Here is a 143,304-nt window from a genome sequence, read left to right as displayed (position 1 = left end):
TATTGCTTCTTGACCTGCATATAGGTTTCTCAAGAGTAAAGTAATGCTCAAAATTCTCCAAGCCAGGCTCCAATAGTATGTGAACTGTGAACTTCCAGATGTTCAAGCTGGATTTAGAAAAGGCAGAGGAATCAGAGATCAAATTGCCAACATCTGCTGGATCATCAAAAAAGCAAGAGAGTTCCAGAAAAACATCTATTTCTGCTTTATTGACTATACCAAAGCCTTTGACTGTGTGGATCACAAAAAACTGTGAAAAATTTTGAAAGAGATGGGCATACCTGACCACCTGACCTGCCTCTTGAGAAACCTATATGCAGGTCAGGAAGCAACAGTTAGAACTGGACATGGAACAACAGACTAGTTCCAAATAGGGAAAGGAGTACATCAAGGCTGTATATTGTCACCCTGCTTATTTAACTTGTATGCAGAGTACATCACGTGAAATGCCTGGCTGAAGCACAAGCTGGAATGAAGATTCCTGGGAGAAATATCAATAACCTCAGATATGTAGATGACACCACCCTTATGGCAGAAAGTGAAGAACTAAAGAGCCTCTTGATGAAAGTGAAAGAGGACAGTGAAAAACCTGGCTTAAAGCTCAACATTCAGAAAACTAAGATCATGGCATCTGGTCCCATCCCTTCATGGCAAATAGATGGGGAAAGAGTAAAAACAGTGTCAGACTTTATTTTTGGGGGCTTCAAAATCACTGCAGATGGTGACTGCAGCCATGAAATTAAAAGACATTTACTCCTTGGAAGAAAAGTTAGGACCAACCTAGACAGCATTTTAAAAAGCAGAGACATTACTTTGCCAACAAAGGTCTGTCTGGTCAAAGCTATGGTTTTTCCAGTAGTCATATATGGATATGAGAGTTGGACCATAAAGAAAGCTGAGTGCTGAAGAATTGATGATTTTGAACTGTGGTATTGGAGAAGACTCTTGAGAGTCCTTTGGACTGCAAGGAGATCCAACCAGTCCATCCTAAAGGAAATCAGTCCTGAATATTCGTTGGAAGCACTGATGCTGAAGCTGAAAGTCCAATACTTTGGCCACCTCATGCGAAGAACTGACTTATTGAAAAGACCCTGATGTTGGGAAAGATTGAAGGAGGGAGGAGAAGGGGATGACAGAGGATAAGATGGTTGAATGGCATCACCGACTCAATGGACATGAGTTTGAGTAAACTCTGGGAGTTGGTGATGGATAGGGAGGCCTGGCGTGCTGCAGTCCATGGGTTTGCAAAGAGTTGGACATGACTGAGGGATTGAACTGAACTGAACTGAGGTTTGTCGTAGCGTTCCATCATACTAAATCAGATGAATTGTGTAGAATTTTTCCTTTTGTGTTGCATTTGTTTATTTTTTCTTTTATTGTGAAAATTCAGATTCCTAATAGCAAATAAAAATTGTTTTGTTTTAAATATAATCATAGCATCAATATGTTTGCATTGTCCTATTGCTGAGGTACATGAAGTACTATCATTTAAATAAAAAAGTTACAGAATTACAGTAGCAAGTAGGATTGTCAGTCATAGGAGAAATGCACATTTGATTTTGTTAAATGATGCCAAATTCACCTTGGTAGGGCTGTACCATTCTGCATTCCCACCAGCAATTTAAGAGAGTTCCTATTTTCTCACAGCCTTACTATTATAGCATATTATCAAACTTTTGAATTTTTGCCAGTCTCATAGATGAGAAATGGTGTCTCTGTGCAGTATAGATTTTGGGGGGAACTTTTCTTTTTGTAATGAAGAGCTGTGAATATCCACAGAAGTAGACAGAATGGTATAACAATAGTACCCAGCATTTAGCCCCAACAGATATCAACCTGGGCCATCCCTCCTTTATCCTTCCCTCCTTCCAGATTATTCAGGTAACACTTTGTGTGAATAAATATCTTTAGATTATAAGGATCCATTTTCTTAGTAATATAACCACAATATCATTGCACTGGAAAAAAAATTAGCTATTTCCTTAATATCTTGAGGCAGTATTCAAATATCCAGTTTCCTTAGATAAACCAGTGTTGTTGTTATTAACAAGATTTAAATAAGGTCCTCCTGTTGCTATTATGTCTTTTCAGGTCTTTTAATATATAGGCTCTTCCTCCAGTTTCTTTCCCGCTGCTCCTTTGGAATTTATTTCTGAAGAAACCATGTTGTTTGTCCTGAGAAACTTCCCAAGAGTGTGAATTTTTTCTATTTGAATCTCTGATATAGTTGAACATGTTCTTTTCTCTGTCTTCTCTGTTTCCTGTAAATTGGTAGTTAGATCTTGATTTGGGTATTTTTACACTTTTTTTCCCACATAAATGATAGATGGTATAAATTCCACAAGGAGGCACATGAAGTCTGTTGCCTTTTTTTGTGATGTCAGTAGCAATGTCTGCTATATCTCTGTATGTTATTTTGGGATTTTGTTATATGAGTGAAGTTGACCATCTCTTCATATATTTAAGGGTCATTTTTATATTTTTCCTTGTGGAATATCTGTTCATGTCTTAACTGATTTTTCTATTGAAGTTTTGATATATTTCCCTTGACATTTTTTGCAAGCTAAATTTTAGGGAGATTAGCCTTTTGTCATGTAAGGCGCAAGTATTTTCCACTGGTTTTGACTTACTATCAGGACTTGCCACACAGAATATTTTTTAAAAAGTTATTTGTAGTCACATTTATCAGTGAATTTTTTGTTCTGGATTTACAAAAAATTTTGGAGTTAAAGGACATAAACTAAACTTTTAAAGTTAACAATTGATGAGTTTTGGCCATATTGTTGCATGCATTACAAGTTCCTTTATATTGTAAAGTGCTATTCCATACTATAAATGTACTATGTTTTCAAAATCTATTCACCTTTTGATGGACATTTGTGTTGTTTCTGGTTTGGAGCTATTATGAATAAAGCGGCTATGAATATTTATGAATTACTCTTTGCGTGAATATACTTTCATTTCTCTTGAGTAAATACTTAGGAATAGAATGGCTGGGTTAGGTGTATGTTTGGTTTTATTGCCAGAACTTTTCCCACAGTGCTTGTACCATTTTACATTCTCATCAGCAATACATAAATTCTGGATGCACCACACCTTTGACAATATTTGATGGTGTCAGTCTGTTTTAATTTTAGCCATTCTGGGTGAGTGTATATGTTTCAAGAACATATCACCATTATTGAGGTATAATTCTACATACAGTGAATTTTACCCATTTTATTGTACAGTTCTATAAGTTTTGATCAATGCATGTAATTGTTTAGGCTGTACCACAGTCTAGATATGCAACATCTATGTTGCCAAAAAATTTTTTCTCTAGTGTTCTTTTGTAGTCATGCCTGTCACAAGCCCTAGCAACTGTTGTCTGCTTTATGTCACTGTAGGTTTTTTTTTTTTTTTTTTGTATGCAGTACAGCTCACTCTGGTGTGTGAGCCTGCTATTTTTGATAAATGCATGGTTGTGTGTCCTATCACAGTCATGATCAGAACAGTTTCGTCACTCCATAAATTACCCTTTGAAGTCAGCCACTGTCACTGATTCGTTCTCTGTCCCTGTAGCCTTGTGGTCTGACTTCTCTCACTTAGCAAAATGCATCTGGCATTTACACACATTGTATATATCTCTACTTTGTTCCTTTATTTTGCTAGGTAGTATTCCACTGTATTGGATATAACACAGTGTCTTCATTTACCAGTTAGAGAACATTTGGATTGTTTCTGCGTTTTGCCAATTATGAATAATGTCATTTTAGACATTTGCATATAGATGGGCTTTCCTGGTGGCTCAGCTGGTAAAGAATCTGCCTGCAGTGCAGGAGACTGGGTTCCATCCCTGGGTCGGGAAGATCCCCTGGAGAAGGAGAAGGCTACCCACTCCAGTATTCTGGCCTGGAGAATCCCATGGACAGTCCATGGGGTCTCAAAGAGTTGGACACAACTGAGCGACTTTCATTTTCACTTCACTTTGTGTAAACGAAAGATTGCGATTCACTGGGATAAATACCTAGGAGTGGGATTGCTGGGTCGTATTGTTAAGGGTAGGTATAACTTTCTAAGAAACTGCCAAAGTGTCTTCCGAAGTTGCTTTGCCATTTTGCATTCCCTTCAGTCATATGAGAGAGTGTTCATTTGCTTAACATTCTTGACAGCATTAGGTATTGGCAGGGTTTTCTTTGTTTTTGTTTTAGCCATTTTAGTAGGTGTGCAGTGTTATCTCACAGGTTTTATTTGTAGCATCTTCTTGACTAATGATGATGAGCATCTTTATATGCTTATTTATTATTTGTATGTCTTTTCCCTTTTTATTATTTTAAAAAAACCATTGTCTTCTTTGTTGACTTGTCCAGACTTTTTTTGCCTATTTTCCAGTTTTTTTGTTTGTCTTATTGTAATAGTTCTTGCCTGTTTTTGGATATGTGTTATGTGATAGATATATGTGTACTGAATATTTTCTCATGTTCTGCAGCTCTTCATTTGACTTCTTACTGATGTCTTTCAAAGAGCAGTTTTTAATTTTTATTAAGTCCATTATATTAACCATGTCTATGGTTTAGGCTCTTCGTGTCTTACCTAAGAAATCTTTATCTAACCCTAAGGTCATGAAAACTTTCATTCATGTATGTATATGTTCATGTATGTGTGTGCACGCTCAGTCGTGTCCGAGTCTGTGCAACCCCACAGACTGTAGCCCTCTCCTGTCCTTGGGATTTTCCCGACAAGGATACTAGAGTGTGTTGCCGTTTCCTCCTCCAGGGGATCTGCCCAACTCAGGGATCCAACCCACATCTCCGGAATCTCCTGCATTGACAGGTGGATTCTTTACCACTGAGCTACCTGGGAATCCCATATAGTCATAAAATATTTATCAGTATATATTTTATATATGTGTATATATAAATGTATTAGAATTTTAATTGTATATTAGGTTTCCAATCCATTTCAAGTTATTTTTTTTCCACATGACTCACTAATTATTCCAACATCATTTATTGAAGATGTTTGGAATTGCATTGACATCTGTTGAAAGTCTGTTGACAGTATATATATGAGTCTGTTTCTGGATGCTATTCTGTTCCCTGTATTTATTGTTATCTTTTTACCAATCCTACACTATCTTTATTGCTGTAGTTCTATGGTTAGTCTTGAAATCAAGTAGTATAAGTCTGTTCTTTGGAAAATAGATTTAGCTTTTCTAGGTCTTTGCATTTCAACGTACAGAATAGAATCATCAAAAAAAAAAAAAAAGAATAGAATCACCTCATCAGTTTTTATAAAATATGTTGGAATTTGACTGAAAGTATTGATAGCTCATTCCTTTCTGTGTCTGGATAATATTACATTGTATGTATTATACATGTTGATGGACATGGGTTGTTTATACTTTTTGGCTCTTGTGGTTAGTATTGGCCATCAGTGTTCATGTATAAGTGAGTATAAGTTGAGTATAAGTGTAAGCATAAGTTCATGTATAAGTGTTTTAATTCTTTTGGATATATACCTGGGAGTGGAGATGCTGAGTCACATGGTCATTCTGTGATTAACTTTTGAAGACTCACCAAACTGTTTTATGCAGCTGTTGTGCCATTTACATTCCCACCAGCGATGTAGGAGGGTTCCAGTTTCTCTACTTCCTTGCCGATACTTATTATTTTCCTCTCTTAATTATATCCATTCTAGTGGGTGTGAAGTGGTAGCTCATTGTGCTTTTGATTTACGTTTCCCTAGTGACAGATAATTCGAGCATCTTTTTGTGTTCTGGTTGGCCATTTGCTTCTCTTCTTTGAGAGGAATGTCTTTTTAAGTCCTTTGTCCATTTTTAAACTGTATTTGTACTTTTGTTGTTGAGTTTAAGAGTTGTTTTGGTATACTCTGGATATTAGACTGTGACTTCAAATATTTCCTCCCATTCTATAGGGTTTTGTTTCATTTTCCTGATGTCCTTTGATGCAAAAGTTTTTTTAATGTTTGTGAAGTCCAATTTGTCTTATTTTTTCTTTTGTTGCTTGTGCTTTCAGTCTCATATATAAGAATTCATTGCCAAATCCAAGGTCATGGATTTTCTTCTGTTTTCCTAAAGTTTTGTAGTTTTAGCTGTTATATTTTGATTAATTCATTTTGAGTTATTTTTTTGTATATGGTGTAAGATGTGAAAGTGAAAGTTGCTCAGTCATATCCGACTCTCGGTGACCCCATGGACTGTACAGTTCATGGAATTCTCCAGGCCAGAATACTGAAGTGGGTAGCCTTTCCCTTCTCCAGGGGATCTTCCCAATCCAGGGATCAAACACAGGTCTCCCTCATTGCAGGTGGATTCTTTACCAGCTGAGCCACAAGGGAAGCCCAAGAATACTGGAGTAGGTTAGCCTATCCCTTCTCCAGCGGATCTTCCCAACCCAGGAATTCAACTGGGGTCTCCTGCATTGCAGGCAGATTCTTTTTTCTTTTTCAATTAATTTATTTTAATTGGAGGCTAATTACTTTAAAAAGCCTCTTGATGAAAGTGAAAGAGGAGAGTGAAAAAGTTGGCTTAAAGCTCAACATTCAGAAAACTAAGATCATGGCATCTGGTCCCATCACTTCATGGCAAATAGATGGGGAAACAGTGGAAACAGTGTCAGACTTTATTTTGGGGGGCTCCAAAATCACTGCAGATGGTGATTGCAGCCACGAAATTAAAAGACGCTTACTCCTTGGAAGGAAAGTTATGATCAACCTAGATAGCATATTGAAAAGCAGAGATATTACTGTGCCAACAAAGGTCTGTCTAGTCAAGGCTATGGTTTTTCCAGTGGTCATGTATGGATGTGAGAGTTGGACTGTGAAGAAAGCTGAGCACCTAAGAATTGATGCTTTTGAACTGTGGTGTTGGAGAAGACTCTTGAGAGTCCCTTGGACTGCAAGGAGATCCAACCAGTCCATTCTGAAGGAGATCAGCCCCGGGATTTGGAAGGAATGATGCTAAAGCTGAAACTCCAGTACTTTGGCCACCTCATGTGAAGAGTTGACTCATTGGAAAAGACTCTGATGCTGGGAGGAATTGGGGGCAGGAGGAGAAGGGGATGACAGAGGATGAGATGGCTGGATGGCATCACCGACTCGATGGACATGAGTTTGAGTAAACTCTGAGAGTTGGTGATGGACAGGGAGGCCTGGCATGCTGCAATTCATGGGGTCACAAAGAGTTGGACATGACTGAGTGACTGAACTGAACTGAATTACTTTACAATATTGTGGTGGTTTTGGCCATCCATTGACACGAATCAGCCACGGGTGGACATGTGTCCACCATCTGCAGGCAGATTCTTTACTGAGCTCTCAGGGAAGCCCTGTAAGATAGGGGTCCAGTTTAATTCTAAAGCATATGAATAGGGCTTCCCTGGTGGCTCAGGTGGTAAAGAATCTACCTGCAATGCAGGAGACCTGGCTTCAGTCCCTGGGTTGGGAAGATCCCCTGGAGGAGGGCATAGCAACGCTCTCCAGAATTCTTGTCTGGAGACAGAGGAGTTACAGAGTCTGACATGACAGAGAGTAAAGAATATAACAGTTTCATATGAATAGCCAGTTGTCCCAGCCATGTTTGTTAAAGCGGCTTTTCTTTCCCATTGAATGGTATTGACACCCTTGATGAAAATCAGCCACAGTTGTATGGGTTTGTCTCTGGACTCTTAATTCTGTTCCTTTGGCCTGTGTCTTTCTTCATAGCAGTATACCACACAAGTTGATAGTTTTTACCTGTCAATATGTGTTAGCATAGTGTATTAATTTTTCAAGTTTTGGTTACATTTTAGAAGTTTTTAAAAACTTTGGGTAAGTTTATTAAAAAATCATCTCCAAGTATCAGATTTATGATAATACATGTATACAAACTTAATAGATAGTTTTGTTTAAAAAATTTTGGTGTGTTTCACCATTTCTCTAGCTGCATACAGATAAGTGATTTAGATAGGCAGTGTATCAGGGCATATTCTAACTGAATTTTCACCATGAGTTTAATGAAGAACTAGTTACATAAATAATTCAAGCTGTCACAAGATGTTGACACTGGCTCTAGAAGGACCAGAGTAAGAACAATCTAGAGATTTGCATCACATCAGGAGGGAATCACATATCTATAGTTCTAGGGAAAAATGGATGGAAACACTGCCTTTTACCCAAGTTATGGTTTTTAACTTTAATCAACACAGCAAAAATTTCAGTGCTTCAGAATCAAAGTATGATATGCCTCTGAAGTTCCTTTTCATCTGTAACTTCTCTCTCCTCTCTTTTTCCTATAATATTTATTTGCTGAATAAAATGTACTTTTGGTCCTAATGTTTCCCACTTTTGCTGATTGAATAACTGTGGTGCAGTTTGATATGTTCCTCTGTGGTCTTTATTTTCTATGCATTATGAGTTGACCTTACAGAAATCTAAAGACTTGATCAGATTGAGATAAAACTTTTTTATATGCACTTCATTGCTGATGTTGTGTCTTCTGTTAGGAGGCATATAATACTTGCTTTACTGGTGACTCAGACAGTAAAGTATGCACCTGCAATGCTGCAGACCTGTATTTGATCCCTGGGTTGGGAAGAACCCCTGGAGGAGGGCATGGCAACCCACTCCAGTATTTTTGCCTGGAGAATCCCCATGGACAAGGAGCCTGGTGGGCTACAGTCCATGGTATTGCAAAAAAGTCAGACATGACTGAGTTACTAAGCATAGAATACCTGCTTATCTCTCTTTTTATCGTGTTAGCTTACTTTATTTTGATTCATTTTGGTTTAATAATTCTAAGGGTTTTAGATGGGAAGATTAAGATATAAACTCTAGAGTCCAAGAATTTTGGTTCATGTTTTGTTTCATTACCTACTAGTTCACAAATTTTGGAAAGTCACTTCCCCTACTCAGTGTTAAATTTCTTATCTGTTAACATGAAGAGGGGATGATGGTGCCTACTCATGGGGAAAAAAGTAAGTAAATTATTCAGCTGAGATGAATAGCTCTCTTTTGTCCCTATCAGTGTACAGTTGCATATAGTAACCACTCACAGTAAACTTAATTTCAGGTGATTTTTGCCCTTGCTTTTATGTATTCACATTAATCAGCTCCCAACTAATGTTGGAAAGTAGACTGTTGAATTAACTGTACCATAGCATATTTTGTGCTTGAAGTCCACTGAGAAGTACTTACTGCTAATTTTTTTTTACAGTGTAATGTTCAAGCCCAGAAATGCCTTATGTGGATCGTCAGAATCGCATCTGTGGTTTTCTAGACATTGAAGAAAATGAAAACAGTGGGAAGTTTCTTCGGAGGTACTTCATACTGGATACTAGAGAAGATAGTTTTGTATGGTACATGGATAATCCACAGGTTTGTAAAATCCAAAACGTTCCCACTTCAACAGCATATGGATTTTAATTATTAATTATTAAAGTATTTGATATACTATTCAGGTGTTAGGATTTGTCTTCCTAAACAACATATGTTTAAATTTATTTCTACTGACTACTTATTTCTACTATTCTCCTTGCCCTTTTCCCCCAAATCCTACTGTGTTGAAGTTCAGAAGATGAAGCTCAGTTTATTTGATAAAAATTTAGGCATTTGTTTGTTTTTCCTTCCTTGGGAGAAACAACTCTAAGTCTGGTAGAAAGTTTTTGGATTATTTAGATTTAAGATACTGTCTCTAAGATAGACTACTGCTGCTCTGCTAAGTTGCTTCAGTCATGTCTGACTCTGTGCGACCCCATAGATGGCAGCCTAGCAGGCTCCCCCGTCCCTGGGATTCTCCAGGCAAGAACCCTGGAGTGGGTTGCCATTTCCTTCTCCAATGCATGAAAGTGAAAAGTGAAAGTGAAGTCGCTTAGTCCCACTCTTCGCAATCCCATGGACTGCAGCCTACCAGGCTCTTCTGCCCATGGGATTTTCCAGGCAAGAGTACTATCTTCTGGTAAATAAGCTGCTTAACCAAGTTGACACTCTTGCACTTGTGTAGTCCTTTCATCTTTTAGTGTCAGATTTGAGTGACAGCCATTTGTGAATTTGTGGGTTTTTTTGGTTACCTTTCAAATTATTGGGGGCAGATATCATCTATTAAAGATTAGAATCCCATTTTTACAATCTGTGAAAGGCCTTGGCCTGGAGATCATCTGTTGAGTAGTTTTAAATTTTCTTTACCCATGAAACTCTTAATTCAAATTGAGATGTATATTGCAAGGAAGTATGTGCAAAGCAAGAGATGAGTCCCTAGCAAACTTCAAAGCTGATCTGATCTAGGGGATGACCTCTACAGGTGAGGAATGAAAAGTTGAGGAGAGCAGGGACTGGTAGGAAGTTCTGTTCTGTTTCCCAGAGAAGGAACCAGAACCCCTAACAACGAATGTGGTATTCTTTTTCTCTTCAATATTGATTTTAGATTAGGCAAAATGCATATTGCTAATACATTTATATTTGTTCATATAGAATTTGAGTTGTGGGGAACTATCTTTAATACTTTCAGATAAACCATAATGGAAAAGAATATAAAAATGAATTCATTTTCTTTCATTTTCTTCATTCATGCAGATAATATATTCATTTTCTGCACATGTGTATATATATGTATATATATATGCAGCAGAAATTAACACAGCATTGTAGATCAACTACACTTCAGTAAAAAAAATCAAAGAAAAAAAAGAGAATAGGATAAATACTTGATAATTGAAGAAGTAGTAAGTTGATAGTACCCTTACAGGCCACAGGGTTCTGAGTAATCCCAGCAGAACTTTGTGAAAAGCAAGTCCAGTCTGGAAGCAAACATCCCCTCATCATCTCTTCTAATGGGGACAGACCAAGGAGAGATGGTGAATTGGAGCTTGATAGTGATAGGTTTTTTAAAAAAATTCTCAAATCATCCCACCCTCTCCCTCTCCCTCTGAGTCCAAAAGTCCATTATACACATCTGTGTCTCTTTCCCTGTCTTGCATACAGGGTCGTCATTGCCATCTTCCTAAATTCCATATGTATGTGTTAGTATACTGTATTGGTGTTTTTCTTTCTGGCTTACTTCACTCTGTATAATCGGCTCCAGTTTCATCCATCTCATCAGAACTGAGTCAAATGTATTCTTTTTAACAGCTGAGTAATACTCCATTGTGTATATGTACCACAGCTTTCTTATCCATTCATCTGCTGATGGACATCTAGGTTGTTTCCATGTCCTAGCTATTATAAACAGTGCTGCGATGAACATTGGGGTACATGTGTCTCTTTCAATTCTGGTTTCCTCAGTGTGTATGCCCAGCAGTGGGATTGCTGGGTCATAAGGTAGTTCTATTTGCAATTTTTTAAGGAATCTCCACACTGTTCTCCATAGTGGCTGTACTAGTTTGCATTCCCACCAACAGTGTAGGAGGGTTCCCTTTTCTCCACACCCTCTCCAGCATTTATTGCTTGCAGATTTTGGGATCGCAGCCATTCTGACTGGTGTGAAGTGGTACCTCATTGTGGTTTTGATTTGCATTTCTCTAATAATGAGTGATGTTGAGCATCTTTTCATGTGTTTGTTAGCCATCTGTATGTCTTCTTTGGAGAAATGTCTATTTAGTTCTTTGGCCCATTTTTTGATTGGGTCATTTATTTTTCTGGAATTGAGCTGCAGAAGTTGTTTGTATATTTTTGAGATTAGTTGTTTGTCAGTTGCTTCATTTGCTATTATTTTCTCCCATTCAGAAGGCTGTCTTTTCACCTTGCTTATAGTTTCCTTTGTTGTGCAGAAGCTTTTAATTTTAATTAGATCCCATTTGTTTATTTTTGCTTTTATTTCCAGAATTCTGGGAGGTGGGTCATAGAGGATCCTGCTGTGATTTATGTCTGAGAGTGTTTTGCCTATGTTCTCCTCTAGGAGTTTTATAGTTTCTGGTCTTACATTTAGATCTTTAATCCATTTTGAGTTTATTTTTGTGTGGGGTGTTAGAAAGTGATCTAGTTTCATTCTTTTACAAGTGGTTGACCAGTTTTCCCAGCACCACTTGTTAAAGAGATTGTCTTTACTCCATTGTATATTCTTGCCTCCTTTGTCAAAGATAAGGTGTCCATATGTGTGTGGATTTATCTCCGGGCTTTCTATTTTGTTCCATTGATCTATATGTCTGTCTTTGTGCCAGTACCATACTGTCTTGATGACTGTGGCTTTGTAGTAGAGCCTGAAGTCAGGCAAGTTGATTCCTCCAGTTCCATTCTTCTTTCTCAAGATTGCTTTGGCTATTCAAGGTTTTTTGTATTTCCATACAAATCTTGAAATTATTTGTTCTAGTTCTGTGAAAAATGTTGCTGGTAGCTTGATAGGGATTGCATTGAATTTGTAAATTGCTTTGGGTAGTATACTCATTTTCACTATATTGATTCTTCCGATCCATGAACATGGTATATTTCTCCATCTATTAGTGTCCTCTTTGATTTCTTTCATCAGTGTTTTATAGTTTTCTATATATAGGTCTTTAGTTTCTTTAGGTAGATATATTCCTAAGTATTTTATTCTTTTCGTTGCAATGACATTCTAACATGTACACTATCATGTAAGAATTGAATCGCCAGTCTATGTCTGATGCAGGATACAGCATGCTTGGAGCTGGTGCATGGGGATGACCCAGAGAGATGTTATGGGGAGGGAGGTAGGAGGGGGGTTCATGTTTGGGAATGCGTGTAAGAATTAAAGATTTTAAAATTTAAAAAAAATAAAAATAAAAATAAAACATTTTAAATCTTAAAAAAAAATAAACAATAAAAATAAAATAAAATAGTTTAAATATAAAAAAAAAATTCTCTTATATGAAAGGTAATAAGGTGATAATCAAGGCCTCTAGGGGTTTATAATGTATACAAGCTCACACAATGTAACTGAAAGTTTATCATCAGCCATTATTTTAGAAAATATAATGTCATATATGTTGGGTTTGAAGTTTATCCATTTATCATTTACTATACCAGATATTACTGACAACTTCTACTGATAATTATAAGAAATTGTAAATTTCAAACTAATTTTTTTGAGTTGTAAGAGATCATAATCCTTAGGATTAATTCAGTCTCCTCCTTAATGCAAGAGACCCATTTATCCCTGATGTTCACTATGTTGTCTGAACTACGCATTACTAAAAGGCATTTATCATATTTGAGACAGCTTTAATTATTGTTCTGTATGCCCAATCTAGTTCTTTGTATCGCCTATTCATTAATGTACTTTTACCCTCTGATTCTCTATACATTGGGTGCTATATCCACATGCAGCCTTTCAAATTTGGGAGGATTATTTGTATTTTAATTCAATTTACATTATTTGGTTGCTGACCTTGTATGAGGCTTTTTTTGCTAGAAACTGTGTCTTCTCTACCTTTGTCCTTATTGAACACATTGATACCCTGTGTTACTCCCTTATCTCTGAGTGTGAGCAACTTCCTTGGGTGATAGTAACCTGTCTGTCTAGCCATGTGATTAATACCTTTATTTACTTGACCAGAGTCATTGGGAGAAGGAGCAAGTCAGCAGAAATCCAAAGTTCATGTTTACCTTGTTTTTTTTTCCTTTTTTAAAAAAACATGAATCCATTTCCTCCTTTTTATTGCCCATCTCTTAATCTGCAGCACAATCCCACTCCACTTTTCCAAGGTGGGGAGTAACTTGGCCCCTCTTGACTCCCTCTGATTACAGTTTACTAGATTCCAGTTTCTGATTTTCCTCCCCACACAAGCCATCGCTCAGTTCTACCTATGAGTTTCCCTTGATTTGTCTCTTTCATAAGATCTGGTTGACTCTTGTATAGTTTCTCCTGAATGTTTTTTACAACTGCTTGATTGTTTCTTTGTCTTTATATAATAGGTTCTTCTCCTTAGAATTTCTCCTTTTGTCAGTACTTTCCACTTAAACAGAACTAAAGGAAAAGAACAAAATAGAATATGTGTATTACACCAAAGGAACCATAAACTTGGATTTCAGAGGAAAGTTGTGATTGTAGCTAGCAGAGGGAGTGAAAGTCTTCCCAGAAGTGGTAGTAACATTTGAAATTGACTCGGAAGAAAGAGTATGATTTTGGCCAGGATGTGAAGAAATGGGTATTCAGTGCTCACCCAATAGCGTGGGGCAAGAAATCAAAGTAAGGAACCCTGTGGCGTACCTGGAAAACAGTTGGCTTTGGCTGTAGCAGGGAGGGTATATGTTAAAGTGTGTACTTAGCTAGATCTTCTTCACATGAACTCTTTTTTTTTTAAAGCCAGATTTCTGTGGTGTAATTAATTAGCCCATGTTTTTTTGAATGGAGTGCAGAATTTTAAATCTGTCTTTTTATTCAGTTTGTTCTTAATAATTTTATCTCTTCATTCCAACTAATCAGAATCTTTTACAATCTGCGTTCTATCATCCAATGTATTAGCCTTCAATACCAGCTTTGTGTCACTTTAAAATGTATTAAGACATACCTCTTCATGAAAACTTTAGTAAAATGTCTTGCTAAGGTTATTTTGGTTGAACCACATGAAATTGCCATTTTACTACCATTTTGATCTACCAAGAAAAAATGGCGATTTCATATGATTCAACCTGGTTGCATATGTTACATGCTGTAACACTGTTTTACTGATTTTAATAGCCTGTCCTTAGGGAGCCATTCTTCCTCTGATCACTGCTTTCTTTACATTAACCATTGGTTTAAAAATCCGTTCTAGAGTATTACTAGAGAATCAGTTTGGGGCTTTCTGTGTTTTGTTGGTGGTGTGAGAAATGGTGGAGAATTAATTAAGTAGCTTTATTAGAAAGTGAATTTGAAAAAACCTGAAAGAGGATTTTTGCAAAATGAGTAGAGGACTCATAAGAATAAATAGTTTGTTTCTCTTTTTATCTTAAATGTCATACTAGTTTATTATTTCTTATTCATTGTCAAGTGACAGATTTGAAACCCACTTCTTTTCTGATTGAAATTGGCAGCAATCATACCACTTTGTAGAAACCAGATATTTTGAATATCCTTTATCTGCCAGGTACTTATATTTCATTGTACCGTGTCACTATCTATGACCCTTTATGTCATACAGTCAGGACATAGTTGCTCATTTCGTTTTCTCACCCATGGGATTAGAGCTGTATTCAGCTAGTTCAAATGATAGAATTATGGAGGACTTAAAAGAAAAATAATGATTTCAAATTGTGGAATAGCAGTATTTGGGAAGAAAAACTCTTTGATAGTGGTTAGAAGAGCTTGAATACATTTTAATGTTTCATTTCCTTATCCAAATTGGAAAGAAAAAACCCTTTTAAGTATAAGGACAACCATTTAAAGATACACATTAAAAGTTATAATTTTATGTACATGTTTATGATATAAATTTAGAAGCTTATATCAATATATAGTCTGGAGTTTAAAGCAAAACATGACGCAGTTTTACTCTGCATAGAAGTGACAGTTTTGAAAAGACTTGTCCCTATAAACAATAATCAGTGTTTGAGAATCCCGTCTTTTAAATGTCTAGGCTTCCATATCATTAACTGTTTCCACTAAGCTTACAGAGGTTTAAGACAGGTACCTCCTAATCATTCATGAGAATAAACCCATAGATTTTTTTTTCTTTGATGTACATTATTATAAAGGAAGTTAAAAATTGAGCCTTAATCTATAGTGGAGGAAGCTTTCAAAATCAGGATTGTTTTATTTACTTTTACTTTTGAAATCATCTATCAGTCTTTATGTTTATTACTTTTTCACAGATTTTTCTATCTGGTTTTCCCATCTCCATCTTCCCCGATTATTATAGTCCAGTACATGTTAATTAAAGCACAGTTTTGGTTACAGAACTGCTTACAAGCCTTCTTCAATGGCTTCAATTTTATATACATACATACATATATACATATATATATATATATATATACATATATATATATATTTATTTATTTATTTATTTTTGGCTGCTTGCAGGATCCCAATTCCCTGACCAGGGATTGATACCCAGCTACCACACTGAAAGGACTGAGACCTAAACACTGCATGGCTAGGGAATTCCCTCCAAGTCTTAACAGTATAAATTCCTTGCTACTTTGTTTCTTATTTAGGTTCTCTATGATTAGGTTGTTAGTTTAAGTTCCTAAACCAGTTTCCTACTTCAACCCTGTGTGACCCCATTTTACAGCTCAGCAGTCTCTTTCCCGTTTCAGTACAGAACATCCTCAACCCCTCAGTGAAGCTCATCTGTTTCTCTGTCTGGAATATTTGCTCTCCTGTTCTTTGTGTTTCAAACTTTTTCTTTATAAAGTCCAGCTTCAATGCTTTTCATTCTTCCACTGAGTCTTTTCTGATAGCCTCAGCCAGAAATGATTCTCCTTTTAAGACACATACCATATCCCAAACTTGAGAAGGGAAGAAAAATTACATTTTCTATGAATGTGCCAATTATATACATTCCCTGTTTTAAAAGTGTCAATAATTTTCTTGAAAAATGGTATCAATGTAGACTAGTAGTGGTGTAATAAATACGAACATAATTTAAATGGGGGAAAATCCAGTCTTTTTAAAGCGATATATGTGATTTAATAATTTTAATAAAACAAAGTAATATATGTACTCTTTTGAAATTTCTTACCTTTGTATTTGTTTTATGTCTAAATATTTTTTCCCCATTGCTTTCTGAAACAAAATCTGATCTTGTTTATGGTTTGTTAAACTCATGAAGAAAGTTTAGATATAATGATAACAAAATAGCCTTTAGCTATAACAGAATGTGTTGTGGTGAAACAGAAAGAGTTCAGTGTTGTTATCCGTGTTGTCCACTTGATTTCAAACCTAGTAAATACTTGAACTGAAAAGTTAATTTGTAAAGTGTGACATCTAAACATCTGATTTCTTAACTTTTTTTTAGTGTGTATAGGACATTTTATGTGAAAAAAATTTGGAATGTTGGATATTAATTATATGTTAATAATTTGTTTATAGAACCTACCTTCTGGATCATCACGTGTTGGCGCCATTAAACTTACCTACATTTCAAAGGTAGTCTCTCTGTATTGTCTTACATTCATGCTTGAATGAAGATCCCTTAGAATGAGAGTATGAGTAAAAGGAGCCGACTCCTCTCTTTGTCATTTAAGATGATGTTGTGGTTCATATCACACTGAAAACAGTACCTGATTACTATGTTTAGGAAGTTCTTTGGTAAAATTAGGAAATTTTATCAAATTTAGAAAGAATACAGAGTTAAATGATAGAATGTAGCAAATTGCGAAGTTAACATTAGCTTTTATGATTAGGCATATGAATGTCAGAAGTGGAGATTGATCTGTTAACAGGTTCTGTCTTTGGGAAATCTGGTGAAGATTTTTCTAAATCTGTGTTTATTTAAACTAATTTTTAATCTCACTACCTTTGACTTTGTTTCTTTATGTCTTAGTTTGAGGAGAATATGAACTATCTTCATGATGAAAGATGATTTTTCCCTCATTTGACTTTGTCTCTACTAATTTCTTTTCATGTTTGTTGACTTTTCAGAAATTTTTGCAATACTATTATTTTTCTTTTCAAAAATTTAGTTTTGTATTAGGTAGTTTTTCCCCTCTTATTATCTTTTATTAGTGTTTTGGGAACTGAGATAGAGAGATGCTGAGGAACTATTAATAGTTTTGTTTTACAGAAAGTAATAAGCTTGGTGATGACTTAAGATATAATTAAATAATATGCATATAAATACTGTTATGCATATATTGGGATTTATTAGCAAAGGTCTTCATCAGAGGACCAATTTACAAGTATGCCTCTGTTTAAAAGAAAAAGATATTTTTGATAAATAAAAAGCTTTGTTATCAGTATCATAATAGAGCTATTCATCCTTATTGACCAAAAAATAAAATAGTCCTTGGTCAACAAAAATTACATGTTTAAAGGGAACCATTTTACTTTAAAATTGTTATTATGTAAATTTGCAGAAGACAAATTTTGTTTAAGTATACCTCAAGTGTTCCTATAAATTTAAGACATTTAGTAATACTTCAGGGTGGCTTACAACTTAAATTCTATGGAGACTTTTGTTAGGAAGTGTAGGATTCCATTGTAGAGTAAACTGTAGATGCCCCCCAACACCCCACCCCCTCATCAGTTTACTTGATTGCCTGCAGTTTACATATACTGCAGTGATTTTTGACTCTTAGTGAAGTGATGTGGAAAGGCCTATTTTATTGAAATAGGCAGTTGAGGTAGAAATTACCCATATGCCTGTATCTTTTCAATTGCCTATTGCCTGGTCTTTTTTAAAAGGGGAGGTCTTTTTAAGGATTAAGATATTAATTCAGTTAAATAGACAGACTGACTGGCCACTGCTTTCCCCTCCTCCACTGCTTTGTTTTTTAAATATAACCTTCTCTGTGTAGTGAAGTTTCGTCTCTGCCCTGCAGCGTACTGAAGTTTGAATTGTACACTTGTACTGTACTTTAGACATGCCACTTTTCCCTCAGAATTTATCCCTGGAACAAATTTCATTGTGATTCAGTGCTCTGAATTTGTAGTTGGAATCAGTCAGGAAACCTAAACTTAGAATTCCTTCTGAAGGTATAGAACAGATGCTGCAAATCCTGACCCTGGGCAGCAGCACTGCCAACAGCCATGCATGGGCTTCCACGTGAGCTCCTTCATCTACAGGGCTAGCAACAGCCAGGTGCAGCTGGTCGTTCACGTTCCAGATGGAACCCTGTGCTGCATGTAGTGAAGGGGGTCCCTTATCCCAGGGTACTTTAATGCGTAAGTGAGGATCCAGTGCCATTGGTTTCCTCATTGCAGACTAGTGTCTTCCAGATTTTTGGACTTTATTAAATATACAATCTGGCCCTTACCCAACCATTTCCTCATGCAGTTGATTTAGAAATATGCAATTTGGGAAGAATTATGGTTTCTTTGGAGTATTCCTTGAGGGTATTTTGAAAATTACATGAAACCAAAAATGTTTGTATGTGTGACATAAAACTTACTGGTTTATTTTCAGTTTCTTCATACTTCCTTTGAAGAAAAAACAATTTTGTTAAGAGAGCATGGAAGTATCATTTGTTTTTGTGCATCTTACCTTTGGGACCCATGTTCTAAATTTGATTTATAGTTCTTTTTTCATTTGCCTTGAAGTTTAACTTTAGATCTGTGTGCTAAATGTGTGTGAGTACTGGGAAATTATACATGTGGAAGTTCACAGTGTTTAAGGTTGATTATAATAGCATATGAAGAAGTGAGTGATTCATTTCTCTCTCTTGTTAGGTTAGCGATGCAACTAAACTAAGGCCAAAGGCTGAGTTCTGTTTTGGTGAGTAGCTGTATTTTATATATTAGTAATTTAAGTTAGACTAATATAATTACATCATAGTGCAAGAGAAAACAGTCGCAGAAGGCCCACGACTTAGTCCTGTGGGTTAATGAATTATTCTAAGTCAGATTGCCTTGAAACTACCGTCTGGTGAAGAAGTAAAACTGCTTCCCCACCCCTGAAGCCTCTTCCTGTGTCCCATCCCAGTCACAACCTCCTCCCACTCTGCCCATGTGTAATTATTATCTAGGCATTTATAGTGATCACATCCAGAGAGATTAATTTTATTATTATTTGATGTTCAGTGCTTAAATAATGGAAAGGATTTAGTTTACAGCTTATGGGAAATGAGAAGTTCATAGCTTGGGAGCAAGGTAGTTGAGGGTATTTGATTAAGTGCTCAGTAAACATTTAACGAAGGTCTAGTATATATGCACTTTGCTTGGCACTGGGGCTGTGAGAGTAATAAGCAGTTGTCGCTCTTAATCTCCCAGGCCACAATCTCACAGACAGGTACAGTTCATTTCAGTTCAGTCACTTAGTCGTGTTCAACTCTTTGTGACCCCACGGACTGCAGCATACCAGGCCTCCCTGTGCATCACCAACTCTTGGAGTTTACTCAAACTCATGTCCATTGAGTCGGTGATGCCATCCAACCATCTTACCCTCTTTCATCCCCTTCTCCTGCCACCTTCAGTCTTTCCCAGCATCAGGGTCTTTTCCAGTGAGTCAGTTCTTCGCATCAGGTGGTCAAAGTATTGGAGTTTCAGCTTCACCATCAGTCCTTTAGGATGGTCTGGTTGGATCTCGGTGCATTCCAAGGGACTCTCAAGAGTCTTCTCCAACACCACAGTTCTAAAGCATCAATTCTTCAGTGCTCAGCTTTCTTTATAGTTCAACTCTCACATCCATACATGACTACTGGAAAAACCATAGCCTTGACTAGACGGACCTTTATTGGCAAAGTAATGTCTCTGCTTTTTAACATGCTGTCTGCCCTGCTGCTGCTGCTAAGTTGCTTCAGTCGTGTCTGACTCTCTGCGACCCCATAGATGGCAGCCCACCAGGCTCCCCCGTCCCTGGGATTCTCCAGGCAAGAACACTGGAGTGGGTTGCCATTTCCTTTTCCGATGCATGAAAGTGAAAAGTGAAAGTGAAGTCGCTCAGTTGTGTCCGACTCTTAGCGACCCCATGGACTGCAGCCTACCAGGCTCCTGCGTCTGTGGGATTTTCCAGGCAAGAGTACTGCAGTGGGTTGCCATTGCCTTCTCCAAATATGTCTAGGTTGGTCATAACTTTTCTTCCAAGGAGCAAGCATCTTTTCATTTCATGGCTGCAGTCATCATCTGCAGTGATTTTGGAGCCCCAAATCAGGTACAGGGCCAGGGAATTATTGCATTTATCACAGGCAGTAGATAAAAGGGTGGCAATCTGTTTAATAGAGTCGCAGAAGAAGAGCTTCAGATCCTTTTTGGGGGATCTTGGGAGTCATGGGAGCCACACTACATGAGCCGCACTACTAACATGATCATCCTTTATTGCTGGGGAGAAAAGGTGGGAGGACCCCTGGACAGAGGGGTGCAGGGGAGAAGAACATGATGTATGGGGGGATCTGAACACTGATTGAAGTAGAGAGAGTGGTGAGAGACTGAAAAGTGAAAGGGCAGGAGTTAGGGTGTAATATGTTGACAAGTGATTTTTTCTCATTTTTTGGGAAATGAGAGGTAAGAGATTAGAGAACATCTAGAGAAAAGATAGAAGGTGGAGGAAGTTTTTTTGCCTTGATAGAGTTTGATGCAAGGAGATGGGTTAAGTGGTTTTTAAATTACCGTTCCTAACATGAGCCTGAGTTAGGATAATGGCATTGGGGGAAAAGAGGAGGAGTGGAGAACATTAGAAGGAAAAGCACCAGGACTTGGTGACTGGACGTGTGGGAATCGAGGGGAAGACAGAGATGTCAGATAGGGTTGCTTCAAGGAAAGAAATCGAGGATCTAGGAGAGCTGATTTGATAGGGTGAAATATTTAGTATAGGGGGAAATATCTAGTATGGAGTTTGAATGGTGGAGAAACATCCAAAGGGAAGTACTCTGGTGACAGTAATTAGGAACTGGATGGAGCTTGAAGATCAAGAATGGAGAAAGTTAGAATCTGTTGTCATAGTGGGTATAGTTAAAACTGGGAGAATCTGTATGCCCTCAGTGTTAGTGGACATTAGTGAGGAAAGGGACAAAAATTAGTAGGAGTTTCCAGCTGACCTCAGAAGAGACTATTTACATTAAAGTAGAAGATATTTGTTAAATATGTTTTTTTTTTTTTGCTTGGGAAGGGCAGGTTTCTTCTGTAGGCAGTATGGTAGGGATGGCATTGTGTATGTCCAGTAAGAAAGTGTGATACAAGCAGGATATATATAGTATGAGGATCTTCTGTAATGCTTTTATCACCACTAAGAAGCTATAAAAAGTCATATTTTTTTACAAATTTATAATTTCTGGTTGCTAAATTAGAAAATGCCTCAGAACCTTGTTGAATGAAAGGCTTCTGGGGTAAGTCACATGACAGAGAATGTTGTATTTTGGAGTATATCATGCACACACTCTTGACATTCGTTAATGTAAAATCTCAAACATACAGTTTGAAGGGCTAGCAGTATACAGGGAAAGATCTGACATTCAGCTATCGCGGTATTTAGCATGAGGGATTTTCATTGAAATTAGAGATTAAGATTGGTTATCTCTTGCTCTGCCAGCAGTTTATTAGTCTTCTGTTAGAGGGAGTGTTGCTCGGTTGTGTCTTAAGTCTGCAACCCCACAGACTGTAGCCTGCCAGACTCCTCTGTCCATGGGATTTTCTAGGCAAGAATACTGGAGTGGGTTGCCATTTCCTTCTCTAGGGGATCTTCCCAACCCTTCCCCATCTCCTGGGTCTCCTGCATTGGCAGGCAGATTCTTTTAACACTGCACCACCTGGGAGGCCCCTATTAGAGGGAGTAAGGATCCATGAAATGTTTACCTTCAGAAAGAAGCCCTAACTTCTAAAATGGACCAACAAGTTCCATAAAAATGGCAGCATAAAGACTTTCCTCCCTTTTTGTTCTTCTTGCTCAGTTGCTGTTGTGTCCAACTCTCTACTACCCCATGGACTGCAGCATGCCAGGCTCGCCTGTCCTTCGTGGTTTCCCAGAGTTTGCTCAGATTCATGTCCATTGAGTTGGTGGTGCTCTCTAACCACCTCATTCTCTGCTGCTTCCTTCTCCTCCTGCGTTCAGTCTTTCCCAGCCTCAGGGTCCTTTCCAATGAGTCAACTCTTTGCATCAGGTGGCCAAAGGATTGGAGCTTCAGTATTCAGCATCAGTCCTTCCAATGACTATTCCTCCCTCTTTTCTTCTCAAATTGCCCCCAAACAGTGAGAACAAGAAACATTCAAACCATATTCCCTGAAACGAGCAGATTTCTGTAATTCACAGTGTAAAAAGATGGGAAGTGGATGGAGGAGGAGGAAATAACTTAGCAGAGTAGAAGAGGCCCCTGGAAACTAGCCATTTCCATATCCTGCCCCCATGCCAGCTCTGGACAGACTAGGTGCTGGATGCTGTCTAGGGAAGCGTCAGAGAGGAGGGACCCAGCACAGGGACTTTGTTTGCATGTCTCTGTAGAAACAGCCTCTGGTCCCTTTCTCCAGCTGGCTCAGGCGGGCGGCCACCCTTCCCCCATCCCAGCAAGGAATGGCATGTGTAGTATCTCCCAAAATAGCATCAGTCAGGCTATGTGCCTGGGGACAGTAGTCCCAGAGAAGAGGGGGGAATGAGGCATGAAACGGAAAACGGGAGGATTAGATAAGTCTGCACACCAAATGCAGCTCTTTCCTGTGTCCAGGCCCAGAGCCTCAGGCAGCCAGGTGGAAGTGGGGCAAGAATCTGAACACCCCAGAGAAGACAGCCATAGGGACTGACAGCTGGCATTTCCACCAGAGGGGCTTGCTGTACAGTGATGCCCACCAATCAGAATCCCTACATAATATTCAAGAGAACTTCCAAAGAGTTTTTTGGTATCTTGTTTTTAAGTATGAATGGCCAGCCCAGAATTACATGACATTTGAGAAGAAAAAACTGTCAAATAGGGAAAAGAACATGAGACTATGAAAAACTCAGAAGAACAAGGCAAAGAAAGCTAAAAATGAAGCAGGTAGTAGGAGAGAAATAAGAAAATTAAATTAGAGGCTCCCTTCAGAAAACTGATGTGTGGCTAATAGAGAAAGAATGGACAGAGAAAGAAAAGAGGGAACAGAGAAAACAGAAGAAAATTGGCAAAGGAATATGATACAGTGTCTCATAACTGTTTGATTCATTACTGTATTTGAACCGTAGCAGTTGATCCTTGGTTGTGAGGTGATTTTTATTTAGAATCAAGCTAATGTTTGTGCTTCAGGTTTTATCCATTTGGTACATTCACTCTGATGGTAAAGATTGAAATGAAATAAGGGAAGTACCTAAGTGAAAAGCTAGTGAGTGCGCAAGCCTCTGCTCTGCATTCATTATACACAATGAAACCTTTGCTTTAAAAGCGTGGAAACTTAACAGGTTTCATACAGTTTTATCATTATTCTTATTAAAAGTTTTTTTTCCTTCTTTTGCCTGTCCCCATCACTGCTAGTAAATTTTTTTATAATTTGCTCTAACATTTTGCACAGTGCTTCCTTACTTGGAAATCTCCAGCTGATACTGACGATCATGGAGGTGATGAAGATGGTGACAGGGAGCTTCTGTTCTCTCCCAGGCCCTGTGTTGGCTGCTTTACACACATCGCCTCCTCCCTCAAAGGAGGGATGGGTTCTGCTCCATTTCACAGACGAGGAAAACAAGAGTCTGAGACTAAACAGATTGTATAAGATGGGATTGCTAGTAGGTACATGAGCTAGTTAGGTTTAGTTAGCTCCAGGCTCAGATTTTCCCTCCTATCAAATCACTATGCCTCTTCCTTCCCTGAAAATAATTCTTAAAGCACATGATTTTTTATTTAGACTGCAAATTGTGCTGAGAGTCTTTTTAGAGGTATATTTACCTCTCTTCTTTCCCTGAAAAGATACCTTTCTATAAATGTTACTTATTCAAAAAAATATATGTATTAAGCACTTCCTTTATAGCATGTATAGTATATTACCAAGTGCTTAGAATTTTAAACTCTTCAGATGTTCTAGGCAGATGCCCAGAATAACATTGAGGGGGAAAAAGCCATTATGAGGGGAACGCAGCTTCAGCCTAAGTTGGAAAAGCTTATGCTTTTCTGAGTGTTGGAAATTAAAAACAAAAACTGTATATTGACATATGTAATAGCCTAGTGAGTTACTCACTTCATTTATATTTATGGCATTTATAATTTCTCCAGTCACTAGTAGAATATAAAAGAACAGATTTATAGTGTGTTAAATTTCTTTAGGTCCAGACTAATTGTTTTATAGCCCTTCACAAGATAAGACTCGTATCATTTCAAGGAAGCTCTGGTTTAGTATCTTGTTCTCAGTCTTAGTTTCATAATCTAGTGTATTTGAGAAGTAAGTGTTTCCCCCCCCTTGCCTTAGTCACGTTCAGCTGAGTTTTAGTATGCTATTTAAAATTTTGTTGGACATGTTTGGGATCGCATGTACACCCGTGGTGGATTCATGTCAATGTATGGCAAAACCAATACAGTATTATAAAGTAAAATAAAGTAAAAATAAAAAGTTAAAAAAAAATTTTGTTGGAGACTAAGTCATTAAAAAAAGTATATTAAAAACAAAAAATTATAGCACTGTAGTTGTTCAGATGCCTGAGCTCTTAGAATAATGTTTTTTTTTAAAAAAAAATCATGTAATATATAATTAATAAGCTTTAATTTGAACATTGACTATAGTAGTTTGTTGACAACTATATGCAGGAATGCTTTGCTTTATAGAAGTGTAGTAGTTACTAAATGGGTATATGTAAATTAGACTGCATAAAAAGTTCTAAATGTGTTAAGATTATAAACATAAAATGCATAAGTGCTAGAAAAATAAAGGTTTATTTTTTAATCTTGAGTCAGGGAGATTTTCTATGTGCCACGTGAAAGCTAGAGTCTTTAAAGAAAAGAAAAAGATTGATAGACTATTTCTGATTCATCAAAATACCATGAACTAAGTGACAAGACTAATGATAGGGAAAAGTACTTGAAATACAACTGAAAGGGTTAACGTAAAAGCTCTTAAGTTCAATTCAGTCACTCAGTCGTGTCCTACTCTTTGTGACCCCATGGACTGCAGCACGCTAGGCCTCCCTGTTCATCACCAACTCTCGGAGCTTACTCAAACTCAAGTCCTTTGAGTCGCTGATGCCATCCAACCATCTTATCCTCTGTCATCCCCTTCTCCTCCCATCTTCAGTCTTTCCTAGCATCAGGGTCTTTTCCAATGAGTCAGTTCTTCGCATCAGGTGACCAAAGTGTTGGAGTTTCACCTTCAGCATCAGTCCTTCCAATGAATATTCAGGACTGATCTCCTTTAGGATGGACTGGTTGGATCTCCTTGCAGTCCAAGGGACTCTCAAGAGTCTTCTCCAACACCACAGTTCAAAAGCATCAATTCTTCGGCGCTCACCTTTCTTTATAGTCCAAGTCTCACATCCGTACATGACTACTGGAAAAACCATAGCTTTGACTAGATGGACCTTTGTTGGCAAAGTAATGTCTCTGCTTTTTAATAAGCTGTTTAGGTTGGTCATAGCTTTCTTCCAAGGAGAAAAGTTCTTATAAATAAAAGCTTTTATAAATCAAGAAAAAATAAATGAACGACTCAGGAGAAATATGGGTAAAGAAAATAAACAGAGCTTACAAAACAAATGTAGACAACCAGTAAACATATAAAACTAATTTGTCTCAGTAATCAAAGATTCAGATTTAGACAGGCTGTAATTTTTTACCAACTAGGTGGACAGAGAGTCAGGAAAACACACCACACTTAGCGTTTCAAACCCAGGGGATTTGTTACAGGGAATTGGTTGACCAGATGTTGAGAAGCTGAAGGTGCACGAAGGGAATGCTGAAGTAACCCAGCGATTAAAAACTGTATGAAGAAGCTTCTATCACCAGGGCTGGAGAGAGGAAAGGGAAGAGGTGATATTACCAGAACTTAGGGTTTCCTGAGGGGACTTCAAGGCTGGTGTAGGGAGCAGCAGAAGAGCTTGGAGCCATGGGTGGTTGTGTGTTGCTGCTACTGGAGGGGCATCAGCAAGAGCAGTCCCCTCTCCCACTGTCCTCCCACCTCTTGTGTACCCCCAGTACCACCCATTAGCAGGACATGCCCAGGCTGGCAAGGAAGTCTAGGAAATAATGTCACAGCGTCTCAGGGCTGAAAACAAAAGAGGTGCTAGTGAGGAATATTAGATAATTTAGGTCTTTGGATACAGTATTGGTTGAATTCAACCTTTGGGGAAGACAGTTTACTAATATCTGTAAAAATGTTAAATGTGAATTTTCTTCTTATTGAAGCCTATGGTAAGAAATCTATAGAAATGCTAGCCAAAGTGTGGAGAAGTATACGTATATGATGTTTCATTGGGATATTTTACATAGTTTCAAAAATCAGAAATAGCCTAAATGTCCATCATTAGAGGATTGGCTAACTATATTGTGTTATTTTTACATATAGTGAGAAATGTTACCACTACAAATTAGAGTCTTATTGATAATACCCTGTATTATCATACATAGTGATGAAAGCAATATCATACATGGTCTAACATTCTTTCAAATTAAAGAGTCACAGTATTGAAGCCGGCAAGGTTTTTCAGCTGCCACAGACGTAAGTTTAGGTAATAAGTACACAATTTCACCTGTTGTAGTTTGTTTTTTCTCTCAACAGTTATGAATGCAGGGATGAGGAAATATTTCCTACAAGCCAATGATCAGCAGGACCTAGTAGAATGGGTGAATGTGTTGAACAAAGCTATTAAAATTACAGTAAGTATATGTATTTTTTTGTGTGAAAAAAATTTATTATCTTTACGTGATCTTAACAGATTTTACAGTATACCTACTGAGTGTCCGTAGCTTACCAACAGTTTATCCCAGAGTTCCTCAAAGTTTATTTAAAAGACAGGTTATAATATGAATGCTTTTTCTTGTTTTAATACATGGTAACGATTGGCCCTTAAAAATCAGCCCATTGATGCCTTTTTAACCCATTGTGTACCTAATAAAGGTCTGTATTACTGTAGATTTTAACTGCTGTTTACACTAGTGTCTCTAAGGGAAAATGCAGGTAGAGTTCTACCTTTCAGATATGTTTCCCCCTGCTCCCCGCAGGGAAGATTAAAAGACTTTTTGCCACCTACCCAGGGAATAGAAATGGCGTTCTGTCTGCCTCTTAAGCCATGACTGGGACTGGTCGTAGGTAGGTAGGAGTTGAAGATAGGAGCAGGACAAGACAGTGAAGGGCTTAGAAAAGACTTCAGGGGTGGGGGCTGCTCTGAAGAATGAAGAACTGTAATAGCCAGAGGGTCCTGCCCACGTGGCCCTTGGGGATTTGTCTCAGGCTTGAAACTTTTTGCCACACTGTTTTTCCCCTCCAGTTCCTGGGCACTCATTTTCTTGTGCTGCAGTTTCCTGCTTCCAACTCAGGCTTCTCTTCTTGGTTTTCTGATCAACATTAATATGTATTGTTTGTCTAGTGTGCCAGGCCTTGCACTGAAGGTTTTACCTAAAGCACCTGAAAAAGTAAGGCTTAGAAGGATCGAGTGACATTTATAGGTTTGATAGCTGTTAAGTTGTGGAGCTGTGAGCCACACCATCTGCTTGACTCTGCAGCCTAACTCTGAAGCTCAGTGCCTCACTGCTTCCTGAAAGAATGAGCCTCCATCCTTCTTCTCTGACCCCTGAAGCAGAACACAGATTTCTGGGAGAGTTTAGTACTGCTGCTGCGGAGCAAGTGACGGGAACTGTTCCCTGATGAAGCCTCTCCTTCCCTTTCCCCTCTTACACACTGGTGGAGAGGCGCACACTGCAGGCCCATATGGGAAGGATAGGGAAGGAGGTCCTGGGTGAGGCTATGTAAATGGAAGGGTGTTTTTACTAAAATGAGATTATTTACTGACCCAATATGACTTACTCTTTAAAAACATATGCTCTGACACTCAGCGTATGTTTGTTTCTATTTAAATGAATAAGCCATATTTATCTCATAACACAATAAAGAGTTAATATAACTAAAGCTGTTCTCAGAGTTAGGTCAATTTTTTTGGGTCTTGCACCAGAACAGCTTGTTACCACATGACAGAAAACACCCACGCACGGCATCTGATCTGTGCATGAAGCAGAAGTTATTTTAGGTTTGTGCAGTTTCAGGAAAGCAATTTTAAAAAAACTGATGCAGAAGTTCATTTTCTTAAAAGGCTTTAACTGATTGTTTTTGACTCTTTGCAAATATTCCCTATTTGGGAAATTTTTTGTAAAGACAATATGTACTAATTTCACTGAAGTAATTCTTTTTTTTTTTTTTTTTTTTTTTTTACAATTTGCAATGAGCAGCAGCATTAGTTTCTTAGTGCTTTAAGAAAAAGTAGTGAATTGAATGGTCTCAGACTTTTTACCATTTGGGAGGTCTTTTGAATTGCTATCTAATTTATTAATTGTCTGAAACTGTCTTATACAAGTGACACTTTAAGCTTACTCGAATGGGTAATGTGTCAAAGTATGTGGATTCTTAAATAGCTTTTGTGGTTTTGCAGCTGTTGTTGAAAGTTTTATAGTTTAAAGATGAATCTATTGTATATGTGTTTTTATAATTCACATTTAAAAAATATAAATTTAAGATATAGAGATCTGTGCTTATCAACAAAGTGGTTATAACTATGTTAAATTGAGTATAGAATCGGTATCACTTAGTAAAAATTGGTTTTATATAGGTACACATTAACTCATAGGATAGCAATGAAAGAATTTCCCATGCTTTAATAAGAAACATTTTATTTCACTGTTCTTTAAAAAAAAAATCTTACCAGTGTTAATTCCATATGCATTTAAGTGCAGAAGCTTTAACCTGGTGTACTTCCCTATGGAAGTTGCTGGTAATTTACATGTAGATTTCTTTGTAAATTTCAAGTTTCTATTTTAATATATGTGTAGTTTACCTTTCTGTGGAATCACTCCAAGTGACCTTTGGTAAACTGTGTAATTTAGTAGTCTGCTGAGTACAATGTAATATATAAACTTGAAAGTTTTGGAAATTCAAAATTAGGTTTTGGAAGTATATGGTTTCAGAATAGAAGTGATTAGAGGACAGTGGGTAAGGGAATGGTGATTATTTGTCTTCTTATTAATTATGGTACCATGCCATTTTAATGGACCATCCTCTAGCATCATAGTTCATGGCTTTCCTCACTGATGAATTCTGTGTGACTGTGTGTTGGTGGCTGTCATTAAAACAATTTTACCCTTACTTACAAAAAAGAGAGAAAGAGCAATAGTAGAGAAACCAAGAAGCAAGAGAGTTCCAGAAAAACATCTGCTTTATTGACTATGCCAAAGCCTTTGACTGTGTGGATCACAACAAACTGGAAAATTCTTTTTTTTTTTTTTGGAAAATTCTTAAAGAGATGGGAATACCAGACCACCTGACCTGCCTCCTGAGAAATCTATATGCAGGTCAGGAAGCAACAGTTAGAACTGGACATGGAACAACAGACTGGTTCCAAATAGGAAAAGGAGTCCATCAAGGCTATATGTTGTCACCCTGCTTATTTAACTTATATGCAGAGTATATCAAAAGAAACGCTGGGCTGGAGGAAACACAAGCTGGAATGAAGATTGCTGGGAGAAATATCAATAACCTCAGATATGCAGATAACACCACGTTATGGCAGAAAGTGAAGAAGAGCTAAAGAGCCTCTTGATGAACGTGAAAGAGGCGAGTGAAAAAGTTGGCTTAAAACTCAACATTCAGAAATCTAAGATCATGGCATTCGATCCCATCACTTCATGGGAAATAGATGGGGAAACAGTGTCAGACTTTCTTTTGGGGGGCTCCAAAATCACTGCAGATGGTGACTGCAGCCATGAAATAAAAGACGCTTGCTCCTTGAAAGCAAAGTTATGACCAACCTAGACAGCATGTTAAAAAGCAGAGACATTAGTTTGCCAACGATGGTCCATCTAGTCAAGGCTATGATTTTTCCAGTGGTTCATGTATGGATGTGAGAGTTGGACTATAAAGAAAGCTGAGTACCAAAGAAATGATGCTTTTGAACTGTGGTGTTGGAGAAGACTCTTGAGAGTCCCTTAAACTGCAAGGGATCCAACCAGTCCATCCTAAAGGAAATCAGTCCTGAATATTTATAGGAAGGACTGATGTTGAAGCTGAAACTCCAGTACTTTGGCCACCTGATGCAAAGAACTGACTCATTGGAAGAAAACCCTGATGCTGGGAAAGATTGAAGGCAGGAGGAGAAGGGGATGACAGAGGATGAGATAGTTGGATGGCATCACCAACTCAATGGACATGAATTTGAGTAAACTCTGGGAGTTGGTAATGGACAGGGAGGCCTGGTGTGCTGCAGTCCGTGGGGTTGCAAAGAGTTGGACACGACTGAGCAACTGAACTGAACTGAGAGGAACCAGCCTTGAAGGAAGTATTGATGACTAGAATTTGGAAAGTCAACTTTCAAAGTACACTTTCAACTATTTATATTGATAACTATAAATATGGTGGGGCTGGTCCCCTGTTTGATTATTAAGGAATATCCAAGATGCATATGGCATATTCTTATATAGAAACCTACTATTTTTAAAAATAGTGTCTTTTCCCATTTGTAGGTTTTGATTAAAAAAATCAGTATTTGATTTTAATCTAAAAATAGGTATTTTGAACTTATGGCTAAACTTCCACAGTTTTTTTTTTTTTTTTCCATTTTAATTGGCAGCTGGGAGTAGATAGGATAACCTGAATACAGGACTTCTTTCTTACCAAGATGGTGTATATATGTAATCCAAAGTGTAAGACTTTATACTTGTGTTTTTCAGCCTGCAGGTAGAGCCCTCAGAAAAGTCCTAACATCCAGGAGTTTGTTCTTGAATGTTTTAGGTTTCAGTCTTCAGGCTTGCCATTTTGTTCATCTCTTCTCTAGTCATTTTTACCTTTTCTTTTTCTGCTGTTAGAATTTCCTATCATTAGGATCATGTGCAGATGCTTGCCAAAAATACATGCAAATCTCTCGCAGAAAAACCATCACAACAATCAGGGATGGGAAGCAGGGAAGAGGGGATAAGCAGTCAGCAGTGAAACCAAGAATGTTCAGTGTCTGACATTTCCCATCTGTCTAGTGAGGTCACTTTTCTGATTCTTATTACAAGTTGCCTGACTGGTTTTTTTTGGTTCTGAAAATGTGTTTATTTTAATGACTGCCTTGAGAGCTAGCTTTTCATTCAGCATTTTTAAGGGAGTTACTATATTCATGAGTATTTTGCTTATATTTTTCTTCCCTTAGAAATGTTAGCAATTTAGATAATTTTGATTGTAAAATGCAATTCTAAGTCAGTTGTTGAACTATAACATTGGACTTATGCTGCTGTACTTAGCATTCTGTTATAAGGATAAATGAGAAACAGTGGGTTTAATGGTATAGGCAAGGGTTTTTTAATATACTATCATTTCTAGAAGAAAAATGAAAAAAAACAATGTAAATTTTAGTATATTTTTAGGGAGATATTAAAGGTATTTTCTTAGGAAATTCTCACATATGACTAAACCCTCAACTTCTTAAAATAGGGAGTAGCCACTTTTCGTATGGGTCACCTTTAAGCAGCACATTGCAGCTAATACAAATGTTGGAGAGCTAATTCTCTCTCTGGTTTCAAATTCTTCTAGTACATTTTTCTGTTCTTATGGCTAACATGGCCACATTTTCTCTGTCAGAATAATTGAAGCAGATGATGCTCTTCACTAGAAAACACTGGGACTTCCTTAGCAGATCTGGGTATAGTGTTTCTGGGTATAGTGAACTTCATATAGCCCTTTCTCTCTTAAGTATTTTTGCAGATCTTGGCAAGTAAAATTCTGTCTGTAGTCATAGTGTCTTTAAAAAGCTCTCCAAAACGTGCAACCTCTTAGATAAAATCTCTTAGAAGAATTCAGGAAACTTTCCCCTCCAGAGTTCATTTCTCTCCCCTGTCCTTCTTATTTCCTTCATTCTTTTGTTCCTGCCCATGACTGGTATTATAGTTTAATTATGGATGAGAGAGTGGAGGGTTGGCCTAAGGCCTGGGGAGAAAGCCATTAGGGGAACATCTAAAGAGACGGATCCCCTGTCCTCGGGATGTTGCACAGTCTTGGGCAGGAGTGGAGGGACGGGAGAGTTAACAGCACAGAGCTGTGATCCATTCTCGAGTGCTCTGATAAAGTGGGGATGTCGTTACAGTGGTTAAATGAGAAAGAGAGTTATACAAGCTGAGCTAGAGCGTGGACCAGCCAGGATCTGGATTTACATTCCCTGATGCCTCTTGAGCCTGTTTTCTTACTGCTGTGGTGATGCTCCTCCTATGCACAGGATTGACAGGAGGATTAAAAGGGAAAATATATGAAATAGTACCTGCCCAAGTAAGCACATGGTAAATGATGGCTGTGTCATAAATACTGTAAAAGAAAAATCAGTATGAAAACTTAAAGGGTTATATATATATATGATTTTTACATATACCAGTTGTATACAGACTTATGATTGGTTGGAAATTCTGTGATAAAAGAGGATCTCAGGTAATGCTCTTTGCAAAATGATTCATGAAGTTAACTGTTTTAGGTCCCAAAGCCGTTAGACTCACAGCCTCATCCTGATAACCCAAGTCGCCAAGGCGAATGTGGAAAGAAGCAGGTCTCTTACAGAACTGACATTGTTGGTGGTGTGCCCATCATTACCCCAACTCAGGTAAGAAATCAGTTCTTCTATTGTGTGATGGTTTAGCTACTGCATATTGATTTTTGTATTGTTATCAAAAGTCAAATGGTACATCTTTATTGAATAAATGCAGTAATTAAAACATAAAACTTTTATACTTATTTCAGAAGTATGTTTTTATTGTAAAAAATCTGGAAAGCATAGGTAAACAGCATTTAACACTTTACATGTTTTCTTCTGAGCCTTTCTTCTAGGCCCTTTTGCCCCCTAGAAATGGAAATACTTTGTAAACTGCTTTTTTTTTTTCCCTTAGGTCTGAAACATTTTCTAAGTCACCAAAAATTATTTCACATCGTTTATCATGACTATGTGGTAGTCTTATTCCTAATCACCCAAACGTGGTAGTGACCCAAGTGCCCTTTATGGGTAATTTAGCCAATGGGACGTCCAAACCGTGACATTACTGCTCTCAGTGAGACGGGTCGAACAATTGGTACAAGGACCAACCTGAATGAATTCCCAGGAGAATAATACAGAGTGGCAAATGCCAATCTCAAAAGCCCACCTACTGTATGATTCCATTTGTATTAAATCCTCTAAATATCAGAACAATAAGGATGGAAAACAGATTAGTGGGGGCCAAGCAGTTGGGGATGGAGGCTCTAAAGAGGCAGCCTGAGGGAGCCTTGTGGTGGTGAACACTTCTGTGCTGTGGTGGTGGCGGAAACACAGATCTGGTAATAAAAGTGCCTAGAATGATACATGCGCAGAGACAGGTGAGTGCGTGTGAAACAGGGGAGATGTGGGCAAGGTCTGTGACATGTTTCAGTGTCTGTTTTGATAATGTGCCATAGAGTAGTTTTCCCTGTTTGGAGAAACTGGTTGAAGGGCACACAAGACCTCCTGTACATTATGTTTTTAAAACTTCCTGTGAATATTTATAATTATTTCAAATTAGAAAGTTAAACCGCAGCATCCCCTACAAAAAAAAAAAAGTGCTGGTGGCAAGACTTTTGCAGAAAAAGAGAGAGAGAAATTGGTTTTAATCAATGTTGTTAAAGGTTATGATTAAGTATCTCAAATTAATTAGAAAATACTTGAAGATCTGTTTTCCTGACTAATGGATTTTAAGATTGCTGGGATAACAGCATGAACTGCAAGTATGCTTTTAAGCTAAACAAGCAAGAAAAAGACTTTATTTTGCTTCATTCTAGAAAGAAGAAGTAAATGAATGTGGTGAAACTATTGACAGAAATAATTTGAAGCGGTCACAAAGCCATCTTCCTTACTTCACTCCTAAACCACCTTCAGATAGTGCAGTTATCAAAGCTGGATATTGTGTAAAACAAGGAGCAGTGGTGAGTAGTTTAACACAGTATGTGAAATAATGAAAAATGAGTATGCCTTAGCAAACTGTCAACATACACATGGTTTGCTTTGTTTTGTGAAAGACCAGCTTGCTGACCAGGAGTCAGGAGAGGGCCATAGGGGTTATTCTGTGTTCAAAACTCAGTGCTATTATTTTCTTGGTCTGTAGGCGGCTAGGTAAGTTAATGCCCATTACAACTAACCTGCAATTTTAAGTGAGCTTTCCTAACAATTTAAATTTATTCCAGGAAGGGTTTCTGTTGATTTTTTTACCCCCTTGGGAGTGGGTCAGGGAAAGGGAACTGTAGTAGGGAGATGGCAGAAAAGGAGGGCAAGGAGGGTGGGGTGTGGATCACTTACTTGGTACAGGGTTGGGCTGACCCAAGTTGAAAATGCTGAGACCTTGGGTTACTGAGTTAACATTTCAGGCTCTCAGTTTTTGTTTTTGTATTTTTTGGTGTGTGTGTATGTAGAAAATCGTATTATAAAGCCTACCATCCAGAAGGTTTTTTGAAAGAAGTAGATGAGAGAGCTCACAGCATAGCACCTTGTCATTAGTAAGAGCTGTTACTGGTTGGCCCAGATAACAGATCGGTGATAAGAAACTGTGGAAAGAGCAAGCACATTTGCCAGTATTGTTTCAGTTCCAAAGTACCCTTCTAAAATATGAACTAAATCTATAGATTTTCATGAGAAAATAAACTTCAAAGTTCTCAAATAAAGTTTAAAATTAAAAAAATATATATTACTTAAATATCTACTGGCAGTTCTGCTTGATCTTCTATAATAACTTCTGGCAAATCTGATGAGCTCAGGCCAACCAAGGCAAGTTCTTTCACTCCTAATTGTTTGACCCTCTTTAGGCTACAGGAAATGAAGGTGAAAGCTGAAGGTTTTTCATTCTTGCATGTCTGTAGATCAAATCAGAATTCTCATCAGGCTGTGTGTTAATTAGGCCTCTTAAGGAGACATTGTGTTAATTAGGCCTCTTAAGGAGACATTCCTTTCTGTTGTACTCTTAAATCCAAAATATTGACCCTTAGAAAATCTGAAGTGCTTTCACAAAAACTATATTTCATTGACAAAAAATGTTTATACAGAGTAGGTTCACTTTCTTAAACATGTTACTTTACTAGTTAGTATTATAAAGTACCTGTTGAGGATTCATGCATTTTATAGATGAAGAAGCTTGATATAGTTTAATAACATTTCCTGTGCTTGCTGTTGAACTCTTGACAGGCTTTACTTTGTTGGGGGTGGAGGGGGTAGGGGAGTGCTTTCTTTTTTTTTAACTTTCAGAGCATCAAAAATGTAAGACTATATTATAAAATCATATAATAAGAGCTAAAAGCCAAGCACCAAAGTTGAATTAGAAGTTCAAGGCCTGAGTAGCAAAAGAGATGAAATTTCCTGTATCTCTTCTTCTAAGGGAGGGTGGTGAGGTTTTCCGGTGCTTGACATTTCTGATTGTGGGTTCATATCAGAAGAATTAAGTGGTTATTAACATTTGACATCTTAGAATCAGAAGTCTCATGTCTGTGTTCATCTCTGGTAGATGAAAAACTGGAAGAGAAGATATTTTCAGTTGGATGAAAACACAATAGGCTACTTCAAATCTGAACTGGTATGTTGCTTTATCATAAATGTTGCTTTAAAGAGGTTTTAGAAGTGTTACACTGTGGTAATTATATAATTTCTTGTCCTGTTTTCTATTTTTAAAATAATTAAATTCTTTTTTTTGGAGATATATGCAGTTCAGTGTATTTTGTTGTGATGCTTTTGGTTAACGGTATTTTCGTTCAATACATCTTAGGTAAAAAGAGAGTACCTTCAAAGGCATTCTACTCTGAAAGAATTAAAAACTTCGGAACCCCTCAGTCTATACATTTCCTGTAAAGGGGCCGTGTAGGAAATGGGAGAAAGTTCACATTTGACCCTCTGTATTTCTGCCTTCTCTTCCCTGCCCTCCCTTGACATTTTCTCTTCCTATTTCAGATTGACTCTTTTGTTTCTTCACATAAGATGTTTTTGTCCCATCTGAAGGTAGAATCAAAGATTAAAGTTCTCTCTTTCACTTGTTTGAGTAGCATCCTTATTTAAAATACTCTTGTCAGGTGATCTGTGTTCTGCAGTAGATTGTTGGATAAATTGAACGCAGTTCTACCTCTTCTCTGACGGACATTTGACAGAAGAACCATATGCCTTGATGACGGCATGGAGCAGCACTGTCCAGGTGGACTTTGCACTGATAGAGATGTTCTGCCATCTGCCTTGGCCAGAGCTAGTGGCACCTGTGGCTGTAAAATACAGCTGGAAATACGGCCACTGTGACTGAGGATCCTGACTGTATTTAATTTTAAAGTTAAAACTGGCCATATTTAGTGTTCTTTTAATTCAAATAGTTAGGCAGAGCTAGTGACTCCTCGTGGACAACAGAGCACTGGAGAATAGGAAGGGCATGTTTTAAGGTTCATCTCAGGTGTCTCTTCCTCTGAACAACTTGTATGCCTTTCCTTTACACATGTGGTACCCGATGCCCACCTCGGGCATAGCACGTCCCACTGTGGTTTGTTACTGTGTACATATTTGTCTTTATCAGTTAACTGCACAAGCTTCTTGAAGGCAAAGATTCTCTTTTGGAACCTTTTATCATCACAGCGCCTGGTACTTAGAAAATAATCAACAATTATTTTTGAATGAACTGAAAAATGGCATAGCATAACAGGAATAGCCATTTTAGCTTGGGACCCTTTTTTAGACTTCAAAATCTAAGAGTCTTAGCTGGAAGCAGTAGCTACTTGGTTCAAAAAGTACCAGCCTTGGTGTCTCAGAAGCTGTACTTGTGCTTAGTTTGATTATTTTCTTAGTGCTGCATAAAATAATGGTATGTCTTAAACTCAGTGGTATGTCATTTTCAGTGAAATACAGTATAGTATTTCATGAAATGTTTAATACTGTGAATACTATGCCAACTGGGAACTAGTTATGTCATACTTGAATCTTGTATCTGGTTTTGTAGCCTTAGTTGAGGTAATTAGTATATATAATCCTGTTTGCTCAGGTGAATAATAGTGCATGTATTCTAGGATTGTAGAAAGTGACACATTTAAAACCCAGCACATTTAAAGTCCTGCCACTTAGTACGTGTTTAATAAACTGTGTTTTTTAAAATGATAAATTTAACTCAGAAGCTGGCTATTTACTACTCTGGTCCCTTCTATATGAAAAAAAGAAGTACTCTGAGGAAGTACTCACTGGGTCCATAGCGGTTCATCGAGGAAAAGATGGATGGTTATTGGCTTTTTTTTTTTTTTTTTCCCTTTTTTTAAATTTTAAAATAAGCTTACATTATCATTTAGGACATCAGTAATGTGAACATGGGTTATATGTCAGTTTCCTTGTTTCAAACCACAGTGGATATAAGGTTATAATATTTTTGCCCTTCTAATGCTAGATGGTTCAAGTAGGTAGATTTATGTCTTAGATGTGCATCAGGAAGGAAGCATGATTTTCACAATAGATCTCCAAATAAGACAGCTAATGATTGGAAAGATTTTTAAAATGTATGTCTGTCTATTTGCTTTTTTTCCAATAGGAAAAGGAACCTCTCCGCGTAATACCACTTAAGGAGGTTCATAAAGTCCAAGAATGTAAGCAAAGGTAAGCACCACCTCAGACTTGGTGCCTAACACAACTATTAGCACACAGTATATAGTTCCTCAGTTTAATTGATGTACTTTCAGATGATACTTTTCTTTATTACTGCCAGTGAGTTTTGCTAAAACTTTCAAAGCCTTCAGATTAAATGTTGAGATTTTTTTGTTTGTTTGTTTGAAAACTGCAAATTAGGGAACAATTCTTAAGCTTATTAATGGAAAGGACGGAATTTAATATGAACAACTTCTGTCATACTTGACAGATGTATTATTAATTTTAGTATTTCAAGGTTGCTGCAGAATAGAGCTTTAATAAGAAAATATGTTAACTGTACCACTGTTTCTTTGAGCAAACTCTTTCTTCACAGTTGAAAACTTTGGATTTTAAAGTTGTTTTTGCACCTTCTAAAAATACATGTAACTGTATAAAATACGTAGAATTCAATGCAAAAATAAATTGAAAAATGATAATTTGGCATTTTTCAATTAAATTAATATTTTACCTTTAATGTTTATTGACACGTATTTGGTACTGGGTAAATAAATGAAAAGAAAGCTATCAAACAATTGCTGCTTGAGTACAATTGGAAAATTTGTTTTGTTAACAGTGACATAATGATGAGAGACAACCTCTTTGAAATTGTAACATCGTCTCGAACTTTCTATGTGCAGGTAAGGTACTTCTTTTGAGATTACAGATCCTCCTAACAAGGAATGAATCATTTTAGAGGTGAAATAAACATAACTAAACATGTTGGTCATAGAAGTAAGGAAAAATATGACAAATGTAATTGCCAACTTAATAAAGATGATGCTGTATCTAAGGTTATTGGTAGATCATATGTTCAGCAAAGTGATATTCTTTGCTATAAATTAATTGAATTGAATTAAGTTTTATATGGAGGAAGGGAAATGTGCTATTTAGATGCTAAGTCTGTATTTTCAATTTGGATTATTTTTGCACATATTTTGGAATTTCAATTATATCACTTTCTGGTAATTTTCTAAAAAGGGGGACTCAAATATACATAATAAAAGTAAATAGTAGATCTTACTTCACTAATGGTGGATAGGTATCCTATGTTTAAGTTTAAAATATGCTTTTTATTTAACACATTAATTTACTTAAAAGTTTTTTTATAAGAACATTTAGTTTTGTTTTTAAAAGTTATTACATATGCTTTTTGCAGAAAACGTAGAAAAATACAGATACATGAAGAGAAAGGTGCTTTATAAAACATAGAATTCTACATTCAGGCAGCTGTTCTTTTGTTTGTTTGTTTTTATTAGGCTATATCTTTTTATACCAAGTGGGGTCATATACAATATAGTGTTATATCCTACGTATTTACTATATTATGGTCACTTTTTCCCACGTCATTAAGAATTCTCTGAAAGCCTTTTAGAACTATGTTCTTTTATATGAGTGTTTTACAATTAAACTATTTCTGTACTGTTACTGATCGTTCATTAACATAGTTTTTGTACATTTACTGTGGTATAACATGTTAGTGAACATATTGTGAATAAATTTGTCTGGATGTCTTACTTCTGATCAGTTTGTAGATCAGGAATCACTATTAGAGCATGAGCTTTTTTAAACCTGCCTTTTACCGAATTGATTTCTAGACTGGTGCTCTTGTTTGTAGTGAACGAAAGTATACTCTACCTCTGCCTGCTTTAAGGTTTTCCCTTTTAAAAACTCTTTGTTATTATCATTGGTTCAAAAATATTACTTGTGTCTTTAAAATTTTTAAACTTAATCTAGAAGGGGCCCTACCTCGCCACCCCTCTGAGGGCCTTGTTTAATTGAAGTCATTGGAAGGTTTTTCTAATGCACATTGGAAGCCACAGTCCTATCAAGGAAGAGCCTGCTTTGGCATATGCCTGCCAACACTGCTTTTAGGATTTTAGGGTACAATTAGAAATTGTTTTTAGAAAAATAACATAAAATGATGTCACAGTGGTTTATTTTTTTATTGCACAATTCCATAAATATCCATCTTGAAAATTCAGGCAAGTATAACGATTGGAGAGCAAAATGAGAAGGTCTTTGACTTCCTCCTCTTCTTGTATTCTCTCCAAAACTGTTCATGTTGACACTTTTTGACGTGTCTCATCTTAGAACATTAAGTGCCCAACTTCCAATTAAAATAAATTTATATTAAAAAAAAAAAGCACCCAACTTACTTCTGTGTGTTATAATTTACCTGGCAAAACCTGGTTCAAAAAAGCGATTTCTAAAATTTCTTAGAAACCATTGCCTTAGGCTGATCGTGTTGTTGACACTGTTAATTACCAAGATGAACACATTGGATTTATAGACAAAAGAGCTGATTTTGAGGAAAACTTGAATGAATCCTTCCTTCCCCTTAGGCTGATAGCCCTGAAGAGATGCACAGTTGGATTAAAGCCGTCTCAGGTGCCATTGTAGCTCAGCGGGGACCCGGCAGATCAGCGTCTTCTGTATGTTTCCTGTTCTCTGGGGTGATATTCCCTTGGATCCCCGATCCTGTCAAGTTCTTTTTCTTCCTCTCCCCCTAATCCTTTTGGTTTGTTTCTGTTTTGAGATTTATCTGCATGTTGACTTTCATACCGATTGGACTTGAAAAAAAAAAAATAATGCATTTCTAATTTAATGCTTCCTATAGTGTTATGTATACATAACTTTTCTGTGCATTGTATTGTCTTAAATGCACAAGCAGGGCAACTGAAGAATGAACATTTCCTTGTTTTGTTTTAGGAGTTCTTACTTGTTAGGTCCAGATTTGGTATAATTTCGCCAACTCTTAGTGTGGTATTTGACCTAATCATTTAAAGCACCTTTAGTTGTAGCATTACACAATTTTGTGAAGTTTTCTCAGTTTCCTTTTTAACTTCTTGTAATTTCAGTGTAGGTTTTTTGCCTTAATAGTGCCATAAGACAGCTGAGCAGCTTGAACCTTAAATATAATGTTCTCTTTCCATTTCATGCTCATTTTTCACTTGGTTAATTTAAAAGGCTGCTTTTCACTATGTTAATTATCTTTGTGGCAGGATAGTAGATTAAACCAGCTAAACATTCTCAGTAAGGAATATGTTTTTACTTTTTAATTTACCATGTACATCATAAGAATAAGATTTAGCTTTAGGATGCTTTGGTCACTGATCTCTGATCTGAAAATACAAATCTACTAAGGAATGAAAAACTTGCGAGCATCTTCAAATGCAATATATTTGTCTACAGAAGGCAGTCTAACACTGATACATAGCATGATAGCCTTTATTACCAGGGCTCATTGTCGATGCTGATGTTCTGCACTTCTAGTATTTTCCTGGAGTGCTAGTATTGCAGTAATGCTGTCTTTTAATCTTTTCTTGTTAGAAATGACTCTAGGTCAGTAAATACAAAAAAGCCCATCTTTTTTCACTTTTAAAGTTCTTCTTATATCCTTTTTGGAATAGCTCAAAAATTATTTTTAGAGGTGTTAATTTTGTAACCACCTGTGTTTTATGTGACCTTTCAGCAGGCAAGTATGAGACTCTCTGCAAAAACAATATCTGTTGGGAAGAGGAAAAGCTGGAGAAGGGTGTTTGTGTTTTGTGCTTTGTGGTGGGGGCAAAGTGGACTCTCTGTCTTAACTGTCAGCAGAACTGTCTCTTTTCCTCCCCTCCCCAGGATAGGTTAACTCTAATCTTAGCTTTGCACTGTGTTCCAGATGCGGCAGGCCAGAAGGCTGTCGAACCCTTGTATACAGAGGTATACGTCAAGAACTGGGGAATGCAGCACGTATGTGGGCTCTCACGCACACATGCCTTCTTACTAGAGGGCCCGGACTTACTCACTACTCACAGCTGATTCTAGAAAGTTGAGTTAACCAAACTGCCTTCTGCAGTTATCGTAACTGACTTTGTCAACACTAACGCAAACAATTTCATTATAGTCATCAGGTTGGATATGTCTATTTAAAAAAATGAAAAAAAAAAAATAGAACTTTACTAATTTAAAAAGTCCTATTTTCTAAAGCTTAATTTCCTGAGTTGCCACAAGAATTTCGATTTCTGTATTTCATGTATTTGGGAACTTTTTTATGCTACACCACTTGAAATGCACCTTTGTGGTAATATGTACAAACTCACAGGTGCATACGCATTGGATAAACTCTATATTACTATAGTTTGCATATTAGCTCTTAGGTGAAATTTAGCCATCCAATGGGAATCTGTAGTGTTTCAGTGGTTTGTTTGTAGCACTTTTTTTTCAAAGCCACCAATGTCACAAATGAACACAAAAAATTAGGAACTATATGGCATTGCATTTGGTATAGTCATATGTAAGGTTAACTTCAGATTTAATTTAGTCAGAAGAGTATTGAATATTCACAACTGAAATTATCTTATGACAGTTTTAATAAATGCTTAAGTATGTGCCCTTTGCTCTCTTTAAAATGTCAAGCCATGTGAATGTATGCCATATGCAAAAATAAATAAATGCAGTTAAATAAGCAAAAGGACTGTGATATTATTGGTTGCAGGTGAAATTCAGGGAAGCAAAAACTAAGTTTATGAGGCTACCAGACAAAATAATAGGTTTGAAAAATGTTTAATTCTGCTTATTAAAAAAGTAATTGCCTTTTATTTTTATATTCTACATTTTCATTGTTTAATCTTCCTAAAACATATGGGATAATTCCTACTGTTTATTGAGAATAAACTCTTAAGTAAAAATGGTAAAGCTGGTAGGCCCCCTGTTAAACACAGTTCAGTTGCAGTTGGTACACTGCATTCCAGTCTAGGCTGACTAAGCCTTTCAAGTGTCAAAGCTGCCAGATTTGACTTTGGTGACAGAACTGGTTTCTCAGTGGAAATGATTGTTGGCTGTCATCGCTCTAGACTCACCCCTAAAAATGCACTGCTTTGGGGAAGAACTTGCACACGTATGCTGCACGGCTCATGCTTCTGCTCTGTGTGTGTCTTGTTCTGTTTGTTTTTCAGAGAATAAAGTCTCACACTGAGTTACTAACCCTGTCGTTATTGATTGCCTGTGTCTGACCACCACTCCTCTTTGCAGGAGCATGCCAACAGTCCTTCCGAGCCCAAACACGCTCTCCTCTCTGGCAGTGCCGCAGCAGCCGCCCCACATTCCACAGCCTCTCGCAGCAACTCTCTGGTCTCAAGCTTTCCCATGGAGAAGCGAGGATTTTACGAATCTCTTGCCAAGGTCAAGCCAGGGAACTTCAAGGTCCAGACTGTCTCTCCAAGAGAACCAGCTTCCAAAGTGACCGAACAAGCTCTGCTAAGACCTCGAAGTAAAAATGGCCCTCAGGAACAAGATTGTGACCCCGTGGACTTGGATGACGCAAGCCTTCCAGTCAGTGACGTGTGAGGTGGAAGCTCGTGGAGCCTGACCCGCCTCATCAGCCCTCAGTGTCCTTTTCACAAGGCTTCTCGCCAAAGATGATAAAGGGGAAGTGGGTTTTAATGTGTAGAGTATCCTGCCTCATCGCCATCCTCTTTATAAGCTGGTAAGCCAGGAAGCTAGCAAGTGGCCAAACGAAATGTAATTTCTTTAAAAGAAAGAAAAAAGCCCTGTTAGTATCAACTGTCTGAAGCTTTGTTCTCATTGGGATGATAAAAGTGTGTGTGTGTGTGTGTGTGAGACACTTTTTCCTAGTGAATTTGACAATTTAACCGCTTCACAATTTAAAACATGAAAAAATGCTTATTAATTACTTTGGTTGTTTTAAAAATGCTACTGTGACTTCCTATTAAATGTTCAGTTCTACACATTCTTACTGGTTAATATTATCGATTGAAATATTGCTAGACAAAGATGTCTAAACTCATGACGTCTGTGGTGCTGTAAAATTTATACTACAGTGTGGACAGTTTTGAAACGATAACCATTTTTGATGCTCTGGATCTCAAGGTGAGTAGTGCATTTTGCATAGAGGGGGTATTATTGAACTGTTAGTGAGGATTGTGGGTTGTACTGTTGGAGAAAAGGGGAGAATTAGAATTCAGACAGGTATATCTTGGACATTTGTTTGTAAAATCTTAGTCAAGATGTACAGCACAGTCATTGGTTTTTATTCAGTGAAAATTATTTGGTATGAAATTTCTTGGAGGTCTGATTTTCTTGTCAAAATTTTGTAAATAGTTCTTCTATATTTGAATCAGTGGAAGACCTCATTTATATGTAAAGATACTGCCCTTAGTCATGTGGTTGTAGCCTCTGCTTTTTGTCACTAGTAACCTGTAGTCAAGTGTTCATCTTGTTTAGGAATGTTTTGAGATTAATGTGCTCAAAAGTCCTATGTGATTGGTTTTAAACAGTTGGGATACAATTAATTTTTAGTAGCATAAGTTAATGTGCTAAGTAGCATACCATTTTGTGTTAGAGATACCAGAATGTTGTTATTCTACTCTCTGTGCAATACATGTTTTAAGCACAAATTTGAGTATACATTTAATCATGGGGATGTCAAAAATATAAGCTCCTCTCTAACAAATATCATTAGTTTCAGGTGTTGAATAATAGACCAGTTTGACCAAGTACTGTTTCTACGGTTCAGTCTTAAACATTCGCTTTAAGAAAATAGTCTTGAATTTCATATGCTGCTATTTTTTATGATATTTTGCCATATTACAGTACTGTTTTGTTTCGAATTCATACATGTCGCTGTTTCTCCTTTTCATTTTCTCAGATGACTTTTTGTTTGAGAGTGAGAAAGTGGGAGTGGATTTCTTAAATCAGAGTGGGGTCCAGAGGTTACTATCTGTTACACTAGAATTATCATAGCATCAGTTTAAAAATCCAAATGCATAAAGAATGCACCACTCAACATTTTTATTCATAAGCTATTATTTTTGAAACTTATATTTAGATTTTTCTTCTTTTTTTGCAGCTACATTTGAAAATGGTAGAATGGAAAGGTTTTAAGTTGTTATTTTCTCTGCAGATGCATCCATTTCATTGGCTCTTTTAGAAAGCTCTTTTCTCATGGGCACACCGAAGAAGTCTTGTGCAGACAGTTGACGATATTCAGGAGCCTAATGCTGTTTTCTTTGGTACAGCTTCCACACTGCATGTTCATTTTAATATTTTGGTATTGGTAATTTGATATATTTCATAGTGGCAAAATGTTAGCTCTATTTTGGGACTTTTTATAGAACTACCCTTGCATTCAGTAGCATAGGAAAATGTTCTTGTGATTGTCAGGGTCTTCTAATATTTATCTCAATACTTTTATAATTCTATGAAAATTATTTAATTATTTTAAAACATATACTTTTCTTGTAAATATGTCACATCTGAATTGTCAAAGAATTACTTTGAATACCTTAATATTTGCTGCATTTTTTTCTGTATGTGTAACATGTCTTCTCTCAGAATGGGAATGTATGTGTGCTTCCCGATGTTTACTTTTATGTCTGGTATCTTTATACGGCAAACTGGTTAAACACTGTAATGCTTCAAAATAAACTCAGAATTAATTCTAACTTATTTCTCAGGACTGATTCAGTTCTTGTGTAAACAATGAAATAAAACAAATACAAAATATGTTTGGTTAATTGATGTGAATTTACATGTTTAAGAATAGGCTAATTAGTTGGTAGCCTTGGAAAGGCATTACTTGATAAGAAATTGTGCAAGGAAAGATGAGTGTTTTGGGGAAAATGAGCTTATTTTTGCTTAATTAGAAAACATATTCTCAAAGGCAATATTAGCTATGTTGGGTTCAAAGCATCATTTGAATCATCCGGGCTGCACTTGTATTGCTTGCTTATTAGTTAGATGGGTGTGAGGTGACTAAAAATGAGTGCAGAGGACGTGCTGATCCACACGTGGGCTGTGGACACGACTCGTAAAAACACCCCACTAAGTGTTAGAGGCTGCTTCTCACAAACCCGCTGCTAATAACAAATAGTCCACCTCTGCTGGGTATCCAGCATCTGATGAAACTGGATAAGGATATATTAACTGGTGCAACTTAATTTCTTTCTCTGAAAAGTATTTTAAATGTTTTTAATTAAAAAAAATGAGAAAGTTCTAAAAACTTCGCTACTTTTACAAAAAAGGAAAAAAGAGATCCCTTTCTCAGTCGTCTTTTTACTTCTTGTTAAAGCTGTACTTGTGTCTGTATGAACAGTTCTAACAGTGAGGCAGAAAATGTTCATATAAAAATGGAATGATGTAACAGCTTAGTACCAGATTGGATAATAATCTTCCTTTTTATGAGGGGGTTTGGCATTTCACACAGGACATGGCTGTAAACTCACTTAGATGGGCTTATATTTGCCACACGTAAACTTCCCTGTTAAGTGGGTCTAGAGCCGATTGTTTGCATGAGTTGTCTATTTTTTAATGACTTACGAAAATCAAATTTTTGTCAAACCTCATTTAAGACATATATTAATACTGCTGAATTTACAGTATTCAATGCAATTTACTGACGCATTTACAATTTTAATCCATAAGGTCCTAGTGTGTTATTTTTGTGACAGTGACTAGGTCTGTGATGTGGTATATTCATGAAGTAATAGCGCCACCTTCTGGTTATGTCATTGTTAAATTTGAAGTAATTTGAAATCTCACTTTATTTCACTCAGAAAATTAAAGAAAACATGTAATTGCCTAGGATGACTTAGAAATTAATATAAAATTTAATGCAACATTTGTGAGTGACTTTTTTAAACCTTTTATTTGGAAATAATCATAGATTCCCATGAGGTTGTAAGTAATAATCCAGGGTTCTTGTATACCCTTCACTCAGTTCTACCCATAAAACAGAACAGTGCCATCACCACAAGGATCTCTCATTGGTGCCCTTTTATAATCGCATTTACCTCCCATGTTACAGGAGGAAAATAAAAGTCATTTGCTTACATTCATATTAGGTTTAAAATCTAGTCTTTTTTATTCCAAGATCTGGGCTCTTAACCATTATGGTATTGCTGCCACAGTAGAAGTCTTGAAAATTGCTCTGTTTATATTGTACTATCTCCAAGGAGTTGAACTTTCCTTCAACTTATTTTCAGTGTTTTTCAGAACCACGATATTTCAAATGATAGATTTCTTTATACATGCATTTGCATCTGATATTTGAGAATCAATAGTAGATAAATATCCTGATCATAACCTCCCTGAAAGATTTTAAGCCCTGACATTGCCATGATATAAATAATATTACCAAAATAAGGATTTTAAAATAGCTTTGAAGTGAAGTTAAGTTGCTCAGTCGTGTCCGACTCTTTGCAACCCCATGGACTGTAGCCCATCAGGCTCCTCCGTCCATGGGATCCTCCAGGCAAGAATCCTGGAGTGGGTAGTCATTTCCTTCTCCAGGGGATCTTCCCAACCCAGGGATCGAACCCAGGTCTCCTGCATTAGAGGCAGATGCTTTAACCTCTGTGCTTTAGGATGTTGAATTCTTGAATTGGAAAGAGTTATGGAAACTGGTTATAGTCACTGGGTGTAAGGTAAGAATGAGGTGTTTTTCCATGTGGAGAAACTTTGGAACTTGTGATAAACTCAGGTCAAATTGGTGTCTTCAGTGCACAATATGAAGTGCACAGGAAACCTAAGAAGATGATGGGGACTTGGAAAGGTCCCAGGAGAGAAAAAGTTCTTGATAAGTAAAACCTATGGGACCAGACAGTAAATTTGGAATGTTGATCTGAAATTTGAAGTATCCAAGTTGATGCATAAAATTTAAATAGTTCTTTGAAGTTTCATTGCCCCTTTCTCCCCTCCCCTTTACCCTGTCATGCTGGTTTTCTTCAGTGGCGGTCAGCGTTGGATGGGGGAGCCAGGAGAATGGCTGAGTGGGTGGGAGTGTGGGGCACTTCCATGGGCTTCCCACATGGTACAGTGGCAAAGAATCCACCTACCAATGCAGGAGATGCAAGAGAGGTGGGTTGCATCCATGGGTCAGGAAGGTCTCCTGAAATAGGAAATGGCAACCCACTCCGGTATTCTTACCTGGAGAATCCCATGGACAGAGGAGCCTGGCGGGCTATAGTCCATGGGGTCGCAGAGAGTTGGACATGACTGAGCGCACATACACATTCCATGATTTAGGAACTTAACCACCTCAGGCTCCTTTTTGCCTGTCTTTGGTAACTTCACGACTGGAACTTACTCTGTTCCCTGTGGATCCTTATTATTATTTCCAAGTAGAGACCATTGGTCCCAATGACATCTTTTCCTTTGTGACTTTCATATACACCATGCTTCTTGTCTTGGCTCACGTTGGCACTGTCCTTGTTTCTCACTCTCCTTTTGCCTGTCTGTATTGCAAAGGTGGAAGATTTCCTAATGGATTAGAAATGACGAGTGAAAGAAGTGATGTATTAGAGGTAAAGGCAAGTCCGGTGGCTTGAACAACTGGAGAAGCATGTAGTCCATGATCTGAGGTAGCAAAGATCACAGGTAGAATAGGTTTGGATGCAGAGGCTGTAGCTGAAGGATTGAGTGTGATGGTTTGAGATGACTATTAGATACCAAGGAGAAACATCAGGAAGGCAGGTGGCTATACAAATTTGGAATGGAGGGAAATCTTCATTGGAGATAAAAACTGGGGAGCCTTCAACATACTAGGTGGTGTTTGAAGCTACGAGACTGGACTAGAGAGAGAGAGAAGAAAAGAGGACCAAAGAATGGATGGGGCATCCCAATGCTAAGAGCTCAAAAGAGGAACCATGGTGGAAAATGAAAACGTGTGGTTACTGGTCAATTGAAAGCCAAGAGATGCAGATGAGTCAAGGGGAAGGGGTCAGATGTGTCCGTGATGCTCACAGGTCTAGTAAGAAGCCAGAAATTTGGTTTGTCAACGTGGAAGCCATTGGCAATCAACAGGAGCAGTTTTGGTGGGGTGGAGCCGAACACGGCTGCTGTGAGTTTTGCTGTAACAGGAGCAGAGGAGTGGGATGCTTGCTGTTAGCAAAAGCAGAGTCAAGTTTGTTTGTTTGTTTGTTTGTTTTAGATGGAATAGTGGCATTTGGTTGATGGGATGACCTAATAGCAAAAGGAAGACTGATGATGTAGGAGATGGGAAGGATTGCTGGAACCAAGTCTGGCGGGGAGATGAAATGCGATCTAGTGCACAAGTAGAGGGCTTGGCTTTTTATACAACGTCGATGTTTGTCTGTGGTAGGAGGGCAGAGTAAGCGGAGGCATGGGTGGGAGGAAGTCTCTGAAAGTCCACTTGCTTCAGTCTCAGCGAATCAGGAAGTGATCCTCAGCGATGAATGAGATGGGGAAGGCAGTATTATGAGGCTGAGGAAAGAGTAGATGTGAATTGTCCCTGCTTGTGGAGAAGGAAGGGACCAGGGACATAGAGGACATCTTGGCAGTTCTGAGAGCCCACTTGAGCCTCTGCTCACAAATTGCAGGTTAATGTTAAATAACAGGTCATTGCAGTCATTTTTTTCATGCTCCTGTTTTGAAAAGCCCTCTAGATTCCCACTGAAGGGCATGGTGCTGGCTTTGGGGCTGAGGTGGGAATATTTGATTCAACTATTCATATATTTTTTTAATGAAGAAGGACAGTTAAACTTTATTAAATACCTTCAGTATCTGTTGGGCTCCCCTGATGGCTCATAGGGTGAACAATCTGCCTGCAATCCAGGAGACTCAGGTTCAATCCCTGGGTCAGGAAAATCCCCTGGAGAAGGGAATGGCAACCCACTCCAGTATTCTTGCCTGGAGAATTCCATGGACAGAGGAGCCTGGCGGGCTACAGATCATGGGGTCCCAAAGAGTCTGACACAACTTGAGTGACTAACATGGAAATAATCTTGTTTCCCTCCTTAGATCAGTTAATTTGATGAATCATATTAATTCATTTCCCATTATCCATCATTACATTTTGGAAATAAATACCATTTGGTCAAGATATGTTATATTTGAATAAGCTGCTTCTGTTTGCTATAATTTTATCAGGAATTTTTGCATAAATACAAGTGATACTGGTTTGTACTTTTCTTCTGTATGGGTCTAGTCTTTGTAGGTTTTCTGGTGTTAAACTAGCTTCATGGAAAGAATTTAGTAGATTATCATCTTCTAAACTGTTTTGGAATGACTTGAAAAGAATTGGAATGATTAAAGAGTTGGTGAACTTTCCCCATTAAACATTCTAGACCCTTTTGTGGGGGTGCATCCTGACAACCTCATTTCCTCCATGAAAACTGATGCACTTAGAACCAATCTTTTCTAGAATTCATTTTAATAAATAATATTCCTAGAAAATTAGACAAGTTTTCAAATGTATTTGCATGAGCTGAGCAAAATATACAGGACAAGAACTCACTTTGTCTTCAAAATAAATGAACTAACACGAATACTTCATTTATATGACAATTTGTGATTATTTGGCACCAAGATAATTACAGACACAAACAAGGACCCTAAAATAAAGTGGTGGTATTCAGGTATGAGAATTCAGGTATTCAGGTAAGAGAGTTCCAAAAAACATCTGCTTTATTGACTACGCCAAAGCCTTTGACTGTGTGGATCCCAGCAAACTGTGGAAAATTCTTCAAGAGATGGGAATACCAGACCACCTTACCTGCCTCCTGAGAAATCTATGTGCAGTTCAAGAAGCAACAGTTAGAACTGGACATGAAAGAACAGACTGGTTCCAAATTGGGAAAGGAATACGTCAAAGCTGTATATTGTCACCCTGCTTATTTAACTTATATGCAGAGTACATCATGTGAAATACTGGGCTGGATGAAGCACAAGCTGGAATCAAAATCACCGGGAGAAATACTGATAACATCAGATATGCAGATGACACTACCCTTATGGCAGAAAGTGAAGAGGAACTAAAGAGCCTCTTGATGAAAGTGAAAGAGGAGAGTGAAAAATTTGGCTTAAAACTCAGCATTCAGAAAGCTAAGATCATGGCATCTGACCCAGTCACTTTATGGCAAATAGATGGGGAAACAATGGAAACAGAGACTTTATTTTGGGGGATCCAAAATCACTGCAGATTGTGACTGCAGCCATAACATTAAGACTCTTGTTCCTTGAAAAAAAGCTATGACCAACTAGCATTTTAAAAAGCAGAGACATTACCGATAAAGGTCCGTCTAGTCAAAGCTATGGTTTTTCCAATAGTCATGTATGGATGTGAAAGTTGGACTATAAAGAAAGCTGAGTGCTGAAGTATTGATGCTTTCGAACTGTGGTGTTGGAAAAGACTCTTGCGAGTTCCTTGGACTGCAAGGAGATCAAACCAGTCAATCCTACAGGAAATCAGTCCTGAATATTCATTGGAAGGACTGATGCTGAAGCTGAAACTCCAATACTCTGGCCACCTGATGTGAAAAACTGACTCATTGGAAAAGACCCCGATGCTGGGAAAGATTGAAGATGGGAGGAGAAGGGGACAATAGAGGATGAGATTGTTGGATGGCATCACCAGCTTGATGGACATGAGTTTGAGCAAGCTCTGGGAGTTGGTGATGGACAGGGAAGCCTGATGTGCTGGAGTCCATGGGGTCGCAAAGAATTGGACATATCTGAGGGACTGAACTGATTCAGGTATGAAGAAGGCATCTAAATCAAATGTCAGTGAAAGTGGAAAGTGAAAGTCTCTCAGTCGTGTCCAGCTCTTTGTGACCGCATGGACTATACAGTCCATGGAATTCTCCAGGCCAGAATACTGGAGTGGGTAGTCTTTCCTTTCTTCAGAGGATCTTCCCAACCCAGGGATAGAACCCAGGTCTCCCGCATTGCAGGTAGATTCTTTACCAGCTGAGCCACAAGGGAAGCCCAAATCAAATACCAGTTCAGTTCAGTTCAATCGGTCAGTCCTGTCGACTCTTTGCGACCCCATGAATCGCAGCACGCGAGGCCTCCGTGTCCATCACCAACTCCTGGAGTTCACCCAAACCCACGTCCATTGAGTCGGTGATGCCATCCAGCCATCTCATCCTCTGTCATCCCCTTTTCCTCCTAGCCCCGATCCCTCTCAGGATCAGAGTCTTTTCAAATATCAGGGTCTTCTAAAAATTCAAGTGTGACGTGTGTAATTTCTCATAAGGAACCAGTGATCCCAGGAGAACAAGTCTGGGTTTCCCACTTGAGAAACACTCTCCTTATGGAAAGTGTTTAAACTTCTTAGCTTCAGGCCCTCACATTTCCACCTCCTGATACTGCTCCTTGTGTCTCCTACGCAACAGGTCCACTGAATCATTCTTCAGTTCCTGATTTTCCCACCTCCCGTCATTCTTGCTGTCATTCTGCCTGAACACCACTTCTAGATGTTTAATTCCACTCATTGTTCAATTTCCACTAAGATGCAACTTTCTCCTTGAGATGCTGAACTTGCTTTCTCATCTTCCCCACAACACAAGCCATGATGACCCCAAAATACCTGATTGCCTCTCCCTTCCCATGCCAATGTTCAATTCAGTTAATTGGAACTGGAATTCAATTTAAGATTTTGTTCTTAGACTCTGGGCTGATTATATAGCTTTTTCTCTCACCACTGTAGTCTTAAAAAAAAAAAACCAAAAAACCAAAAACCAATGACTTCAAAATTTGGAAGAGATTAGAAAATGGAAACAGACCCCAATCTAGCTCTTTGTTGATTAGATTGGCTCCAAAAAGAAATACATAAGACAGGAAGCAAAATTTAAACAGATCCTGGTATTAATGGCAGTTCTGTAAAAATACTCAAGTATGCATGATTTCAGCAGTCATGCCCAGCTGTTGGAGGTCAAGGGTCCCTTTCACACTCATCGCATTCAATTTTATATCGAGTTTCAGGTCACCCATAATCACCCAATGACTCTTCTGAGCCTGCAGTGAAAGTAAACTCTAATTCTTGAAAGCAGTGGCTCTTAAAAGTGTGGTCGAACATCATCATCATCAGAGAACTTGACATGCAACTTATCTGTCCCTCCCCAGTGCCTGTAGGGAGGGGACCAACAATTTGTTTTAATACCTCCAGGCGATTCTAGTGCCAGTAGCTTGAGATCACTGCCCTAAAGCATCCATTGTGTGTAATGAATTCTCTCCTAGTCATCTCCTTAGGAGAGCTGAGAAAACAGTCAACCCACATCACCATCTGGGTTTTGGGGTTCAGTTAAGGAACCCCACTGAGAAAGGCTACCTGGAGCCACCTGCTTTGAGAGATTACACTCAAATAGGAATAAAAGTTTTTCTTTGTTTGATATCTTCTATGCATACTAAATCGCTTCATTTGTGTCCGACTCTTTGCAAACCTATGGACCGTAGCCCACTAGGCTCCTCTGTCCATGGGATTCTCCAGGCAAGAATACTGGAGAGGGTTGCCATTTCCTTCTCCAGGGGATCTTACCAATCCAAGGATTGAACCCGAGTCTCTCATGTCTCCTGCACTGGCAAGTGGGTTCTTTACCACTAGTGCCAACTGGGAAGCCTGATATCTTCTATAGAGACAGAATTTTACCAAGAATCTAAAAAGATGCTTACACCATCTAGTTCAGCCTCCTGGCAATGGAAGAACCAGATGTTGAGTTCTAGAAGTCTTTGTTGTTTGATGGAAAGAGGCATGTCACCTTTTCTGAGCCAGATAACCTTCTCGACATAGAATATTCAGAAGCTCCTGTCGTGTGGATGTGTTACAAGTTGCAAGGGACGCTGAGTGAGATGGGACCAATATCCTTAACACAAACACAGGAGTTCGTCCAGTTTTCTCTGTGTGGTTAGTATTTAAAATCTATTTCTTCCCACTGATTTGAAATAAGACTTTTATCAGTGTCTTAGCTTGGGCGGCTACAACAGAATACTTTAGACTGGGTGGCTTACCATTCTGGAGGCTGAGAATTCCAAGATCAAGCTGTCTCAGTGTCTAGTAAGAATCATTTTCCTGGTTCATAGGCGGGTCTCCTGGCTCTTCTCTCACGTGGTGGAGGGAACTCCCAGGGATCTCTTATAGGGGTGAGAGTGGAGCCCTCATGACATCACATTGCAAGGGCCTCACCTCCTAGCACATCTCCTTGAGGGTCAAGTTTTGAGACATAAATTTTGGAGGAACACAGACATTCAGGTTCTAACACTAATCACTCATGAAAGTGAAAGTTGCTCAGTCGTGTCCGACTCTTTGTGACCCCATGGACTATACAGTCCATGGAATTCTCCAGGCCAGAATACTGGAGTGGGTAGCCTTTCCCTTCTCCAGGGGAATCTTCCCAACCCAGGGATCGAACCCAGGTCTCAAGCATTGCAGGTGGATTCTTTACCAGCTGAGTCACAAGGGAAGCCCAAGAATACTGGAGTGGGTAGCCTATCCCTTCTCCAGCGGATCTTCCTGACCCAGGGATCGAACCAGGGTATCCTGCATCACAGGCAGATTCTTTACCAACTGAGTTACAGGGAAGCCCCGCTGTGATGATCCCTCATAGTGGAGTACATTTCTGAACTTCCTGTAACCTGAATATGGGTATTTCTCTGCCAGAATCATATGAGCAATTACAATTAATAATACATTTTAATAGCACATAAATATTTTTGTATTCAATTTTTGAGCTTCAGGATCTTTATTTTGGAGTTCAAAAATATCCTACCTTTTTTAAAAAAATTGGAAGTACGTCGAGTTTATAGTATTGTGAGGTGCTAGTTCCTGTTACACCTGAGAAGAGACACTGCCTGTGTTTGGTGACTCTGGGCAGATGAGTCTTTCCCGCCCCAAGGGATCTTCCTGGTAGCTGTTTGCATTTGGGGGGAAGGAGGTTGCAGATAGGAGGCCCTGGGCACCATGAGAGAGGAAGGCTGGGTGTGGGCTCTGAACATAGAGAAGGCTGTGAGTAACATCTGCCTTTGGAGATAGGATGATAAGAGATGCTTCTGCTTTAGGGCCAGATGGCAGAGCAGGTACAGACAAGGGCCTTCTCCCCAGTTCTGCAGAACCTGGTGTGGACCCGGCCCAGAGGGCTGAGGTCTGTCTGCCAGGCCATGAGTCACTCCAGTCGGTGAGGTGCTGGGGCTGGCTTCGGAGAGTCAGTTGTTGAGTTTGGGGGAATTGTGCAAGCTGGCTGTTGTCAAACAGCTATAGATGAAAATCAGACTTATAAACTTACAATTACATAAATTTCATTAGGAACAAAGGTAATAAAAACTCAAGCTCATCACTTTCTAGTTTTACCCCACTTTGCTTTTGGCCATGCTCTAGGGGTTATTTACAACTCCTGGACCTGAGGGGATGCTGTGCCCTCTCTCACCCCAATTCTACGTTCAGTGACGTCATGTTGGCAGCTTGGCAGGGATATTTACACCATGGAAATTGGCAAATGCTACAAATTAGGCCTTGACTTATTCTTTTATTGATTGTCTAAGTGAGAGGTTGGCTACCTTTTCTGTAAAAGACCAGATAGTAAATGGTTAGGCTCTCCATACAATCCCTGCCTCTTTATTTTTATTTTTCAAATTTAGGTCTATGATCCGACATTTTATGTCTGTATGGGAACAATGTTCATTCCCCCCCCCCCCATATGAACAACCAACTAATCTAGCACCATTTATTGAAAATAACATTTAATTGCAGTTATGCCTTTGTGAAATCAGGTGATTTCTACATGAATCTAATTTGGGCTCCTTTCTGGTCCACTGATCTACACTTTCATTTGTATGTCAATACGCAGCAGTCCTGATTATTGTCAAATTATGCTGTGATATCCAAACACCATCTTCAAAGGTATTCTGGGAGTTGCCACCTCTATAGATTTTGCAAGGGTAATTCCTTGCATCGGGACATAGAGCACTGGCCCTTAGGAATGGGGACAGTGAAACATGGAAAACAGAACTGGAGGGATAAACCACTTCCAGATACCAAAGCTCCTCTGGTGGCTCAGATGGTAAAGTATCTGCCCACAACACAAGAGACTCAAGAGATGTGAGTTCGATCCCTGCCAGAGTCAGGAAGTTTCCCTGAAGAGGGGAATAGCTACCCACTCCAGTATTCTTGCCTGGGAAATCCTATGGACAGAGGAGCCTGGCAACTACAGTCCATGGGGTTGCAAAGAGTCGGACACGACTGAGCAACACTTTGACTTTCTTTCAGATATCAAAAGAACTGATATTTCAGACACTTCAGATATCTGAAAGATGTTAAGCTTTTTTTGTTTTTTTAAAGATGTATAAAGACTTCCTTGGTGGTCCAGTAGTTCAGACTTCATCTTCCAGAGCAGCAGGAGTGAGTTTGATCCCTTGTTGGGAAGCTGAGATCCCACATGCCTCTTGGCCCAAAAACCAAAACAAAAAACAGGAGCAATATTGTAACAAATTCAATAAAGACTTTAAAACTGATCCACATCCAAACAAATCTTGAAAAAAAAAAGATGTAGAGATGTTCTGGTAGATTAAAAAACTTATAAAGGCACCCTCGTATTAAAAATGTCAGAAAATATAGTTTTGGAACACCCAGCAAGATTTTTGTATTCATTCGGTGCTAAGCACTTCACACTTTCTACTCTGTGTCCAGTCATGGATGGAAAGCAGTCATGGATGGGGCAGATGCTGAGCTCAGAGGAGCGACAAGGTGTCTGAAATGCCTACGGGACTAGGAGTGACCCCAGGAAGGAGCACAGCCCACAGCTGGGAGGCCCCAGGAGAAGGACCCTTGGCTATAAGGAGAGCACGACTGGGCTGGTTGCCCCCCTACAGAGCTTTGGCTTTCTTGACATTTCCTTCCTTCGTTTGACTCCTCTCTCCCCTCGTATTAATGGTTAGTACAGAAAATACAAAGAAGCAGAGACTACCTTCCATCACTCATCACGCCTCCACCCAGAATGGACACTGTTAACACTCAGGCTTTGTTCCTTCCAGGTTTGAGTCTGATGATCTTTTTTAAAACAAAACAAAACAATCGGGGGCAAGCAGCGCACACAGTTTTATATCCTGCATTTCTTGTTCGGGGTATAAGTAACCCCCTGGGGTCTTTCTTCTGTTTTCTTTTGAGTCTCAAGCTAGGGAAATTGGGCTGTTAGCAGAAGGATTTCCTGAAATCCCTTTGAATGATCAAAGGAGTCGCGCTCAGTCTTCCTCCAGTTGAGAGTTCTGTTTTTTTTCTCCCTCCCCTCCTATGAAACTGCAGGTCAGGAAGGCAGACGGGAGGCTCAGCTTGTGGGTCTGATTTCTAAAAGTGGTGGTTATTCTCTCTCTCTCTTTTTTTTTTTAAAGGAATAGAGAATCAATTTAATAACAGGGTGCCAGGCAATGGCTAGTCTTGAGTGCCCAGAAACTGTCCCTAAGAAGTGGAGTCCAGGAGGAGAGAGAGACGGAAGTCTCCGCAGGGTGAGGTGACTACAGAAGGATGGAGTGGAGGAGGGGCTGTGGCCGCGGGCCCAGTGGAAAAGTACCTCGTTCGTGAGTCATCACGGATAACATGTGGCTGGTGCCCCGCCATCGGCATCCAGGAGTGTGGCAGTGACAGCTGGAGGTCACATCAAAGACAGATCCACGCGGAAAGGAAGAAAGTAAAGGAAAATCAAGATGAAAATGTACCACTTCAGGGTAATACCTGGCTTCAGCTGTGAGTGAGCATCTCCAAGTCAGCCAGCATGAGCCCAGTGTCTGCTATGTGGCTGGCGCTGTCTGGCTCAATGGGCAGGCTAGGTGGCCGATCCAGGAAGCTTCCAGTCTTGAAGTAGGGCAGAGGAATGGCATGGGACGACCCATCGAACAGTTTGGCTGATTAATGAAGGGCTGTGGCTTAGACAAATGGAATTCCCAGTGCCACTGAATTTTGGATCTCTAGGGATATTGCCCTGATTATAGAATAACTGGATGGTTTAAACATGTGTTCGCATAGCGTCAAAATATAGGAATGGCCTGTAGTTGTCAGCTGGGCTGCTCATTAGAGTTCCTGGAAGACCCTGAAAACTAGACACCAGGGATTTTCAACCACGTCCCAGAGGGGTTTTTTTTTTTAAACAGTTTTATTCAGATATAATTCAAATAGCATCCCATTCTCCTTAGAAAAGTGTACAATTCAGTGGGTTTTATTATCTGCATGGACACATGCAATCATCACCATAGTCAATTTTGTAATATTTTCAAAATGAAGCCTTGTATGCTTTGGCTATTACCTCTCTATCTCCTTGTCCTCCTCACAGCTAGGAATCTACCTTCTGTCTCTGTGGATTTCCCTGTTCTAGGCTTTTCATGTGAATGGAAGCATATAATACAGTCTTTTGTGACTGACTTCTTTCATTTAGGGCAATGTATCCAGTAACTCCAGGGAAGGTCTTGTGAATCTTTCACACGGATAATCCTTGTTATAGCATGTAAACATGGACTGTGGCATGACAGGCTCCTCTGTCCTCCTCTGTCTCCTGGAGTTCACTCAAATTCATGTCCATTGAGTTGGTGATGTTATTCAACCATCTCATCCTCTGTTGTCCCCTTCTCCTCCCACCTTCAATCTTTCCCAGTATCAGGGTCTTTTCAAATGAGTTGGCTCTTCACATCAGGTGGCCAAAGTATTGGAGCTTCAGCTTCATCATCAGTCCTTCCAATGAATATTTAGGACTGATTTCCTTTAGGATTGACAGGTTTGATCTCCTTGCTGTCCAAGGGACTCTCAGAAGTCTTCTCCAGCACCACAATTCGAAAGCATCAATTCTTTGGTGCTCAGCCTTCTTTATGGTCCAGCTCTCACATCCATGACTACTAGAAAAATCAGTTTTGACTATATGGACCTTTGTTGGCAAAGTGCTCTCTCTAACTCCATTTAATTAATGAATTAACAGATGGATTCTTTTTCAAAATGACTGTACCAATTTCCATTTCCACTAGGAATATATGAGGGGTCCCATCTCCCCACATCTTTGCCATCTTTTGTTATCATCTGACTTTTCAAGAAGTAGCATCTCATTATGGCATTGCTTTGTTGATGACTAACAATACTGAGAATCTTTTCATGTGCTTACTGGTGCTTTTTTTCCTTAACTTTAAAAATTTTGAAATGTTAGGTTTAGAGAAAAACTGTAAAAATAGTACAAAACTCTCATTTACTCTTAGCCTAGATTCCCCAAATGTTAACCACACATGCTTGATCATTCTCCATCTCTGAATCATTTAAGACTTGCAGACATGAAGGCTCTTTACCTCTAAATATTCCAGTGTGTATTTTCTTAAAACATAGCAAAACCCAGCTTTCTCTAATGCAACCACAGTAAAATGATCAAAGTCCCTTCGCTGTTCACCTGAAACTGTCACAACACTGTTAGTCATCTATACCCCAATGCAAAATATTTTTGGTGTTAAAAAAATACAATTAAAAAAAACCAGAAAATCAACATCGACTCAATACTATCGGTAACTGAATGTTTCCAAATTTTGCCAAATTTCTAGGAAGCAGCATCTTAAAAAAGCTCTACAGATGATTCTATTGGATATCAGGATCTCTGTCACCTCTTCTCATCAATGAGGACCATTAATTCCAGGGAGGACAATGCCCTCCCCGAGGTCACCATTGATTTAGAGCAGAGTTTTCAGAATGTCCCATCCCCCAGGGCACCTTTATGTGACCTAGGGAAAGATGTCTCTCTGCTGCTGCTGCTGCTGCTGCTGCTAAGTCGCTTCGGTTGTGTCTGACTCTGTGGGACCCCATAGATGGCAGCCCACCAGGCTGCCCCATCCCTGGGATTCTCCAGGCAAGAATACTGGAGTGGGTTGCCATTTCCTTCTCCAATGCATGAAAGTGAAAAGTGAAAATGAAGTCGCTCAGTTGTGGCCAACTCTTTGTGACCCCATGGACTGCAGCACATCAGGCCTCCCTGCCCATCACCAACTCCCGGAGCTTGCTCAAACTCATGTCCATTGAGTTGGGGATGCCATCCAACTCATCCTCTGTCACCTTCTTCTCCTCCTGCCTTCAATCTTTCCCAGCATCAGGGTCTTTTCCAGTGAGTCAGTTCTTTGCATCAGGTGACCAAACTATTAGATCTTCAGCTTCAGCATCCATCCTTCCAATGAATATTCAGGACTGATTTCCTTTAGGATGTACTTGTTGGATCTCCTTGCAGTCCAAGGGACTCTCAAGAGTCTTCTCCAACACTACAGTTCAAAAGCATCAATTCTTCGGCACTCAGCTTTCTTTATAGCCCAACTCTCACATCCATACATGACTACTGGAAAAACCATAGTTTTGACTAGATGGACCTTTGTTGGCAAAGTAATGTCTCAGCTTTTTAATATGCTGTCTAGGTTGGTCATAATTTTTCTTTCAGGGAGCAAGCGTCTTTTAATTTCATGGCTGCAGTCACCATCTGCAGTGATTTTGGGGCCCCCAAAATTAAAGTCTCTCGTGATTTCCATTGTTTCCCCATCTATTTGCCATGATGTGATGGGACCAGATACCATGATCTTAGTTTTTTGAACTAAGGAGCTCAGATCATGAACTCCTTAATGCCAAATTCAGACTTAAATTGAAGAAAGAACGGAAAACCACTAGACCACTTAGGCATAACCAGTGTGCCTATGATGTGCCAGACAAAGGAAACAGGAAGATGGGCTGGGTGGGAGAATGTGACTCGGTGAGTGGAATTCCAAAGCCTGTAGAAGGCCATCTCGGGAACCACTCAAGCTGGTGGCAGGGCTTGCGGTTGCACTGATGGAAGCCAAGACCTCAGCTGCCTGCAATTTCTGGTCCAGGTTAATTAGACTCGAAATGGGAAAGTTGCATGATTCTTTCATGTTCTCACAGCTTTAGATATCTCATGGTTCCTATTAGTGTGAGAATAAAAACAAAAAAATTTTGGCAGTAATATGTAACAATTCAAATTTGTAAAGAAAGAATCTGGGTCTTCTAGATCAAGTTAATTTAAACTTTGGCTTCCAAGCACATTAGAGATTCTGCTGATAAGTAAACTTAGCAAATGCTTTTTAGTGCTTATAGAACTTTGCCCACTTTATGGGCACTTGTGGTTCAGATGGTAAAGAATTTACCTGTAATGTAGCAGACTTGGGTTCAGTCCCTGTTTTGGAAAGATCCCCTGGAGGAGGGCATGGCAACCCACTCCAGTATTCTTTTTTTTTTTAAGTTAATTTATTTTAATTGGAGGCTAATTACCTTACAATATTGTAGTGGTTTTTACTATACATTGACACGAATCAGCCATGGGTGCACATGTGTTCCCCATCCTGAACGCCCCTCCCACCTCCCTCCCCGTCCCATCTCTCAGGGTCATCCCAGTGCACCGGCCCCGAGCACCCTGGCTCATGCATTGAACCTGGACTGGCGATCTGTTTCAAGGTGGTAATATACATGTTTCAGTGTTATTCTCTCAAATCATCCTACCCTCGCCTTCTCCCACAGAGTCCAAAAGTCTGTTCTTTACATCTGTGTCTCTTTCACTGTCTCGAACATAGGGTCATCCTTACCATCTTTCTAAATTCCATATATATGCGCTAATATACTGTATTGGTGTTTTTCTTTCTGGCTTACTTCACTCTGTATAATAGGCTCCAGTTTCATCCACCTCATTAGAACTGATTCAAATGTATTCTTTTTAATGGCTGAGTAATACTCCATTGTGTATATGTACCACAGCTTTCTTATCCATTCGTCTGCTGATGGACATCTAGGTTGCTTCCATGTCCTGGCTATTATAAACAGTGCTGCGATGAACATTGGGGCACACGTGTCTCTTTCAATTCTGGTTTCCTTGGTGTGTATGCCCAGCAGAGGGATTGCTGGGTCATAAGGCAGTTCTATTTCCAGCTTTTTAAGGAATCTCCACACTATTCTCCATAGTGGCTGTATTCCCACAAACAGTGCAAGAGGGTTCCTTTTTCTCCGCACCCTCTCCAGCATTTATTCTTTGTAGACTTTTTGATAGCAGCCATTTTGACCGGGGCGAGATGGTAGCTCACTGTGGTTTTGATTTGCATTTCTCTGATAATGAGTGATGTTGAGCATATTTTCATGTGTTTGTTAGCCATCTGTATGTCTTCTTTGGAGAAATATATGTTTAATTCTTTGGCTCATTTTTTGATTGGGTCGTTTATTTTTCTGGAATTGAGCTGAAGGAGCTGCTTGCATATATTTGAGATTAGTTGTTTGTCAGTTGCTTTGTTTGCTATTATTTTCTCCCATTGTGAAGGCTGTCTTTTCACCTTGCTTATAGTTTCCTTCGTTGTGCAAAAGCTTTTAAGTTTAATTAGGTCCCATTTTTTTATTTTTGCTTTTGTTTCCATTACTCTGGGAAGTGGGTCATGGCGGATCCTGCGGTGATTTATGTCAGAGAGTGTTTTGCCTATGTTTTCCTCTAGGAGTTTTATAGTTTCTGTATTCTTGCCTGGAGAATTCCACGAACAGAGGAGCCTGGTGGACTGCAGTCTGCAGTGCGGCAAAGAGTCAGACACGACTGAGTGACTAACACTTTCTTTTCTAGTGCCTACGTGGTGAGATAACTCAAAGGTTGAAGCCCCCTCCCTTAAAAAAGTCTTTATTTCCTTCAGTCAAAGTTGAACAATCTTGCCTAAAAGATAGCACGTTCTACATGTGACCTTGATCCCATGTAGGTGAAGGGGATCATGTGTGGTTCATAAGCGGATGAAGGGGGTCAAAATATATAAACTTCCAACTATAAGATAAGTAAGTCCTGGGGATGTAATGTACATACAGCATGGTGTCTACAGTTAATAACATTGTATTACATATTTGAAAGTTGTTACAAAAATAAGTCTTTAAAGCTCTCATCCCAGGAGAAATTTTTTGTGACTGTCCATGATGATGGACAGATGATAACTCGACTCACTGTGGCCATCATTTCATAATATACACAAATACTGAATCATTATATTGTACACCTGAGACTAATATGATGTTATATGTTAATAATACTTCAATAAAAAATGCATGCACCGAAAATAATACCCATTTACACTAATACGTGCAAGTAAACGGGTACAAATGAACCATCAGAATGACTGATGGTGGAATGAAGCTGGAGAAGTAGATAATGTGAATAAGTGAAAATAAATACATAAAACAAGACAGGGGCCTGGGATGGAAAAATATTAAAAGTATGATTTATTCAATCCTCGGCACCTGAAGTCCAAAATAAATACATCAATAAAAAATGAAATATCCTTAAAAATACTATACATCCTGAAAAGCCTCCTAAATGTTAAAAAAATATTTTCTTAAAAAATAAGAAAATCCCTTTTCGGAAGGCAGATTTCTTTTTTTCCAGTAAGAGTTTTTTCCAGCTGATTTCTGAATGATATTTTCCAGGGCTCATTTTGTGACTAACCCAAGGGGGCAACCTTCTCTACCTAAAGATGACGTCATCATCACCATCGTCACCTCCCCCCCACCACCAGGGGGGTTACATTTTGGTTTGTTTTCAGTGACGAGGTGATGGTTTGTGTTGACTCATATAAACTTCTTAGCAAGCATATGTACTTTCACAGTCTCGCCCCCACCTCCCTTCCCATTCTTATTTCCTACCTGTCTAGACAAATGGGCTCCTTCCTCATGGCACTTTCAACAGCCTCATCATAGTTCCGTACCTTAGGACACTCGTCCTGTGCCTAATTCAAATGTCGCTTCCTCCATGAAACTCTTTCCAGCCTGGCCAGGAAGAGTTAATCACACACAGTGGGGAGGAGACAGAATAATCTGGGGACAATTCTCACCTCTAACACTTAAGTGAAGTGAAAGTTGCTCAGTCGTGCCTGACTCTTTGCAATCCCATGGACTATACAGCCCATGGAATTCTCCAGACCAGAATACTGGAGTGGGTAGCTTTTCCCTTCTCCAGGGAATCTTCCCAACCAAGGGATTGAACCCAGGTCTCTTGCATTGCAGGTGGATTCTTTACCAACTGAGCCACCAGGGAAGCCCTCTAGCAATTATGACCTCAATAATTTACTGGATTTTTCCAAGTCTCAATTTTCCTTGTTAAAAAGCAAGGTTGTGATAATAATACCTATGTTACAGGGTTGTTGTAAGATTTGGATATTTAAACTACTGGGAATGTGCTGATGCTCAAAAAAATGCTTGTTCCCTTTCTTCCCCTCAGGGGGGAAAAAGGCAAACAATCTTGCCTAAAAGGCAACATGTTCTACATGTGACCTTGGTCAGCTTTTCATGCTGCTCCTGAATAACAGCAAATCGACAAGCCGTCATTCATTACCCGTTGGTGGCTGCCTATGGATCTACTTGAACTTGTGTCTGTCCAATAGGTGAAATGAAGAGTGGAAAAAATTGGTCATGTGCCATGTGCTTTTGCTTTTTAAAGCAAATATATTGGAAAGAGCCAATTAGGGCATATACAGGCTGTTTATCTTCTGTAGTTGATTTAGAGGATGGGTTAGCCTAAATTAATGGAAATTCTGAATTACAAATCTTGAAGGCTTAAAGGAAAACAGAGCAGCAACCAGGTCTGAGGTTGTTTTCTAGAGGATCCTTCTTGAATAAATAGCCATGAATGTTTTGTGATTTGATATTAGAAATCCTAAATTTCCCTTGTGGCTCAGTTGGTAAAGAATCCGCCTGCAATACAGGAGACCTGGGTTCAAATCCCTGGGTTGGGAAAATCCCCTGGAGAAGGGAAAGGCTGCTCACTCCAGTATTCTGTCCTGGAGAATTCCATGGACTGTATAGTCCATGGGGTTGCAAAGAGTGGGACACAACTGAGCGACTTTCAATTCACTTCAGTATTTTGAAAGCGTTTCAAAAGTTTTCCAGAATACTTGAAACATCCACACCATTTGCACTATTTCTGAAGACAGGGTTTGCACTGAAGAGGTCCTTGCTGAAGTGAATGAACTATTAGAGAGCTGATGGAATCTCTTTCCATCCTATCAGGTTATGATAACTGCATCGTCAATATAACTTGAGTACTCCCTCACCTAAAATCTAACAACGTATCTGTGTCTTAACATGTGTTGCTGAATCCACTTTTTTAACTCAGTCTACCATCTATACTGCAGCAGGGTGATTTTGCCAAAATACACTTTCTTAAAAGCCTCACGGAACTTCTCATCAGCATCAGTGCTGGACCAAATTCCTTTGGAGGACAGCCAGAGCCCTTCACAGCCTGGCCCCTCCACTTCAGCTGCCTCTCCTGCCCAGAGGGACCCCTTTCCTCTTTGCAGCCACACTAGAGAACTTCCTCGTCTGGATGGACTCACAATATTCCCTCCCCTCTGCAACCCCCTTCCCCCACAATGTGTCTCCTGGTCCTCCCCCTCCTTCAAGATGGAGCTCAGTTAGCATCTTTCTAACGCCCCAGTTTTCCGCTTGCAGAATTCCTTCAAACCCCAGCATTTTTCTTCTCATCCTTCTCTCTCCTGCACTAGTTTCACGCACCTCATCAGCTGCATTCAAGTGGCTATTTACATTTAAATGACTTAAAATGAAAGACAAATAAAATGTAGTTCCTTGCTGCCACTTGCAGCGTTTCAAGTGCTCAGCAACCCATGCAGTCGGTGGTGACCGCCTTGGATGGCACCAGTTGGAAGCCTTCCATCACGGCAGGGAATTAAAGACGCTGAGCTCCTGGTGGGGAGGGGCTCAGTTATTCACCATCACATCTCTGGTGGTCAGCAGAGTGGCCAGCACGTGGCAGACACTCAAGAAGCTTCTCTTGAACCAAACCAAACCGACTGGACTGAGACTGTCTTCAGAGAAGCAGGCTCAAGGGGCCTGGGTCACCAGAGGTCACAGCGTTCTGATGGTGGAGTGGAGGGAACGGGTGGGACTGTGGCTGGTACTCAGAGGGAAGGGAGCCCAAACCAGCGCAGAGGTCATCTTTTTTCCTTTTTTTCTGGGTGGCATGTCCCAGCCAGGATTCTGTTACTATGGAGAGGGTGAAAATGGATGTCAGGGAGAGCCCCAGATATATGCTGCCCTGGGGCAGAGGACAGCATGGGGGAGAGCGTGGGGCGTGAGGTCTGGGCTCCATGCGACTGAGATGGGGAGGCTGGGAGGCTGGGCTCCATGTGATGGGGAGGCCGGGAAAGTAGGGGCTAGGGGAGTGGTAAGACTTTAGGAAGAGTCAAAAGCATCGCCACAGCTCCGTAGCTTCTGGTCCTTGGGGTGAGCAAAGGGAGTAGAATCCCCCCGCACCCCACCCCCCACCCCCGCCCACCACCACCACTCTGGGTCCTTCGTGTATCTGGGAGGCCCCAGGCGGGAGATCTTTCTCCTGGGAAGTGCGGACATGGATACTCTGTTCCAGTTCAGAAGCTGCACTTCCTAACCCAGGTTTTTGGCAGCCCTGGTGTTTCATTGTTCATTATTCATGAATAGACTTGACTTGGTTCGGAATTAAAGCTTCCATGCAGCAAATCTGGCCTGCAGAGGGGATGGCCGGGAACTCGCCTGTGTGGCTCCAGAACTGGCCCCTTTTCTCTGGAAAAATCCTCTCTGGGAATCTGTGCCAAGACCCGGTGAGTGAGAAATGACTTCATGATGTATCCAAAAATTGCATCTTTTAAGAAACTGTCTTTATAAATGGTATCAGAGGGGGAAGAAAAAAGAGAGAGAGAGAGAGAGAGAGAGAAAGAAGGGAGTAACCCTTTCAGATCAAAAGTACTCTTTCTAAATATGAAGATGTTGGGGCAAAGGGAAGGTCAGTGCTGGGCCCCCAGGGCCAGGTTTCACCTGACTTGTGCTGTGCCCTATTCTTCACACAGGTGACACACACACACACACGACATGACACCCTCCTGTGTGGACAGTTCAGGTCCCCATAATCCTTCTGTTCAGTTCAGTTCAGTTCAGTTCAGTCCCTGAGTCGTGTCCGACTCTTTGCTTAATCCTTCTGGGGGGACTTTAATTTTCTAACTTGGCATCCATGGTCTTCTTGGGGTCCCTGACTCAAGCTGTCTCCTTGGTGACCCATGTTATCCTCGGAGCAGGAGGGTGAGCTGCACTCATACCTGGGAGGTGATCGTGATGCAGTCCTGGTCCTTCTAAAGCCTTTTGTGCTGTGTTTAGTCGCTCAGTCGTGTCTTACTCTTTCCACACTATGGACTGCAATCTGCCAGGCTCCTTTGTCCGTGGGGATTCTCTAGGCAAGAATACTGGAGTGGGTTGCCATGCCCTCCTCCAGGGGACTTTCCCAACCCGGGAATCAAACTGAGGTCTCCCACTTTGTGGGTGGATTCTTTACTGTCTGAGCCACCAGGAGAGCCCAAAAATACTGGAGTGGGTAGCATAGTCCTTTCCAGGGGAACGTCCCAATCCAGGAATTGAACCAGAGTCTCTCCAACTCTGCTTCTCAGGCTTCGCTCAGTCTTCTGTTCCTCCCTTGGTTGGCCCCTTGTGATGAAACCACCAGCGTGGTTTGCAGCAGCAAAGAGGTGCTGTCTTCCTTCCCTGGTGGATCAGCTCTGTAGCCTCTGTGGCTTGCACTTCTGATCATCACCATCACAAAAACTTCTTTTAGGTTGCGAACCATCACAGGAGTTGTTTCATTGCTAAAAATACGCTTTGATTAGTTCCTCCAGGGAGACCCAAGATCACTGCCATTTTCCTGGTGAACGTCCCTGAGATCCAGCTTGCAGAAAGTTACAGAATGAAGGGCCAGAGTGGGATTCTGAATCCAAGCCCATCAGATGATATGGCTCCTGCCTGCTTCACTAGGTCATGCTAACTTACCTTGGGAGGGGAGGAAGGATACTTCAGATAGGAGAGCTTGAGCTAAGTCAGAGAAACCTTAAACAGGAAGGTATGGTCCAGAAAATGCAAGTTATTCAGCACTGGGGGAGCAAAGTATAAGCAGCAGGGAGGAACGGAGTGAAGAATTGGAGGGGAGAGGGTGATGGGGACTCAGTGGGACACTCAGGGACTTATTCTCTGCCAGGAAGGAGCTTGGATAAGCTGTGGTCACGTTTTGCTTTGAATCAGCTAGTTCACTCTGCGGTCTGGCCACTTGGCTGGAGGGTGGAGAATGGGGGCCACCGAGCACGCCCTGTTTAGAAGGGGTGCTGGCTCCTGGGAATCACCTACCCTTTCTGGCCTCCAGTTTTCTCATCTGTAAAATACAAGTATTGGATGAAAAGAAGTTTTCACCAATCTCTTCACCATGGTGAGCCCGTTTATCTCATCTGCTGGCTGGACGACAGCAGGGAGAGTCTTTTTATTTCCTGATAGACTTTGCATATTATTCCTCTGTGACACCAGGCCAAGCTCCTCTTTTTTGGGTAGTCTCAGCCAGTTGAGCACTTGGAGCCTCTAATCAGCAGAGGTATTACCCCTTCCCGCACCCCCCAAATCCAGGGCTGAGTCAATTTTGAGCCCACAAGGTGAGGTCCTGGCTTCAGGAAATACTACCCTGGGGTCCAGACACTCAGGACAAGACCAAAACATCTTGTCATGCCCCAGGATGTGGACCTCCTGCTGGCCGATTTCTTGGGCCCAGAGACCCCTCTGGACCCTGGACGCTAACACGTCTCACATTTGGGAGGTGCTTTCTTGATGGTGGTGGTGGGGGAGTTTACATATTCAGATTTTACGGTTAAACTATTTTTGTTGGAAAAGTACCCCATACCCAAGGGAACAACGAAATACAGAACAGCAAAAAGTTGCTAAGCCTCCACCACCACCTTCCCTCTAAGGCCAGCCCAGTGCCCAACCAGCCACCCCTGGGCGCCTCTGCCCTGGCTCAGGGCTGCGCAAGCCCTCCTCCTCCCAGCTCCTCCAGTGCCAGCTTTGCCCATCTGCGGGCCTAGCACCTCCCGGGCACGGGGACCACCTCCGGAGTTGCCCTTGCTCCTCCTGGGCACGCCTAGATTAACTTCTGTCCCAAATGATGCACCGAAGAGTCGAGTGGGAGATCAAAGGCGAGCCCTTTTATTTAATAGCCTTTGGAGAGAATCACGCACGTAGTGAAAGACTCAATCAGTACAAAGCCCCTCTCCCGACCAACTCCCGCCCCCCTGCCCCTCGCAGTCTCTCGCGTCTCCTTCCCTAGCCCTTCTGGGCAGGCACAAGCACGCATCCCACCCCTAACTTTTTAAATGGCTCGCGTGACTATATGCTAACCATTTCTGCTCTCTGCTTTTTCACTTGCCTGCGGGTCTGGGCGCTGGCTTTGTGCCAGCCCCGCGAGCCCCGCCTTCTTCGCTGGGGGGTGTCCGTGGTCATGGTCGCGCGTGCTGAGCGCGGGGGTCAGTTCCAGAGAGATGTTCACCTTCCTGCCCTGGAGCGCGTGACCCGGCCCGGGGTCTGAGCCACGGCCCCTCCCGCGGCCGGGCGGGTCCCCAACTCGGCAGTTTGCGGGAACTTTCCCGGGCGCTCGCGCGCCGGCCTCGCGCGGGTTCCTCTGTGCGAAGCCTCTTTTTGGTTTTAAGGTCCCGAGTGGCTGCGGAGAAAGCCGCGAGAAGCGGCTACGTGGGGAGCGGAGACCGGGAAGCAGAGCCCCGCGAGCGGGCGGACCCACCCGCGCGCCGCCCCGCCCGCTCGCCCGCGCCCACGAGCCCCGCCGCGCCCGCCCTGCCCCGCCGCGGGCGGTCCCCGGTTCGCCCGCTTGCCCCCCCGCGCCCGCACCGCCCCCCCGCCATCCGGTCGGCCCCTCTCCCGGGCGCCGTGCCCGTCCCCAAGGCGGCTCGTCACCGCCGCGAGGCCAATGGGCTGGGCCGCGCGGCCGCGCGCACTCGCTTGTCCCGAGTCCCTCCCGCGCTCTGCCCGGAGCCGCTCTCCGGCCCTCGCCCAGCCCGCCGCCGCCGCTGCCGCCGTCGGAGTCGCCATGCAGCCCCCGCGCGCCCCGTTCCTTCCGCCGCCGCCGCCGCTGCTGCTGCTGCTGCTGCTGCTAGCCGCGCCCGCCTCGGCGCAGCCGGCCCGGGCCGGCCGCTCGGCGCCGGGCGCCGCCGTGTGTCCCGAGCGCTGCGACCCCGCGCGCTGCGCCCCGCCGCCGGGATCCTGCGAGGGCGGCCGCGTCCGCGACGCGTGTGGCTGCTGCGAAGTGTGCGGCGCGCCCGAGGGGGCCGAGTGCGGCCTGCAAGAGGGCCCCTGCGGCGAGGGGCTGCAGTGCGTGGTGCCCTTCGGGGTGCCCGGCTCGGCCACGGTGCGGCGGCGAGCGCAATCTGGCCTCTGCGTGTGCGCCAGCAACGAGCCGGTGTGCGGCAGCGACGCCAAAACCTACACCAACCTGTGCCAGCTGCGCGCCGCCAGCCGTCGCTCCGAGCGGCTGCATCAGCCGCCGGTCATCGTCCTGCAGCGCGGCGCCTGCGGCCAAGGTACCGGCGCTCCGGGAGCTCCCGGGTCGCGGCATCCCGGCCCCGAGGGACGGACGGGCCGGGAGAGGGGGCGCGAAGCTTTGTTGGGTCTTCCGGGGGCACCCACTGGCTGGGAGAGGCGGACACCGACCCCCGGGGTGGTAGCGATCCGCGGGCTCCCTCGGAACCGAGCTTTGCGCTCAGCCCAAGGTCGTTCCGCGCGTGGCGGTCCCTGGCCCTGCTCTATCCCGAAGCCCACCCCCCCTTCTCGGGGAACCCGGTGCCGGGGCCTCCGGCCCATGGCCGCCTGCTGGTTGCCCCGCGGGGAACCACACCGTGCCAGGGCCTGGGGGACAAACAAGACGGGAATGTGGGCATAAAGGGGATTGAGAAGTTCGGGGCTGGGAAAAGTGTCCAGAGCTGAGTGAGACCCGGGGTTGGGACCACAAAGTCTCATTTCTGTGGCTTTCCCTTCCTTCTCTTCATCCGCCTCTCCCTCCTCCACCCCCTTAAGATGAACAGGGTTCATGTTTCACATTAGCGATCTCCTGGTTGAAAACTTTTTTAACTTTTTATTTGAAAGAGGTGGCCATGCCCTTGGGGCTCCCCAGTTTCTCCCCGCCCCAGGGTTTCCCGGTCAAGTACCGGTTTAAGGAGGTGTAGCGGGCACTGATGCCAGCGTCGCTTCCTGGGTTTTGAGCCAACCGCACAAAAATGAAAGTGGCTCGATTTGAATAAGCTGAGCATGGATCAGGGGAAAGGCAGAGGCAAGGGTGAGGGGAGCGCGTTAGGGGTGAGGGAAAAGTGGAGCCCTTTCCCTCCTGAAGCATCTTTTCTGTATCAATAAGACCCGTCCTGGCCAGGGAGTTGGGGGTGGGGGGAGCGAAGGGTGGAGCCATCCTCTAACTCTCTCGCGGGACCTTCCCGAAGGATGCTTCTCTCCAGTCCCAGAGACCATATGGAAAAACAATGCTGAGTTCAGCTCCGGCCAATCCAGCGGTGTGGGGACGGGCCAGCCCTGCTTGGCAGGGCACTTGCCCTCAGCCTGAAGGCTGCCTCCTCATCGCGGGCAGTGCATGGAAACGGGAAGAGGGGAGCCCAGCACCGGGCAGCTGGGCTAGGTTTTCTTGGTAGGCAAACGGTCTAGGACCGACCGGGCCGGCAGAGGCTGACCGATCTGGGGAGGAGGGTGCCAGAGCCGTACGGGTGAAACGCAGAACCTGTGCCCTCAGGAAACAGCCTAGTTAGAGGGTGGAGGAGACGTATTCCAGAGAGAAGTGAACCTGCCCACTCTGGGTTTGGGCACCACAATGCATGTGTATTGGGTGCCCACTCGGCGCCCCAGTCCCTGGGCTAGGTGTGTTACACGTGTGACCACACTCGGCCTTCACAGCCTCAAGAGGAGGGAAGTCATTTCCATTTAACAGGTGGGACAACTAAGGGTGAATTACATGTCCAAAGTCACTCAGCTGGAATTTGAACCCAGACAGCCTTACTCAGAAGCAACCCAATGCTTTACCTGGCTGGGGGAACAGACACTGGGGAGGGTAAAGGAAGTTTTGGGAGGCCCCAAACTGCATCCCAAGTGGAGTTGGGGGGCAGGCTGAGCCCAGCCTTGTTTGGTGAGTAGATTGGTGTGGCTGGGGAGGCAGAGTCCCAGGGCCAGAGAGGACGGGCTGGGTTGTGTTCCTGAGCCAGGCAGCTCACAACAACAAAACAAAACAAAAAAGCTGGATAGGACGAAGCTAGCGGTGGAAAGCAGACCACACCGGGGTGCGGAGGCATGATGCATGCCGTAATTTGGGTGTGAGGTGATGACTTTAAATAAGCACATTGCATGGCCTTTTTTTTTTTTTCTTTTTTGTCAAAAACAAGCCAGCTGTTACTGTTTGTAGTCTCACGGCACAGGATCCTGAATAACTGGCACTATTGGAGCCCCAGATTGATTGCCAGCGAGGTGGAGTCACTTAGCAAGGTCTGGAGTTGGTGGAGTCATTGAGAGTCACCATGTGTGTGTGCGGAGGACAGGTCGTCTGCTGCTGGCCAGCAAGCCCACAGCAGGCTCCGGGGAGAGCCAGAGAGGGGACAGCCCCAGGAGGACGAGCGTGGTGAGAGGAGAGGGAGACAGAGGGCGCAGAGCGGTTCTCCCCCGTCCTTCTTTCTTTCTGCAAATATTTACTGAGCTCCACTGTGCATCCAGCACTGTGTGTGTCTGCTGGACACATGGGAGGCCCCTGGCAGATGTGTGTGTGGGGAGGATGTTGAATGAACAAATGAATGGAAGAGGAAACCAGAGGCACTGGACATCCATGGCCACCCAGTCTTTCTTTCCTCAATGAAAGGTTTTGCCTTTGCTGCCCTTCTCCGCTCCCCACCCCTCCCCGCCACCTCTCTGCCGCCATTCCCGCATCCAGCCCGCTGCCCTTGACTTTCCAGAGGTACCTCTGAGGACCGGAGCCTGGCTTCATTCAGTCGAAGCCTTGCCCACTAGCAGGTCACCTGAAGTCATTGTTCAGCGCGGTGCGTTGGCCGCCGGCTCTGACTCTGAGGCTTGGCCGGAGTGTTCCTTTAGCTGGAGTGGCTGTGGGAGGTCTTTTGGAGGAGGCGCCGCTGTTGGACTGGCAGCCTGGAGTTGGAGCGAGCCACGTGAGGATGTGGGGAACGAGCTCCCTGGGCAGGAGCGCCTCTGCCAGTCCTGGGATCACAAGGAGAGTTTGACTGGGGCAGAGAGAGAGAGGGCAGGGGAGGTAGTGGGGGCTGGTGAGCAGCCCGTGGGAGTCACGGAGGATCTTTGGATGGTGGGATGTGTTCCCATTCAAAAGACAGCACTTAAAAAAAAATGTTTATTTTAAAAATTTATTTATTTTAATTGGAGGCTAATTACTTTACAGTATTGTGGTGGTTTCTGCCATACATTGACATGAATCAGCCGTGGGTGTACACGTGTTCCCATCCTGAACCCCCTCCCACCTCCCTCCCCATCCCATCCCGGAGCACTTTCGTCTGGGTGCTGTTTCACAAAGACTTCAGGGAGGGTCTCTACTCACGGTTCTGGAAATGAGGGTGCATCATTGATTTCAGAAATCAGTGCTGCTGTCAAATGGCTGGGAAAGTGTACAGTTATACCAGAGATTAGAGAGCTGGTGTCTTCCACCAGGAACTGATTGGATTAGTTTAAAGCAGAAACTCTACACTGGTCAGGGGATTACAAAACAAACAAACAAACAAAAAAAAAAAAAAAAAAGAAAGAGATTGTAAGTAATAATAATCTGATAATAAGGGCTAATATATATTTCGTGCTTGTTCTGTGTCAGCCCTGTGCCAACCTGTTTGATCCTCCCAGCAACCCCATGAGGGGTGTGCTGTCATCCTCCCGGGGTGACAGCTGGGAGAGAGAGTCGCAGAGCTGTGCCTTGCCCAGGACTTGAACCCAGGCATCTGGTCCACAGCCCATTCATAATCACTCTGTGCTGTTGACAGAGAAACCGAGATCATAAGCCAACCCCAGCTAAGCCGAAGCAAATAGCTGGAATAAACAGAGCTCCAGATGGCCGTGGCCTTGCGATGAAACACAGGACGCGTCACGGCACTCGCTCCACCAGCACGGCAGTTGGAGGACATGGTTACCCCCAGATGCCATTGAGGCAGCTCTTGCCAGAAAAAAAAATAAATGAAAGCAAAAAAGCACAGAGGGAGCTGTGCTAGAGATATTTCCAAACCAGAGCGTTAGGCCCCAGACTGTTCTTAGGCAGAGAAAGGCTTCTTTGGATTCCCAGACATTGCAAAAAACTAGCCAGGATCTCTGACCAGTCTCTGCTGAAAAACGGACAGGAAGCCAGGAAAGAGGCCCAAAAAAGACTCCCCAAGTATCAGAAGCCTAATCTTTTTTCTCCTCCTCGTACACAGTCCAGGAAAGCACCCCACCCCTGCCTCAAACAGCAGCTCTGAGCCCAGAGGTCTTGAAGCCCAGGGACTCCCCATCTTGGTCCCACCTAAGGCCTGACAAGGAAGGGATTCTGGTGGAAGCTGGTCACGCACTCCTGGTGAAGAGCCACCACCGGCTTAGGAGTAATTTATAAGGGCTTTGCTCACTCCGGTTGGTTATCTTCTTTGGCTCCCTGTTGGTCTTGCTGTGCTGTGCTTAGTTGCTCGGTTGTGTCCACCTCTTTGCGACTCCATGGACTGTAGCCCCCAAGGCTCCTCTGTCCTTGAGGATTCTCTAGGCAAGGATACTGGAGTGGGTTGCCATGCTCTCTTCCAGGGGATCTTCCCAATCCAGGGATCGAACCCAGGTCTCTCTCACTGCAGGCAGATTCTTTACTGGCTGAGCCACCGAAGAGGTAAAGTATTAAGGTTTCATAAAATTGGTAAGCCAAGTGTCTAGAAGCCAAGTGTTTGAGTAACTTCTTCAAGAATTATTTCTTTTCCTTAAGTTATTGAGAGTTAAAGCCAAGGTTGGCGTTGATGCCTGTAGCCCATCTTGGGCCTGGGGGCCTTGTACTGCAGCTTTCTGCGGCTGCTGCGGTTCTGCCGAGACCACTGTGGAGACATGTCTAGACGCAGGAGGTGAGCTGCATTGAACCTGGTGGTCCTCCCTGTGCCCCAGGGGCTCTGAAGCTGGGATGCTGGTGTCCTCTGGAGCAAGATCCCTCCTGAGTCTTTTCTTTTTCCTTCCCCATCTTCTCTGATATTAAAAAGAAAGAAAATTAATGTCAACAGAGAAACTGTGAAGTGTAGCCATCCCAAATGCTTTTCCGAAAGGCTTCCATTGAAGAGGCATGTCTATTGCTGCTGGAAGGGCTCAGATTTCAGCTTTTAGAATTAATGACGTGAGTTCTAAGTTCATTCAGAGCATTTATTGAACACCTACTGTGTACTCAGAGGATCCGGGTAGAAGGAGTCAGAGGTAAGTAAGGCTGGGTAGTCCATGATGTCAAGGAGTTTGTAGTAGGTCGTATCATACCCAGCTTAAGGAGTCTGATCAATTCAGTTCAGTTGCTCAGTTGTGTCCAACTCTTTGCAACCCCATAGACTCCAGCACGCCAGGCTTCCCTGTCCATCACCAACTCCCAGAGTTTGCTCAAACTCATGTCCATTGAGTCGATGATGCCATTCAACCATCTCATCCTCTGTCAACCCATTCTCCTCCTGCCTTCAACCTTTCCAGCATCAGGGACTTTTCTAATGAGTCAGTTTCTCACATCAGGTGGCCAAAGAATCAGAACTTCAGCTTCAGCATCAGTCTAATGAATATTCAGGACTACTTTCCTTGAAGATTGACTATGTTTGATCTCCTTGCTATCCAAGGGACTCTCAAGAGTCTTCTCCAGCACCACAGTTCAAAAGTATCAGTTCTTCGGTGCTCAGCGTTCTTTATGGTCCAACTCTCACATCCATACATGACTCCTGGAAGAACCATAGCTTTGACTAGATGGACCTATGTTGGCAAAATGATGTCTTTGCTTTTTAATATGTTGTCTAGGTTTGTCATAGCTTTTCTTTCAAGGAGCACGCATCTTTTAATCTTATGGCTGCAGTCACCATCTGCAGTGATTTTGGAGCCCAAGAAAATAAAGTCTGTCACTGTTTCCATTGTTTCCCCATCTATTTGCCATGAAGTGGTGGGACTGGATGCCATGATCTCAATTTTTTGAATGTTGAGTTTCAGGCCAGCTTTTTCACTCTCCTCTTTCACTTTCATCAAGAGGCTCTTCAGTTCCTCTTCGCTTTCTGCCATACGGATGGTGTCGTCTGCATATCTGAGGTTACTGATATTTCTCCCGGCAATCTTGATTCCAGCTTGCGCTTCCTCCAGCCTGGCATTTCACATAATGTACTCTGCATGTAAGTTAAATAAGCAGGGTGACAACATACAGAACAGAACATACAGAACAGTCTGGGGCCCAACGCTCTGGTTTGGAAATATCTCTAGCCTTGACATACTCCTTTCCCAATTTGGAACCAGTCTGTTATTCCATGTCTGGTTCTAACTATTGCTTCTTGACCTGCATGCAGATTTCTCAGGAGGCAGGTAAGGTGATCTGGTATTCTCATCTCTTGAAGAATTTTCCACAGTTTGTCGTGATCCACATGGTCAGATCAGACTTTAGCGTAGTCAGTGAAGCAGACGTAGATGTTTTTCTGGAACTCTCGAGTCAGCTTACCACTTTATAAAGGGATGATGTCTCTTATGTGACAGACTCTCTCAGTTTCAGTTTCTTCATCATAAAATCATAATAAAAAATCATAATAAAAATAATGGTGCCTACATACCTATGTCATAGGATCGTTGAAAGATGGAAGCAGCTAATTATATGAACTTCGTGCTTAGAATCGTACCCAGTGCGTTACTAGACCTGGATCCGTGTTAGTTGTCGTAATCATCATCATCATCATTTTCATAGAGCTAGCCAATGAGGAGTCAGCTCAGTGGAGGTAGCACTGTCATGGTGTCCTCCTGGGGATAAAGTGTGTGGGTGGGTTAAAGGGAGGCCTCACAAAGGGCGAGGGTGACGCCAGGCCCGTGTCCCAGAGGCTGACTTGGAGTTCGCTAACAAATATGTTAGGAAAACTTCTCTGGACAGAAGGACTCAGAGGCCAACTTGCCTGTCACCCTTTGAATCCCCCAGTCACGGTCTGCATCACCTAAGAAGCTTGTGACTTCTCTGGACTGAAGAGCTGCCTGTCTGGAACACCTGGGATTTTCCAAATGTCATCTGGTTCACCCTTCCTAGGGTTTGTGATGCCCAGGACAGAGCAGTGCATAGATACCCTGAGACCCTCTTGACTGATGCTTCGCTTGTTTTCCATGTTTCAGGCATTCCTTATGAGGAAAGATTGGTCACCAAATTGAGAGTCCACGAGTGGCCTATTATTTTAGGTCCCCTGGACAAATTGTCATGTCAGCACTTGCCATAAAAGCAGTCCTACCCAGCGTCATGTGACAGCAGCTGGGCCCTCATCAGGAGGTAATCATGTCTCCTTGGGCACATGGTGGTTTCAGAGGGTACATTGTTGTGGCTGGAATTTTCGATAGTTTTCAAATTTGAATAAGCTCTGTCTTAATGAGTCAGAGCCTTGTGCAATATTTTCAAACCTCAGGAAACATCTTTCTCGTTAGTTGTGCAATCTGATCTCGAGAAGAAGACGGTAGGCCTGTCTGCCTGATGAATTTTTTTCCCTCCGAGTTTGGCAAGATCTGCAGTAGAGTTCCCTTGCACACAGTCTCAGGCGAGATTTTACTTGATCATCCAACAGTTGAGTCATCTCTCACCCCGTGACTAGGAGAGCCCTCTCTTTGTTGCCAGTATTCCAAGTGGTCGTCACTACTTGGTGGGGATGGATGGACACAAAGGGTTTTGCCAGCTGGGGTTGCCCAGGCCGATGGCTGCCAACTGGATACAGAGGAGCAAAGGCTCAGCGTTCAGCAGTCACAAGTGCTTCTCTCTGGCAGAGACTGAGCTAGCCTGGGGGAGAGGGGAGAAGGGTCAGTATTCTCCTGGACAGCCAGGTGCTGGGCAGCAGCACTGGACGGAACCATGACCAGGGGACCTCCCACTGCTGGGTGCTTCCCGGGAGCTGGGTGCTTCCTGGGAACTGGGCGCTTCCTGGGAGCTGGGTGCTGTGCTCTTGGTATCACGGGCCCACATTGTGTGTCCCTCATCGCCACCCAGGGAGAGAGCAGTGTTATCTCATTGTCCAACTGAGGAGTAGATGAGGCTCCGAGAAGTGAGTGATAACTCTCAAGGGCTACTCAGGAGAGGGAAGTGGAGGCAGAATTTGAACCCAAGTCTGCCCCATTTCCCAACTGTTCTTGAGACATCTTTGACTCAAGTGTTACTTAGAAGCATGTTATTTAATCTCCAAACCCTTGGGGATTTTCCAGCTCACCTTCAGTTATTGATTTCTGGTTCAGCTCCTCTGTGGTCTAAGAACATACTCGGCCTGGTTTCTGTTCTTTTAAATCAGTTATGATGTCTTCCTTGGTGAATGGTCCGTGTGAGCAGCAGAATTTTCTGGTGCTGGATGGAGTGTTTTGTAAACATCATTTAGGTCTAGTGGATTGATAATGCCGTTTGGGTCAACTGCGTCCTTACTGATTTTCTGCCTACTTGGTCTGTTGGTTCCTGAAAGATAGGGGCTAATGTTTCCAGGGTTTATTCTGGAGCTCAGAACTGCTGTCTCCTAGTGCTGTCTCCTCCATCCTCTGAAAAGTACAACTGTGTGCACACACCTTCCACAACCCATCTCTGACCGCATCAACGCTCCACCTTCATGTTTTCTGGGATCCTGTGGAAAAAGAACCCTCTTTTCCTGCAGAGACGCTGTTGACTGGTCAGAACCACCAGTTGGCTTGTGGACAGAATCCCAGAGCTCGAAATCTGAGTGTGGAAGGTTCTTGAAGGTCCCATAGCCCGACCCTTCACTTTAGAGAGAGGCGCCCAAAGGGAACATGACTCTCACAAGCTGCTTAGCTCATTGGGGCAGGAGGGTTGGTGGGCTGGTGTGGGTTCCACACTGGAGCCCTTCGCTCCTTAGCTGTCCCTTCCTGCTAAAACAGGGGGCTGTTTGGGAGAGGTTGGGGTCCACGCACACCATTTCCATGAGGCAGGGAGACAGTGGGCACTTTCATTTACTCTCTCATTACAAAATGATGCTAAAGAAAGCTTCTTCCACCCCTGCCCAAAATAATCTGCTTGGATTGGAAGATGATCAAAAGGCTATCCATATAATGACTGACTTCTCCTCTCAAGAGTTCTAAGCACCTATTAATGCCCTTGAACCATAATTACAGTCCTCCTGCTAAAAAGAAAAATGTCAGTATAAATATCGTAGTAGATATGCCAGATAAGTCAGGGCTGAGATGCTTCAATAACCTTTTACTGTGGTTTGATTTTCTTTGGGACGAATATACCAAGATTTTCCTCTGTCAGCATAAAGGCTCTTTTTAATTTCTTTTCACCATGCTGCTTAGACATCGTGGGAAATGCTTTGATGGCATATTACACTATACCAGTTCTTGAAAATTACACTTTAATCACATCAAAAAAAATAATAAAAAGAATAAAAAGATCTAGGATTCTACCGTTATTCCAGCAGCTTCATCGTTTCTGTCCCAAGTGTTACCACCATTTGCTTAGCTAGTCCTTTTTATGTTCATTTGGGCCGTGCTTTCCCCAAACCAAACATTTTTGTGTTGATGGCTTTCTGTATCTGGTTATTCTTTAGGGATAGATACTAAAAAGCACAGTGACTGGATGAAAGGGTGAGAGTTTTTATGGCCCATGGTGTATGTTGCCAAATTATTTTCCAGGGGATTGTACCCATATTTATTGCCATTGGCTATAGAATTAACAATCTCCTAAGTCGCTGAAAGCTGTGGCAACCAGGAAGAAACTGTCCCCAAAGAAACCCATGAGGATAAATGGAATACAATGGTACTAAACCACTCTACTCCATCAGTAAATTACCTGGTCTGTCTTTACGTGACTTTTATTCCCAGGTCGACTGCTTTTAGGAGATAAATAACGTTTGGGGTAGAATGAGAACTTTTAAAATTTGATTTTACCTGCTGAACGTGAAAGAAAAGGAAGCGAAGTTGCTCAGTTATGCCTGACTCTTTGCGACCCCATGAGCCCACCAGGCTCCTCCATATGTGGAATCTTCCAGGCAAGAGGACTGGAGTGGATTGCCATCCCCTTTTCCAGGGGTTCTTCCCAACCCAGGGATCGAAGCCGGGTCTCCCACGTTGCAGGCAGATGCTTTACCGTCTGAGCCACTAGGGCTGTCTGACCTAATGGGGATTGTGTGGGCCAACATTTGTGTTCTCCCTGCGGGGCCAGGACCAGCAAGGGGCTGTGAAAGCCCAAGGTCACACACCAGGCTGTGACAGAGGCTCTGAGTCCCTGGACGCCCAGCCCAGGGCTCTCTGCTCTGTCTCCCGGATGCTGACTCAGTTCAGGATGCAGGAGGAGGCCAGACTGTTTGTGTTTGTTTGGAAAAATGAACAATATGTTTACTGGGATGTTTGGTTACACATAGACCAACATACAACAGAAGCCACATATGTAAAATACAAGTTTCCTGTAGCCACAATAAAGAAGTAAAAAGAAACCGACTTTTCCCCTTTTGTAATGCAGTTCTACTGAGATATTATTCGCCTACCATAAAATTCACCCCTTTAAAGCAGACAGATCGGTGTATTTACAGAGTAGTGCCAACTGTCACCACTGTGTAATTCTAGAATACTTTCATCATTCCAAAAAGCAACCCAGTACCCATTAGCAGTCACCCCATACTTCCCAGAATTCTGCCCTCGGATCCATGAATCTGCTTTCTGTCTCTATGGATTTTCGTGTTCTGGGCATTTCATATAGATGGAATCATACACTTGTGGTCCTTTGTAATTACCTTCTTTCACTGACTGTAATATTTTCAAGGTTCATCCATCTTGTGGGTGTCCGTGCTTCATCTTGTTTTATGACCAAATAATATTCTGTTGTGTGAATATAGGAAGGCCAGACTTTTATTTTATCCCCTCTTCCTGATTAGGGTTTCCCTAATCCCAGCCCCAAACATCACTTTAAAAGTCTAGACAGCTGAGGCGGCCCAGAAGAAGCTGGAACACAGGCTGCAGGAAGCCAAGATGGAAAATAAGAATATTCTATAAGAATGGGAATTACGTACTGAAAGGGAAAGATCAGGAAATGCACTTTTCATATATATTAGACCGTATAATTTTTTCGGGAGCTGGAAAGGATGTTGGAAATGGTTTAGTCATCCCCCTCATCTTACTGGTGAGGTAACTGAGGCCCAGAGAAGGGAAGTGGCTCGTCTTGGGTCTTAAGACCCACTTTTTACTTCTCACTTAAGCCAAAGATTTCTTCTGAGTTTTGTCTCAGTTTTGCCAGCTCCCCTCCTCTTAAACGGAAGACGGTTTACTGTTTAGTCGCTAAGTCATGTCCAGCTCTTTGCGATCCCCTTTGTTGCCCGCCAGGCTCCTCTGTCCATGGGATTTCCCAGGCAAGAGTACCGGAGTGGGTTGCCATGCCCTCCTCCAGGGGATCTTCCCGATCCAGGCATTGAACTTGCATCTCCTGCTTGGCAGGTGGGTTCTTTACTACGGAGTCAAATTTACTATCAGCAAATGGGCAGAGGGGGGTACCTCTCTGGATAGTCCCTACCCAAATGGAGGGTCTTGGCTCACCATCACATCCTTTTCCCCACACTTTCCCATCTTCTAACCCCAAGTTCTGGGCCCACACCTCTCCATCAGGCCCTGCAGGAGGATGGCTGCTGACAGCTCAGGAGTGTGTCCCAGGCCCTTCATCGACAGACCGGTCACCTCCCAGCCCGCTGCTTGAGGCTGGAGGCTTCGCAGAAGCCTGAACTGCCTTGGCCGCTTCAGACACAACAAGCAGGAGGAGCTGGAGCAGGAAAAGAATCGGGCTGAGAAATCTGGGAAGGTCAAGACCGGAGCCAGATGCTTATCAGGAGGAAAGTTAATAGTGTTTTTGTGAGCTGAGCAGTCAGCCGTTTCCCCAAAGATAATAATAGACACATCATGCTGGGTGTTCAGGAGACTTCTGAAAAAAGAAATTGTGCGGTGGAATGGGTTGGAAACTCTTTTTCTTTTTTTTTTAACTAATACGTCAAACAGGTCAGAAAAAAAAAACAACTATGAAAGGCAACAATACCCAGCAAACCCAAGCATTCAGCATGGGTATGCAAGCTAGGACTTTTTTCTTTTTTGCCAGTGAGACTGAAAAGTGATTACCAATGACAGGCACCTTTAAACATAGATGCATTGTTCTAGAAAAGGCCTTTTACCTTTTACCAGTAAAGTTGAAACTGCAGAGAACTGGGCCTTGCTTATGGCTGACTGGCCAGCTGGCCGGGTGCCCCCTGAAAGCCGTTCCTCCTCCTCGGGGGAGGCTGTCTTAGACTTGTTTGGGTTGTCTCTCTCCTTCTTCACTTCACCTGCCCGAGCCTTTTCCAGCATCACTGGTGGCAGCCTCGACCCAGCCCCTGCAGACAGGCACTCTCTCAGGGCACAAAAAGGTGGGGGACGGGTTTGCAGTCTGAGGTCTGGCGTCAGGCGAGCTTTTCCCACTCTGAGCCGTCTGGGAGACTGTGCCGGAAAGCCAGGAGCTGCCAGGCCTTGAAAGTGCCAGTGCGGGCTGGAAATTGAGGCCAGGCTCCCCGGCTCCGCCCCATCTTCCTCCTTTATTCAGTAGGAGCCGAAAAATGGGTCACACGTAACTCTCCTCCATTTTGCTTTTATATTTCTCTGCAAAAGAGAGAGTGTAGTGGTCCTTTGTGAATTAAAACAAAAACAAAAACAAAAACAAAAAACAGTTGCTACCTGTGAATATTCAGTTTCTTTTCGCAAGAATGGGGCTTAGGGCCTTTGGCCCTAGGACCCTTGGTTCCAAAGCTGTGTCTTTTTTCTGTTGCATGCTTCCTGACGTTTTGCAGGCAGTGGCCCTGATGATGTACAGGATTTCCGGGTGGATTTTAGACCTCAGTTGGCCGCCTCGGCCTCAGTCAAGAGATGCTTCTGTCTCCCTCCTGTGCGTTTTCCCTGCAGGCTCAGAGAAACCTAGCTGCACGGGCCCCTCTGCCCTGGAATTTGCAGTCACAGCACTGATTAGAATGGGGGTCTGATTTCCTGGAATGTGCAAGGTCTCGCTTCTGTCTCTGCTGCCTCCACGCTCCAGACCAGCGCGGGGCCAGACTCCACGTTGGAGCCGTGGCTGACACATGTCCTTGGAATCTAATGGAGCGGGGCAGACAGAATGCAGTCGCTCAAACTGAAAACATGGAGAAAATGAGTCTGGCAGGGCATCTTTGCCACCTTCGCTAGGTGATGCTTTTTTCTTCTCCTTCAGGCAAGTGCTCTGCCAAAAAGGAGGCCCCATCCCCTTTGTGGACTTCCCAGGTACCTCAGAGGTAAAGAACCTGCCTGCCAGGGCAGGAGACACAGGTTCGACCCCTGGTCCAGGAGGATCCCCTGGAGAAGGAAATGGCAACCCACTCCAGCATTCTTGCCTGGGGCATCCCATGGATGGAGGAGTCTGGTGGGCTACAGTCCATGGGGTTGCAAAGAGTCAGATACTACCCAGCAACTAAACAACAGTCCCCTTTTCACATCCCAGGTCATTATCCATTAGGAACCTGTTTAAGTCAATGTCTCTCCTGACCCTCAGGGGGAAGGGAGTCCAAGCTCAGTGGAAGAGGAGGCGGCGTCCTGCGCTCCTCTGGTGCCCCGGCTCCTTTAACTGCCACCTGCCTGCTCTTCCTTCTCCCCCTCAGCTGGCCAGTCCTTCTCCTCCTGTGCCCCTCGAGGTAGCGCTCAATCCATCGTGCACCCTCACAAAGAGAGCTTTGCTCAGTGAAAAAAGCATCCTTGTGCCTCCCCGGGATGTGGACCAGCTGCTCTCCCAGCTGTGCGGTGTCAGGTTACTTAACCGCCTGCCTCCCGGTGCGGCTCCACGCGCCTACACACCTGGTCCAGCTGGGGCCCTGGGTGCTCGCGCTCAGCCAGAGGTGTGGACACCCGCCATCCAAAGTCCTGATGTGGGGGGTGGCGTGGCGGGACTCGTCGCTTACGGTAAAGCTCAGTCTTTAAGCTTCCGTCTCTCCACGGTGCCAGTGGCTTGCCTTGGCTGGCAGCCCTCTCCCTCTCTCGGGTCTGTTCTGGCTCCATCAGGGGCTGGGGGACCTTTGGCTCAGGGCAGTATGATGCCCGACATCCCTGTCCCCCACCCCTCCCCAGCCTTGCCAGGCTCCATTTGGCTTCGTGGTAAAGGTGCTGAGCAGTGAGACTGGGCCGCTGGGCCCATTCGGATGGTGTGCGAGTGATAATTTCCTCCTGGGGATGAGGAGTCCTTTCTGCACTTGGGCCTGGATTTATTTACCAAGCAAGTAGCCTCTTCGTAGTTACTTTTAATCTTGCCCTACTAGGGACAAAGAAATGTTCACATGTGACCCTGGGACCCTCTACAGATGAATAAGGGGACAGCCTTGGGCATACATCCGCTGGCAGTGCATTCCGAAGGGTCGCTGGTTTCTAGGCCTGAATCTAGGCTGGTCCTTGGAAGATGGGGGCTCCAGAGACTGGCCTCCTATGGGGAGGACCCTCTTGGGGTGCTTTGACTGGGGTAGGGTGGCTGATGACAGGCGGGGAGTGCATCCCTGACCCCTTACTCAACTGAGCTGTTCCTAAGGCTATTTAAACTTTCCCTGACACCCACTGCAAGCCTGCTGTGCTTGCTCCTTTATTTACCATTTCTGAGCCTAGGGGAGACTGGCTGGCTGTGTCTGCTGGTGGCCAAGAGAAATTTCCCAAGGCTTCTGGGCAGAGAGCAGTGGTGGGTCCAAGCTGGCATCTCAGGGGTAATTACTCTTCCTGGTCTTTCCAATGAAAATGGAAAGGTTTTCTACTGGCTTTCATTTCCAACCTCTGTACAATGGATTTATGCCATTGCCTTAATAAGAACTTGATCACTTATGCCCAGGTGCTCTCAAGGAAGAGAGGGCTGGACCCAAAGTGCTCAGGGGATTGCGTCAAGTGCAGGAGAGCCAGCCGTGCAGGACAGTGGCTGCCCTGACTGGTCTGCCACAGCCCCTTGGCGAGTAGACCCCGGACGAATCCAGCCATCATTTTGTCTGAGTTCCTGTCTTCCTATTTTGTCCTTTCCCCTTTGTTGGTGTTAACTCATTGAGTCGTGTCTCACTTTGTGACCCCAGGGACTGCAGAATGCCAGGCTTCCCTGTCCTTCACTGTCTCTGCTCAGATTCATGTCCATGGAGTCAGTGATGCTATCCAACCGTGTCATCCTCTGTTGTCCCCTTCTCCTCCTGCCTTCAGTCTTTCCCAGCAGCATCAGGGTTTTTCCAATGAGTTGGTGCTTTGCCTCAGGTGGCCAAAGAGTTGGAGCTTCAGATTCAGCATCAGTGACTTCCAATGACTATTCAGGGTTGATTTCCTTTAGGATTGACTGGTTTGATTTCCTTGCAGTCCAAGGGACTCTCAAGAGTCTTCTCCTAGCACCACAATTTGAAAGCCTCATTTCTTCCTCACTTAGTCTTCTTTATGGTCCAAGTCTCACATCTGTACATGACTACTAGAAAAACCATAGCTTTGACTATATGGACCTTTGTGGGCAAGGTGATCTCTCTGCTTTTTAATACACTGTCCAGGTTTGTGGAAACTTTCCTTCCAAGGAGCAAGTGTCTTTTAATTTCATGGCTACAGTCACCATCTACAGTGATTTTGGAACCCAAGAAAATAAAATCTGTCACTGATTCCAGTTTTTCCCCTTCTGTTTGCCATGAAGTGATGGGACTGGATGCCATGATCTTAGTTTTCTGAATCTTGAGTTTTAAGCCAACTTTTTCACTCTCTTCTTTCACCCTCATCAAGAGGCTCTTTAGTTCCTCTTCACTTTCTCCCATTAGAGTGTTATCATCTACATATCCGAGGTTGTTGATGTTTCTGCTGGCAATCTTGATTCCAGCTTGTGATTAATCCAACTTGGCCTTTCACAAGATTTACTCTACATAGAAGTTGAATAAGCAAGGTGACAGTATATAGCCTTGTCATACTCTTTCCCAATTTTGAACCAGTCAGTTGTTCCATGTCCAGTTGTAACTGTTGCTTCTTGACCTGCATACAGGTTTCTCAGAAGACATGTAAGGTGATCTGGTATTCCTTTCCCCTATATGCTGTCAGTTGTCAGGACTGGGCTGTTCTATGATTAGTAGTCTTTTAAGTATGACTGTCTTTGTGTGTGCTTGTGATCAGTCATGTCTGACTCTTTGTCATCCCATGGACTATAGCCCACCAGGCTCCTCTGTCCATTACATTTTTCAGACAAGAACACTGGAGTAGGTTGCTATTTCTTCCTCGAGAGGATCTTCCCGACCCAGGAATTGAACCCGTGTCTCCTGTATCTCCTAGCATTGCAGCCAGATTCTTTACCCACTGAGCCATCAGGGAAGTCTGTGACTATGCAGGAGACACAGGAGACATGTGTTCAGTCCCTGGGTCGGGAAGATCCCTTGGAAGAAGAAATGGCAATTTGTTCCAGTATTCTTGCCTGAAAAATCCCATGGACAGAGGAGCCTGGTGGGCTACGTCAATAGGATCACAAAGAATCAGACACGACTAAGCATGCACGAACCGTCATGACAAAATTTGGTGGCATTTAAAGTTGAAGAAGTTAGGTGAAAAATCACAAATGAATTCTTCCCTTTCTTTGTGGAGCCAGGAGGGACCTTGGAAACCCCCCAGTTGAGCCTCCATATTTTACAGTGGAGGAATCTTCGGCTCAAGGGGCTTGCCTGAGGTTGTGCGGTTTGCCTCGTGGAGAGTGAACTGGGCCAGGCACCTTGGATCACGGGAGATAGACACCTGCCTTCCAGCACACGGGGTGCTTCCTCGGCTCCTAGGCAGGCTGAGTCTGCCTAGGCTCAGCCAGATGAAGGCGTCGTCTCCAGCAGGTCCTGAGCAGTGGCATCATAGCAAAGCAGTGTTGTTGTAGTCTGTAATTCAAGTTTTGGTGGATTTCCCTAGTTGTCTGGAGCTTTCACAGGGTTGGGATGTCTTAGAGACCATCACTCCTGCCCGTCTTAATTTTCTATTGCCGGTGATAAAGGACCGCAAACGAAGCAGCTTTAAAACCACCCAAAGGCATTATCTCGAGTTACATGAAAAGGTCCTCAGGCACAGTTGCCTCTGCTCATCGCTTCCCTGGGCTGAAACTGAGACACTGTCCAGGCTCAGGATTCTCTTCCAAGCCCGCTGGTTGTGGACTGAATTCACCTCTTAGTCTTGACAGTGAGATCCCCGTGTTGTCGCTGCCTCTAGATCAGGGAGCGACTGATGCTTCTCAGCTCTTCACAAGCACTTTGGCTTTTAAATCAGATGAGGTTGGAATATAGGCAGGGTCTGCTTCATGGGTGTGTAATCTATTCAGAAGGACCCCCACTCCCGACTTAATGCTCTGCTCACCATCCTGGAGTTCTTGATAATTTTGAAACAAGGGGTCCCTGCATTTTCCGTTTGCCCTGGGCTCTGCAAATTATCTAGCTGGTTCTCAGTGTGGGACAGGGCATTAAAATGCCAGTGATTTGACCAATCTGCTCCTGCAACTGATTTGAATTTTGAGAACATGCTGTTCCTGTTGAATAAAGGGGGATTTATTTCTTTTCCTTAGAATACACTGCGTTCTGTTTTCCAAATTAGCCCTACTTATCAACCCTGTGGAGAATTTGGAAAGCGCGATTGTTCTTGCTGGAAGTGAAGGTTGGCTTGTTAATCCTAAATCCTGGCTCTGAGTTCTTGGGCCTGGAAGTGAGAAGCTGGTTCCCACAACCGCAGGGGCCTCGGGGGGCTGGAGGCTGGGTGAAAGACCGCAGAGGCAGAGCAAAGAGCTCTAGCTAGGCAGCCAGACAGATGGGGTCGGCCTCCCGCCTCTGCTGCTCGCCAGCTCTGAAACTTTGAGCATTGTGCTTGACTTCTGTGATCTTCCGCCTCCCCATCTCTGTAGATTGGGGGTAACAGCCTCCTGCAGGCTTGCAGGGATAATTAGAGAGAACGGGTATTCAGTGCCTAGCTTTGCACTTGACACATGCATAGTAGATGCTCCGTAAATAAATAGTTGTATTATTGTCGCTGCTATTTATTGCCAAGATTGAGAGCTGGGTGGGATTTGACTTGCTGTTGGGGAGGAGAATCTGTATGCTGGCCAGGAAGGAAAATGTGTATGTGAATGCAAGACATGGGGTGGAGCGTGGTGTTTTCGGAGTCTTGGTGAGAGGTTTGTACGTGTGGAGAGCGTGCATTAAGGAATCTTGGGTGATAGAGTTGGGGGCTCATAGCCACGTGACAGAGGGAGCTGTGGATGAGATGGGGATGGCCGTGGGAGCCCTGCAGTAACTTCATGCACCCCAAGTGGTAATTACTGAGGGGAGACGTTGAAAACTGACCTGCCTGAATTAGAATTTGCAAGTGGGATTCTTAAAAGTTTCAGAAGTGTGGAGAAAACTCTGGGAGGTGTGGAGATGCACCTGGGAGGCTGAGTGTAGGGTAGAGAGCTGGGAAGTGATAACCCAGCTTGTGGCCCCGAGACAGGGGTGGGTTTAGCGCTTTTTGTGTTTCTCATTCAGGAATGTTCTGGGGTTGGAGTCCAGCTTGGTCTTCTTGTCTTTCCCAGGAAACCGTCTCTTTTTGAAATTTTTAAAAATTGTTATTTATTTTTTAAAATTTTACTTATTTTTATTTTATTTTTTGGCCTCCTGGCATGTGGGATCCCTAGTTCCTTGACCAGGGATCAAACCCGAACCCCCTACATTGGAAGCACAGAGTCTTAACCACTGGACCATTAGGGAAGTCCCCCTGCAAACCATTTCTGTCCTAGGGTAGATAACAGACACGGAAGTGACTTCAAAGCACCTAACTGTATTTATTAACTAAACCCAAAGAAAAATGATCCTTCTAGATTTACTTTCCCTGTAGCCATATCCCTGAATGTCCAGCACTCTGACAGGATGGGAGATGACAGAGTGAAGGAGACAAGGTTTTAACCAACTGCAGTTTAAATATTTCACTTCTGCAGATTTTCCAGAAGCTTTTGACAACTGAATGCTTTGCTAGGGCCCTCATGGGGCAAATGCAGGCTCTAGGCCAAAACCTTGTCTACCTTCCCTATAAATCTTCTTTTACTTTGATTATTGTAGCTGTGCTGGACTGCAGCATTATCCACTGGAGAGAGCCCAGGAGACCAGGCTGAGGTTCCCATAGTTTCATGGTTTGTGGACACTGGGTGTCTTAGTAATTGCTCCAAAATCACTGCAGATGGTGACTGCAGCCACGAAATTAAAGGATGCTTGCTCCTTGGAAGAAAAGCTATGACAGCATATTAAAAAGCAGAGACATTACTTTGCCAACAAAGGTCCACCTAGTCAAAGCTATGGTTTTTCCAGCAGTCATGTATGGATGTGAAAGTTGGACGGTAAAGAAGGCTGAATGCCGAAGAATTGATGCATTTGAACTGTGGTGTTGGAGAAGACTCTTGAGAGTCCCTGGGGCAGCAAGGAGATCCAACCAGTCAATCCTAAAGGAAATCAACCCTGAATATTCATTAGAAGGGCTGATGCTGAAGCTGAAGCTCCAGTACTTTGGCCACGTGATGCGAAGAACCAACTCATTAGAAAAGACCCTGATGCTGGGAAAGATTGAAGGCGGGAGGAGGAGGGGAGACAGAGAATGAGATGGTGGGATGGCATCACTGACTCAATGGACATGAGTTTGAGCAAGCTCCAGAAGATGGTGAAGGACAGGGAAGCTTGGTGTGCTGTAGTCCACCGGGTCACAAAGGGTCGGACAGGACAGAGCGACTGAACAACAACACTGGGCCAAAAGGAGCTGACAGTTCCATTTATCTGATAGTTAGGTCGCAACAACTTAATAAGTTTTTGTGTCCTTGTAGCATAGTAGTCATTTGACAAAAAAAGGAAAAGAAAGAGGGACTTCCCTGGTGGTCCAGTGGCTAAAACTCTGCCCTCCCAGTGCAGAGAGCTTGGGTTTGATCCCTGCTCAGGGGAATTAGGTCCCACATGCCACAACTAAGAGTTTGCATGCTGCAACTAAAGATGCCGCAGACTGCAACGAAGATCGCCAAGATCCCGAGTACCCCAACTAAGACCCAGCACAGCCAAATACACAAGAAAGAAAAACGACATTTTAATTTTATTAGTCACTCTCCACAGTTACTTACAAAATTAATACAAATGATCTATGCACACTCACTGGGAGCCACACAGCCTCTCAAATCTTAGATTCCGATTGGACAGTTCCACCCATTTCCAATTCAACATTGATTTTTGTATGGTACTTGCTTTTAATCACAGAGACCACCACCACCTGACATCCAGATTCACAAACGTACGGAATGGCTGAAAAAATGTAATGCAATCTGATGTTGAGACTGTGAACTGCCGAGAGCTTGTTCTCAAGGTGTCCAACAGTGTTTTCCCAGGAAACTTGAAATATCCTGGGAGTTTGCTATGACACTCTGGGGTGTCTCTGGGCTGAGTTTGAGAATGAATGCATTAGGATTGGAAAGATTGCTTCCTGCTTCACACCTTATCTTTACCTGACTGTTTTGCCTTAAAGATGAAAGAAGCACATGTTTTAATGTATTTAAAGCACATGTGCGGTTGTGTGTCAAATCTTTGGAGAGAAACACAGATAAAAGTCTGTCCTTTGATTCATAGCCCCCTCAATGCGATTTTCATTTTCACTGCAGCCAGTGTGATAACTTCAATGTGATAACGTATGTCAAATACTTAACTTACTGCCTGGCCTTTATTCAGTAAACACTTTATAATGGAAGTGTCTGCTATTCTAGTTTTTTTTTTTTTTTTTGCAAAAATATTCATTTGGCTGTGCCAGGTCTTAGTTGTGGCACAGGGGATCGTTACTGTTTGTTGAGCTTTGTGGGATCTAGTTCCCTGATCAGGGATCAAACCTGGGCCTCTAGCATTGAGATCATGTAGTCTTAGCCACTGGACCAGCAGGGAAGTCCCTGTTATTCTAATTTTGATAATAAACATTGGAACTTATCAACAGTATGTGTGCGTTTCCCTCTCCTCCTATTAGGAGGTTGTTGAAAATAGTTAAGAAGTATTACTTGTAAAACCCCAGAGATGAGAGTTCCAAGGAAGCAACATTTGCAGAGTTTTGTGCATGACTCATAGAAGGCAATGGCACCCCACTCCAGTACTCTTGCCTGGAAAATCCTATGGACGCAGGAGCCTGGTAGGCTGCAGTCCATGGAGTCGCTAGGAGTCGCTAGGAGCGACTTCACTTTCACTCTTCACTTTCGTGCATTGGAAAAGGTAATGGCAACCCACTCCAGTGTTCTTGCCTTGAGAATCCCAGGGACGGGGGAGCCTGGTGGGCTGCTGTCTATGGAGTTGCACAGAGTCGGACACGACTGAAGTGACTTAGCAGCAGGAGCAGCAGCAGTGGTTTATAAAGAAGAAAGATGAATCATTTATTATCTTTGGATAGGAATCTATTTTAAAACTCTTAGAACTATAGGAAATGGCTGCTCTTAATGGGTCATTGGTTGTGTTAAAATCAGTAATGATAAATATTTACTAGGTAAGTGGAAAGCTCCGTCTTTGTAAAATGTCATGACATCATTCTGCTAATCTTAGTTATTGGAAAATTTTCTGTTTGAAATAAAATCACGTAGTGAACCTTTCAGTTCTCTCGAGAGTCATTTTGATATCCTGCATTCTTTGCTTTGCACATAAATTTTAGAAATAACTTGTCAGTTTCTGCAAAATTTCCTGCTGGGGTTTTTCACTGGGACTATGTTGAGGTATGTGGGATCTAGTTCCCTGACCAGGGATCAAACCTGGGCCATAGATCAATTTTGAGAGAATTGATAGCTTAATAAGAGGGAATCCTCTGACACAGTGTGATGTCTCTGTCCATTTATTTACATTTTCTTTATTTCAGCAGTGCTTTGCAGCTTTTGGTGTACAGGTCTTGCACATACTTTATTAAACATTTTCCTAAGTATTTAATGGGCTTCCCAGGTGGTGCTAGTGGTAAAAAACCTGCCTGCCGATGCAGGAGATGCAAGAGATGTGAGCTCAATCCTGAGTCAGAGTCAGAGAAGGAAATGGCAACCTGCTCCAGTATTCTTGCCTGGAAAACGCCATGGATGGAGGAGCCTGGTGGGCTACAGTCCTTGGGGGTCTCAAAGAGTTGGACATGACTGAGTGACGAAGCACAGCACCCAAGTATTTAATATTTTTGGTGGTGTTATAATTGATATTTAAAAAAATTTCAGTTTCCAGTTGTGTACTGATAATGCATAGAGATACAATTAATTGTACATATTGACGTGTTACCCTGTGATGTTGATAAACTCTCTTATTCTAGGTAATATAGTTATAGATTCTTTTTTTTGTAGACCCTTAATGTCATCTGCAAATAAAGACAGTCCTATGTTCTCCTTTCCAATCTCTATGCCTTTAAATTTATTTTTCTAATTAATTATTCTAAGACTTTAATAAAATATTGAATAGATGTCCTTGCCTTGTTCTCATTTTTAGCTGTGTGTGCTATGCTTAGTCACTCAGTCATGTCCCATTCTTTGAAACTCCATGGATGGTAACCTGCCAGGCTCCTTTGTCCATGGAATTTTCCAGGCAAGAACATTGGAGCAGGTTGCTATTTCCTTCTCCAGGGGATCTTCTAGACCCAGAGATAGAACCTGTATCTCTTGCATAGCATCTATTTTTTCACCATTAAGTATGATGTTAGTTTTAGGGGGTTTTGTTTTGATCCCTTTTGTCAAATTGAGGAAAGTCTCTTTTAGTTCTAGTTTGCTGAGGTTGGTTTTATTTTTTTAATCATGAATGGATATTCAATTTTGTAGAGTCTTTTTTTTTTAATCTATTGAGATGATTGTTCAGGTTTTCTCTTTTAATACGTTAATATGTGGAGTTGCAAAAAGTCGGGCATGATTGAGCAGCCGAACTGAACTGAATAGTGAATTACATTGCTTGATTTTCAGATGTTACACAAACTGTATTTATCCTTTCCTTGGATAAGCCTCACTTAATCATGATATGGTATCCTTTTTATTATATTGATAAATTCCATTTGTTAAAAAATTTAAGGACATTTAGTCTCTGTTTGGGCTTCCCTTGTGGCTCAGATGGTAAAGAATACTCATAATACAGGAGACCTGGGTTTGATCCCTATGTTGGGAAGATCCTCTGGAGAAGGGCATGGCAACCCACTCCAGTATCTTTGCTTGGAGAATCCCATGGACATAGGAACCTGGTGGGCCACAGTCCATGGGGTTGCAAAATTGGGACATGACTGAGCAACTAATACTAGTCTATGTTCATATTGGATATTAGCCTATAATTTTCTTATGATATTGTTGGCTTTTATATTAGAGTAATGTTGAGTTCATAAAATAAGTTGGATAGTAGTTTCCTTCTTCTGTTTTTGGAGAAAGTTTGTGAAATGTTAGTATTGTTTTTTCCTTAAATGTTTGGTGGAATGCACCAATGAAGTCCTATGGGCCTGACATTTTCTTTGTGGAAAGGTTTTTAACTACAGATATAATTTTTTTTTTTTACCAGATATAGTGTTGTTTGGATTATCAGTATCTTCTTGAGTGAGTGTTGATAGATTATGGCTTAAAAAAAATCTGTCCATTTTATCTGAGCTGTAGAATTTATGTGCATGATTTTGTTCATGATATTTCCTTATCATACTTTTAATGTCTGTAGGATCTGTAGTGATGCTCCCTTTTGGACTCCGTACGTTGGCCACTTTTTGTCTTTTATCTTTTTTACATTAATCAGGAATGTAGATAATACCTTACTTTCATGCTTCTGAGTTGCCAGCTTTTTATAAATGGCTGGCCATTACTGAATGCCAGCCAATTCTAGCTTTCTGTGATAAGGGAGCAGCTAGAAGTTCCAGGCCTTGACTCTGCTTGAGATTTCCCAACCTCATTACCTTCTGCCATGTCGGTTCTGGCCTAATTAAACAAGGCTCTCACTTTGCAGAGGGAGTTATATTTGTCTTCTGGGGCAGCTTGGTTGCTCCAGGGGAATCTGAGAGTGCAACTGGGCTTCGGTTCAGGTGAGGCTGTTCTGTTGACCCAGCTCTCATCTAGCTCTGCAGTGGCTATGGGGCGCTCTTACAAGCTGGGGAATGGAGGTACACATCAAAGCCAGAAAAACTGGCTTACCACACCGTTTCCCTTTGCTCTCTGCCTCTGCGCTGGTGGCCGTAATGGCCCTGTTAGGAGGAGTCTCCTAAGACATACACACATTTGCCGAGGTTGGGAGAGGGGTTCTCTGGACATATTCACCTCTCTCTTTACTTTTCTGCTGTGCTGCAGAGGTAATTGGTGCTCAACCCTGTCTGGAGCTGCCTACTGAGCACCTCTGCCAGTTCTTTAAAAAAATTTTTTTTTATTTTTAAGCTGTGCTGTAACTTGGCCAAGCACTTTATCATACACAGTAGCTCATAAAGTCAGTGACAAAAACACGTGGAAGTAGGAGACTTCCTTGGCGGTCAAGTGGTTAAGACTTTACTTCCCAATGCATGGGGTGCCAGTCAGTCCCTCATTGGGGAGCTAAGATCTCACATGCCTTGGGGCCAAAAAAAAACCCCAAAACATAAAACAGAAGCAATATTATAACAAATTCAATAAAGACTTTTGAAAAACGGTCTACATCAAAAAAAACCTTTGAAATAAAAAAATCACACACACACGGAAGTAGATGGGCTTTGCTGGTAGCTTAGTTGGTAAAGAATCCTCCTGCAGTGCAGGAGACCGGGGTGCAGGTCAGAAAGATCCCCTGGAGAAGGAAATGGCACCCCACTCTAGTATCCTTGCCTGAAAAATCCCATGGACAGAGGTCTCTGGAGGGCTATACAGTCCATGAGGTCACAAGAGTCAGAGTGAAGACACAACTTAACAACTAGACCACCAGATAAGACTTGGAGGAGCCTTCCGCCTAAGGTCACACAACCAGGAAGTCCTGGACCAGATGTCTCACTCTGATCCTTCTGAGACCAGAGCTGGTGCTGTGACCCATCCTCCCCATGCTGACTGGCTTGGATGCCCCAGGTCTCTGTCTGTCTCCATCACTCAGAGAGTGGGTCATGGCAGAGACAGGTCCATCTCTGGAATTCTCCACCCAAGCTGACCCCTCTGGGAGGAAGGTGGTTGACTCACAGTTGAAATCACAGCAGATGGGGCCAACAAGGGTTTCTAAAGACCATGAGGCAGCAGCAGCAGCTTCCTCTGGTTTGATGGACAACTTTTAAATGGAAACAGACTCTAACACCGAGTCAAGCTGCTCTTCAGTTCAGTTCAGTTGCTCAGTCGGGTCCAGCTCTTAGCGACCCCATGAATCCCAGCACGCCAGGGCTCCCTGTCCATCATCAAATCCCGGAGTTCAGTCAGACTCACGTCCATCGAGTCAGTGATGCCATCCAGCCATCTCATCCTCTGTCGTCCCCTTCTCCTCCTGCCCCCAATCCCTCCCAGTATCAGAGTCTTTTCCAATGAGTCAACTCTTTGCATGAGGTGGCCAAAGTACTGGAGTTTCAGCTTCAGCATCATTCCCTCCAAAGAAACCCCAGGGCTGATCTCCTTCAGAATGGACTGGTTGGATCTCCTTGCAGTCCAAGGGACCCTCAAGAATCTTTTCCAACACCACAGTTCAAAAGCATCAATTCTTCAGTGCTCAGCTTTCTTCACAGTCCAACTCTCACATCCATACATGACTACTGGAAAAACCATAGCCTTGACTAGACGGACCTTTGTTGGCAAAGTAATGTCTCTGCTTTTCAGTACGCTATCTAGGTTGGTCATAACTTTTCTTCCAAGGAGTAAGCGTCTTTAAATTTCATGGCTGCAGTCACCATCTGCAGTGATTTTGGAACCCCCCCAAAATAAAGTCTGACACTTTTTCCACTGTTTCCCCATCTATTTCCCATTAAGTGATGGGACCAGATGCCATGAAATTCATTTTCTGAATGTTGAGCTTTAGGCCAACTTTTTTACTCTCTTCTTTCACCTTCATCAAGAGGCTTTTTAGTTCCTCTTCACTTTCTGCCATAAGGGTGGTGTCGTCTGCATATCTGAGGTTATTGATATTTCTCTCGGCAATCTTGATTCCAGCTTGTGTTTCTTCCAGCCCAGCATTTCTCATGATGTACTCTGCATAGAAGTTAAATAAGCAGAGTGACAATATACAGCCTTGACATACTCCTTTTCCTATTTGTGACCAGTCTGTTGTTCCATGTCCAGTTCTAACTGTTGCTTCCTGACCTGCATATAGGTTTCTCAAGAGGCAGGTCAGGTGGTCTGGTATTCCCATCTCTTTCAGAATTTTCCACAGTTTATTGTGATCCACACAGTCAAAGGCTTTGGCATAGTCAATAAAGCAGAAATAGATGTTTTTCTGGAACTCTCTTGCTTTTTTGATGATCCAGCGGATGTTGGCAATTTGATCTCTGGTTCCTTTGCCTTTTCTAAAAACAGCTTGAACATCTCAAAGTTCACAGTTCATGTATTGCTGAAGCCTGGCTTGGAGAATTTTGAGCATTACTTGACTAGCGTGTGAGATGAGTGCAATTGTGTGGTGGTTTGAGCATTCTTTGGCATTGCCTTTCTTTGGGATTGGAATGAAAACTGACCTTTTCCAGTCCTGTGGCCACTGCTGAGTTTTCCAAATTTGCTGGCATATTGAGTGCAGCGACCCTTTTATTCCTCATTTGAAAACTGTGTTTGGAGAAGGCAAACACTTCTTTGGCTTGATGTTTTGCCCATCTTTGGACTACTGGTTGATTCTACTTTGGTTCAGTTGTTTCTGCTCTATTTATTTCTCCCATTGACACGGATCCACCAATGATAATAGAGGTAACTTGTTGCATTTTCATCTAAGCTGCACAATTAAGACTTGTCCCTTGGGCTTCTCAGTGTGGTCTGTGTTCCCACTGCCCCTGTGTTCTGTTTACTCATCTGCAGAATTAGGCGAGTCCTCTGATGCTGAAGCTGAAACTCCAGTACTTTGTCCAGCTCATGCGAAGAGTTGACTCATTGGAAAAAACCCTGATGCTGGGAGGGATTGGGGCAGGAGGAGAAGGGGATGACAGAGGATGAGAAGGCTGAATGGCATCACTGACTTGATGGACATGAGTTTGGGTAAACTCCAGGAGTTGGTGATGGACAGGGAGGCCTGGCGTGCTGGGATTCATGGGGTTGCAAAGAGTCAGACACGACTGAGTGACTGAACTGAACTGAACTGTGCCCAATCTCAGATTCCACTATCTCTTTCTCTTGCTGTAGCATGTTGGAATGAGAGGGAGAGACAGGGATTAGATCATAGAATGTTGGAGTGGGAATAGACTTCACAGCTCATTCTAGAGGTAATTGGCCCCATTTTACAGATGGGGAAATGGAGACCACCCAGTAGGCTGTGGCTGGAACCCGGGCCTTCTGGTGTCCAAGCTAGCTCTGGACACTGCTCTCCCACATTGCTGTCCCAGGTGGATAGACCCTGGAGCCCCTTTCTCTAGTGGGTGTGAGAAAGCAACTGCTTCTCATTTTAGCTGGAAAAACCCATGCTCATTTTCATCCCTGATGTGGGCAGATTCTCCCAGGCCTTTGTGGGAAGTAGAAAGAGGAAGCGAGGGGATGATTTTTAGTGGCAGGGCTTTAGTAACTGTCCTTCTTGTGAGGTTCTCAGAATCTCCACACTTCCCTGGGGCTGCAGGTCTTGGAGTTAAGCCTTCTCTTGGCCTTTCCCAGGGAGCAGGTCCAAGGAAGCCCAGAGGTACTTGTTTACAGCTGTCTCTGGGTGATGTTTGCCAGGTTCTGAGTAGGGGAGGAATGTTTCTATCCCCTTATTTATTTCTCCCATTGGAGAACTTGGAGAGACACACCAGTTAAGTCACCACAACTACCTGGAATCCTGGGAGGACAGCAGATATGTTTGGGGCTAGAAATGTATTTTTGCTCAGGTTTTTTTGTGATTCATACACTCTGTGAAGGAAATTCAGTGTCTATGTAGAAGTCATTTATTGTCTGTGAGCCTCAGTTTCTCTAAAGGTTGTTGTTGTTGTTCAGCTGCTCAGTTGTGTCTGACTCTTTGTGACCCCCATGGACTGCAGCTTGCCAGGCTTCCCTGTCCTTCACCATCTCCTGCAGCTTGCTCAAATTCATGTCCATTGAGTCGGTGATGCCATCCAACCATCTCATCCTCTGTCAACCCCTTCTCCTCCTGCCTGCTATCTTTCCCAGCATCCAGATCTTTTCCAACAAGTCAGCTTTTCACATCAGGTGGCCAAAGTATTGGAGCTTCAGTGTCAGCCTTTCCAGTGTGTATTCAGGGTTGATTTCCTTTAGGATGGACTGGTTTGATCTCCTTGTAGTCCAAGGGACTGTCAAGAGTCTTCTCTAGCACCACAGTTCTAAAGCACATGGGAACAATATCCAATTTTCCTCTTCCACAGAAAGGGGATCATGCTGCTGCTGCTGCTAAGTCGCTTCAGTCGTGTCCGACTCTGTGCAACCCCATAGACGGCAGCCCACCAGGCTCCCCTGTCCCTGGGATTCTCCAGGCAAGAACACTGGAATGGGTTGCCATTTCCTTCTCCAATGCATGAAAGGAAAAGTGAGAGTGAAGTCGCTCAGTCGTGTCTGACTCTTTGCGACCCCATAGACTGCAGCCCACCAGGCTGCTGTGTCCATGGGATTTTCCAGGCAAGAGTACTAAAGTGGGGTGCCATTGCCTTCTCTGAGGGGATCATGAGGGAAGGTTTTCTGATAGTATAATATGAAAGGGCCCTGAAAACCAAAATAACAAAAATGATGCTACTGTAAATATGCTGAGTTAGTTAATCTTGCCTAGTAGTTGCAGACCTTTTCCTGTACCTTAGAAAAATCAAGCTGTGCAGAAGGGGAGTGGATTCCAGCCCTGAAATAAAGCAGTGCAGAGTCCAGGAGCTGGGACAGAGAGGGGCCCTTTGTTTTTTGATGGTCTCTCACTTCCAGGAAGGAAAGTTGGGAGAGGCAGGCTGGTCCCCAAGATGTCCCTGTGCCCAGGAGTATAGAGCTGAGAACTGAGGTCCCTGGTGGGGTCACACAGCCACTGGGGATGCCTGTGGATACACAGTTCCAAGAGCCATAGAGGACTTGAGAATGTCACAGGTTTCACAGCCTGGAGCCATGGCTGTGCCCCAGGCGTGGAGGCATTCTGTGTGTATGTAGTGTAGGAGTGCATGTATGTGGGTATATGTGAACGTAACTGGGTCTATGTGAGAATGTAAGAGTGTGTGTGTGTATATGAAGCTGTGTTTCAGTAAGAGTCAGATGGAGTTTGTATATATGTGTGTGCATGAGGGTGTGTGGATATCTTTATATGTGTGTGTATGTGTATACATGTGAGTGTGTGTGTATGTATGCTCATGAGTATGAGAGTGAGTGTATGTATATGTGTGTGTGAGCATGTATTCATGAATGTGTAAGTGTAGGTGTGGGTTTTAGTGTGTGTGTGCGTGTGTGTGCATTGGGGGTGGGCTGCACAGACCCTTTGTTTGTGAGCGGCAGTTTTGCAGGCCAGTGGTTTCCTTTGAAACTTCAGGCTTCTTGCAAACCCCACTGTGTGAATGGGCAGAGAGGCAGACCAGGGCCTCTCAGACCATCTGTGGTGAAGGATCAGGGTTTCTTTCCTCGTTATTTCCTACCCATCATGGATCAATATGTTCATAGCATATGCTAAAAATGAATTACTACCAAGATGTAATAAGAAAAGACACAACCAGCCCCATTTAAAAATTTTTAGATTTCTCTGTCAAATTTCTTTGTAGGTTTCTGGAATCTCCCTGTGAGTCCCCTCCCCGCCGGGCTGGGTGGCAATGTGGCTGGCAGAGCACTGGGTGCAGCCCTGAGCTAGACTCACGGCTGAGGCAGAGAGGAGGGGAAGGCAGGGTGTGGGATTCTTGGCTGCAGACTGACCTGGACCTCCTCTGCCGTCCAAGCAGAGAGACTAGGGGTATGACCAGGTGGCACAGGTTTGGGGTCAAAGTAAGAGGCTCAGACTGCCTCTGCCACTCAGGTACCCACAGAATGGGAACTCGGTACCCTGAGTCTCCAGTAGCTCATTTCTGAGTCAGGTGCTATGGGTGCATGCATTGGGTTGGTGGCAACTAACTTCTTGCCTTCCTCGAAACCGTATGTGGGATCTGTGATAGCTTTGTCTGAAAGTGGCTTTGTAAATGCCCACGGTATGGGGATTCCCTAATTATAGTGCATATGTTTACACAGAGAATTTTGGTCATTGGATTTTTCCCTTTTTTTCCCCCCAGTAGAATCAAGGCATCTTTTGGCCTGGGATGTCTTGGGGTGGGAGGAGTGGAGTGAATGATTAAGATGGAAAACTTCTGTGGGGACAGAGGGGAAGACACTATCTGTGCCTTTGCCTTAGTGCTTTTTCATAGTAGCCTCTTCAATCTCTAACATCTGATGGGCATCTCATCAGAAACAGCTTCAACCCTCCCCTCGACGGTGGTGGTATGCTGAGAAGGGCTGCTGTGTGGTTCTGGGGGAGTCTGGGAAGGGACACTGGTGGATGGTATGTCAAGGTGACCCTTGGGCCACCCGCTGTTGGAGGTGGGCCCAGGTATCTGCTGATGCCTCTGGGTCAACGTTTTTGTGATGAAACAGTTGAGACCAGGGAAGCCAAGCAAGCAGGTCATCTTTGGTGGGTGTTGCTGCCTCATCTGGGGCTTCCCTGGTGGCTCAGTGGTAATGAATCCACCTGCAATGCAGGAGCCGTAGGAGATACGGGTTCAATCCCTGGGTTGGCAAGATCCCCTGAAGGAGGGCATGGCAACCCAGTCCAGTATTCTTGCCTGGAGAATCCCATGGACAGAGGAGACTGGTGGGCTACAGTTCATAGGATCGCCAAGAGCCAAGAGTCAGACACGACTCAAGTGACTCAGCACAGACGCACATGCATGTGAGTGGGAATTTCCTCAAGTGCTGGAAAGATCTTTGTCTGTGAGCCCAGGTCTGGGATCTTGTCTTCACCCTCCTTTTTTAGTTCTTCTGACCCACAACACAGAGCACAGGATCTTTAAGTGTCTTGCCTTTGTTTCTGTTCTTAGGTCAGGAAGATCCCAACAGTCTGCGCCATAAATACAACTTTATTGCCGATGTCGTGGAGAAGATAGCTCCTGCCGTGGTTCACATCGAACTGTTTCGCAAGTAAAGAGCACCTTCCTTTTTTTCCCCCAGTCTCTGAAGCTCCCACCAAAACTGCTGCCATAAGCAAAACATCAGAGCTATTTCTGAGACACTTTAGAGTGTCACTGAATACAGTCCTACAAGAAGATAAGCATCTCCCTTGGGATGTTTTCCTGGTTGCCTATTGAAATCTACATTCTTGACCCTTCTAAGATGTTTTAAGAGCCTCCGGTTCTGAAGAGATTCCCTAAGAATATTTTCTAAGTGGAAGTTTGGGATGTGAATAAAAGTCAGTCTAACATACTATCTTTTAAAGTTTAATAAAGCCATTGTGCAGAGTAACAATTGCTAGTGATAAGTGTCTGTTGCTGTCTTAGAGCTGACGCATCAGTGTGTCAGAGGGTTGACTTTAAATGTTTCAGCTTTAACCAGGTACTCTTTTTGGTTCTAGGCTTCCTTTTTCTAAGAGGGAAGTGCCGGTGGCCAGTGGGTCTGGATTCATCGTGTCCGAAGATGGACTGATTGTAACAAACGCCCACGTGGTAACCAACAAGCATCGGGTCAAAGTCGAGCTGAAGAATGGCGCCACCTATGAGGCCAAGATCAAAGATGTGGATGAGAAGGCGGACATTGCCCTTATCAAAATTGACCATCAGGTAGGTGTGTTCCCCACCTGCAGGACCAAGTTCTCAGGTGCCTTGGCTGACGCTTGGCTAAGTCCGGAGATTCAAAAGACACACCAGAACTCCCTGATTTTGTGAGTTTCTCAAGTGGGACGGAGCCAGTTAGGTCTGGATCAAAGGAGAGCATTTGGGAGATGCTGAGTGTGGCCTGGGGTCGGGAAAGGGTGGGATCGCACGGAAGCTTCTTGAATAAGCAGGCTATAAGGTCAGAGTTTTAATAATAGTGTTCTAAATTTTTATCAAAGCAGTAGGCTTATGAAGAAATGGGTAGGTAAGCAGTGAAAACTGAGTTTCCGTTCCATTCCTACCCCTCAGGCAACTGTTGCTACAGATTTGTGTTCTTTCGTGCACTCACCACGTATAAAGAATTTACTGGGTTTTGAAGTTAACCATCATTAGCATGGAAACAGCTACTCTGAAAACAAACCAGGTCTCCCACACTGGGCTTTTGCAAAGTTACTAGATGTGTTTTAAAACAGTATTTCACACTCAAAAAAGTTTTGGAAACCTTGAATTAAAGCTAATAGATTTTGTCCTCATAGCACTTCTCAAAGCTTTACATATGCTGATGTGCATAGGATCCTCCTGCAAGAGTGTGACTCTGAACTACAACTATCTGAGCATAGAATTTTTTTTTTTAATTGAGATGTAAAGAGCTCAGTTTGGGAAATGGCTTGCTTTCTGTTGAAATATTCTCCTTGTAGTCATTTTTGTTCTGTTGATTTGTTTAGCAAAATCTTCATGTGTGCATGCTAAGTTGCTTCAGTTGTGTCCAACTTTATGCGACCCTATGGACTGCAGCCCACCAGGCTTCTCTGTCCATGGGATTCTCCAGGCAAGAATACTGGAGTGGGTTGCCATGCCCTCCTCCGGGGGATCTTCCTGACCCAGGGATTGAACCCGTGTCTCTTATAGCTCCTACATTTGACAGCCGGGTTCTTTGTCATTAGTGCCACCTGGGAAGCCCAAAATCTTGGCTGAAATCAAGTCCAGTTTTTATCAGACCATCAGCAGTTCCCATTTGTTGGTATGTTGATAACAGAGGTTTGGTTTGCTAAGCGGCAAGTACCTAGTGAGATTGAATTTTCTGGTTTTTCCGCACTTTGTTATTTTTCAGACTTCATCTGGAAGGAGGAATAGGGATAGATTGGAATCTTGTTTCTGGACCAGGAGAAGGTCATAAACTGAGAGGCAGAGAGTGGTCTTCTTTTCCGGCTCTCTGTGTCTTTTACCTGATCTGAGCTGTGAAGTCAGACCACGGTGAAATAGCACAGGCTGTTTTCGTTTGTGCTGTTGATCAGAGCAGAAACAGGCCCTGTGCCCAGCGTAGGTAACTGACCTCTAGAGAGGTCTCGATTGCATACTATTTCTGTTAGGTTACCATGGGATTTCTGTAACAACTCATCCTTCAAAATGTGTTTATGGGTCATAGTATAGTCATACTAACTTCTGTTTGATAAGCTCCAAAACTGGACCAGGCTCTGCCTTCATTTATAACTTTCACCTGTTCTGTCAATGGCTTTTATCATTCCCATTTTACATAGGAAGGAATAGGGATTCAGAGAGCTTAAGTCACCCGCCTGAGACCACATAGCTAATACTGTGGTGAAATTATAACCTCCTAAGCTGGACAGAGGGCTTCCCACAGGAGACGCGGTTCGGATCCCTGGGTCGGGAAGATCACCTTAGAGGAGGGCATGGCAACCCACTCCGGTATTCATGTCTGGAGAGTCCCATGAACCAAGGAGCCTGGCCGGCTGTGGTCCATAGGGTCGCAAAGAGTCGACCATGGCTGAAGCGACTGGGCACACACAGGCAAGCCTGCCAGGCTCCCCAAGTGCCACGGAGGGATGAAGCCTGACCTTTTGGTGTGATGAGATGGCTCAGCTTTAAATAACCCATGGGGAGGCTGGCACACCCCAGTGTAGGATCATACAACTCGCAAGGTGTCCAGGATGTGGTAGTCTCACCGGAAGGAGGCTGGCCAGAATAGCACATCCTGTGGCCACACGCAGGACTCAGCTCCCCCAGCCCTGGGGAGGCAGCCAGCCATGCGGGCTCTCTCTGCAGGCAGGGCGCTGGTCTGGACCCTGCATGAGCTGCTCCCGCTGAGTAATTTCATGTTTGGCACTCGTGGGCGCATCCCATGCAGCTGCTGTGGCCGGGGGATATTCTTTTCAGCTTCTGAGCCGAGGTGGGGAGCGGGTTCTCCTGCCATCCCTGGCAGGTCCCAGCAGGATGTGGATTATCTCGATGGACCAGCTTTGCAGGGTGTTTCTGACCTGGCTCTTGCTGTTCCCGGGAGGCTAGCCTTCCTGCCAGCAGCAGGCTATTTGAGATGAGTTTCTAGCCCCAGAAAAAGGAGCTTGAAAATTTAAAGTCGAAGTAATGTGGCTTTGCAAAATGGAATCGGAAATGAAAGGATATTAAATTGCAGACACCCACACAAGAGACTGGTTTCCAATGACTAAACTGTTTTTTTTTTTTTTTGCTGATAGTAGTTGGAAGTGGGGAAAGTGAAAACATCTCTTCCAGCTCTTTCCATTTTGTTCCCTTAGTCGGAGGATTGATTATTTAGGAGAGGGGGCAGGGACTGGTTTGTAATGAGGCTCAGTTTGGGAGGAGCCCCTTGATTCAGTGACGACTACGGTGCCCCAGTGCAGGATTTTATAAATGTGTCTGCAGTGCTGGGGATGGGGGTTGGGGGGGCAGTGAGCTTACCTTGCACTGTGTCACCTCGGGAGCAAGAAACAGAGCAGGGAATCTCAGAGGAGGCAGAACAGGCCCAGCAAAACTTGAACTTGAGGATCGAACTCATTCCAAATGGCGCCTGCCATCTGAGGTCATGGCTCACTCTCCCCAGGGCTATTTGCTCATAACCCAGTGAAACTGGGGTGACTGCCCCCCACATACGCCAGCCCAGTGGCTAACTTGGTGTCTTATAATGTGGGCCCATTTTCTCCTCCAGTGCCAGGATTTCATGTGAAAGGCTCTCCATCAATAACACTGAGACCCTCCTTCCTGAGTGTGCTATTCCTGCCACTTTTAATGAATGGAAATTACTATGGACACCTGTGGTCACTGCCCACGTCTTCTGGGCGCAGAGGCCAGCATCTCCTTCTGGATCTATTTCTGCCCCCCACCAGACAGTCTTGTGGGGGCACCAGTCATGGCACACCCCCCGCAACCCCCCTGGGGCCAAGGGACACAAGATCCATCAGACCAAGCAGATCCTTCACTTGGAGCAGGAACTGGATGCCAACCACAGGAAAATGACGGGGAAGCCGGTATGGCCCCTGCCGCCGGGGACCCCAGGGCTGTCTGAGCTCCTGCCTTTTCAGAGCCTGATCAGCCAGCCTACTTTCCCTTTCATTCTTCAAGGCCCCCTCACATCTTCTGTAAACCCGCCTGGGCTTGAGCTTGCCAGAGACATTTCTGGGCTTGTGACCAAAGAGCGTTTTTGCTCCTCACTGCTGAGCGGGCTCGTGTGCACTCACTTCCCCTGCTGAGTCTGAGCAGGGGAGAACCTTTGGGGGGAACCTCCCTGAACAGGGCGGCTGCCCCCGCCAAGCTGGAGAAGGAGGGTGTCCCCTCCAAAGGCAGCCTGCCTGTCCAGACATGTCTTTCCACTGCCCTTTCCTCGGGGCCACGGACGGGGGCCAGCATTCGCCCGGGGCTGGGGAGGTGGTGCCAGCTGCAGGAAGGAAGGACAGTGTGCCTGCAAACAGTTTAATAGAAAGCAGCTTTGAGGGCAAACTAGTTCAGCCTCAGATAAAAACGGATTCCAAAATGTGTTGAACATGACGCTGGCCGTGTGTGCAGAACACTTAAAAATGTTTTTCTCCAGAGGCTGTGTTTTGTCCATGCAGCGTTTTTTTGCTGAGTAGTTCAGGAAAAGAAAGAGAGAAAAAAATATATTTGGTTTCTTTAGGTCAGAGTGAAGGACAAAAATAAGTACTGGGGATATACTGAAGAAGGTAAGAAAGTAACTTTTGTTGCAGCTGTTTTTCCAGCTGTGTTGATTAGGAAACAGGAAGTGGAAAAGCATCTGTGCCCCCACCCCCAACCTCCCCCACCCCCACCACCCTGTCCCAGGACTGCAACTTTCAGATCAGGTCCTATCTGCCTGTACAAAGCCCTTCACACTCTCTCTCTGCTTATGGAGAAATCTTAAATACTTAACCAGAGATTTAAAGGTGTACCCAGTTGGGGGTCCCATTTTCCCCTCTGTACTCTTCTCTCTACACATCCCCCATTCTGCTAACCCCCCACTACTCCACACCCCTACCGCCTCCAACAAAGCAGGGCTATTCTCTAGGGGCCCTGGTCTTGCCTTCCCCGGGGTGTAGCCCCTTCCAGCTCCTCCATAGGTGGCCTTCTGGTCCTTCAGCTTGTGTGCGTGCTAAGTCGCTACAGTCACGAACAACTCTTCGCGACGCCACAGACTGTAGCCCGTCAGGCTCCATGGGGATTCTCTAGGCAAGAATACTGGAGTGGGTTGCCATGCCCTCCTCCAGGGATCTTCCAGACCCAGGGATTGAACCTGTGGCTCCTGTGGCTCCTGCATTGCAGGCCGATTCTTTACCGCTGAGCCACTGGGAAGCCCCCAGTCCTTCAGGCCTCAGGTTAAATTCTGCCCCCGACAGTCCTTCCCTGACACCCACTCAGGGAGGGTCCATGTCGCTATCTCCCCTCCTCACTCTGGGGATGCATAACCCCAGAGGGGATCTCACGTCACTGTTCTTATTTCCCTCCCAGGTGTCGTGTTTACTTGTGGATTCCAGTTTCTCTCTGCTGCTGGGGTGTGAGGGCCACAGCCATCTTAGTCACTTGTCTTCTTGTAGGGGCTCAACAGCCGTGTGCAGAGGATGAATTCAGAGTCCTCCGCTCAGAGGAGGCAAGGCTGGCTGCTTGTGGGCTTGGGGGGTGGGGTGGGGGGCTGGAAGGTGCTGGGGCTCCCGCAGTGGCTGCTCCCCACTTTCAGAGGTGGAGGTGACCACACAGCAGGCAGGCTGCAGAGTAGCAGTGTTCGTCTGATTCCTGGAGCTGGGACAATGTGTGGCCTTGCCGGGTCCTGGGGGCTCTGTGGTCCTTGGTCATTCAGAGCCCTGGGAGCAGTGAGGTTTTCTGTGGGCACTTCTCCCTGACGTCAGCAACCCCAGGGGATATTTGGAAGTGGGCTTGTCCTGTCTTGTGAAATGGTTTTCTCCCTGCAGGCCTGCAACCGTCTGCCACCATCTTTGGGCCAGATGCCACCTACTGCTGTTTGAAGTGGCTGAAGGTGACACCTCTGGGCTTGGGGGGCTGCTCTGTGGGCAGAGGGTCCTTTTCCTGCTGAGCTGGCTGCTGGGGCCAGAAGAGCTGACCGCTCCCGCCCCCCGACTGTGAAATGTAGCACCCGGATGGCTCTGGGAGAGTGAGGGTTCCAGACCCTTCACCCCCCAGTCTCAGGAGCTGCTGAGCAGCTCTGGTCTCTCTCCAGGCGCGTCTCTCAGAGCCTGGCCCGCTGGTGGCGACCTGCCCCGACTTCTCGGAGCGAGGACGGTCCAGGTGACCCGGGAACGGTGGCAAGAGAGGGGAGTGGCGGGTGCAGGTGTGACTCATGCCCCTTCCCGCCCCTGCCCCCGCCTCCAGCCAGTTCTCCTCAGACAACCTGATTGTCAGAAGGCGCTGACTCAGCCGCCCGAGCTTGTCCAAAAGTGAATCAGATAACACAGGGTGCGGGCTGGACCGGCTCCCCGTCTTCTGGAGTCTGTCACTCACCCTCGTAAAGTAACCAGGGGCTGGAATGCGGCTCCCAGTACCATAGCTACCCTGGTATTTTGCTTCTGTGTTTTTCCATTTTGAATTCTTTTCTCCACTCCCTCTGTCCTGGGCGTCCTGTGGTCTCTCTTTTTTTCTCCCTGAACTGAGAGGCTGGCATTGCATTGGCTAAAGAGGCTGCAGACTCTTCTCGATGTTAAGAGGCTCCTGTTACCGTATTGATTTTTTTTACCATCTTTAGGGGGATGCAGATCAATATTTCATTAGATGATGTCCATCCAGACGGTGGATTGGAAGCCGGCATTTTTGCTCTGGGTCGGCCTTCCCCCAGGGGCTCATGGGGACGAGGCTCCTCGTTGTTCTGATTGCAGCTTCTCATGGAATGTGAAAATATTTCAGTTCCCCAAACCATCAAAAACCAGAGCCCTAGTGTGTTTTCTGGCCCCATTTCAAGAACTTAGTTGATTGTTAAGGAAATTCTTTGGCTATGTTTTTCTCTTAATATGGTAATGCTTTTTTTTTTTTTTCACTTTGGTGATTTCTCTTCAGGGAATTCAACCAAGACTATTATTTATGGTTCTGGCAAAGCAGTTCCCAGGTTGTTGGGACTGAATTTGTAGGTGTCCCATGGGGAACGTCCCCTCACCGAGGGGGAGGGCATGCACTGGTTCTATTCGCTAGTTTTGTTAGTGTGTAGCAGTGTGTTGGGACCCAGGGTTGGCCAGCTGTGGCCTGCAGTCCAAATCTGGCCCTCCATTTGCTTTTGTCAATAAAGTTTTATTGAGACACAGCCATACCCGTTTGCTTTGGTAGAGTCTACAGCTGCTCTTACTGGTCAGCGGCAGAGTTGAGTACTTGGAATGGAAGCCACCTGGTCCATGAAGCCAACAGTTATTACTTTTTGACCTTTCACAGAAAAAAATTGCCAACTCCAATGTGAGATGATTAACACCTTGCTCTAGAGGAGCCAACTGTGCTTGGACTGAAATATACTCTTTAGATCCAAGTGAGGTGAGGCCCGATGTAACACGGGAAAGGGCAGAGAAGCTGATCTCATTTGCTCTTGTGGGGACTGTGCTTCTTTGCTGAAGAAGATGCTTTGGTCTTGCTGGATTAAGCAGAGAGGCTTTAGTTTTAACCTCTTTCTCCGTAACATTGATAGAGAGGAATTTTGTGAATTCTGAATTATTATCTAGTTTTAAATCCTAACGATCTTTTAAGGTCTGGTTTATTCATTGTTTCTCTTATTCTTTATTCATACATGGTGTCTATAAATATTTGTTAAGCATCTATTTTGGGGACTTCCCTGGGGACTCAGACAGTAAAGAATCTGCCTACAATGCAGGAGACCTGGGTTCGATTCCTGGGTTGGGAAGATACCCTGGAGAATGGAATGGCAACCTGCTTCAGTATTCTTGTCTGGAGAATCCTATGGACAGAGGAGCCTGGCGGGCTATCGTCCATGGAGTCACAAAGAATCAGCCAGGACTGAGCCTCTAACATAAGCATGTATTTGACCAAATACTGTGTTGAAGATGTAAAAGCAATGGGCAGAAGTCATGGAGCTTACTGTTTGGTGTAGAAACAGGCAGATTGGATAAATATGGCGATTGGTTCAATGAAGGAACAAGCAGAGAAAGCAGTAGGAAGCATGGAGGCTGGGGTGCCCTCTGAAGGTGTTGTCGGCTTATCTGAGCAGAGAACATCCACACTGAGACGGGAAGAACAGACAGGCCAGCCAAGGCAAAGAGTGGGAGGCCTCGAGTTGATTAGTTTTCCTTTTCTGCCCAGCCTGAGGATGTGGACCTTGGACAAAGTGCAACCTTATTTCCCAGTGAGTTTACTAGAGGCTTCCAGAACACAAGTTAACTGGTTCCTCTGCATATTGTCTGTGTCTCTTATTGGCCTTGGGGCTCCTGGTCGCTCTCTGGAAAGCTCCACTTTCTTATGCAGTCAGTTTCTGAGAGTCTAGAAGTGCAGAGGGTTCATAATGAGCTGGTTGCCTCTCATTCATGGCAGGATGGAAGTAGTTTCCCAAAAGTGCTTTCCTAAAACCAACCATTTTCCATGGCAAGGCATAAATAAGACATTCTGGTGAGTTGAGGACTGGCTATTATAATAATTGTGCTAATTAATGAGTTACTTTTATTAAATAAGACACCACAATCTGATAATGAGAAGCTGTGACTCATGGTATTTCCCTCTTTGCTTTGGCTGCCAGGAGACTCATAGAAACCATTGGCCCTGTGGCTAGAATATTTTTTATGCTGCCATTTTATATCATGGATATGTAAGGATTAATTTATTGTAATAAGCCCTGTGTCATTGACCAACCCAAATTATTTTTATATAGAGAAAGTTATACATCTTTGGGCTTCCCAGGTGGCACTAGAGGTAAAGAACCCACCTGCCAATGCAGGACAACACGCTCCAGTAATCTTGCCTGGGGAATCCCATGGACAGAGAAGCCTGGCGGGCTATAGTCCCTAGAATCGCTGAAGTGACTTAGCATGCATACGTCTCTAAGATTTTTTTAGAATAAATAATATGAAAATGATATATCCTGGGCAACTTCCTTGCTTCTGGAGCCACACACACTTTAAGTGGTCCTGGGTAGGAGGGATCCACTCTGCCTTCAATTCAGCTCAGCAGATACCAAGAAGCTGAGCATTGAAGCTACCAAACAGAGTGAGGCCACACCCTTCCCCTTTGTTGTCTCCTATCACCTGAGGCCCAAGCCTGCAGCCTCATAGACGACTGAAAACCAGGCTGCATCCAGAGTCAGTTACCCAAACTGAAATGCCAGGCCTTGGCTAACCCCCAGTATTGGCCTAATCCCAATTGTAGGATCCTGGTGGATCTTTTAAGATCTGATTTGTTTACTCATTCATATATTCACTTTCATATCCCTTGATTTTCATAAATATTTATTGGCCAAACACCACTGTAGCAGCATTAGCCAACTTGAAGTCATCAGATAGAAGCAGAGGAGCTGGCGGATGGGGAAGGCAAGTTGCACTCAGTGAGACGATGTTTTTCCTCCTCTTGATGCCAGAGAATATATACAGTCACTGGCCCTTGGGCTTCCATATAAAAATGTTGACTTTTGCGGTTTAAACAGCAAGAGTAAGGGGATCTTTGAAATGCCCACGTTTCTTGATATAGCTTAAGGGAGACTAAACATTATGGTGGTGTGTGTAAACAGTGAGGAGAACTAGGTTGGTTGATTTGCTTTTTCTCTCTTTTGTTTTTCTGTAACCATCCTCTGTTTCTTTTCTCTCCTTCCCTCCTTCTCCATCACTTCTCTTATCTGTCCCACCTGAACACCCCCACTCCAGTCACCCCCACCCACCACCTCGCACATCGAACCTCTTCTCCTCCCCTCCCGGTACAGCAGCAATAAGATGTCAATTTGTGGAAACAGATGGTGGTAATTTGATGACACTGTCCTTCCGAGTTCTGTGTATGCTGTGATCTCAGTGCCATGTAGGAGATCCTTCCTGGCCCAGCCTCTCGACTCACCTGCTTCCTGCAGCCCCCCTCCCTTGGTTGTACCCTTGACCTTGTCATCACTGATAACCTCCGCCCTCTCTGATCTGAATCCCAAGCTTCTCATTCTTGGTCCTCCTCCTCCTCCCCTGGCACCGCTGCTTTGTGATCACAGGACCTGTGCATTCACAGAAGAGAACCCTGCTTGAGGGTTTAACGCTCTGAAAAGTGAAGTCGCTCAGTCGTGTCCGACTCTTTGTGACCCCATGGACGCCCTGGTAGGCTTTGTGACCCCCGTAGCCTAGCAGGGTCCTCTGTCCATGGGATGTTTCCAGGCAAGAATACTGGAGGTGGGTTGCCATTGCCTTCTCCAATTAACGCTCTGAGGTCTCTTTTAATTTTTTAAATGATTTTACTATTTATGGCTGTGCCGGGTCTTCGTTGCTGTGAGAGCTTTTCTCTAGTTGCGGCGAGGGGGCTACTCTCCACGGCAGGGCGCAGGCTTCTTACTGCAGCGGCTTCTCTTGTTGCACAGCATGGGAGGACTTCAGTAGTTTTGGCTCCTGGGCTCAAGAGCACCGGCTCCAGAGTTGTGACACGTGGGCTTAGTTGCTCTGCGGCATGTGAGGTCCTCCCAGATCAGGGGTTGGACTCGTGTTCCCCGTACTGGCAAGCGGATTCTTTACCATGAGCCGCCAGGGATGTCCTCTCCATTTGGGTTTTATCTTTGAATTTGTGCTTTGTAAGTGAAGTCTGATGAGCGGAGTATATGCTGGGTGCCTGGAGCCTTCCCACTTTCCTTGTTGCCGCCCCACTTCCCCAGGATGGGTTCTTGGCTACCCTGCTCCTCTGGCCCTTGGGACCCCTGGCCTCACACGGCAGTCACAGCCACCCTTCTTCCCCAGGGCATACAGACATGGGGTACATATACCCTGCAGCATCCTGGGCAGCGGATAGATGACTCTATAGTTCATTCTGCTGGCAACAAGGCAGGGCCAAGCCCTACCCACCCCATCCAGGTACCTGGTGCATCCTGGCGCCAAAGAAAGTTACAGCACCCTTGGGGGTAGTCTGTCCTCTGTGGGTTGGGGCAGTGGGCCCTTGGGATGGGGAGAGGGCTGGCTCAACTTCTGAGCCCCTGCTTGGGGCACAGTGCGTGGGTCTGTCCAGTAGCTGGTGAGCAGAGTACTGAGTCTGAGGCTCTGGGTCTGTACTCACCCCATGAACCACGTCGTGCCCCAGGGAGCACAACACTAAACAGCAAATAAAAACCTCAGGACAGATGAAGAGAGAGAGCATGAGAAGAAAGAAGAAAGCCTTATATTTTAGTGCCTTTAATGGCACTTCTTATGTACTTTGTGAACAAGGGAGTCTACATTTTTATTTTGTCCTGAGCTCTGCAAATTATGTAGCAGATCCCTGGTTCATCCACTGTCCCTCAGCCCCTCGTGGGCTCACTTCTCTCCTTGCCAGATCCCCATGTCTCAGGCAAGTCTTAGCTGCTGACATCCCCCTGAACTCTATGGTCTGCTTTGCCGTTCCTGAGGAAGCACGCAAGTTCAGTGGCATCGCTCCTTGCTGTGATTGGGGTACATGCCCTTTTCCTCCCATTGCGTATTTTTTAAAGAAAATGAAAGGTTAGCATGACTGCTTCCAGAAGACCACATTGAATCACTTAGTTGAGTCTCAGCCAGTTCCTGCAACATCAGCCTTTGAAGCAAATTTCATCGGACACAGAGGACCAGCCCATGAGCCTCAGCTCCTTGGAAATGCATGTGCTGAGCGGCTGGCAGACATGGTGGCTTCTGCAGATTCAGCAACAAAAATATTTTCGTAACAGGAGCACTTTATACTCTGTAAGGAAGAGAAAGAAGTTGTTGGCTTGCGTCATGAGGTTAAAAAAAAAAAAGTTGCCAATTTTCTTTTAGTTTTATTGGTTTGTTTCATGGCCCTTCCTTCCAAGCTTTGGGGAATGAGGTTGCAATGAGAGGAGCGCTCAAGGGCTTTTAAGCAAAACCCAGGGTGGCCAGAAGCTGAAATGTTGATGGATCGTTGTTTTGAGGTCTGCTCTCGATGATTACTGGCTGAGCCAGCGTCTGGAGAATTCCAGGAATCCCCTTTCCTCTTGGGCTGTGAGAGTCTGCAGGAATCATCTGACCCCTTTGGGGAGTCGTATGAGAAGAGATTTATTAAGGGCTCTGAGGATTGTGTTGATTTCACCAATTTAACCATTGGCTGCTAAGAGGTTTTTTGGAAATCTACCAGGTCTTCTGGAAAGATCCCTAATTGTCAGAGCTGGGGTGACCTTGGACATCACCAGGCTTAACTCCCTTATTTTAGAAGTGATCAAACTGAAACCCAGAGAAGTCTGTCAAGTGACCCAAGGTCAGAGTGAGTTAATACAGACGTCCTGCTCCCTGGGAAACTGTGCTCCCAGTCTATCTAGAGACCGAGGGTGGCCGTGTGTGTGTGTGTGTTTTGTCTGTGTCTTCACTCTGCACCACCCTTTGTGGATGCTGGGGGATAAGCCTGTGGCCAGCCATTGGTAGGGTGCTTGCTCACCATTTCTTCCTACAGGAATCAGAGTTGTGATGACCCTGCAGGGGGAGGCCAGGCCACACAGAGGGCTCATGAAGCAAGTGGTGCCCCACAGACTGCCTCCATGCCCAGCCCAGGCTTGGCTGAGTGTAACTTGGGCTCCCACTGGGAGAAGCAGTGTGGCCTGGGTCCTCACCCTGAGGACGCGTGGCCTTGGCTCCCTCCATCTCGCCTCTGTTCTGACTTGCCCCCACCTCTCCCACGGCCCTGTTGTATGTCATCTCTGCTCCTGCCTCCTGCTCTGTGACAAGGTCTGGCACTAGCAGCTCTTTTGTGCTGCATCTGGGCAGCGGGCAGAGGGGGCTGGTGAGAACACCTGCAATCTCAGTGAGATCACTGCCATCAGCCGTGGGACCATTGGTCCCCTAGTGTGTAGACTGGGTACAATGCCTGTCCCATCTGCCTGTTGACTTAAGTAATAGTCACAACCTAGGCATTGAGACTTACATTTTATTGGGTGGGAATTTTTAGGACTTCAGTCCAGGGAGATAGCATCTCAAGTGATCCTGAGGGAATTGCTCAGAGGAGGAGAGCGGAAGAGCCAGATTATATGGAAGTTTTGCAACAAAAGGCAGGTAGTCTTACTTATCAAACCAGTCAATCCTAAAGGAAATCAACCCTGAATATCATTGGAAGGACTGATGCCCTCCTTCCCCAGCACCTAACTCAGACACATCCTGAGGGGCTAAGGCAGCCTCGGGGGCCATGATCACCCCAGCCCCCATGAAAGGATGGTTGAGAGTAACCTTGTGACCAGATGGTGACTGATGACCCCCAGGGAAGAATGGAATGTGCTGGGACCTTCTGGACTCTCAGCCCTTCTGAAGAGACACACAAGGGAGCAAAGAGCCTATTACTTCCAGTTAGTGTTGTCACAACCCTGAGTATCAACTGAAGAGCTGACTCATTGGAAAAGACCCTGATGCTGGGAAAGATTGAGGCCAGGAGGAGAAGGGAGCAGCAGAGGATGAGATGGTTAGATAACATCACTGACTCAACGGATGTGAATTTCCAGGAAACGGTGGAGGACAGAGGAGCCCGGTAGTCCATGAGGTCACAAAGGGTCTGGCACAACTTAGCAACAAAACAGCAAAGTCTTCACATCAAAAGATTATTGTTAATAAAGGCAAACCAGATATCCCAAGTTAGGGAGTTTAGTGCTTTTTTATGTATGGGATGGTGCAAGAGTCTGGGTCCACTGAAATCATTCCTTTCTTAAGCATCTCTGCCATCCTGGGTGTTTCTTGTGTGTGTCTGTTTTTTTTTTTTTTTTTCACATTGTGAGCTGCTTTGGGGCTCACCATAGGGAGTGGCTGCAGTCTGATGGCTGGTATCCTTCTCCTTCCTGAGTGCCCTTAGGGCTCTCTAGCTCACCTTAGAGGGCTGCAACCGCTGATGACTGTGGCATCCTTGTTTACTGATATGGCAGGAAGTACTTCATTTCTCATGCCCTCAGGACAGAGCATGACGCATGTAGGGCATGTGGACAGGGGGAGGTTTGTCTACAAGCCACTCGTATCTCACGCTGACAGCCCTGGCGCTTTGTGATCATTGCTTTCCTTTGAAACAATGCTTTCCATTCTTTCTCCTCTTCCTCCCTCCACTCCCCAAAAATCTGCCTGAAGCAATATATACTTGCAGCCCTTTTCAGACGTGTATTAGGATCACCACTGTAAAAGGAACCATTTTTTCCCTAAGCTTCAGTGGACGCTGATGGTTACCCACCACGAAGCCTTCCTGCGTCTTGCTGACACAGCCCTGAGTTTGCTTTCAGTCCACTCCTGACTGCCCCCGCCCCAGCACCTAACTCAGGCACATCCTGAGGGGCTAAGGCAGCCATCGGGGCCATGATCACCCCAGCCCCCACCAAAGTATGGTTGAGGGTAACCTTGACCCCCAGGGAAGAATGGAATGTGCTGGGCCCTTCTAGACTCTCAGCCCTTCTGGAGAGACACACAAGGGAGCAAAGAGCCTATTACTTCCAGTTGGTATTGTCACATCTTCATGTCCTGCCTGGAATGATGGTGGCCCTCTTGTGGCCGTGAAACAGGCTGCTGTTGATGAGCTGGAAGGAAGGAAGGAGCTGCTTCTCGCCCTTGCCCTTGAGCCTTGGAAGTGATCAGTCCTCCCACCACTCTGCCCTTGAGCAGGTGGATGTTTATTTTATTTGCATTGGTTTTTTTTGTTTCTTGCGGCTGGAAAAAAAAAAACCCCTAATTAATGCACTCAAATCATTTTTTAGTGTTGATCTATATTTAGCCCTTACGGAAGATTCTCTGCTGAGTTGCCCTAGGGGAGGGAGATGGATTTTAGCTCTTTTTATTGCCTTGATGTGTGTCTTGATGATTTGTGTGTCTACCCACCCGTCAGACAGTAAGCCTAGAGGGCACTGGTGGATTTCATTGATTTTTTGTGATCCTTGTGCCAGGCCTGGCCCTTGGTGAATACTTGCTGAGAAGGTTCTCTTTCAGTGTAGGCATTATTTCATGGGAGGCGTATTGTCCGGGCTGCTGGTTGTGGGTCCTTCGTTTGTTGTCATCTAAACGAATGGTAAGAGCCTTCTTTAATCATGCTATGTATGTTTTAGCAGTAAAACATGCCTCCATGCTTTAGCAGTAAATCTATCACACCATTCATATCCTGCCTACAGCATATTGTTAGTGACTTAACGTGGACATGGCGTGTCTGGAGTCCACACGCAAGACTCTGACACCCTCGTCTGGGCTGTTTCTCTGTTGACCTGGGTGGCATGGCCGATGACCTGGGGGATCCATGTTCCCTTCCAGCCCCTCTTGCTGACTCTGCTGTGGGGCTGGCATTTAGCACAAGCGAGTCACTTACAGGCTGAGGGCCACATGCCTTTCAACTTAGATTTCCTGCCTCTCCCACTGGCCTCCCAGTCTCCTCCCTCTCATCAGCAAGAGCGTGACCTTGAGAACGGGCAGTATGATGGACTCACCTTGGGATGCCCTTTGTGCTGGAGGGTTTGGGATAACATGAGGCTCTCCTGGTGAGGTCCAAGGGCTCTTGCTCGGCTCTGGTCCGGAGCCTTGGGGTTGAGCTTTTGCCACTACGAGCTCTCCACGCCTGCTTTGCTGCATGCCCGACTGCATTTCACCTTCCCCCTGCAACAGCTGGAGAACCTGAAGACAAGGAATGGGAGCTGTGCGTCTGCCCATTCTTCCTCCTTCCCCTCCTCCTCCCGCCTGCCAAGCAGAGGATGAATGTCCACGTTTTTGCTTCACAGACGTGCTGCGAGGCTCCAGTGAGGTGATGAGATGTGGGCAGCAGCTGTCAGGAGCCAGGCTGGCATCTCCAAGATGGCCTGTGGCTGGTTCGCTGCAGAGCGAGGCTCAGACAAAGTGTCTGCCACCAGGAGCCTGGAGACAGCTTTGATGTGGGCGGTGTGGGAACCAGCCTGTGGACTGCAGCGCAGGGTTAAACCCGGAATTGGGAGGGGGTTGAGGGGGTCGGCCCCAGGGTTTTCCCATCCCCGGGTCAAGGCTGAGGCATGTCTTGGCATTTCCCACTGTATCTGCATTGTATCTTCCCCAGGTCCCCCCGTGGAGTGTGTGTGTCTAGACAGCTATGGAATAAAATGCTCAATTACCAAGTAGGAATTTGGCCAGCGGAGGTATCGCTGCACCGAGCAGACAGGCCCAAGATGAGGAGAGAGGCTGAGAACGAGCCCCTGTTGTATCTAAAACAGGCTGGAGAGCCTGGCGCTCGAAGGGCCAGCCAGCACCTGCAGAGAGCAGAAGCCAAATGGCCCACGGGAGGCATTTTGACCTCCTGACGGGCTGTAAATCTGGCCTGGCCCACATTTCCAGCCCCTGTCACTCCCTTGCAAAGATTTCTGCCTACAATTAGAATTCAGATTAACACTGACAAGGAGTGAAGCTCTAAGAGGTGGGAAGCCTGTTCTCTCATTTAGCCAGGCTGTTTGCAAGCTGTGAGGAGTCAATTTGGCTCTGAGCCTCAGTTTCCACATCTGTACAATGGGGAAAAATATGCACTAACTGCCAAGGCGGTTGTGGAAAAGGGCTTTGTCACCTGAGGGGTAAAAAATCATTCCTTCCACATCAGTCCAAGCTTCATAGTCTAAGAATCCCCCTTGAGATATGTCCACTTGCTTATTTCTGTCTTATGATTGTCCCTTAGAATCTAGGAGATGCTTCTGTGAATAAAACTTAAACAAGGTGACACCTGGTGCTGCCATTGGTGCAGGTTTGGCCCATGATGGCTTCTGAGCTGAATTTCTTCCCTTGTGTTAAAGTGAGGAGTGGCCCCTGGGGAGACTCTGGGCTTGTATTGCTGATGCCCACCAGTCCCAGCCTGCATGGTCACTCCAGTGAGAGACTTTACTGCACTGGAGCCCAGCTGGTACATGGGGTCCTCTGGGCCCTGTTCCTGGCTGCAGGCCTGCTCCTCTGCAGGGAGCGCAGCTGACCTGAGCCGTACGTGGGCCCTCGATTCTCTCCTTCCTCCTGGGGGCTCTCTCCTCCATCCATACGGCTTCTGCTCCCACAGCGTTGCCTGCTTTCCTCGGTGCCTGGGTCTGAGCTCAGACTTGGAGACAGGAGTTCTAGGGAGCGCTGTCTTCAGGCCCCTCTTCCTTTGAAACCCACTGTGATGTGGCCCCCTGGGTCTGGCCCCCTTTCCTAGGGGGTGGAGGTGAAGGGACAGGGTTGGAAGATGAGCGGATGCTAATTAAGACCCCCACAGTGAGTCCTCCCATGTAACTTTCTGATGTGGTTCCCGGCTTGCTGCTGCACTGATGTGGTCTGGGCCCACCTTCTGGGTTTGAACTTGACCTCTCGCCTTGAAATTGGTGAAAAGCAACTGGAGAACCCAGCCCGGGAGCCATGGCCACCCTGTCCAGCCCTCCAGCCCAGCTTTGAAGGCTGTCCCTGGGTCCCGAAGGAGTGGCAGTGTCGCCCGGCAGGCCTCCCCCAGGGCGGCCGAGTGCTCATCACCAGCTCTGACTCCTGTCCGCTCACCCCCTGTGGCTGTTGGATGAAGTCATCCCTGGCAGAGGCAGCTGGCACGGGCCCAGGGTAAACAGGCCCTGCTGAGCTCATTGGCGCACTTCTAGATGAGCTCGGGAGTGGGGGCTTGCAGGCCTGCCCCACTCCAGAGCAGGGCCATACACTTCAGCCTTGGGGGACCACAAGGGCACAGTGTTACTGTCAGGGCAGAGCTGTGCCCCCAGCCTCCTTCTGGGTGGGGAGTGGGGACGGTAAGGGCTGGGAGACATGGCCTACTCTATGGGAGTTTACTTGGTGGGGTTTCCCCCACAGAGTCTGCACAGACTCTGACGTTAATCATAGTAACACAGCTGATGCTTATATGCTCCACTTACATGATGTTTCACTGACAGGTACCATTCACAGAGCTGTTCAGATCCCAAGTTGCTGAATTCTCACATCAAACTGATGAGATCAGTGAACTGCATTATTCCCGTTTTCCAGGTCAGAACACTGAGGACCAGAATGGCTGTAAGGTCCGGCCACAATCTAATCAGGCCGCATGGTCTGAGCTCTGGACTGTGGCGCTCTTCTAGGCCTCTTAGTGTCTGTGATCTCAGGGGCATCATTTTTCACGTGTCTGTGTGTGTGTTAGTCTCCCAGTCGTGTCTCTTTGCGACTCCATGGACTGCAGCCTTCTAGGCTCCTCTGTCCATGGGATTCTCAGGCAAGAATACCGGAGTGAGTTGCCATTCCCTTCTCCAGAGGATCTTCCCAACCCAGGGATTGAACCCAGGTCCCCCACACTGCAGGCAGATTCTTTACCATCTGAACCACGCAAGGGAAGCCCTTGAATTTTCTGATCCAACATGTTCCTGACCAGCATCTTCCTTATTTGGGGTCAGAGGGGGTCTTTGTAGCTCAGTACCTTTGTAGTGGATGAGAGTCTGGGTTCAGTGTTGTAGTTTTAAGCCCCTGGCCTATCTCAAGTCACCCAGTTGCTTGGAACCTCAGTTTCTTCTTCAGTTAAATGGGCCCAGTGACCTCCCCATGTTATTAGCTGGTTTCTGCTCTGTCCCTGGCAGAGGCGATGCTGAAATAACCGCTGGTTTCCACCCACCGCGCCCTCCCAGCCTCCTCTTCTTTCCTTTGTTTTTGAGGCGGACAAACAGGAGGACTCTTACATTGCAATTAGCATGAGGCCTGGGCCAGGTCTTTGCTTTCTGGGCTGGTCCCCGTTTCTCGGAGCAGCTGCTCATTTTGACTCAGGAAGCAAATGCGAGAGGGACTCGGAGGTTTGCCTGGCTCTAGGGAGGAAGGGAGGGAGGAGAGCTTAGAGCTCTCCAGGACGGAAGCCCCGCGCTCCTCAGCCCTTGTGACTCGAGCTGGCTTTGTTTTGTCCCGTTTTGGTTTGAAGAGTAGTTTGGGGCTCCTGACTCTACTGGCCGTCACAGGTCATTGGGGATCAAGCAGGCTTTGTTGGATTAATCAGCCTGCCTAGGGGTGGAGGGAGCAGAGACGGTGGTGGAAGATTTTACCAGGAGAGGAGAGAGCCTGCCTCTTGGGTCTTGGTGTCCAGTGGCCCTGGATGCCTTGCTGTCTCCAACCCCACCTCTGCCCATCACCAGGATTAGCACAGAGATGCCCCAGACTGAGTCAGGGCAGCTCCAAGCCCTCAGAGCTCCTGATTCTTCAAGACCTAGGAGGGACGTGCCTACAATAAGAGGGGACCGATCCACTCTTCCCCTCCCCCGGGGCTGTGGGCTCTAGATCCTTCCTTGGGACTTCACTCTTTACCATGCCTGCGGTCAGGCTTGCCCCAATCATACACTCGGCCCCTCTGTCTCTTCGCCTCAAGGTTTCAGAGCAAATCTGTGCTGACAGGTTCAAGATGTGTTGAGACCCTGAGCTGGTGGCCTCCAGTATCCATCCCACGTCTTTCCTGGCATGTGGCGGCAGTGTGCACTTGACCTGCCCTGATTATCTTGGGTGGGAGGGACGTTAGTCCTCAGCTGGGAAGGGAGGTCACGCCTGACCTCGGTTTCCTGCAAGGCCCGGTGAATACGAGTGGCCCCTGGTGCCTGGTATTCTGTGACATCTGTGCGTTTACCCGTTTTGTTCACTCAACCCAACACAGCAATGCCAACCTTGTGTTTCCAGGGAAAGCTGCCCGTGCTACTGCTTGGCCGCTCCTCGGAGCTGCGGCCGGGAGAATTCGTGGTCGCCATCGGAAGCCCGTTTTCCCTCCAAAACACAGTCACTACGGGGATCGTCAGCACTACCCAGCGCGGTGGCAAAGAACTGGGGCTCCGGAACTCGGACATGGACTACATCCAGACAGACGCCATCATCAACGTGAGCCCGTTTGCCACAGGGTTGGGCTGTAGTTGGGAAGCTAGGCTGGGCTCAGACACCAGGGTGGAGTCAGGATCTTCATGGTGCTTCCAATAGGGTCCTTTTGAACCCCTTAAACAGACAAAGCAGGAGGGCTGGTCCCCAGATTGTTGGCAGTCTCCAGGGACTCCTGTGACGGGTACTTGAGATTTGCCCAAGTCTGCAGCCTGGAGAAGTTCTCCATCCTCCCGCTGCCCTGCCCCAGGGTCAGCCACCCCTGCGTCGAGCTGCCTGTGCAACCTTGTGGAAGGAGGGATGCTCAGCTTCGCACAGGCTCTGCAGCCCCCAGAGGTGTTTCCGCTGTCTTTGAGGGGGCACAGTCTGAGCACCAGGCCAACCCATTCGATGTCCAGTCAGGTCAGGGATTGTCCCACACAATCTCATCAGTGGAATCTTAATTTTAAGTCACATTTTCCCACTTCAGCTGTTTCCCTTTAGGACTGACGTTTCTCAAAAAGCATTTTCCCCTCCATCTGTCTAATAAATAAGAAACACAGCGTGTTTTGTGCACTCGCTGCCTCTAGTAGGCTTTATTCCCAAACCTTCTTGTGATCTGCATGAAGTAATGGAAATAGAGCAAACCGTGTGGATTTTCAGCCCCAGCAGCAAAGTAGGGGTCACATAGATGTGGAGGGAGATGGCACAGATTTGAAAGACCATGGCATTGAGCAAGTGGGTAGCCAACTTATTGTCGAGAGAGGGAAGATGTGTTAGGTGTTTTGGGAATTTTTTGTTGGCCTCTGGGCTTTGGAGAAAAAAAAAAAATATATCAATATATAAATACCCCATTTATGGTACTTAACACTCTCTGAAAACTGTTAAGGTCCTTTGTTTTGCCAGCAAAATATTAGATAGACAGGAAGAAATGTCAGGAAAGAATTTTCACTCAGGGGCCTGCCAGGCAGGGAGGTAGATTGGACCATTTAATTATATAAACTCATAACCTTTTAATTTTTGCTTATTTTCAGTATGGAAACTCCGGAGGCCCATTAGTAAACCTGGTAAGGCTTTCAAAAAATGTATCTATGTGTCTTTTTTTCCCCCCTTTTGATTTCTTTTCAGATATGAACTTGCCAAAGCATATTATCTAATCCTTTCAAATTGAAATCTGTGACCGCACTGTACCTTGCAAATGTCTCTTCTTATCTTTTCTGGAAAAAGTAAGGCATGCTGGTGTTTGGATTGGAAATGCTATGCCAGCGGACATGCTTGTGTCTCCACGTTACAAGTAAAGGCATTGGAATTCAGGTTTGATCCAGGACCAGTTAAAGGAGCCAGTCTTTATTTTGAAGGTGTCAGCAGTTCTGGCTTGCCCCTCAGTTGCCTGAGGAGCTGACTTGGCTCATCCATAGGCTTTGTCTTGGCTAGGAGCCTCCCTTAAGACCTGGCTTGGAATGAGGAGTTACCCCACTCACAAAGATGTCACCTAAGTTTGTATTTTATTTAAACATGAAAAGGGAAGCCTTTGAATCAGATTGTCAGAGCCAGGCTGCAGCTCAGGGTCCTGTATCCCAGCCCTCATTTATAGGTGATGAAATCTAAGCCACCTTGTTTAGCAAAGCCCAGGAGGGCAGTGCCTCCTGGATGGTCCCTCGGAGTCGGGGACTGAATTCTGAGTGCTACTGGAAGTGTGCAAGGAGCGACTTACCCACTCCTGGCAGTTTTCCCCTCTAAGCCCGAGTTGGACAACCTTGTTAAGAATAGTGTTCAAAATAATGGTTGGATGGCACGAGGCGAGCCTATTATTCCAGGATGGTTTCCTATGGTATGGCGTTCGCTAAACTGTGAATTTATCTTGAATGGAAGCACACACACTGGCTTCCTCCATGGTTTAAAGCTGGTTTGCAACAAGCAGAGGAAATGAGATTTGATTGTGAGATTCCGCCTCTCCCAGATCCCCGAGGCTGCTTGGAGATGAGGGTTTGTTTTCCTGGGGATAAAGTCTGTCCGCCCTGAGCACTAGATGGTTCCTCCCTGATGTCAGCAGAGGAATCTTAAGATTCCTGGAAACGGGAGAAGCAGGAAGGTATGGATAGCTACCTAAAGGTCTCTGAGGTTTTATTTTTTTTTAAACTTTTATTTTATCTTGGATTATAGCTGATTAACAATGCTGTGATAGTTTCAGGTGGACAGCAGAGGGACTCGGCCAAACATACACATTTATCTGTTCTCCCCCAAAGTCCCCTCCTGTCCCAGCTGCCACAGAACATTGAGCATATATATTAGAACATACATATATACATATACTTATATACATAGAACATTGTGCTATATATTAGTAGGACTCTGGGGCTTTTGGACATGTATTCCCTGCCCAAGGAGCAATTGTACATTTTGAAACTTTCTGATGCTGTGCTTTCATTGTGTTGATCACTCAGTCCTGAGTCCAGTGGGTACTGATTCTTCCACTGCTCAGCTTAGCTTAATGCTGTGCACAAGTCAGGCCTCTCGCTCTGTAATGCGGAAGCCCCATCCGTCCGTCTCCTCCTACCCCAATCATGTCTCTGAAGAGGCTCCAAGACTCCTTCCATGTAAATTCTCCACTCTCTCTCGGTGGGTATCTTCAGGTGAATCTTCATGGATTCAGCAAGCTATTTGCCTTTTGCTTTTCAGGATGGTGAAGTGATAGGAATTAACACACTGAAAGTGACAGCTGGAATCTCCTTTGCAATTCCATCTGATAAGATTAAAAAGTTCCTAACGGAATCCCATGACCGACAAGCCAAAGGTAAAGCAAACGCCCCTGGCAGCCCACCAGAGATTTTAGGCCTGGGGCTTGGCTACCCCTCAGAAACTGGAGGGCAGGGAAAATGACCCCCTGAAGTCAGCCACACCTTTCCTATCAAGAAGGGAAAGGAATGCATGTCACGAGGTCATCGATGTCTGACTGTTTTTTTTTGGCCTATGATCATGCATGTTTCATATGGTTCAATCTGTTATGTTCCAGGCATGATCTTGGGTGATTTCTGTACATCATTTCACTGCATCATTCATCAATGTCATTTAATTCCTTTGCCTGATCAGGTGGGACTTAGTCCCATTTTACTGATGAGAAAACTGAGATTCAAGGAGCTCATTCAGTCCACAAATGTTTAGTGACTCTTCTGCTCAGTGTCAGGCTGGGGGTTCGAAGCTCAACAGGGTCCCTGTCAGGTGTGCTCTTTACCTTCTACCTGGGGGAGAGAGGAGGCAGGTAGTGTCCCAGTCAGGATTTGAACCACAAGCTGAGAGCATCCCTGTATGGCCCTGACTACATGACAAACTGGGGGGATGGAACCCCACTGCTCCTGGTGTCCCCGGCACAGCCGCCAACTGGGCTGACCTTCTGCTTCCTTCTGTGGCCCCACCAGGCAAAGCCATCACCAAGAAGAAGTATATTGGCATCCGAATGATGTCACTCACACCCAGGTCGGTAACAGGACGTCCGTGTCTGTCTGTGTCTTAAATTCACTTATTTCTTTAAGTTCAAATATTTATTTGTTTACAATTGAAATATTTAATTTACGTGGCTGTGCTGGGTCTCAGTGATGGCATGTGGGATCTTTTAGTTGTGACACTTAAACTCTTAGTTACCACGTGTGGGATCTAGTTCCCTGAGCAGGGATTGAACCCCGGGCCCCCTGCACTGGGAGCTCTGAGTCTTAGCCCCTGGACCACCAGGGGTGTCCCTGTGTCTTAAATTTAAAACAGACCAACTTCAGAGGACTCTCATGGGCACCCCGAAAGAGAAACCTTATTCTGCCTCAAGACAGCTCAGTGTCTGGTTTAAGTACCGTTAGGAAAGAGAGGAGGGGCCATTAACCTTGGCCTCACATGGGCTTCCCTGGTGGCTCAGATGGTAAAGCGTCTGCCTGCAATGCGCGAGACCCGGGTTCCATCCCTGGGTCGGGAAGATCCCCTGGAGGGGGAAATGGCAACCCACTCCAGTACTCTTGCCTGGAAAGTTTCCGAGGACTGAGGAGCCTGGTAGGCTACAGTCCATGGGGTCGCAAAGAGTCGGACACGACTGAGCAACTTCAGTTTCTTTCATGTTGATTTGTCCTTCACGTTTGTTTCTGGGGTTCTGAGCAGATCCTTCCTTCTGAAAGATTCTGCTTCTCTTTGAAAGAAAGAAAAGAAAGTGAACTGAACTCCAAGTCTCCCGCATTGCAGGCAGACGCTTTACTATCTGAGCCACCAGGGAAGCCCACGCTTTTCTTTGAAGGCGGGCCTGACGAGCCCCCCCTCCCGCCACCCCCCACCTCCATGCCTTCCTCTTCCCACCTGATCTGTTGAAACCCACATTCCAGGAGTGCCCCAAGCCCCTCCCTCAGCGCCCCAGAGCGCCCTGCCTTTCCTTAGCTCTGCCGCCTGTGGGCTGGGGCTCCTGGAATGCCAGGCAGGCCGGCATGACTGATGGGCTTGTTTTCCCCAAGCTGGTGAAAGTTGTGGTATGTGCCTGCTAGACGCATGACATACTGGTGTTTGAACCTTGATGAAAAAACCTGGTGTGATTGTAGGCGTCTTGGTACCTAAGGGCCTGCTTGAAACTCTTGGAAGTTAAGTCGGCAAAGAGCAGAACCTGTTGATATAAATACTGATATCTTAATTACTGTAATTAACTGGCTATTAATTAATACGAACACATGACTATTAGTTTAGACAGGTGTGATAAATGGTGGTGCCTTTCTTAGCTGGCTTGCCAAGCCTGAAATGTGCATTAGGTCTTGTCTTGGAACTCTGAGAAATGGAAGCCTGGGGGATGTAGGAAAGGGAAGGAATGTGGGCCCGGGGCTCCAGCTTCCTGGGTTCCTGTCCCAGCTCTACTATTTCCTGGCTTGTGACCTTGAGATGACTTGAGCCCTGAGTGCCTCAATTTTCTCCTCTCTGGGATCAGGATAACCGGGCAGGCTTGTTGGTGTGTGGGGAGCACTGAGCGATTTTTAATATGTGTCAAAGCTGGGGTGAATGGGTGATGGCAGTGGTCACTAGCCACGGGGAGCCTACCCACCCTTTTTCGCGTGCTTGCTCAGTGCCGGGCACAGGACCAGGGGCTAGATCTAGATAAGATCATGTGGTCCTCATGACAACCTCATGGCACTGTGCCTGTTTAACAGGTGAGAAAAGCCAGGCACAGAGAGGTTAAGCAACCGCCCGAGATCACACAGTCAGGAAGGGGCAGAGCTGGGGTTCCAAAGCAGGCCAACCCTCACACTGTCCTGACTTCTTAAGTGGTTGTTGTGTGCGTGTCCAACTCTTTGTGACCCCATGAACTGCAACACGCCAGGCTCTTCAGTGGTAGCTACTCTCAATTAATTAATAAAAATGATAATGCTAAAACGTTTTTCTTGGTGTCATCCGGTAAATCTTTGACTCTAGGAAATAAGCAATTTGCAGCAGAATCAAAATCCCTGGACCCCTCCAGGGATTTTGGACCACTTCCCTGGACCACTTCCACTTTGGACCACTGGACCACTTCCCTGATGGTCCAGTGGCTAGGACTCTGCACTCCCAGCGTAAGGGGCCCGGTTTCGATCCCTGGTCAGGGAACTGGATCCCACATGATGCAACTAAATATCCTGCATGCCACAACAAAGATCTGGCTCAGCCAAATAAATAAAGAAACATTAAAAAATAATAATAAAAAGGAAACTTTAATAGTAAGACAAAAAAGAACCCTGATTTTTTTTTTTTACATTGGAATTTGACATTAGAATCAAGGATGGAGGAGAAGCCCTGTGGGAGCCCCGTTGTTCTTAATGATTAATCCAGGTGTTCTTTCTCCCAAGCAGCAAAGCCAAAGAGTTGAAGGATCGCCACCGAGACTTCCCCGATGTGCTTTCAGGAGCATATATCATCGAAGTAATTCCTGATACCCCCGCAGAAGCGTGAGTTAGAATTCTTCTCCATTTTCCTGATAATCATGTGTTTCTTGGAGGTAGCGGGTAGGGGACAGTTCTTTCCATCTCACCTCAGGTGACCATGAGGACCCTTGACAGAATGGTCCAACATCTGTGTCCATCCTGCCGGGCAGGGCTTCCAACCTGGCTCAGCTCAGGGCTTGTCGGCAGAAGGGTGCTTCCTGGCTAGACATCCTCTTCAGGAGGGAATCAGATGGACTTGTTAGGAGTCTCCGGGACAGACCTGGCTGGGGAAAGACGGTTGAAGGAACTCAGGATCACTGCCTGAGTCTGAGACCTCAGGCAGTGATCCTGGCCTAGGCTGCTAAAGGCATCTCTTTCTGATGCTAGAGGCATCTCTTCCTGAGGCCTTCTCTAATTATGCCTGTTACTAGTCAGGCCCTACTTATCCACACCCCTAGAAAATTAGCACAGGGAATATCAAAGTAACATGGAAAGAAGTTGCTCAACCCACAGTCAGGTTTATTACCTGTGGAAGTGTTAGTCGCTCAGTTGAGTCAGACTCTTTGCAGCCCCATAGACTATGTGGACGTAATATCCACGGAGACGTGCTAGACCAGGGAGTGGCCAGCAGACTGTTCCCAGGAGCCAGATCTGGTCTGCTGCCTGCTTCGGGGTTAAGATTAGATTTGCATTTTTATTTTGTTTTTATTTTTCATTTTAAAATTCACTTATTTTTTACTGAAGGATAATTGCTTTACAGAAAGATTTTGCATTTTAAAATGGTTGAAATTATTTAATTAAGAACAGTTATTTTAGGACGCTTAAAAATGCTACGAAATTCAAATTTTAGTGTTAGGTAAATGAAATCTTACTGGGGCACAGCCATGCCCAGCAGATTATATATTGTTTGTGGTGGCTTTTGGACTCCCATGGCAGAGTTGGGTTGTTGTGATGGGGACTATCTGGCCTGCAAAGACTGAAATATTTCCTCTCTAGCCATTTACCAAAAAGCTTTGCTGACCCCTGTCCTAGGCCACTAAGGTGCATAACAGCTTATTTGATGGTGTCACACACAAGAGTTAAGGTTACAGCAGCAATAGCGCAAAGCGGTGCCTCACAGTGGAAACATGCCTGTAGGCACTGTAGAGTTATAATACCCATGACGAGCACGCTGGCCACCACGGTCGCTGATGTGTTCTCACTTCCTTTGGGGTCAGTCTGTGATAAGATCAGACAGATGCTCACACACATTTCTATAGTGGACATGATTGCTGATGTGGCCTAAAAACCTCAAAAGGCAATCATGCAACCCATGGGTGGTTTAAGCCATTCTCATGAAAGTTAACTACCATCCCACCCTGTTTGCTCTGGGCTCTCAGGTCCTAAACTGTGCCTCTGTAGAGGTAAGGTTGCTCACCTTTCCTGGTGGCTGTGCCAGGAGACATGGGAACATTGCAGTCACGTTTCTGTTTGTGTTGCAGCGGGGGGCTCAAGGAAAACGATGTCATCATCAGCATCAATGGACAGTCGGTGGTCTCCGCCAACGACGTCAGTGACGTCATTAAGAAGGAAAGCACCCTGAATATGGTTGTCCGCCGGGGCAACGAAGACATTATGGTCACCGTGATTCCCGAAGAAATTGACCCATAGGCAGAGGCATGAGCTGGACTCCATGTTTCCCTCAGAGAACTCTCCGGTGGACGATGCTCGGTGACTCTGGGGCTGGTGGCACCGGATGCCCAAGACTTGACTGCCATGTTGCTTGTTCCGCAGAAACACTGGCCAGCAGAACCCTTCTTGATAGATCGCAGCCGAAAGCCAATGTAAAACGTTGTAGACCCACAGGCAGACGCTCTCCCTTCTGTATCCTATGTACGCAGCGCGCTTTTTCTTGCCAGCTTGGACCGTCCCTGCTTGGACAGTCAGCATCTGTCTTCTCCTTTAACAGAGTCACCATCTTAGTCCAGCCAAGGCAGTTGCTGTAACGCATAGATAAGAGGAAGGTCCCATGGGAGCCGGGATGGTACCGGGCGTGTTTATGCTTTCTTCCGAGTCAGCACCCAGAGGAGGGAGATGCCGAGACAATGGGATGGTGAGCGCTGGCTTCCGGAATGGCCGCAGTTGCCTCTTTTAGGAATCTCTTCAGAACTGGGAGCACAGTGACTTGAGTTATTAAAATACTTGTTCATACTTTGCGTCCTGGCGTCCTTCTTTCCCGGGAACAGCTGGTTACAGTCTGTTTGAATCGATTATCATGTCAACTGCCTGCTCTTTAAACCATGTTGTCTGTGTGAGGGTTGAGCTCGAGGTCTCACCAGTTATTTCAGAGTCAGCCTGGGGGTTCGCGAGTGCTGGGAACACGGTGCCCCATCACCCCGGATTCCTGAAAGAGGCTTGAAGTCAGTTGCCCTTGCATCTGGGGCTTTTCAAACTAAAAAGAGGCTATCAACCCCATATGTCATGCAATCAGTCAGCAAAGAGTCCCTGGTCTGTGCCAGGCAAGGCATAGGCCGAGGGAGAGGGCTGAGTATGGGGCGGAGCCCCAGAGCTTCCGCTGAGAGGCCAGGTCTCTTTCTGAAAGGAAGATGGTTCAGGAGACCGGGATGTGACCTGAGACCAGTCCGGAGTCTTTAGAAAGCACAGGCTGGAGCTGATTCTAGCTGTCATGGGCTCTGAAATAGAACCTTAAATCTTGGGGGGCTTTGGAGCAGGGCTCCCCTGACACGTCCTAGAACAGACACAGCCTCAAGCAGCTGTGGACCCCTTTATCTCCATGAAAGCTTCCAGGAGTTTGGGAAGCTGGACCCAGGAAAACTTGAGCTTGGGAATTTGCACAGACCTGAGTGCCTGCACACATCACAGAGGGGGCTGTTTACAGCCGGAGCAGAGGGTGAAGGCTTTCTAAGGGTCAGTCATCAGGAGTGGGTACTTGGACAGGGTGGAGGTTCAGTTCTGTAGATTGAGAACTTTAACCCTCCTTTGACCACTAGACCTCGACGATCCATTCGTAACTGGAGAAGCTACGGCAGGTCAAAGGCCCAGGTGAAGTGGAGGGGTAGCAGAACCAAGCCCTTGTCGGTACGGTGCTTGGCAGCCGGGCTGCTGGTGTTCTGTGTCCCTCTGCTCCCTGCTTAGATGACCTCGTAGAGTCAGGAAGGAGCCAGCAAACGCCCTCCCTGCTGGCGTGGGTTTTGCGTCCCCTCCCTCCTCATTAAAGGTGGTGACTCAGAGAATGGCCTTCAGCTCCAGGGCTCAGACTCAGATGCTCTGCCTCTTGGCCTGCTCCTCTGGTGGTCCCCGGGGCTGAGGGGCTGCCCCAGGTGGGGAGGATGTGCGGGGTGGCATGTGGTCAGAGGCGGCCCGGCCACAGCCCATCTGTCTTCGGCCTGTCATCCACTCAGGAGATCACAGATGGTTCCTCTGGAAGGAACTGGCCTGGCGGCTGGCAGGCCTGGATCCTCCATAAACATTCAACATCTCCCGAAGGTCCACAGGGCTCTGGGTGGGGTCTGAGTTTTGTCTGCCTATGTGGAAACCTACAAGGCTGCAGAAAGGACAGCGTGGCATGCTGTGGGCACATGCTGTGCTTGGTTACAAGGCTCCACTGGCCTCTGGGACCCTCTGTCCTCTGAGGATTACATATCCTTGCACTCCATACTCATCCTTTTAGATTTCACCAGATTCCTTAAAATAGATGTTTATTCCTCTTGCTTTGGGCTGTGATGGAGGTCTTTGCAACATGAATTAGCCTTGAAACCTGAGAGGCAGAGCTGAGTTGAAAGAGCATGGTTTTTGGAGTTAGACAGACTTGGGTTTACTCTGCTGTCTAGATCTTACTGGCTGTGTGACATTTGAATAGTTACTTAACCTCTCTTTGCCTGTTTCCCAGATGGGAATAGTAATAGTACCGACTTCTTATGGCTGTTGTGCGGATTAAATGAACTAATACACAGCACAAGGTAGTCACTCAGTAAATGCTAGCAATGTATATGTGAACCGTCTTTGAGCCCTCTGTAAAATGGGGAACAATGACAATGTCCCTCTTGCACTGGAGTTGTGAGGGTTAACCATGATAGCACGTGCCACTTGGTCAGTATAGCTGCTATTGTTTTGTTATTAGCCTGCCAGCCTGATGCTGGGAAAGAATGAGGGCAAGAGGAGAAGAAGGTGACAGAGGATGAGATGGTTGGATGGCATCACCGACTCAATGAACATGAGTTTGAGCAAACTCTGGAAGATGGCGAAAGACGGAAGCCTGGCGTGCTACAGTCCCTGGGGTCACAAAGAGTTGGACACGACTGAGTGACTGAGCAATATTAACAAGCCTGCCATTGCTCTGGGGTTTAATAACGCTCACAGTAGCTGACATCCGTTGGTGCTTGCTGCGTGACAGATGCCATTATTAGCTAGTAGTTCAGTCCTCAGTTCAGCCCTGAGGCGGACACTGCATTTATCCCCTCTGACAAGTAAAGAAATGGCTGTTCAGAAATTAGTCCTTTTGCTTAAGACACTGAGCTCATAAGTGGGAGCTTTGATGTAAGCCCAGGAGGTCTGAGCTCATGGCTTTTGTAAGGTGCCATCCAGCCCATCTTTGCCTTCTTAGGACCAAGCCTTCTGGTCCCTCTGTCTGTCTAGCTTAAATCCATCTCCACTTCTAGAAGGTGGTCATGGGGACCTGTGGGCCGGGTTTGTGTCCCCTCCTCGCCCGCTTGGGCCCATCAACAACCACTTCTCTGTCTCCTGCAGAGTTCCCTCTGCCTGTCCACCACCTCCCAATCTCAGCCCTCCAGGCTCCAGCCCTCTGCTTCCAGCTTTGGCAAAACCTCAAGCCACCAATCACAGGGCACATTTGCATCGCTGGCCAATCCCCACCCGGCCCTGCAGGAAGCTTCAAGACAGAGGCCCTGAGTGCAGAGCTCTCTTTGCTGCACCTTCTAGGCCCAGCTGAGTGGCGGTCGTGCCAGCAGCTCTGGACAGGAACCTGCTCTTTTCTGGCTTGATGTCTCCATCTGAAAATTGGAAGAGTGCCCCATGTCTGGTGGGTGTGGTGAAAGGCAGGATATTTTTACGAGAACTTGCGTGCTGCTCGTCTCCACCCAGTCAACGCTTTAAACAGGCCCGAGCCTCTGAGATAGTGCTCTGATTGGCAGGCAAGGGCACTGGGCCCTTTTTAGGGAAGTGCCACTGAGGACAGGGGCAGGCTTGCTGAGGTTGTGCGGAAGAGGGCCGGTGTCTGGGCGGGTGGACAAGGCAGGTTCCAGATGATGATAAAAACTGCCTTCCCCTTTGAAGGTGGTTATAAGTGAGGACGGGGCCCCGTGGTGGCTCAGCCTGTAAGGAATCTACCTGCAATGCAGGACACTCAGGTTGGGAAGGTCTCCTAGAGAAGGAAATGGAGTACCCACTCCAGTACTCTTGCCTGGGAAATCCCGTGGACAGAGGAGCCTGGCGGGCTATCCACGGGGTCACAAAGAGTCGGACAGCTGAGCATCGAATACTCTCACTTTCGTAAGTGCGGCCAGGGGTTGGTGGCAACAGGCTGGCAAGTAGGCTTTTACCGTTCCTGCTAACACCCATCAGTTGGTGGGACTGCCTGGAGCGTCAGGCTGAGTGGTTGTAAGACTTGGCGCAAAGGCATTTTCAAGAAGAAATGCAGGACTTCCCTGGTGGTCCAGTGGTTAAGAATTGGCCTGCCAATGCAGGGGGCACGGGTTTGATGCCTGGTCTGGGAAGACTCCACCTGCCGGGCATCTCAGCCCGTGCACCGCAACTACTGAAGCTCGTGTGACTACCGTGCTCTGCAACAAGAGAAGCCTGCCGCAAAGAGAAGCCCGTGTGTGTGCCTGGAGAGCAGCTGCACCTCGCTGTGACTAGAGAAAGCGCGAGGGCAGCAACAAAGACCCAGCACAGCCGGACATAAATAAATCCATCATTTTTTTTTTTTTTAATGAAGAGGAACTGCTGTCTGGGCCCCGCTTGCAGCCATTCTGATGATGTCACTGACAGCTGGGCTGTGGCGGGCAGCCTGCTCTCAGTGCTGCCCTCTCCGCCATGTGGTCCTGCCCTCCTGGGTCAGCCCCTCCTGACCCCGTGCCTGCCCGCCTGGCAGCTGCGACTCACCTGCTCCACAGAGCCTCCTGCCTCTCTCCCAGGGCCACCGCCACAGGCCACTCCCCAGCTCTTCTGCTGGGAGCCCACGCAGTTCTGAGGAACTGTCTTGAGAACTGGCTCAAGGGATGTGACTGTTTGCCAGCTGGATCTGAGAGGACCATCAAGGATGCTGGCTTGCAGAGTCATCCCTTTTTTTTTTCTTGGTAATATTTATTTATTTGGCCGTTGGAGTTTTAGTTGTGGCATGAGGGACCTTTGATCTTCGTTGCAGCATAGGGGATCCTTTACTTGAAGCATGTGAACCCTTAGTTGTGGCTTGCGGGATCTAGTTCCCTGACCAGGCATTGAACCTGGTCCCGTGCATTGGGAGCGTGGAGTCTTAGCCAATGGACCACCAAGGAAGCCCCCATCTCTGTTTCGAAACAAGCATTGTTGGTTACACTTCTGAGCCTGTGTCCCCACCCTCCCAACTCCCCCGACCCTCTCAGGATACACTGAGCCACAGCTCATAGGAAGGAAACTGCCAAATACAAGGCCATTAATAGAATGGAATAAGACTGGAGTGTTGGAAGCACCCATCAGAAAGGTCACAGTCTGCAGGATGCTGGGCTACCTGGGCCGCTGATCCCATCTGGGTCCTGTTTCTGGGACCCAGCTGAGCTGTTTGGTTGCTGTTTGGTTGCTGTTTGTGCCAGCTGCCGCCTGGAGGCCGCAGTACTCTGTTCTTCCATCAAAATGAGGGTGGAGCGCACAGAGAGCAGAGGCCTTCCTGCCAAAAGACAGTTGTTTTATTTAGAACTTTAAAAGGTGATTGCCTCTGTGTGGTGCCCACCAAGGATCAGCAAACATCAAATGAAACAACGTTAACAAATGCATTATTAGTTAAAAAAAAAATTAAAAGTGGAGCATCAGAATGCTCTCTGGAAACATTTCTGTAAAGTGTGTCTCACGGGCCAGGTGAGCTTTTGTAGTTAAAGTGCCTGATCCTCTCTTACCCCATCTCCTCTCCCTCCTCCGCCTTCACCATCAGTTCAGTTCAGTCTCTCAGTCGTGTCCGACTCTTTGCGACCCCGTGAATCGCAGCACGCCAGGCCTCCCTGTCCATCACCAACTCCCGGAGTTCACTCAGATTCACATCCATCGAGTCAGTGATGCCATCCAGCCATCTCATCCTCTGTCGTCCCCTTCTCCTCCTGCCCCCAGTCCCTCCCAGCATCAGAATCTTTCCCAATGAGTCAACTCTTCGCATGAGGTGGCCAAAGTACTGGAGTTTCAGCTTTAGCATCATTCCTTCCAAAGAAATCCCAGGGCTGATCTCCTTCAGAATGGTCTGGTTGGATCTCCTTGCAGTCCAAGGGACTCTCAAGAGTCTTCTCCAACACCACATTCAAAAGCATCAATTCTTTGGCGCTCAGCCTTCTTCATAGTCCAACTCTCACATCCATACATGACCACAGGAAAAACCATAGCCTTGACTAGATGGACCTTAGTCGGCAAAGTAATGTCTCTGCTTTTGAATATGCTATCTAGGTTGGTCATAACTTTCCTTCCAATGGGGACAGTGAGGTTCAGAGCAGTTTAGTAACCAGCCTAATGTCATCCAGCAAGAAGGAAGGTAAAGTTGCTGTGTTGGAACCCAAGTGTCTGGGTCAAGCCCTCTCTTAACCACTAAGCCCTTGTCTTCTTTGGCTGATGCTGTCCTGTGACATTTGAAGCTTAAGAGCCGTGTTTCCAGTGTGGTATAATTTTCATTAGACCCATCTCTGAAGAAGTGATAACCTGAGTGGCTGTTTGGTGAGAATGCCTGCAGAACAGGAAAGCTCTCAAGAGTTCACGGCCATCGCCCCGCACCAGCAAGGTCGTAAGTGCTGTGGGCAGTAAGAGAGAGCCTGGGGCATGCCTGCCTAGCATTTGTTTACAGATAGTCTAGGCATCAACTCCCAGATGTCTGGGCCTTTTCTGTTGTGCTGTCTTCTGAAGAGTCATCAGCTCTGAAATGATACCCAGGGTAAGCAGTGTGCTCCATCGTTGAAGGCCTGGCCCTGATGCTGAGCATAAAGAACACAGCTTAAAACCCCCAGAAGAGAAGATCAGTAAAACACTTAACACTGTGACTTCAAACTGCTTCCAAATCCTGACAGTCGAGAATCTTCAACATTGCTTAAAATATTTTATCGAAGTATAGTTGATTTACAATGGTGTGTTAATTTCTGCTGTACAAAGTGATTCAGTTATACATATATATACATTCTTTGTTTTTTAATTAATGTATTTATTTTAACTGGAGGCTAATTACCTTACGTGGTGGTTTTCACAATACAGTATTGTAAAGTAAAATAAAAATAAATAAAAAAATAATGAAAAAAAAAGAATCCTCAGTGTTTTTAGCTGTTACCTGGTTTATCATCCTTGTCCTTCCCCTTGTAAATTAACTGCACTGACATTTCATAACTGAAACTGAGAAAGGGGGAGAGGGTAGGAAAGAGTCCAACCTGCTCTCCTGTATTAATGAAAGGAGATCAATGTGAGCAGGAGTTTCAAAAGAGTCTCTCAAGACAGGGCAGTGAATGAGGGGCTTGCCAAACTAGTTTCTTCTTTACAAAAACATTTTTTTAATGTGGACCATTTTAAAAGTCTTTATTGATTTGTTACAATATTGCTGCTGCTTCTTCTTTTTTTAATGTGTTAACATAGTGGCCGTGAGCCATGGGATCTTAGCTGCCTGACCAGGAATCAGATCTGCACCCCTGCACTGGGGGAGCAAAGTCCCGACCACTCTACCACCAGGGAAACCCCAGTTTCTACTTTTCACCTTGGTTGCACGCCAGCTCCTGTGACCTTTTATCCAGCACGGTTTTCTGGGCCCTGTGCTGTGCTGAAAGGCTTAACAGCCACCATCCCAGGGAATTCTGATGGCGCCCCTTTGTCAACTTTGCAGCCCCTCTTTTTAGGGGAGGAGATTGAAGCTCAGAGGGACAGCCATCCTCATTCAATGACACACTGAAGAGAGTGTGTCAAAGAGAAAGTAAAAATCAGGCTGTTTGCCTCTTGAGCCTGGGCACAGGCTCTCACCACCGTGGCCCAGCGCTTCCTTCTGTCCTGGCGGCTTAGTTGGTCTGGAACCCCAAGCCCAGTCCCTTTCGTGGATTCGGGTGGAGCAAGGGGTAGACGTCTGTCACACAATTTTCTCATCAGTAAAAATTACTTTACACTGAAAATCCACAAAGAGTGAAAACAAAAGCATCTAGAAAGAAAAGTTCTGTCTACACAAAAGCATGCACATGGAGGTTTTAACAGCTTCATTCATAATCACCAAGGCTTGGAAGCAAGCAGTGTATTCTTCGGTAGTTGAACGGTTAAATAAACTGTGGCGATACATCCAGACAATGGAATATGACCTGATGCTAAAAAAATGAGCTGTCAAACCATGAAAAGATATGGAGGAACTTTAAATGCTTGTTACTAAGTGAAAGAAGCCAATTTGTAAAGGCTACCTACTGTATGATTACAACCATATGGCATTTTGGGAAGGGCAAAACTGTGGAGACGGTAAAAACAAAAAAAGCCAGTGGCTGCCAGGAGTTAAAAGGGAGAGAGATCAACGGGTGAAGCACAGAGGATTTTTCGGGCAATGAAACTATTCTGAACTCCACTTTCTGCTCGGTTTTGCTGTGAACCTAGAACTGCCTTCAAAAATAGCCCATTAATTAAAGTTTTAAAACAAACACCTGAACAACATGAATTCACAATCAAGCCCTCGAGCCAAAGGAAGCACCTGTCCGACCCAGAAAATGACCTCGGGATCCGCTCACCCACACCGGCCTCCAGCATTGCCCCTTTCTGCTTCCTTCGGCTCAAAACCGCAGATTCAAGACAGGTGTTCCAGGAGAAGGTGAGAGGCGGGTGTATTTTAGGGCCTCCCAAGGAGGAGATGCTCCAGCAGGCTCAAACCCGCAGGGTTCATCCTGAAAGAAAATGAACGCCCCAGTCCCAGCAGCTGGGAGTGTCGTTGCTGGCCCCCATGTGGCCCTCATGTAGCTTCAAGCCAGGTTCCTTGCAGCCTACTCTGCCACTTGCTTCCCAATGCGTCCTGGTCTGGGACAGAAGTGCACATTCTGATGGAAGAAAATCTGTTCTTGACTAATGAGGTGGGGCTGGAGGTGGTGCGGAGCGCTATGCCTTGGGCAGGGCAGGGCGGGGCGGGCGCTGTGAGGTGCTCCACATCGGTGTGCGTTTCTATGCCCGGGGAGCACACCCCTCTCCTGCGACAGTCACCTATCCTTGTGACAAGATCCCTCAGAGTCCAAGCAGGATGGAGGAGGCTTCTGAGGACCAGAGCTGCCTCTGTTCCGTGAAGCCACCGTCTCCTCCCTCCTGGACTCTTAGGCGGTGCCTTTTCGCCTCTGGCGTTGGGGCCTCTGGCCCCAGGGGCCCCTGTCTGGCTAACATGCCCCTTCCTTCCATGAATGCCCTGCTGAGCCCACTTAGGGGTGTGAGGCTACTAGGTCTGGGACCTCCTGGTTCCTTCTCACACGGGGCCTCTCCCCTCCTCCCAGTTCCTTTTATAACCTCCACTATCTGTGAAGCAGGCATTTGGCATCTGAACTCCAGAACCCCTGAACAGTTTATTACTGGGCTGGGAGAGGAGGGAAAATCCCATTCAACTTTGTGGCTTGGATGACGGCATAGATGTGTCCACTAGAGGGTGAACTGACCTCATGGAAGTCCAGGGAGATGTCAGAGGACCCGCCAGGGGGAGCAGGAGGACCAATTGGCCAGCCTGCAGGCAGGAATGGGCAGCTTCCTCCAGCCATGACCGTGGGCAGCACCACCAAGCCCAGGGGGTGCAGCTTGGAGCCCCCTGCCTCTCCCGGTTCCCTTCTGGGCTCCGGCCGCAGCAGCCCCCATCTCCTCTGTGCACACACACCCTGATCTCATGCACTTGTCTGCTTGTTTTCTGCTTCTTTCTCCTCCTAACATACAAGCCTCCTGACAGCAGGGATCTCACACACAGCCTCTCCATCGGGGCAAGGAGGAGTCAACGAACGGCTGAGGAATGCTGAAGAAATGAGAGGCCGTGGAGAAATGTCTGGCACGCTATCCGGTGTTTGCAGCATCTGTCTTGGCCAACAGGAAGCATCCTGCAACTGCTGGCTTCCTTTTCTTTGAAACCTGGGACTACTAGACCCAGCGGCGGGGAAGTACCACCAGGAGCACCTCTCTGATCTTTCGTTTGTGTAGCTGGTTTCCTCGCCTGCCGTAGCCGTCTCCTCTGGTCAGAGTTCTCTTTTCCTGTGAAGCATCACTCCCGTTCTTGATGATCATCAGGACTTAGTGGCACCGGGCTGCGATCTGGGGTTGCCCACTGTGTATCTGTCCACCTGGGCACGCCTGTCTGAGGAGCCCTTCCACTGTGGATCCCTGACCCACCAGACCCACCCTTGAGCTGAGCTAGGGAACCTTCATGCTAACCAGTCCTGTAGCTGAGAACCCCTGCCCAGGAGATCAGATCTGTTCCATGCCGTACTGGCCTCTCCTCCTCCCAGCAAGAAACTCTGGGAACTGAGATGGAAGGCAGGCATCTCCAGGGTGGTGAGTTGTCAGGCTGAGAACATTTGATTTACAGCTTCTGCCCTCCTCTGTTCCCACACCTCCTGGGGCCTCCTGGCCTCTCCCATCACTGATGTTTTCTTAGGCTCTGATGTGACCCACTCACTCTTGGCAGGGATGCTGAGCGAATCACCCTCCTGACGTCTGGAATCTTCCTTGTTCTTAAAGGTTGAGGTTGCTGGGGTTCCAGACAGTGAATGGTGGGGGTACACAGTGGGGCCATTGGGCAGGATGGTTCCAGGCCAGTGTGAGGCAGGGGAGGCAGCTGAGCAGAACTGGGTCGGAATCCACATGCTGCCAGGCGCTCAGCCTGGAACTCGCATTGCAGGCTGCATTGCAGGTGATCTGGAGAGTTATTTCGTCTCTTGGGGCCTCAGTCTGTTCCTGTCTCTGTCTCTCAGGAGAGCAAACACCCACTTTCCATCTAATCAGGTTGAACAATTGCTCCCATTTTGCTAGATTCGCTTTTTTATAAACACCAAGGGAACGCCGTACAAATACCTCTGAACTTCCCTTTGGCCACCTTTGCCCAATCCCAATCCTTCCTGCCTCCTCACCCCCAGAGGCAACCGTTGTTATTAATTTGATGTGTCGCTTTCTCAGACATTTATGTATTGCGTGTATATCTATGGGCAACATGTACTGTTTTATGCCAGCTTTTAAGAGTTTCATTCACGATGTCATAGTGGGTCTTTTTCTGTCGTTTTGTTTTTATGCAGCTTTGTTTTCTGAGGTGCATCCTGTTGTGATATATCTGTACCTGTCTGCCTATCTCACCATCATGGGACTCTATCATCTGAATATGCCAGGGTGAGCTGTGCTGTTTCCTGACTGGTGGACCCTTATGGTGATGAGGTCCAGGGTCTTGATCTGTGACGTGGGAGTACTCAAACCTTTCTCATACACTGCAGAGCCTACGTGAGGGGCCACAGGGGAAGACACCTCCTTTGGCCCTTCTTAAGACCTACAAGGAGTGGTTTTCCAGCCCCCTGGATGAGTCCTGTTGCAGGACACACTGTGTCCAGCATCTTCCCCAGGGGCCAAGGATGGCAGCCCTTCCGATTGGCCCCATAAAAGGAGGGCTTGTGACCCAGTGAACAGGGTCAGCCCTGGGGGTATCACTCAAAGATTGGAAGCAATTTTAGGACTCCTCTAACCCAATTTCCCACACAAGTTAGCACCATGGGCTATCCTTTCCTTCCAGTCTCTAAAAAGCAGCTCTGTCTTATATTAGGTCCAGAAAAATCTGTAATCTGGTAAATTTTACCTTTTTGCCCCAATTCTGCCTGTGGGGGTCATACAGGTCATCCAACCCCCAGCACGTTGCACACTCAAGGGCAGCAGCTACGTCCATCCTTCCTTCTGTCTTTCATTTGCTAGATTGTGTGCCTAGTCGCTCAGTCGTGTCCAGCTCTTTGTGACCCCATGGCCTATAGCCCGCCAGGCTCCTCTGTCCATGGGGATTCTCCAGGTAAGAATATTGGAGTGGGTTGCCATGCCCTCCTCCAGGGGATATTACCAACTCAGGGGTCAAACCCAGGTCTCCCACATTGCAGCCAGATTCTTTACCATCTGAGCCTGCAGAGAAGCCCAAGAATACTGGAGTGGGTAGCCTATCCCTTCTCCAGGGGATCTTCCCGACCCAGGAATCAAACCCAGGTCTCCAGCATTGCAGGCAGATTCTTTACCACATGAGCTACCAGGGAAGCCCCATTCTCTAGGCTAAGTGAAGAGAAGAGAAGTGAAAGTCACTTAGTCGTGTCCGACTCTTTGCGACCCCATGGCCTATACAGTCCATGGAATTCTCTAGGCCAGAATTCTGGAGTGGGTAGCCTTTCTCTTCTCCAGCAGATCTTCCCAACCCAGGAATTGAACAGGGGTCTCCTGCATTGCAGGCGGATTCTTTACCAACTGAGTTATCAGGAAAGCCCCGATAGCTAGGCTAACCAGACACAGTTTAAGAAGGAGATGCAGCTTTCCTGGGTGCAGTCTCCCACCTCTTTACCATCCCGCTCATCCTCTGAATGTGTTTGTTTCCAGTTTTAGATGAGAGATTCCTGGTGAGCTGAGTTTCTGTTGAAATGTTTGGGACTGCAGCAAATGCCAGAAATGAGTAAGGGGTACCCTCTGTGGATGCTGTTTACCTTAGGTATTAACAACTTTGCACTGAGCATCTGTTGATTTTTCTGTTCAGCATCCTCTCTCCATTCCCCAATTTTCTCAGGATTACCTCTTCACCTCTTCACCCAACTCACGTGGAAAGTGGAATGGGCGTCCAGGCTGCCTTTTCTAAGAGCCATTTCCTGCGTCCTGGCACAGTGAGGGCATCAGGGCCCTGGAACCTCTGAGAGTGATTAGGGCTTCCACGTCCCTCCTTTCCAAGTCCCCTGATGTTCATTGCTGAGGACACCCATGCTTTATTGTAGGCAGTTGACTCAGACTTATGTAAATGGCTGTGTCAAGCTCTGCTTTCTGATCTGTTGGCCTTTTAGGTTGGAACCAAGAGATTCTGGATTAAGGCTGTGGGTCACTTTAACGGAGCAGATTCAAATTGGAGAGCTGCTGGCAGCCAGGGGTTGCCTTGATAAGCAGAGGAAATCCAAGCAGAGAGAGGGGAAGACAATGAAACAAGAGGCGAGTGGGAGAGCTCTGGCAGAGCAGAGATGAGGGAAGGAGAGTCCTAAGCAGTCCGAGCCCCTGCCTTCCAGCCCGTCCTGGACCTTGGAGACCATGAGACACCCCAGATGTATAACGAATTTCCCTTTGTGTGTGAGTTGCGTCCAGTCACTTTCTATTTCTTGCAACCGCAAGACTTGATTAATGCAGGCTGGAAGCCAAGCTGATTCCACAGCCGGAAATGGCCATGTGACCCACTCTCAATCACATCTGTTCACTCTTCCCCTCTCGCTGTGGCTTCTATCCCAGAGTTTTCGAATGTCCACTGTTATACTGTGTTTTTATTTTAAGCTGCCCCTATCGCCTCGGAAGTCAGTAGGGAAGGACCCTGGAACCAGTGAAACACAGGAGCAGAGGGGAAGCTCCCTGTTAAAAGCCTCAACCTGGACATTGTTAGGGACCCCATTCCACCACTGCATCTGATCCAGAGAGAAGAAACTCAGCTCCCAAATGGGAAACATCTGTCCTTGTAATTGACTTACAGTTTCTGAGGCCAGGAGGACCGAGCAGCCCAAGGTGTCAGGAGCTGTGCTGAAGTCTGGGTCAGGCCAGGGTCAGCACCCACATTAGCCACACCCAGCTGCTGGATGAACTGAGTAATCTGAGAAGGAAGTCCGCTCTCCTCCCCGCCTCACCTCTGGTCACGCCATGCGTCAGCTTGGAGGCTTTTGGGTTTAGGCTGTGCCAAGGAGTGGCTCTGCATGGGGGAAGGTGGGGCACCTTGGTTTTGGTCCAAGCTTGGCCACTCATAAGCTAGGTGAGCTTGGCCAAGGGAACCTTTAATTCTGTGTGTGCATGTGTGTTTGTGTGTGTGTGTGTGTGTATGCACGTGTGTGTGCTATCTCATGGAGTTTTAAGAGGATGAAATTTTAAAAATTGGATCAGGGAGTTTTTGCCAGGTTATAATAATAATCACGAAAATGACCATTTGCTGAAGATAGAAGGGTGTTGATTCTCAGTGTTGGTGAAGATGCGGACAAGAGGGAATCTTCATACACTGTTGATGGGAATGTAAATTGGTGTAGCCACTGTAAAAAGCAGTATGGAGGCTTCTCAAAAAAATGGCAAGTATAAAAATACCATATGACCCAGCAATTCCTTTCCTGAGTATTTATAAAAACAACAACAACAACCCCAAAAGCACCCATTCAAAAAGATACGCACACCTCAGTGTTCATAGCAGCTTTATTTTATAATTGCCAAGATATGGAAGCAACCTAAGTGTCCATCGACAGATGAATGGGTAAAGAAGCTGTGATATGCATACACAGTGGAATACTACTCAGCCAAGAAAAAAGAATGAAATTTTGCCACTTGCAACCACATGGATGGACTTGGAGGGCATGGTGCTAGGTGAAATAAGTCAGACAAAGAAAGACAAATACTGTCTGATATCACTTATCTGTGGAATCTAAAAAAGAAAACAAATTAGTGAATGTAACAAAAAGAAACAGACTCACAGATATAGAAAACAAATCAGTGGTTGCCAGTGGGGAGTGGGGAGAAGGGACAATACCAGTGTAGGAGTTTAAGAGGTACAAACTACCATATAAAAATAAATGAGCTACAAGGATATCTACAACACAAGGAATGTAGCCAGTCTTTTATAACAGCTATAAACAGAGTATAACCTTTTTAAAAATTGCAACTCACTGTATTGGGCTCTTGCCTGGAAAATCCCATGGACAGAAAAGCCTGGTAGGCTACAGTCCATGGGGTCGCGAAGAGTCGGACACGACTGAGCGACCTCCCTTTCACTTTTCATTTTCATGCATTGGAGAAGGAAATGGCAACCCACTCCAGTGTTCTTGCCTGGAGAATCCCAGGGACGGCGGAGCCTGGTGGGCTGTCATCTATGGGGTCACACAGAGTCGGACACGACTGAAGCGACTTAGCAGCAGCAGTGAGTCAGTGGTAAAGAATCTGCCTGCAATGCAGGAGATGTGGGTTTGATCCCTGGGTCGGGAAGATCTCCTGGAGAATAGAATGGCAAACCA

The 143,304-nt window shown here is 44.7% G+C and overlaps 2 protein-coding genes and 1 long non-coding RNA gene across 8 annotated transcripts in view; 2 read left to right on the top strand and 1 right to left on the bottom strand.

Annotated features, from left to right (window-relative positions):
• PLEKHA1 (pleckstrin homology domain containing A1) overlaps positions 1–45,744 on the top strand; it is a 56,068-nt gene extending 10,324 nt beyond the window's left edge. For 3 of the 6 annotated variants that reach the window (XM_018041422.1, XM_018041421.1, XM_005698565.3), the window contains exons 2-12: positions 9,194–9,354; positions 16,943–16,999; positions 19,241–19,286; positions 27,158–27,255; positions 33,084–33,209; positions 34,394–34,537; positions 36,103–36,171; positions 38,143–38,207; positions 38,812–38,875; positions 40,580–40,669; positions 43,254–45,744. In XM_018041422.1, coding sequence (XP_017896911.1) covers positions 9,214–9,354; positions 16,943–16,999; positions 19,241–19,286; positions 27,158–27,255; positions 33,084–33,209; positions 34,394–34,537; positions 36,103–36,171; positions 38,143–38,207; positions 38,812–38,875; positions 40,580–40,669; positions 43,254–43,568 — 1,215 coding nt within the window. In that variant the 5' untranslated portion in view covers positions 9,194–9,213 and the 3' untranslated portion in view covers positions 43,569–45,744. Of the gene's footprint in view, positions 1–9,193; positions 9,355–16,942; positions 17,000–19,240; positions 19,287–27,157; positions 27,256–33,083; positions 33,210–34,393; positions 34,538–36,102; positions 36,172–38,142; positions 38,208–38,811; positions 38,876–40,579; positions 40,670–41,901; positions 41,973–43,177 lie in introns of all 6 variants that reach the window. The other 3 variants (XM_018041423.1, XM_018041424.1, XM_018041425.1) reach the window with 3 other exon arrangements.
• On the top strand, positions 69,769–129,100 carry HTRA1 (HtrA serine peptidase 1). The gene is made up of 9 exons (XM_018041506.1): positions 69,769–70,376; positions 101,095–101,194; positions 101,625–101,829; positions 120,834–121,028; positions 122,036–122,068; positions 123,681–123,795; positions 124,418–124,475; positions 126,839–126,934; positions 128,392–129,100. Exons 1-9 carry the CDS (start codon positions 69,887–69,889, stop codon positions 128,558–128,560), a joined length of 1,461 nt encoding a protein of 486 aa, XP_017896995.1. The 5' UTR covers positions 69,769–69,886; the 3' UTR covers positions 128,561–129,100.
• LOC108634034 lies at positions 126,943–134,079 on the bottom strand. The gene is made up of 3 exons (XR_001917320.1): positions 133,031–134,079; positions 128,328–130,667; positions 126,943–127,194 (listed from the first exon to the last, which is right to left on the bottom strand). It is a non-coding gene; the product is annotated as an uncharacterized LOC108634034 (long non-coding RNA).

The sequence above is a fragment of the Capra hircus genome, chromosome 26 (assembly GCF_001704415.2).
Source record: "Capra hircus breed San Clemente chromosome 26, ASM170441v1, whole genome shotgun sequence".
Classification (NCBI taxonomy): domain Eukaryota; kingdom Metazoa; phylum Chordata; class Mammalia; order Artiodactyla; family Bovidae; genus Capra; species Capra hircus.
Note: the sequence above shows the minus strand (reverse complement) of the source record. Positions and strands in the feature narration are given on the sequence as shown.

Excerpts from the sequence above, each read along its gene's own strand:
- HTRA1 (XM_018041506.1), top strand. The coding sequence starts at position 69,887 with ATGCAGCCCCCGCGCGCCCCGTTCCTTCCGCCGCCGCCGCCGCTGCTG. Across the intron at positions 101,195-101,624 it reads CACATCGAACTGTTTCGCAA|GCTTCCTTTTTCTAAGAGGG; the intron begins GTAAAGAGCACC and ends TTTTGGTTCTAG. Across the intron at positions 122,069-123,680 it reads GAGGCCCATTAGTAAACCTG|GATGGTGAAGTGATAGGAAT; the intron begins GTAAGGCTTTCA and ends TTTGCTTTTCAG.